The sequence below is a fragment of the Rutidosis leptorrhynchoides genome, chromosome 3 (assembly GCF_046630445.1).
Source record: "Rutidosis leptorrhynchoides isolate AG116_Rl617_1_P2 chromosome 3, CSIRO_AGI_Rlap_v1, whole genome shotgun sequence".
NCBI lineage: Eukaryota > Viridiplantae > Streptophyta > Magnoliopsida > Asterales > Asteraceae > Rutidosis > Rutidosis leptorrhynchoides.
In genome coordinates this window covers 531,494,107-531,638,285 of record NC_092335.1, presented here as the reverse complement: position 1 = coordinate 531,638,285, position 144,179 = coordinate 531,494,107, and the positions used below count along the sequence as shown (strand labels likewise).

Sequence of the window (144,179 nt, the reverse complement as noted above, 5' to 3'; positions counted from 1 at the left end):
AAAATATCATAGTAATTAGAAAAGATATGATTAATTTACTTTATCTCCAAATATTTTCGTAGCTAAACTAGCTTCGGATACCCAATCTTGTTTTAGTCGTAGTTTCTTCATTACAACTCCGTTTTTGTTGGTTCAACTTGCCACTTCCTTGGATCTAGTCAAATTTTAAGAATACGAACTGAAAATACCTTAGTTTATATTCGAAATCACAGGTTATAGGTCAAACTTTGGTAAAACTTATGAAAGTGATCATTTTCCATCATAAAAACAACATTTAATGATCATTTTTTTAAAAATACTTACACTTTGAGTTAAACCATGAAATTTTTATGTTTTAACATATTCATAAGAAATATCATTTTTCCAGAACATGAACTTTCAATTCAAAGTTCAAGATGGTTTTTAATTATCCAACCCAAAACAGCCCCCGGTTGCACTCCGACGACGTAGATTCAGTTTTTAAGGTGTTCTTTGTAAAACCAAGTTATATCTTGTTAAGTTAGCATATCATTATGATATATTACAGGTCTTGAAGTGTTTTAAAAGTTAAGTTAGAAGGATCTATTTAGTTTGCAAACAAGTTTGAAATCATTCAAACTATGTTCTTGTTGTTAAAATTTTACAACATAAAATAAGATAGCTATATAATTATGAATCGAACAAGATTATGAACAAGGTTACTACCTCAAGTTACTTGGACAAAGTTACTGTAAGAGATAAGAAAAAAATCTTGGAATCAAAGAGTGGTGGAGTTAGATCAAAAGTGGAAGTATACTTCTTCAAATGGGTGGTTATTTTGATATGTTCTTGAAAGAGTTTTCTTATGGTGTTTAAGGCTTGTAATTGAAGCTAAATGATGGGGAAAATGCTTGGAGATGATCAAGTATGAAGTTAGGAGTATTTTGAGTGAGAAATGAGGGTGTAGGTATGAGAAAATGGAGTGAAGAAATGGTGTTCATTCATAAAAACGTTTTTAGTTTATAAAGAAAGAAAAGGATTCCTAATTTTGTTTTCTTACTAATAATTCATACTACTTGACAAATCCTAGTTACCTCATATCTAGGGCAGTAATAATGTTGATTAGGATGTTGATTTGATGTGTTTATACCAATAGTAAATACATATAGAAGCTGGGTATGATACGGGTACATATACCCTAGATATATGTATATAAATCTTGAGGAAACGGAATGAGAATTCAAATATAGCTATCTTTTGTGAATATACTTATATTGTTTTATGTATTTAAGTCCTTAAAAAGTGATTAAATACATTATATATACGATACATGTATAAGCATTATAGGTTATAAGTATATATATCAAAGAATGTTACGTATAGTTATCGTTTTGAAAACTTAAGTTAGTAGTTTCAAAATATACTTATAACTCATTGTCATTAGTACACAATGAGATGTTAAACCATCCTTAGATCATGTTAAATATATATAAATACATATATATACACAAACGTATAATTATCGTATGTTATATAGTTCGTGATATCATCGGTCAAATTGGACGGTCAAACGTTGTGTAAAACTCTTTTCAAAAACACAAGTCTCAACAATTTGGATTGCTTATCATGTTGGTAAGGTTTAATTTATGTAAATATTAATCTCATAAGTATAAAACGATTGGAAAAATCCGGATCGTTACAGTACCTACCCGTTAAATAAATTTCGTCCCGAAATTTGAATGGGATGGTCATGGCTGACAATAAGTATGTTTTCATGACGTATACGAGTTGAAAATTAGAGTTTTATTATCATCAAGTAATATTGATAAAGCAATTTGATTTTTGTGAAGAGTACGAGTGAGGCTATCACCAAAGGGTGAAATGAGTAGGTATAGATTCGTCATATCTTTTGACGTAGATAGGATTGATTTCCAAGTTCAAGAGATTTAGAGTAAAATCTTCATAATGAGATTTGATTCTTCGATAATCAAGGAAATTAGAATCTGCTTTAAATGCGATCATCTATTTTGATTGCTCTGTCGGATCTTTTACTATAAATCCATCTCCCTTCATTTCCTTACAACTCATACCTTCTATTCTTCCTCCGTTAATTCATACTTTAAAACATTTATCAGTATGCTTCATCCAGTACTGATCCTGGATATACTCTTAACTTTCATCTCTGTCATTCTTCTTTTTCATCTACCTCCGGAGGATTTTATTTATTTCTACTATTACCTTGGGGTTATAGTATTGTTAATTCTCCCGTGCCTTTACTTTGCAATACGTATTGATATACAGGGTTTGTAATTTATTTGTTGTTGTCGAGCTTTATATTTTCTTTTATATTCAACAGTTCCATACTTCTGTTTCCTCTTCCCGACTTCGAGTCAAGCGAATAATAGTCTGGAATTCGTAGGTATGGATTTTGAAATAAACATAGTTAATGTTCTAAGAAGGAAATAGTAATTGCACGATCTTGATTTGGTAAGTTACCAGAATGTCCGAAAAGATAGAATTATCAAGGAGATATGTTCTTAATATGTTTGGAGATTGGGTAGAATGTAAGAGTTGTGTAACATGGCTCATGATGACGTTATGATCTCTGAATCATTATGTTCCATTTAGAAACTCAGCATGAATTACTGTAATATAATCACGTTGATCAAGTGTCATTATATTATACTAATTCATGCTTCAGTTTCCAACACTACTTCAAAACATTCATATTTTAAAATCGAATTTTTCAGAATTTAGAAACTAACACAGTTTCTTTTATGTTGTAACGCAAATATTGTGAAGAGATAAATGATTTTTGATGAGGATAGTTGGGAATATATCTTCAGGAATATCGGAGATATTTATAATGAAAAATACGATGATATCTTAGAATATCTAAGATCAGGGAATGACGCAGAAAATCTGTCTGTGAAGGTTTAGAATAAGGAGTAAGGTTCTTACTAACGGTTTCAGCAGACACTGAATCATTTGAATCCTTTGAAGGTAGATTTCGTCATTATGATTTGTCCACGACCTCCTTTATACTTTGCTCAATCCGTTTTCCAGTACCAAATTTTTCGTTCGAACTTTTCCAATCTATTATTCTTTATTGTCAAACTTCTGACCGTAATTGTTGTCTACTGTTTTTACCACTTTATCAGTCTTTTCCAAAACTTCATAGCACTAATTCGTAGACTGAAGCATTTTTCAGAAACTTCACATTTGAAATATGTAATTCTTGGGGATAGACGTTGTATATATATATATATATATATATATATATATATATATATATATATATATATATATATATATATATATATAACTGCTGAAATAGAAACGCTGCGAGATTTCAAAATACCCATTGTTGATTCCGCCGAAGGGGTAACGACTTGCTGGTACATCTGCTGATAATGTCGTGGAATATAAAAGGTTCCCTGGTAACAAAAGGGTAATCGTATGTATTACAGGTTATAATAAGGCTACTTCGAATGGAAAGTCGAGGTTGACTTGCTGAAACTGTGACAAAATTTGCTATTTTGAAAAGGAATCGCAAAGTTATTTTTGCTAATAAATGCTAAAAGATTTAACGCGGATACGTGTTAAATTATGTCCTTGGTTTCGAGAGCTTTTCAGGTGCAAGACTGTGGGTAATGTGTGGTTGGATCATCATCTCGATTGTCCATTATTTGAAGTGTCTTCAGGAATTTCGAAGGGTTTGGTCATAGATTGTAATTGTTAATATACATATGATGTTTTAGGACTTTGAATGATACAAATACTTTTCTGGGTTCCAAGAATCGAATGATGTTCTAGCATAGTTTTGAAGTTAAAGTATAGTTTTGAAAGATGTAAGAGTCCTAAGAGTGATGTCTTCTATTAAGTCTTGACTTGAATTTTGTTTTGTCGTAATCAAATTTGGATGAAAATGGTTGTTTTGATTTCTATGAAAGAATGTATATTATTGTGAAGGTAGTGAGTATAGTTGATGATTGTTGAATCAGAGTCGAAGAATATAATCATATTAATCGTGAATTTATATATCTCTCAGGTATTACCTACCCGTTAAAAAAATTTTCCCAAGTAATGTTTTGTACCAGAGAATTTTATTACAATCTTTATGAAAATATATGTACATATATATCTTCTTCAGATGTAATCATGAATTTAATAAGTCAATATAATATTAGACTCATTTGATTTTCGGTTTGAGCTAGAATAAGTAATCTCTAAAACGATTAGGAACCACATATTCTTCACAGAATATTAATGAAGTTATGGATCAATACTTCATTATTTATTCTTATATATATTTCCTTAGTGAATCATGCTGATACTCATTGAACTCTTGCTAACTTCGCAAGATATGAATGTTGTTTCCCAGTAAACTTCTAGTACATTGAAGATGAAAGTGTAAAATTAAACATATTATTGAATAATACACTTGGTTTATTATAAAACGAAATTCATTGAATTGAAACAGGGATTGTAGTTAACGATGATTAAGTTGCTGACGAAGGACGTACATCATTGCATATTTGTAGTATGAATTTAAACGTGTAGTATCTACCCTTTTTCAATTCATACTTAATAACTTAGTACGAAAAGATTTATTTTGGTTTCCGAATTCATATATATAAAATATTTATATAAATTCTTCAAAAGAATGAGTTAATACTTCATAACTCGTTGATGCAATATACGCGTTATTGATGATGTTCACGGTGATTCTTGAACTGGTGGAGCTTGTGATGTTAAAGTTGCTGACGATTCTAACGATGTTGACAGCACTGACTGTGTTGGTGAGGCTAAGGGTACTGCTGATGCTGTTGGTAAAACAAGTCTAGCTTGTACCTTACGCATCATTCTTGTCGGGGTTTCTACTCTTCCTTTTATCATTTCTGTCCACTCATCTGATTTATGGTTAAGGCAGAAATAGGTAATATCTATGTCATTAGAGATTACATAATCACCATAGAATGTTTCTCCGATGAAGTTATGAATCAATACTTCATCGTTTGTTGTTGTTGTTGGTACTTCTTGGTATCTATGGTGCGTGTGACGTTGATATCCGAGGTACGGATGGTGATATTGAGGCGTGTGATGCGGATGTGATTGTTGGTGGTGGTAATGATCCTGTTGATGTTGATGATGGTGATAACGTTGATGCTGGTGATGCTGCTGGTGCTTAGGGTATTGAGGCTTGCGATGTTGATGTTATTGACGGTACTGGTTATGCTACTGATGCTACTGATGGTGTTTGTAACCTTCGTACCGTATTCTCCAAAGCCACTACCCGAGTGCGAAGCTCGTTGACTTCTTCTATTACACCGGGATGATTGTCGGTTCGGACGAGTGGATAAATAAAATCTAGAATTTGATGTAGTATATAATCGTGACAAGATACTCTGGAAATGAGAGAGAAAATGGTTTCTCGAACAGGTTCGCCTGTAAGTGCTTCAGGTTCATCGTCAAGAGGGCAATTTGGTGGATGGAAGGGATCACCTTCTTCTTGTCTCCAATGATTGAGGAGGCTACGAACCCATCCCCAATCCATCCAAAATAGATGATGACTGGTTGGTTGATCCATTCCGGTCACACTGCTTTCGGAGCTTGAGTGGTATTCCATATCGGAATCCGAGGGACTTCAACTAGTGACAAGTTCTATTTCGTATGATTAAATAATGGATTTTTCGATATGAAATGATTTTCCAGCTGTCGGGTGGTATTATAATTATATAGAATATCTACATATATAGAACAAAAGATCTCGTAGATTACGGAGGGATTTACGGAATATGTCAGACAAAGTTTACAGTAACAGATACGCGTAGATATGAATTAGCAAATACGCTAAGATATGAATTTTGTCTATACACCATTCATGCAATGAATGCAGTAAGACACGTTTAGACTTAAGATGATAAGCAGGTAATTTCCTACGGATGATAAGTAGATGATTTTTGACACAAAATGATAAGCAAAATTTTGACATGCAGACACGGTCGAAGTCCAGACTCACTAATGCAACCTAACAACTTATCAGTTAGACACACTAATGAAGACCTGGTTCGCTAAGACCACCGCTCTGATACCACATGAAACGACCCGACCCAATCCATAGGGACGAATACAATAACATATGATTACATCGCGAGGCATTTGACCTCTATATGATACGTTTTATAAACATTGCATTCTTTTGAAAAGATATACCATAAATTAATATTTAAAATTCAATGTTTTCGACATCTGATGATTTCTACATATAGACAATCACCGTAAATAACAGTTTACAAGAATACTTCCGTTGACAATGCAGTCAAAATAAATACACGGTGATGATTTTGTGAATGCAATGCTTCCTCGAATAAAACATGTATGACTCCACGCACATGGTTTCTCTAACATATATTCAAACAGCGGAAGACTTCTAGGAACCTGAGAATAAACATGCTTTAAACGTCAACATAAAGTTGGTGAGATAGAGGTTTAATGCTAGCAGCGTTATAAATATAGACCACAAGATTTCATATACATAAACGTTTTAATAAAAATATTCTAAGTTGTTGAGCACTTGATAACCATACTTAACATTTAATCAACGTCGCATATTCCCTTTATTATGAAATCTTACTACACCGTACCAAGTGTAGTCACCGAAATGAAGTACTGTGCAACCGTTGAATACTGGTCGTCCAGTCCGGTTGGGGTTGTCAGGCCCGATAGATCTATCAACAGGATTCGCGTTTACAATTCCTCATGTAAATAGTAGTTACCAAGTTACAGGGAAGTATGCTAGTGGTACAACTCAACGTAGAATATATATTTTTAATCACTTGTGTCCATAACGTAAATCATAAAATGCATGTATTCTCATCCCGAAATATTTAGAGTTTAAAAGTGGGACTATATACTCACTTTTGCCTTGAAGTATTTAACTCGACTTGGTCTCCGATAGATATCATGAACCTAACCATATATATATAATATATCAACATATTTTCTTTTCAAGGAATCGTTACATATATATATATATATATATATATATATATATATATATATATATATATATATATACTTATAATACTTTTAATATTTTCTTAGTCCGTAGTTAGCAGTCCGATGTTAGTGGTCCACAATTAGTTGCTCAATAAAATAAATAAAGACCCCATCATATTCGTATTGATCAGAATTAATCTCGACCCATGGTACCATGTTGTCAAATGACGTGTTGCGTACATAAAGTACCGTGTTGTCAAATGACGTGTTGCGTACAATCATGAGGTCTTATGATTAATCTTCTCGTGTTGTTTACGGGTGGTCCTGAAATATATAAAATCAAATCATAAGTAATTATATATAAAATATCATAGTAATTAGAAAAGATATGATTAATTTACTTTATCTCCAAATATTTTCGTAGCTAAACTAGCTTCGGATACCCAATCTTGTTTTAGTCGTAGTTTCTTCATTACAACTCCGTTTTTGTTGGTTCAACTTGCCACTTCCTTGGATCGAGTCAAATTTTAAGAATACGAACTGAAAATACCTTAGTTTGTATTCAAAATCATAGGTTATAGGTCAAACTTTGGTAAAACTTATGAAAGTGATCATTTTCCATCATAAAAACAACATTTAATGATCATTTTTCTAAAAATACTTACACTTTGAGTTAAACCATGAAATTTTTATGTTTTAACATATTCATAAGAAATATCATTTTTCCAGAACATGAACTTTCAATTCAAAGTTCAAGATGGTTTTTAATTATCCAACCCAAAACAGCCCCCGGTTGCACTCCGACGACGTAGATTCAGTTTTTAAGGTGTTCTTTGTAAAACCAAGTTATATCTTGTTAAGTTAGCATATCATTATGATATATTACAGGTCTTGAAGTGTTTTAAAAGTTAAGTTAGAAGGATCTATTTAGTTTGCAAACAAGTTTGAAATCATTCAAACTATGTTCTTGTTGTTAAAATTTTACAACATAAAATAAGATAGCTATATAATTATGAATCGAACAAGATTATGAACAAGGTTACTACCTCAAGTTACTTGGACAAAGTTACTGTAAGAGATAAGAAAAAAATCTTAGAATCAAAGAGTGGTGGAGTTAGATCAAAAGTGGAAGTATACTTCTTCAAATGGGTGGTTATTTTGATATGTTCTTGAAAGAGTTTTCTTATGGTGTTTAAGGCTTGTAATTGAAGCTAAATGATGGGGAAAATGCTTGGAGATGATCAAGTATGAAGTTAGGAGTATTTTGAGAGAGAAATGAGGGTGTAGGTATGAGAAAATGGAGTGAAGAAATGGTGTTCATTCATAAAAACGTTTTTAGTTTATAAAGAAAGAAAAGGATTCCTAATTTTGTTTTCTTACTAATAATTCATGCTACTTGACAAATCCTAGTTACCTCATATCTAGGGCAGTAATAATGTTGATTAGGATGTTGATTTGATGTGTTTATATCAATAGTAAATACATATAGAAGCTGGGTATGATACGGGTACATATACCCTAGATATATGTATATAAATCTTGAGGAAACGGAATGAGAATTCAAATATAGCTATCTTTTGTGAATATACTTATATTGTTTTATGTATTTAAGTCCTTAAAAAGTGATTAAATACATTATATATACGATACATGTATAATCATTATAGGTTATAAGTATATATATCAAAGAATGTTACGTATAGTTATCGTTTTGAAAACTTAAGTTAGTAGTTTCAAAATATACTTATAACTCATTGTCATTAGTACACAATGAGATGTTAAACCATCCTTAGATCATGTTAAATATATATAAATACATATATATACACAAACGTATAATTATAGTATGTTATATAGTTCGTGATATCATCGGTCAAATTGGACGGTCAAACGTTGTGTAAAACTCTTTTCAAAAACACAAGTCTCAACAATTTGGATTGCTTATCATGTTGGTAAGGTTTAATTTATGTAAATATTAATCTCGTAAGTATAAAACGATTGGAAAAATCCGGGTCGTTACAGCAGGGGCAGGTCAGCTGATGGTAGAAAACCAACATATAAATGCCATCATTGTGGATTAGAGGGACATATGAAAAAGAACTGTTATAGACTGAAAGAGGAACAAGGTCAAAGCAGTTCACAGCCGAAGAATAAGGGTGGAGAAACATTAGTTACTATCACTGGTGATATAGCTTATTGTTCAACCCATGATGAGACATGCCTTCACGTCTCACGAGAAGAAACGGAATGGGTGGTAGATACTGCAGCTTCCTACCACGTGACTCCATACAAGGAATACTTCACAGCATACAAACTGGTGACTTTGGAGCTGTGAAGATGGAAAATTCCAGTTCCGCTGAGATTGTCGGAATTGGTGATGTCAAGATAAAGACAAGTTCTGGGAGCACAATCACTCTGAAGAATGTCCGCCATATGCCATATCTTCGGCTAAATCTACTTTCTGGAGTAGCTTTAGACAAACAGGGCTATGATAGTCATTTCAGTAGAGGCACATGGAAATTGTCTAGAGGTGCTATGATAGTCGCTCGAGGACACATTTGTGGCACACTGTACAAGACTCATGTGAAGATCTGCACAGACAGCATTAATGTTGCAGAAAAGGAGGCTTCACAAAATTTATGGCACCAGAGACTCGGTCACATGAGTGAAAAAGGTTGTCTACCCTAATAAAGAAAGAGTTTATCAATGTAGACAAGGACGCTGCACTAGATCCTTGCAATCATTGTTTGTTTGGTAAGAAGCATAGAGTCTCGTTTAATTCCTCTTCAACGAGAAGATCAGAGTTACTCAGTCTGGTACACTCTGATGTTTGTGGTCCCTTAGAGGATGAATCAATTAGCGGTAATTGATACTTTCTGACGTTTATCGATGATACTTCTCGAAAGGTGTGGGTATATTTCTTGCGGACGAAGGACCAGGTGTTCGATTACTTCAAACAGTTCCATGTCATGGTAGAACGTGAGACAGAAAAGAAGTTAAAGTGTCTTCGATCCGACAACAGTGATGAATACTCTTCCAGAAAGTTCGATGCCTATTGCAGATCATATGGCATCCGACATGAGAAGACAGTTCCACGTACCCCTCAACATAATGGTATAGCAGAAAGAATGAACCGAACAATCATGGAACGTGTTCGGAGCATGCTCAGTATGGCTAAGCTGCCAAAGCCATTCTGGGGAGAAGCAGTCAGAGCCGCTTGTTATTTGATCAACCGATCTCCATCAGTACCATTAAATTTTAAAGTTCCAGAGAAACTTTGGTCTGGAAAGGACCCATCATACTCTCACTTAAGAGTATTTGGATGTTTGGCGTACGCACATGTATCCAAGGAGCTCAGGCAGAAGCTAGATGTAAAATCTACTCCATGCATATTCATAGGCTATGGAGATGAAGAATTTGGATACAGATTATGGGATCTAAAGGAGAAAAAGGTGATCAGAAGTAGGGACGTGGTGTTCTATAAAATCCAGACAATAGAAGATATTGAAAAGCCCACAATATCTCAGAAGAAAAATGTTGCTGCTCATGTGCCAGAGGCAACAACGTAATCATTCATGAGAAATGAATTTTCAGTGCAAGAAGAAATGCCAGAAGTAGAAGATAATGAGGAAAATGACGGTGCTAAGCAGGGGGATCCACAACCCCATCTGCCAGATGTTCCAGCACCATCACAAGGTTAAGATGATGGTGGATCTCCTCAGAATGTTCCAGAAGTTCGTAGATCTGAACGAGGTCGGATTTCATCGAGTAGATATCCAGAATTCGAGTACCTTCTACTTACTGAAGATGGAGAACCAGAGAGTTTTCATGAAGCAGTAACTCATAAGGATAAAGAAAAATGGTTGCTCGCAATGCAAGATGAGATGGATTCTCTGCAGAAAAATCAAACTTATGAGATTGTAGAACTTCCACGCGGGAAGAAGGCACTGAAAAACAAATGGGTGTTCAAGCTGAAAAAGGATGGTAGTGGAAAAGTGGTGAAATACAAAGCACGGCTTGTAGTCAAAGGATTCCAACAGAAGAAAGGGATTGATTTTGACGAGATATTTTCACTAGTAGTCAAGATGACTTCAATTAGAGTCATACTTGGAATGGTCGCAAGTATGAACTTGGAGCTTGAACAGATGGATGTAAAGACAGCTTTTCTTCATGGAGATTTACAAGAAGAAATTTACATGGAGCAGCCAGAAGGTTTTGAGGTTTCAGGAGATAACCTCGTATGCAAGCTGAAGAAAAGTTTATATGGTTTAAAGCAGGCACCTAGCCAGTGGTACAAGAAGTTTGACTCGTGCATGGTGAGTCAAGGGTACAAGAAAATTGCAGCAGATGAGTGTGTCTACATTCAGAAGTTTTCTGAAGGAAATTTCGTTGCTCTTCTACTATATGTAGACGATATTTTGATCGTAGGGAAAGACGCAATGAAGATCAACTAGCTGAAGAAGGAACTCTCGAAGTCTTTTGACATGAAAGACTTAGGACAGGCTCAACAGATTTTGGGAATGCAGATAACCCGAGACAGGAAGAATAAAAGGTTATGGCTATCTCAGGAGAAGTATATTGAACGAGTGCTTTCACATTTCAATATGAACAATGCCAAAACCTGTTAGCATTCCATTAGCCAACCATTTCAAGTTAAGCAAGATTTCTTGTCCCTCATCCAAGGAAGAGATCGAAGAGATGTCTTCAGTACCATATTCTTCAGCAGTTGGAAGTTTGATGTATGCGATGGTGTGTACAGGGCCCGATATTGCTCACGCAGTGGAACAGTGAGTCGTTTTCTCTCCAACCCCGGGAAAGAGTATTGGAATGCAGTAAAATGGATTCTCAGATATCTTAAAGGTACTACGAATCTATGTCTTTGTTACGGGGGAGCTGATCCAATCTTGGAACGCTATACAGATGCGGATATGGCCGGAGATCCTGATAGTAGGAAATCTACTTCAGGATTCATTTACACTTTTGCAGGGCGAGCTGTTTCATGGCAGTCAAGACTACAGAAGTGTGTTGCATTATCCACAACTGAAGTAGAGTATATTGCTGCCGCAGAAGCTGGAAAAGAAATGTTGTGGTTAAAGCATTATCTTCAAGAATTTGGAATCAAGCAAAAGGAGTACAAGGTATATTGTGACAGTCAGAGTGCTCTAGATTTGAGCAAGGACTCTATGTACCATTCCCGTACAAAACATATTGATATTCGCTATCATTGGATATGCGAGGTAATTGATCGACAACTGTTGAGACTAGTGAAGATCCATACAAAGGAGAATCCTGCGGATATGTTAACAAAGGTGGTGACTCGAGAGAAATTGGAGTTATGCAGACATAACTGGAATGTTCATTGATTCGGATGGAGGGGGAGAATTGATGGTTTCCAGTGGTTTCCAGCCGTCATCTAGATGGCTCTGTTCCAGCCGTCATCTAGATGTTCAAAGCTACCGACGTTGACAAAGCGTATGGAAGTGGCAAACTTGAACACGATGACGGCCACCAACTTCCACCAACCTTCTTCGTTCACACCATTTACCGCCATAGAATTTTTGCTATAAATAGAGATGCAAACTTTCATTGTAAATTATCCCAAATCACTCAGAGAAGTGTAATCACAACCTAGATAGTGTGTGTGAGTTTGAGAGTTTTTTTTTTTTTTTTAGAGTTTTGTAAATACTCGTGTAATCTATTCTTGTGAGTAATAGAGTTATTTTTCTCTCAAATTTGTATCTCCCAACGTCCAGGCGATCCTCTCTTCCCAACACCGAAATGGTGTCGACCGACCGTCGATTACAATGAAAATAGAATCCGACGCTGAACTGACAGCATCCACACCTAATGCTCTTAGTTACTTTATTTTCGCCTTCAGGAGAACCACAATCTACTTATCAAGTGTATTAAACAAGATTTAGGGTTCTTGTTAGTGCTCCAAATGAACATATATTTAGGCACAATATCCTTCTAATATGTAAAGCTTTTAGTTGTAATTGTTCTATTTTTATGTAATATTCGTTTAAATAAATAAGTGCGAAGACAAAAGAAGAAAACGACGATTCGAAGACGCAAATGATCTAAAAGCTAAAAAGTACAAAGTACAATCCAAGTGGTTCGAATTATTGATGAGAAACGTCTAAAAATTACAAGAGTACGAGCCGCGGAACGCAAAGTACAAGATATCTCCGCGTACGAAAGGATGTTCGAAAATCCGAAACCGGGACCAGAGTCAACTCTCAACGCTCGACGCAACGGAGCTAAAATTACAAGTCAACTATGCACATAAATATAATATAATATAATATATAAATAATTCTTAAAATTATATATATATATATTATATTATATATTAAAAAACCGTCGGCAAACTAGAAAACAAAGTTATGTAAGCTGGATCAGAGGGCCATGCGATCGCATGGCCAGAAGGCACAAAACTCATGCACTCGCATGAGTTACCGTAGCAGGCCAAGTTATAAAAAGTCAGTTTTTCGGACGAGTTATGGACACAATATATCAATCTCTCTCACTCTCAATATATATATATATATATATATATATATATATATATATATATATATATATATATATATATATATATATATATAATTTTAATTTTAATTTTAAGTTAATAACAATAAGGTTATTTTAAGAATGTTTTACGGGATTTAAGTCGAAATTCTGTCCGTGCAACGCTACGCGATTAATCACCACTGTAAGCTATGTTCTTCCTTTTTAAATTAATGTCTCGTAACTAAGTTATTATTATGCTTATTTAAGCCAAAGTAATCGTGATGTTGGACTAAAAATTAAGATTGGGTTATTAGATTTTGTACCATAATTAAGGTTTGGACAAAAGACCGACACTTGTGGACATTGGACTATTGACTATTAATAGATAGGGGGTATTGTCTAATCGAATGACAACTCATTAGAATCTGTCAAACCTATCTTCAAATTAGTTAATCTAATAATTATTAAAATGATTATGTATGTTCTATTTAGTGACGTTTATACGACATCTTTTACGATCATTTAATTAATTATTCGGGCTGGGTAATTGATTATTCATTCTGATCAAGTGGGTAAATTAATATTCATATCTCATTAAAACAGGAGTGGGTTACATACAAGGATAATTGGTGTAATTGTTAACAAAGTATTAAAACCTTGGATTACACGCAGTCGATAACCTGGTGTAATCATTAAACAAAGTATTAAAACCTTATTACAGTTCGAATCCCTAATTAGTTGGAACATTTGACTTCGGGAATAAGGTTAATTTGACGACCATTTTATAATTATGACCGATGGACTATTATGGACAAAAACCAGATAGGTATCAAATAAACCAGGACAAAGGACAATTAACCCAGGTAACAATTAATCAAAACGTCAAACATCATGATTACGGAAGTTTAAATAAGCATAATACTTTTATTTCATATTTCATCGTACCATTATTTACTGTCATTTTAATTACTGCAATTTACTTTATCGCAATTTAAATTCTATCATTTATATTATCGTCATTTATCTTTACGCTTTATTTAAAATCGACAAACCGGTCATTAAACGGTAAAACCCCCCTTTTATAATAGTAATAATACTACTTATATATATGTATATGTATATGTATATATATATATATATATATATATATATATATATATATATAGTTTTAAAAATATAGCGTTAAACTTGGCTAGCTCCCTGCGAAACGAACCGGACTTACTAAAAACTACACTACTGTACGATTATGTACACTGCTTATAAGTGTTGTAGCAAAGGTTTAAGTATATCCCATCTATATAAATAAATAAAACTTGTGTAAATTGTATCGTATTTCGTAGTAAAAATATAACTATTTCATACACCTCCGCTCGCACATCAAGTTTTTGGCACCGCTGCCGGGGACTCGGTGAAAAAACGCTATATTTTTGTAAAAATATATTATTTTTTATTTCGTAAAAATATTTTGTATTTATAATAAGTGTTAAAAATAAATAAATAAATAAAGAAAAAGAAAAAAATATCTTTTTAATATTTTATATATATAATTAACAAGTATTTTTATTTTTAGATTTTAAATTATAAGTTTATTTTAATTTAAATAAATAATTTCTAATATTTTGTAAATTAAAAATCGGAAAAAAATATATATAATTAAAACGGGTCGAACCATTGGGCTTTCGAATCAATTCTGGATTACTGGCCCATGCGACCGCATGAGCCCGAAGGCATAATCTCATGCGATCGCATGAGATGCTGTGACAGGCCTAACCTTTGACGCATTTATTACGGAGTAGGGTTTATTATTATTATTATTAATTAATTAAGTAGGGTTTATAATATAATAATAATTAGTATTAGTTTTAATAAATTTAGTTTTAATTAAGTTTTTATAATTATAGTTTAATACTTTTATAAAACATAATATAAAAATAATATTTTTATAAAATTTGTATTTTTATCATTTTAGTTATAATTTGTATTTTTTTTATCGTTTATCTCGTAATATTTGTAGTTCGTAATATTAATTTCGTAGTTATAGATTTACCGTAGATTTTTAGCTTTTAAGACTTTGCCATAAAATCCCTTAAGTACTTTTTCTTTAGATTAAGATTTAGACGCTTTAGAATTTTACAACGTCGCTTATCGCTTTATTATTTAATAGATTTTAGTGCCTTTTAAGTTATTGCCGTTTTGGAAATAGATTTCCTTTTAAGCTTTAATATCTTTAGGCGCAACTTTTTAGATTTAGTTTTTAGACTTTTAAGTTTTGACGTTTTTCTTTCTTATTTTTATTTTTTGACATTTTTCGATGCGCTCTTTTTCTCTCTTATTTCTCGACGCTCTAGTTTTTAGGACATAGATTTTATCTTCAAAATTTCGACGAAAAATTATTTTAAGCGGTTAAATTGATAGACATCCAAAATTTTCTGATTTGTAGTAATAGTTGGATTTGTTAGTGGCGAGTTGTGGGCTTCCGATTTAAAGGGTCCTTGCTACCTGCTGCATCTATTGGCTATTCGAAACGTGGGCAAAATCAGAAAAGTCTATTAATTTGATAACTTATATAATTTTTATCTTTTATAACTAATAGGATATTCAGTGAATACACCGAGCAAAACATTTACCACCTTTCATACGTTCACCACCTGTAACTCGATCAAGAGATCTAGCCAATATTGTCGCCGTTGATTTTTCTTTAGAATCATCATCTAGTCGAACAAGTACTACAATTCAAATTTTCGATAATCCATTTTTTGAATCCGACCTCACAATTGAGAATCCAGAGGATATTCAGGGACAATTCAGAGATCTTGAACCACTAATCATTCCTCCGGAACCACAAATTACTCATCCAGAGATTGTCGAGGAAGAAACCATTAAATCAGAATCCTCTAGTGATTCAGATTCAACAAATTCAATTATGGAAGTAACAGAACCTCTAAGTATGGAAGACCGAATGAGAGTCACACGCACGGGCCAAGGACACGCCATTATTAAGCCAGACATTAATGCGCCAGATTATGAAATCAAAGGACAAATCCTACACATGGTAACTAATCAATGTCAATATAGTGGTACGCCGAAGGAAGATCCAAATGAACATCTTCGTACCTTTAATAGGATCTGTACTCTATTTAAAATAAGAGAAGTTGAGGATGAACAAATCTATCTCATGTTATTTCCCTGGACTTTAAAGGGAGAAGCCAAAGATTGGTTAGAATCGTTACCTGAAGGGGCGATTGATACATGGGATGTTTTAGTTGAGAAATTTCTTAAAAGATTCTTTCCGGCATCTAAAGCCGTGAGACTTCAAGGAGAAATTGTTACGTTCGCGCAAAAGCCAAATGAAACATTATATGAGGCGTGGACAAGATTCGGAAAGTTGTTAAGAGGATGTCCTCAGCACGGTTTAGATACTTATCAAATAGTACAAATATTCTACCAAGGATGCGACGTTGCTACACGAAAAGACATCGACATAACAGCTGGTGGTTCCATTATGAAGAAAACCGCAACTGAAGCTTACAAAATTATTGATAACACAGCATCCCACTCACATGAGTGGCACCAGGAAAAAGATATTTTTCGTTCATCTAAAGTGGCTAGAGCCGATTCTAGCCATGACTTTAATTCTGTTTCCGCAAAAATAGATGCTTTCGAGAGATGAATGGAAAAGATGAATAAAGATATTCACGCAATACGAATCAGTTGTGAGCAATGCGGTAGACCACACTTAACAAAAGATTGTCACATTGAGCAAACGATGGAACAACGTGAGAATGTTTCCTACATAAACCAAAGGCCGGGAAATAATTATCAAAATAATTATCAACTGCCAAGGCTAAACTTCAATTGAAATCAAAACATTCTTTACAATCCAAATGGACCCAACAATAACTTGTATAACCAAAAAGGTCCGAATAACCAACCAACTCAAAACAACACTTTCAATCAACAAAGACCTAGCTTGTATAAACTACCACAACAAACTGAAGAGAAAAAGCCAAATCTAGAAGAAATGATGGCAAAGCTAATGGAATCTCAAACACAGTTTATTACATCTCAAACCCAAACAAATGAGAGGTTTGATCAGTCATTAAGAACTCAACAAGCTTCCATTTTGAATCTAGAAAAACACGTAGGTACTCTTGCTAGCATGATGAGTGAGAGAGAACAAGGAAAGCTACCGAGTAATACTGAAGTAAATCTTCAAAATGAGAATGTTAATATGGTGTCAACAAATTCTGAAAAACCAACACCAGAAGATGGGAAGGTTTTCGATGTGAGTAACAATGAAGAAATTACAACATCATCACCACCACCCGAGTATGTAAAGCCAGTGGTGAAACCATACAGACCACCCATCCCGTTTCCAAGAAAAGGAGTTGAGTATGAGCAAGTAATAGGTAATAAAGTTTGTGATACCTCTGGAAAGAAGAAGAAGAATAAGAAAGTGCAAGAAACAAAAACCGTAAAGATAAACCCGGTGAAGACAGTTCCACCAAAACCTCCACCCAGGGTGGGTGATCCGGGTGAATTTATTGTTCCTTATCTACTTAGTGATTGTGTCATGTATGATGCACTAGCAGATTTAGGTGCGAGTGTGAGTGTTATGCCTCTTTCATTATATAAGAGATTAGGAGTAGGTGAGTTAAGTCCAACAAAAATGAGTATTCGACTCTTTGATCAAACCATTAAGCACCCAGTTGGAATTGCTGACAATCTACCGGTTCAAGTAGGTAATTTAACCTTTCTAGTTGAATTTATTGTCATTGACATAGAAGAGGACTCAAACGTTCCTCTAATTTTAGGTCGACCATTCTTAGCGTCCACCGGGGCGTTATTTGATGTAAGAGAAGGTAGAATGACACTTAGTAATGATGAAAAATCGATCACCTTTGTGAGTCAAAAGTCTAAATCTCCACCAACCAAAATCGTTGAACTAACAAAAACGATTGGTAAGAACCATATTGTTTTACCAACTCCAACGGTAGTGCTTAACAATAATAAAACGCCTAAGTGTGGGAAAGATGAAGTAACACCTAATGATGACCTGATAACAAAGAACTCCGTTGTTGATAGGAAATTAAATGACCCCGTTATTAATAGTTCAATGAAGAAACTTATTAAACGGATTCGCGATGCTAGAACCAAAGGGAACTTTAAGTTATGTAACCGGTTAGTATCTAATCTATCATCTAAAGAAAAGGCGAAACTAGTTGAATTTGTGAATATTACACAGGAATCCGACCAATGGCTTAAAGCAAAAGTCACAGATATGCAAGTTGATTATGGTCCAAGAGAAATTGACAATGAAGTTAATCACAATTTCGACACCACAGCTACCTAAGTGTGGGGAGATTCAAATGTTCTAAGAAAAAAATGCTGTATAGTGTTAGTTGTTCTGTTCTCGTGTAGTTTCGAGAATGGAATCCGATTGGTCTTTTCCGCTAGCAGACACTAAAGAACTAGTTTTCTTCCCCCATTCTGAATTTTTGTTTTGTAGGTTTTGTATGAAATTAATATGCATTTTTAAATTTAAGTTTTGTGTGAATTTAAAAAAAAATTTACTTTATTTCATTAAGTTTAAAAAATGATTTCTAAAATTCATCGTAAGTTGAAGACTAGGTCATGGAACCGAAATTGCTTTACCCGAGGGCGGGGCGAAAAATTTTGTTATCATTATTTTTAATTTTATTAATCTAAAGTATACCAAAAAAAAAAAACCCAAAAATCTTTGCTTTTAAAACGATCGGTTTAAAAACGACAAATTTTAAATTTTGTCGAGGGACGGACTAGGTAAACATACCGAAACTACCTAAAGTAAAAGGAAACAAAATTTTAAAAAATTATTCATTTAAATTGTTTTAAATTATATATATATGTATATATATATTATATATGTTTGTAGTTTATCTTATGCATAAAACAGGGTAAAACAGCGCACTTTCAAAGACTGGCATTAAGTTCAGCAAAAGCTACTAATTTTGACGACAAGACGCAAAATATCAAATGTTATATAAAATAATTTGTTTGCAAACTCGGTATTTTTAATCACTTTTCTACACTAATCACCCTCATGAATTTATAATTATAGTCTGATTTCATGCAAATGAGGGCATTGCATGATCTCAAGTGTGGGGAAGGGTTATAAATTCTCTCGGGTTTACACTTAGTTTAATTGTCAAATTTTGTTAAAATTTAAAAAAAATTTCAACTAAATGAATTCAAAATCATGTTTATACATATTTATGAACGATAAAACTAGGTGTTAATGCCGAAATTATTGTTACCTCGGAGAGAACATAAATGGAGAAACAACCCAAAACGTTAGAATTCATTTAAAATGGAATAGAGAAGAATAAAAAGGCAAAGAAAAAAATAAATAAAAGCTAAGTGTGGGAAGAATTTACCAAGTTATTTAAAACACATATCACATATGTTTGTACAAGATTATTTCAGGTACTTTTGTTTTGGACGATTTTAATCAGTTTTACCTAATTTACTGTAATATATTTGAAAGAAAGATGGATCTGTACGATGAATCAATTCCATTATTAAAAGGAAGTAAAGTCTTTCGAAAAAGACACGCGCTTCTTGATTTAGGTCAGGAAGTTGTCGTCAAGACCAGCTGTAGGTTGAAGAAAAATCTAGAAAAGTCATCTCTAAAATCAGTAGGAAATCCACGGACCTCAGCATCAAACAGGGTCGCCAAGTGGTCAGACTTATCCTAACCATGAGAGGATCTGTCTCGTAAAATGAGGAGGGCGCCGTGCAAATTAGCTTGATAAGACTAATGAATCAGACCCCTAGAAAGGATAATCTCCTTAAAGATTAAAAATCAGCTTTTAAGCCTGATATTACTCAATCCTTGAGATTGACTTTAAAGATTGAGAATTCAAACTCATGGAATTCAATGATATCTAAACTCGAGCTTGAACGAGAAAATATTTTGATCAAATTAAAACCGATTGTTTTCTGAAAACCTATTTTCAATGCGTTCATTACCATTGAATGTAAAATCCTAAGATTTCATCGAAATTCATTAGGTCACCTGAACCAATTCGGGTGTCAACCGTAAGAACGGTGGTTGCATAGCATGGTCGAAGATAGGACCTTGTGCCAGACCGAAAAATTATAGGGTGATCTTTACTATTGCTCCTACAAAGGATAGTAATTGCATCCGACACGTTGTGGACCATGAACATCTGCATGTCACGGGACATTGCCTTAACAGTTGCTTGTTCAACGCTTTCCTTTACAACCGGACGGTAGTTTACCGAAAGGTAATATACAGAGTAAGTATACTGGACGTGTGCTTTCCTAATACAAGGTTAGCAATGGGTGACACAAAACCGCAAGTTTTGAGCTAAAATTTTCAAAACTGAAACCCACAAAACCCACAAAAATATTTTGCAAACACCGGTGAAGGGTTATTCCGAAAAACTTATCTAGGGTAAAAGCTAGAATGAATTTTCAAAAGATCAAATGTTTTCATAAAGATCCAATTTCCTTAAAGGATCTAAATTTTAATAGTCATGTGGGACTGTAAGCCACATCGTTACTATCATTGTTTATACCACCGTATCAAAATCACTGATGTATAAAGTGTGAGAATAAAAAGTGATTCGAGTGAAGTGTGATTTTATTTCAAGTTATGTATTGCTTGAGGACAAGCAACGCTCAAGTGTAGGGATATTTGATAGTGCTCCAAATGAACATATATTTAGGCACAATATCCTTCCAATATGTAAAGCTTTTAGTTGTAATTGTTCTATTTTTATGTATTATTCGTTTAAATAAATAAGTGCGAAGAAAAAAGAAGAAAATGACGATTCGAAGACGCAAATGATCAAAAAGCTAAAAAGTACAAAGTACAATCTAAGTGGTTCGAATTATTGATGAGAAACGTCTAAAAATTACAAGAGTACGAGCCGCGAAACGCAAAGTACAAGATATCTCCGCGTACGAAAGGACGTTCGAAAATTCGGAACCGGGACCAGAGTCAACTCTCAACGCGCGACGCAACGGAGCTAAAATTACAAGTCAACTATGCACATAAATATAATATAATATATAAATAATTCTTAAAATTATATATATATATATATATATATATATATATATATATATATATATATATATATATATATATATATATATATATTATATATTAAAAACCGTCGGCAAACTAGAAAACAAAGTTATGTGAGCTGGATCAGAGGGCCATGTGATCGTATGGCCAGAAGGCACAAAACTCATGCACTCGCATGAGTTACTATAGCAGGCCAAGTTCTATAAAAAGTCAATTTTTCGGACGAGTTATGGACACAATATATCAATCTCTCTCACTCTCAATATATATATATATATATATATATATATATATATATATATATATATATATATATATATATATATATATATATTATATTTATATATTATAATTTTAATTTTAATTTTAAGTTAATAATAATAAGGTTATTTTAAGAATGTTTTACGGGATTTAAGTCGAAATTCTGTCCGTGCAACGCTACGCGATTAATCACCACTGTAAGCTATGTTCTTCCTTTTTAAATTAATGTCTCGTAACTAAGTTATTATTATGCTTATTTATGCCAAAGTAATCGTGATGTTGGACTAAAAATTAAGATTGTGTTATTAGATTTTGTACCATAATTAAGGTTTGGACAAAAGACCGACACTTGTGGACATTGGACTATTGACTATTAATAGATAGGGGGTATTGTCTTATCGAATGACAAGTCATTAGAATCTGTCGAACCTATCTTCAAATTAGTTAATCTAATAATTATTAAAATGATTATGTATGTTCTATTTAGTGACGTTTATACGACATCTTTTACGATCATTTAATTAATTATTCGGGCTGGGTAATTGATTATTCATTCTGATCAAGTGGGTAAATTAATATTCATATCTCATTAAAACAGGAGTGGATTGCATACAAGGATAATTGGTGTAATTGTTAACAAAGTATTAAAACCTTGGATTACACGTAGTCGATAACCTGGTGTAATCATTAAACAAAGTATTAAAACCTTGTTACAGTTCGAATCCCTAATTAGTTGGAACATTTGACTTCGGGAATAATGTTAATTTGACGAGCATTTTATAATTATGACCGATGGACTATTATGGACAAAAACCAGATAGGTATCAAATAAACCAGGACAAAGGACAATTAACCCGGGTAACACTACTACAAAAATCATTTATTAGACGTGTTAAAAAGACTAATTAGACGTGTTTTTCAACACGTCTAGATGGAGTTGTCAATTAGACGTGTTCTCAGAACACGTCTAACTGATTAAATCAACACGTCTAATTGATTAAAAACACGTCTAATTGATTAAATTAATACGTCTACTTCCGATATCAATTAGACGTGTTCCAGTAAATGTTAACCCTGGTTAAAATCTCAAATATTTCAAATAATACCCTCCAAATACCAAAATGCACCAAATAATACAAATTAAGTTAACTACAAAATCAAACTATATATATAAAAATATCATATATATATATATATATATATATATATATATATATATATATATATATATATATATATAATATCTTTTAAAGTATTTTCAAAAGAAGTCATAAATGTAATTTACAATGGAGGAACTCTAAACTAAAATACAAGCTATAGCTAGTTCTCTGAGCACCCAACCAACATGCCATCCCTCTGCTACCCAACCAACATGCCATCCCTCTGCTATCAGTCATTGTTGGATGATCAAGTGCGTTCGTTTATGTGGCATTTTGTGCAACAGCTGCTGTGCTGTAACAGTAACATATTTATTAGCAATAAATTATGTAGCCAACAAATCGCAATGTAAATAGGAAGATTAGTACAAAGATACTTAACAAATGAAATGAGAACAATATCAATACCCGAAGACTACGTGTTAGATGTCAAAGGTACATCAACAGATGTTGACATAGCATCACAATTATGAGTCACAAATGAAGGAATTAAGTACATGCAACAATAAAATGAAGAAACATAATGAGAATTAACATATATAATCAATTAATTTAAAATAGAAAGAAAAAAAATATGTTAACTTGTACTATTACCTTAAATAAGAAATTTTGAAATGTTTTGTACCTTTTGGGGAGTGGTAACACTTTTTTTTACCCCAAATAAAATTACAATCCAAATTCATTACATACTTATTTGATTAGCCCCGACGTAATGCTACCAAAACTTTACCTAAAAAATAAATAAACATACCAAGATCTTAGGCATGAAAGATGAAACATGTGATTACATGAGAGCTTCTTAGCCTTTGCCATTAGTTCCTGAATTCATCACAATGTAAAAATGGTTGATGACAACAATGCTTAAAGTACAAAAACTAAACAATACTCCATGATTACCCGGAAGATGGCACATTCTCATCATAAGCTTTTATTTCTTTAAATGTTGCATCAGGGAGTGTCCTGTTAAGGGTCCCAAAGCTATCCATAATTAATAAACACTTTGGTGTGCTTCAAAACAGTACTTAACAAGGCCTGCCTATGACATGAAGTAAATAAGCAAAAGTAACACATAACTATTCTTTGTTTAGCATACCTAATGAAGGGTGACAAAGTAGTTGCATAATCGAGATTCTTGTAGGCATAAAATATATAGAATAAAAAAAGTCAAGAGCTTACACTTATATTTAGAAAAAGTGGTGCATCTATAAGATGAAATGTCATGCCTTGAAGCCGCATATGCACATAATGACCGAGAGTCAAAGTCATAATAGCTAGAAAAAAAATCCTAGATTCCGTAATATAACACTCTTCCATTCGCACAACGAACCTGTACACACACACATATCATATCTAGGATATTAATTAACTCGTATATGGCCATACGGGTTAACCTATGACATATCACAACCTAAAAGATCAAATAAAAGAATTAACTGAAAAAGAACTCTTTCCTGCTTGCTACAATATTGTATTGTATATCATACCTCAAGGCGGAATTTCAAATGTTATAGTTTCATCTCTGAAGCATCTTACCTGAAAGCGCATATTTGTGTGTCTGCTTTTTGGATCCAAAAACTACAAAATCAAAGAATTATTATTGGTAAAAAAGTTCATTTAATTTGAAAGTATACATCATGTTATACAATCAAAGTTTGAGTACTTCTAAAACCTTTTTTCATCTTGAATAAAAAACAAGATCAGCTTCGGGATGATTTAATCCTGCTGCTCATATCAAAATAACAAAGAGCATTGACAACAGACATTATAATTTTGTCAAAAACAAAACAAACAAACTTAAATTGCAAACAAGGTACATACCAGAGGTATCAAACTGTAACAACCCAAACCAATATACAACCGAAAATAGTCCCAAAAAAAAAAAAAAAATTTAAAACTGCTGTGCACAGGGGAGTGCGCGGCGCGCTCACCTTGTAGTGCGCGGCGCGCACAGCACCTTCCAGGTTCTGTCCGGCTGAATTTTTACATGTAAAAAGATCTCGCACTTCCCGACATATTTAGACCAAACCCTTTTCACAACATGTTTATATATGTAAAACTAACACGAATCAATCATAAAAATAGTTTTACAAAGCGGGGCCCACAATTGCCGTTTTACGAGTTTAATACAAAACATGAGTTTTCGACCACAAAAGTTTAAATACCAAACGACACTATGAGCATGGTGTTTGGGGTTAAACTACCCATATCTCGGTCAAACTCCAAAAGCTATCACATCTCAAAAGCGTCCCCTATACAACAAGCGGAATCTCTAATCCAATCGAAGGCCCTTACCCTTGTCAACGCCGGAGCCTATAAAAAGATAAACAACGAGAGGGTAAGCAATGCTTAGTGAATGCAATAATTATACATACATATATATAACCCATCTATTTGCAATCACATTTACCAAATACCTCGTACGAACATGTAACTCACATAGCAAGTCAATCATACCCGAAATTCTAACAAGTCGTACATTGACACAAAATCTCATTAGCATATACTCAACACAATATATATATAATGCTAAACGATCACAACACAATATGGTTAACCATAACACTATGGTGCTACCGGCACGTGGTTCACACCATACGCATTTGAGTCTCACTCTTTTATAGTGCTACCGGCACATGGTTCACACTTTGACGCTACCGGCACGTGGTTCACGCCTCATTTTCTAGTGCTACCGGCATGTGGTTCACACTCGATGCTACCGGCACGTGGTTCACATCCTATATCCGTCACATACATGTTATGGCACTACCGGCACATGGTTCATACCATAGCATTCACAAATAAACACGCCATATACATGAACGTATAGTTATTCCACTCACCTTAACGATTTGATGACGGTCTTACACTTCCACAAGCTTCAATGCAAAGTACCTAATATAATAAGTACTCAATCAATCACACAAACTAGTTGGACTAAATACCAACTCTTCACTTATGTGCATTTAGTGACTTAAATGCATTAAATGCCCCATTTTCACTAACACCGCCTCTTTAAGGTCAAGACCATTATAAACCACTAAAAGCTAGTGATTAAGGGCCAACAATGATTACTAAAACATAATTAGGGTAATTCATACCCACATTTCCCAACTAGGTCAATTATTAACACTTTGACCATTTTTAAACCAACACACCCATTTTGAGTCATCCTCAAATCCAAACAATACCCATTTGTTAAATAACTAGGTGTGCTAGAAATTAACTACCCAATTAGGACTTATTAACATCAATTAATACTTTGAAACCCTAGGTTAGTTACCATTTAGTCTTTATGACTCAATTTTACCCAAGAACACCCAAAATCACCAAATATGGGTTTTGTGTTCATCATTTACTCAAACCCTAACCCTTACACAAAATCAAAGTAAGGAAATCAAAGTTAGAACATACCACTAGAACCAAAACGTAGCTAGAGAGGATATGAACAACTTTAATACTTGAACTTTAACCCGAAACAAGCTCCTTCCTCTTGGATTTAAGCTTTCTCACTCAAAAATTCAAACTCTCTCTCTAAAATTAAAGTGAAGATGATAAGGTTGTTGGAAATGGAGTAATGAGGCTCCACAATCTGACCAAACTGCCTTTAATTCGTCCACATGTGCAATTACCAAAATGCCCATCAAAATATCTGAATAAAAGGGCTGAAACACGGCTACAGTAAGGGTGCGCGGCGCGCTCCCTTTGATGTGCGCGGCACGCACGAAGCTCAGATCACTCTCTGACTTTAGTTTAACTGCACAATCAATCCCACACTTTAAGTACACTATTTACACTGCTGTACAAACTGATTAGGGTCTTACAACTCTCCCCCACTTGAATCAGAGCGCGTCCACCGTGATCCAAGCCGCATGACAAGAGGGAAGATAAACTAACACAAACTCTTCGGGCTCCCAAGTAAACTCGGAACCTTTACTACGATGCCATTGAACTTTAAAAGTCCTAACCTCTTTATGTCTCAACCTTTTGACCTTCTCATCGAGTATGGCAATCGGCTCCTCTATATACTCTAACTTATTGTTTAGCTCGATCTCGTCCAAAGGCACCCATGATTAATCATCCGCAAGACACTTACGGAGATGGGAAACATGAAATGTATTATGGATCCCCACAAGCTCTTCGGGTAATTCCAAACGATATGCGACTTCACCAACACGAGCTAAAACCTTAAATGGCCCAATAAACCGAGGAGCTAACTTTCCCCGTTTTCGAAATTGAATAATACCTTTCCATGGCGAAACCTTAAGCATCACCATATCTCCTTCTTGAAATTCGATCATTCGTCTACGCTTGTCGGGATACGACTTTTGTCTATCTTGCGCCTTTTTCAAATGATCTCGAATCACATCAATCTTGCTATTAGTTTCCAAAACCAAATCGGTACTCCCGATTTCCCTTTGACCCACTTCACCCCAACAAATCGGGGTTCGACACCTTCGCCCATAAAGCATCTCATACGGTGGCATCCCGATACTAGTATGATAACTATTATTGTACGAGAATTAGACCAAAGGTAAATGCTCGTCCCAACTACCACCAAAATCAATAATACACGTCCGTAACATATCCTCCAAAGTTTGGTTCGTACGTTCGGTTTGACCGTCCGTTTGAGGATGATACGCCGTGCTCAATTTCAATTGCGTACCCATATCTTCATGAAACTTTTCCCAAAACCGAGATGTAAAACGAGTATCTCGATCCAAAATAATAGATATAGGAACCCCATGTCGAGAGATTACTTCCTTGATAAACAACTTAGCCAAGGTCTCCGACGATATCGCTTCCTTGAAAGGACAACAAACCACGCGAACCCATAGTAATGAACTCCGATTGCCCCACAATTCGTTCCGCATGCTTGTTGTGAACGTAAGCCTCTATTTGAATCACACCAAGTTTTTCAAGAAAATCGTTAGTAATAATCATACGTAACAATCCCAATCCTAACGCCGGGTGATGACTCTTTCGACTTAACGCATCCGCGACCACATTCGCCTTGCCCGGATGATAAAGTATCTCACAATCATAGTCTTTTACCACATCCATCCACCTACGTTGACGATAATTCAAATCTCGTTGATTAAAGAGATGTTTCAAACTTTTGTGATCCGAATAAATCGTACACTTGACACCATACAAGTAATGGCGCCAAATTTTCAACGCATGCACAACCGCCGCCAACTCAAGATTATGAGTCGGATATCTCGTCTCGTGTTCCTTTAATTGTCGAGAGGCATAAGCGATGACTTTACCCCTTTGCATAAGAACACACCCGAGCCCATTTAACGAAGCACCACAATAAACCGTCATGTCTTTCACCCCTTCCGGCAAAACTAACACCGGAGCTTGACACAACTTCTCTTTTAACAATTGAAAAGCAATTTCTTGCTCGTTTTCCCACATAAATCTCGCGTTCTTCCTCGTCAATTTCGTCAACGACGAAGCGATCTTAGAAAATTCTTGGATAAACTGACGATAATAACCGGCCAATCCGAGAAAACTTTGGATCTCCGTGGGCGTAGTCGGTTGTCTCCAACTCTTCACCGTCTCTATCTTCCCCGGGTCTACTTGAATACCGTCTTTGTTCACAATGTGGCCAAGGAATTGAACTTCCCTTAGCCAAAATTCACATTTGGAGAATTTTTCATACAACTTCTCCTTCCGCAACGTCTTCAACACACCACACAAATGATGTTCATGTTCCTTCATACTTTTTGAATAGACAAGTATGTCGTCAATGAACACAATTACCGACTTGTCCAACATAGGTTGGCACACTCGGTTCATAAGGTCCATGAATGCTGCCGGTGCATTCGTAAGACCAAAAGGCATTACCACAAACTCAAAATGCCCATAACGCGTTCGGAAAGCCGTTTTCTCAATATCTTCCTCCCATACCCGCATTTGGTGATAGCCGGGCCGTAGGTCAATCTTAGAGAAATACGTTGCACCTTGGAGTTGGTCAAACAAATCGTCGATCCGATGTAATGGATAACGATTCTTGATCGTCACTTTATTCAACTCCCGGTAATCGATGCACATTCGCATACTACCATCCTTCTTTTTTACGAATAAAATCGGAGCGCCCCATGGCGAAGCACTAGGTCGAATAAAACCCTTCTCAAGCAACTCTTGGGTTTGATTTAACAACTCTTCCATTTCCGTTGGTGCTAAACGATAAGGAGTTTTAGCAATGGGAGTAGCTCCCGGAACCAACTCATTGCGAAATTCAACTTGTCTTTCCGCCGGAACACCCGATAACTCGTCCAGAAAAACGTCTTCGAATTCACTAACCACCGGAATTTCACGAATGGGTGGTGGCTCATCACGAGTATCAACAACATGGGTAAGAAAAGCCATGCCACCACTAACAAGAAAACGACGTGCCCGTGCAAAAGAACATATCGGCACAAGTCTTCTTCGTTTATCGCCGTGAATAATTAACTCTCCCCCACTTGGGGTCTTCACCCGGATAAATTTCTCATGGCATGCAATATCGACTCTATTTCGATCGACCCAATCCATACCAACAACGATATCAAAATCGCCCAAAGTCATAGGGATGAGATCAATTTTAAAGTTTTCGGCACCAAAAACAACGTCACAATTCTTACACACATCAACCACTAGCACCGTCTTACCGTTCACTATTTCGACTTCTACCGGACGACTTAACTTAGCTAACGGTCTATCAAGTTTAGGCACAAATTTTGGAGACACAAACGACAAATTTGCACCGCTATCAAATAAAATCCTTGCCGGATTAGAGTTAACCATAAAAGTACCTGAGACAACTTCGTTGGATTGCTTAGCTTCATCATTCGTCATCAAATAGTTGCGACCCCTAGCCGTGCCCGCCGCTCTCTCCAATTTCTTAACATGATCATTATTCAACTCGGCACATTCCGGCTTCTTGTGCCCTTCCTTACCACAATTATAGCAAGTAAATTTGTTCGGGCCATTGGTACAATCACGGCCCATGTGTCCCCTTTGTTTACAATTAAAACACGTGGGCCCGAAACCCCCAGAAGCACCCTTCTTCACACTATTTAAGCTTTTGGAGCCTTTCTTGTTCTTTTTATTTGAAAAGTTCGATTGGCTCGAACCTTCAAACTTTCTCTTTGAAAAAGTGAAATCACTCTTCCTCGGAACCTCCGGTTCAAAACTCCGAGCCAACTCAAATAGTTCTTCAAAAGTCTTAGCCATTCCCCGACTAATCTTACCCTTTAACTCATCGTTCAAGGTACGGTAGAAATCTTTCATTAGCTTGTGATCATCACCAACATATTCCGGGTAAAAACGAGTCTTTGCCAAAAAGGTAGACTTGAGAGTAACCAAGTCCATTGAACCTTGTTGCAAATGATGCAACTCGTCCCGGATTCTATCAAGGTCGGAAGAAGTTCGGTATTCTTGGAAAAATTCCTTCTTAAACTCCTCCCATGTCAAGCTCATACATTGCTCTTCACCATATAAATTGATTTTATCGTCCCACCACAACTTGCCTTCTTCACGTAACATGCTAGACCCATACCTCGTCTTCTTCTCGGGAGGACATTCCGCGGTACGGAAAGCTCCCTCGATATCGGAAATCCAACAAGTGCTTTTCAATGGATCCCTCACCCCATTAAACATCGGAGGTTGAGTATCCTTGAAATTCTTGTAGTGGAAGTCCCGCCTTCCACCCCCACCATTACCTTCACCCCCTTCGCCTCGAGGATAAATGTTTCTAGCTTCCAAAGCCTCCTCTATTGCGGCTTTCATTCGTTCATTTATCATTTTGGTCACTTGTCCATCAACTGACTCTTGGAAAACCTTTCGAACATCGTCAAGAAAGTCCTTTTTTAGCCTTTTAAAGATGGCCTCAACCTTGGCCGTGAGTTCAACGTCCTCACTCGTACTTCCGTCATTGGTGTCGTGTCCATTTCTCATCTTCATTCTATAAAACGAATTAAAATTAAGCGACAAAACGAAAGGACTTAACACATATGTATATACATATACACCACACTACCCCATCTTGCCCCACAATCGTCGTACATCGCTTGTTCGACACGATTTGAACCCGTAACAATGGTAGCTAATCATTGTTACGCGAGCATGTCGCATTAACTTGCTAGTACAACGTCCATCTCGCTTGATGCTTGCTAAACACAACACAAATCAATTAGCACAAGGTTAGTTCACATAAACCAAAGCACTAACAATTTCTGTTCCGACCCAAAGTCCTACAAGTCCCGCATAAAGCGCACACACAATAAAGTCTAAGTCTAGGCACCTATCTCAAGTCGCCTAAATCCCTTAGACCATGCTCTGATATCACTTGTAATAATCCAAACCAATATACAACCGAAAATAGTCCCAAAAAAAAAAAATTTAAAACTGCTGTGCACAGGGGAGTGTGCGGCGCGCTCCCCTTGTAGTGCGCGGAGCGCACAGCACCATCCAGGTTCTGTCCGGCTGAATTTTTACATGTAAAAAGATCTCGCACTTCCCGACATATTTAGACCAAACCCTTTTCACAACATGTTTATATATGTAAAACTAACACGAATCAATCATAAAAATAGTTTTACAAAGCGGGGCCCACAATTGCCGTTTTACGAGTTTAATACAAAACATGAGTTTTCGACCACAAAAGTTTAAATACCAAACGACACTATGAGCATGGTGTTTGGGGTTAAACTACCCATATCTCGGTCAAACTCCAAAAGCTATCACATCCCAAAAGCGTCCCCTATACAACAAGCGGGATCTCTAATCCAATCGAAGGCCCTTACCCTTGTCAACGCCGGAGCCTATAAAAAGATAAACAACGAGAGGGTAAGCAATGCTTAGTGAATGCAATAATTATACATACATATATATAACCCATCTATTTGCAATCACATTTACCAAATACCTCGTACGAACATGTAACTCACATAGCAAGTCAATCATACCCGAAATTCTAACAAGTCGTACATTGACACAAAATCTCATTAGCATATACTCAACACAATATATATATATAATGCTAAATGATCACAACACAATATGGTTAACCATAACACTATGGTGCTACCGGCACGTGGTTCACACCATACGCATTTGAGTCTCACTCTTTTATAGTGCTACCGGCACATGGTTCACACTTTGACGCTACCGGCACGTGGTTCACGCCTCATTTTATAGTGCTACCGGCACGTGGTTCACACTCGATGCTACCGGCACGTGGTTCACATCCTATATCCATCACATACATGTTATGGCACTACCGGCACATGGTTCATACCATAGCATTCACAAATAAACACGCTATATACATGAACGTATAGTTATTCCACTCACCTTAACGATTTGATGACGGTCTTACACTTCCACAAGCTTCAATGCAAAGTACCTAATATAATAAGTACTCAATCAATCACACAAACTAGTTGGACTAAATACCAACTCTTCACTTATGTGCATTTAGTGACTTAAATGCATTAAATGCCCCATTTTCACTAACACCGCCTCTTTAAGGTCAAGACCATCATAAACCACTAAAAGCTAGTGATTAAGGTCCAACAATGATTACTAAAACATAATTAGGGTAATTCATACCCACATTTCCCAACTAGGTCAATTATTAACACTTTGACCATTTTTAAACCAACACACCCATTTTGAGTCATCCTCAAATCCAAACAATACCCATTTGTTAAATAACTAGGTGTGCTAGAAATTAACTACCCAATTAGGACTTATTAACATCAATTAATACTTTAAAACCCTAGGTTAGTTACCATTTAGTCTTTATGACTCAATTTTACCCAAGAACACCCAAAATCACCAAATATGGGTTTTGTGTTCATCATTTACTCAAACCCTAACCCTTACACAAAATCAAAGTAAGGAAATCAAAGTTAGAACATACCACTAGAACCAAAACGTAGCTAGAGAGGATATGAACAACTTTAATACTTGAACTTTAACCCGAAACAAGCTCCTTCCTCTTGGATTTAAGCTTTCTCACTCAAAAATTCAAACTCTCTCTCTAAAATTAAAGTGAAGATGATAAGGTTGTTGGAAATGGAGTAATGAGGCTCCACAATCTGACCAAACTGCCTTTAATTCGTCCACATGTGCAATTACCAAAATGCCCATCAAAATATCTGAATAAAAGGGCTGAAACAAGGCTACAGTAAGGGTGCACGGCGAGCTCCCTTTGATGTGCGCGGCGCGCACGAAGCTCAGATCACTCTCTGACTTTAGTTTAACCGCACAATCAATCCCACACTTTAAGTACACTATTTACACTGCTGTACAAACTGATTAGGGTCTTACACAAACAAATACTCCATAACTTAAACTACAAAATACTATAACTTCGAAATCCCTTTGATCGCTTTTCTCGTTCTGCCTCAAACAAATATACAGTGCTCTAACGCATGAATTTATTCATCAAACATGTATCAAAACCACGATACTAATTCAATTCAACACACTATTCATATTACATCAAATCAATATGAACAATATACAACAGTAAAAAAAAAACCTAATTTCAATGGAAGGCATGAGTTATATATCCAATAAAAGTTACCATATAGACCAGCGCCCAACGATTCTCGATCGGTTCAATTGACGAACGAAATAAAGTAGAAGCAACTGATTTCGTAGTAGCGTTTTCAAATAATAATAATAAAATCACTAATGCCGATTCTCGATCGATTTAAGGTTTTATTGAAGGAACAGAAGGATAAAATTAGGGTTTTGGCGGTGAGAATGAATTACCAGTTCTGAGTATTGAAGGCGGTGATGATAATCCGGTCTTCTCTAAATCTATTCTCGATAACTTCCATGTACAAATTTGCCTCTCAGGATCTACTGTAGTTGCCGAAACGGTGGGAAGGGTAGGTACAGTGGTATCGTTAGTGTTTAATAGTGAAACTCAGGCGAGTCATCGGAATCGAATATGAGATTTATTAATTAGATCTTAGTGTATCAAAGTGCAAAACAACAATTATAAGATTTTATATATAAAAACTGAATTGTGAATATGTTGATGGCGAGTTTCGTATATAACCCTTTCAGATTTATACGTTTTTTTATGTTACGGAGTATTAGGTAGCTGGTACATAATCTATATTAGAAATTTATTTACATTTACATATATGATGAAAATATGAAAAGGGAAAATATAATAGAAGGGTAAATTAGGTACTTTAAAAATATTAATAACACGTCTAAACAATGTGTTCCTACCAATTTAAGGTGTCAACACGTCTAAATAATAACATATTTAGACGTGTTCCTCCTATTTGATCAACTAGACGTGTCAACACATCTAAATAATATTGTTTATTAGAGGTGTTCCGCCATTTTTATCAACAACACGTCTAAATATGTCAATTAGACGTGTCAACACGTCTAAATAATATGTTAATTAGAGGTGTTCCGCCTTTTTTCCAATTAGACGTGCCCATTTATTTATATAGACGTGTTAATTTATTAACACGTCTATATATGGGGGTCTAAATAAGGATAAATGTAGTAGTGTAACAATTAATCAAAACGTCAAACATCATGATTACGGAAGTTTAAATAAGCATAATACTTTTATTTCATATTTCATCGTACCTTTATTCACTGTCATTTTAATTACTGCAATTTACTTTATCGCAATTTAAATTCTATCATTTATATTATCGTCATTTATCTTTACGCTTTATTTAAAATCGACAAACCGGTCATTAAACGGTAAAACCCCCCTTTTATAATAATAATACTACTACTTATATATATATGTGTGTGTGTGTGTATATATATATATATATATATATATATATATATAGTTTTAAAAATATAGCGTTAAACTTGGCTAGCTCCCTGCGGAACGAACCGGACTTACTAAAAACTACACTAATGTACGATTAAGTACACTGCCTATAAGTGTTGTAGCAAAGGTTTAAGTATATCCCATCTATATAAATAAATAAAACTTGTGTAAATTGTAACATCCCGCCTTTTTCTGTTTATTTTTCCTTTATACTATTTCAAACTCCGTTATATGTTTATAACATCTCCCGTTAATACGCGTTTCAAAATATCTTGTGTAGGTAATTTAACGCACCCGATTCAAAGTTGAGGGACTAGTTTTGCCAAGAGGCCAAAGATTTGACTAGGTCAACTAGTCAAACCTTCAACCTCATCCACTCATCATTTTCTCATTTTCTTTTCTCTTTTCTTCTCCTACTTTCACATTTTCTTTCAATTCACCACATCAAGGAATCATCATCCATTTAATTTCTAGCAAGCTTCAATTCAAACAAAATACATATTTGGAATCCTTGCAACATCCTCTTCGATTCCATACCGATTTCATCAATTTTGGGTAACTTTCTAAAATCACTAATTTTATGTGTTCTTGAGATTTTTGAGTTAAAAGGTTGTTGATTAGTGTCTATGGCTCAAGTCTAGTATGATTATGTGATTTGTATGCTTGTTCTTGTTATTTTGATGTAACTAGTTCATATTGAAAGATAACATGCTTAACCTTGAGATTTGAGTGTTTATATGTTGTTAGATGCTAAGACTTCATGTTTTAATTATGCTCCTAGTGTTACTAGCTTTATTTTGATGTAAAGTTTGATTAAGGAAACCTCCTAAACTTGATTATGAAATTTGGTGAATTTAGTTTAGGGTTTGATGAACTTGAAATGAATCTTAGATGCATTGAATGATTGTCATGTTGTTTTGTTTGCGTTTAGTTGTATTGTATGCTTGATTATCTTCAAAACGGCGTATTACACATGTGCATTAATTTCCCGAATCATAATATGGCATTTATGAACTTGGAGTAATAAATGATGAGCATTAATGGTGATTTTGATATGAGTTTGTTTGGTTTTGATTGAGTAAATGCGTTTAGTTATTCTCCTTGTCAAATTACCTTTCTAATGATATATGATATGCGTTTTAAGTGTTTTCGGTGCATGAGATGTGTTAAATTGTATTTTGGTTCGTGACTTGGACCATTTTTCTGCAAACTGCATGTTTCCCAGGTATTGCGCGCCGCGCATATACCCGCGCGCCGCGCAGAATTAGAAATCCCAGATGTTTGCCTTCGTGGTTAAGTTCTGACCAGGATTTACACTTGGGTGCGCGCCGCGCAACCCATAGCGCGCCGCGCATACTGCCCAGCTCATTTTGTCTTTGTTTTTCATGTCACAAAAATGTTTCCCGCTTTACTATAACCCCGTTTACCATGAAACTTGACTATTATGCTCGTATATGACTTCTCATCATGAGAAAATTGTCGGACACCCGACCCGACCCCGTTGACTTTGACTTTGACCAAGTTTGACTTTTAGTCAAACTTAACCAAACGATTATACAATCGTTCTAACATGCTTAACTACTTGTGTCGTGCATGAAACTTGACAAATTGATCCACGTGCTATATTAATCGAGTCGTAACGAGCCATAGGAATAATTGAACATCTTTGACCCTTCGTGACTATCGTTATTGATACAACCTATTTGTTTAGGTCAAGACTAGCATTGTTTCTTGCACGTTTACTTGTCGAAGTACTTTTTGGTTCGTGCATACAAGGTGAGATCATAGTCCCACTTTTACTCTTTTAAACTTACTTTTGGGATGAGAAAACATAAACGATTCTTTTGAACTAAGTGAACACAAGAACGGGAAAACAAACATTCTACATACGAGTTTAGAACAAAAATCCTCAATCCGATTATCATTAGTTACATCAGATGGTGTAAGTGAGAACTTATGTTATATGGCCATATGGGTTGACAACCCTCATCTTTGACGGTTCGCTACCGTCTACGGATGAAATATATTTTCGGGAAACAGTGTTGTTCTAGCACTAATTTATGGGGTATTCAACGGACGGAATGTTAAGCTTTGATAATTGGGTGCTCGTGAATATTAACTTTTAGAATGTACTATGACTTTATCAATATTGCAACTCTTGTGGTTCAGCTTGCTTTTACTCATTTACTTATTTAAACCTATGATTTCACCAACGTTTTCGTTGACAGATTCTCTATGTTTTTCTCAGGTCCTTGAACTTAGGTGATACATGCTTCCGCACATACTTTTTGATACTTGCATTGGATGTCGAGTATACTTGCATACGTGGAGCGTCTTTTTGGCTATTTTAAACTATGTCGCACGTGTTTCATATGAACAATAACTTTTGTTATGTACTTGTCTTGGGAATTACTTTTGTAAACATTGAAACATCCTTTATGAAATGTATGCGACATATTTTCGGTCAAACTTTGTTATAAATACTTATAACCATGTAATGGGACCATACGTAGACGACGCCGTCACTTGACGATTTGTCGGGGTCGCTACAAGTGGTATCAGAGCCTTGGTTGTAGGGATTTAGAGTTCATTAGTGTCAACCCCGAGTCATAGGGTACATTGGTGAGTCTAGACTACAACCGGCATATAGACTTGACATAGGAATTACCTGACTACTTGTGCATTTATACTCGAACTCTCTTACTCATATCTACTCTTATTCTATCTTACTCTTGCGTTATATGATTTAATTGACACGCCACCTTGACTATATGTAGTAATGTCGAATGCACATATGAATTAGGGTAATATAATTTCCGGGATTATATTACGGTGACTCATATGAACATTCCGACATTATGACATAAAGAATTTAAGGCGAGTCAAGGATAATTTTTCTCTCTATCTTTATTTCATATCACGGTTAGTATTATTTAGAATACTAACCAACAGTATTCTGGTGTTTTGAAGGAACAATGGCTCGTCGACGCGCCCCTCCCGAAACTCCCGAACAAGCTTTGCAACGCATGATAGCCACCGCCGTGGATGCGGCCATGGCCGGTCACTCGTCCAACAACAACAATAATAACAACAACAACCAAGGAGCCAGTAACTCTAGCGAAGGGTGCTCCTACAAAGCTTTCATGGGGTGCAAACCTCACTCTTATGATGGAACCGGGGGACCGGTTGTGCTTACTCGTTGGTTTGAACAAACCGAGGCCGTCTTTAGCATAAGCGGTTGTCGGGACCAAGACAAGGTCAAATACTCCACCCACACTTTCTCCGGTGTTGCTCTCACTTGGTGGAACACCTACGTTCAATCGGTGGGAACCGATGAAGCTCATGCCCTTTCTTGGGCCGATTTGAAGGAAAAGATGATTGTTGAATATTTTCCGCGCGAAGAAACCCGCAAGCTTGAGCAAGAGCTAAGAGCTTTGAAGGCGGTCGGAAACGACCTCAAGGCTTACAATCTACGCTTCACCGAACTATCTTTGATGTGTCCTAGTCTCGTTAGCCCCGAATCTCAAAGGATTGAGCTCTACATGCACGGTCTCCCAAAAAGCATCAAACAAGGGGTGATGTCATCCAAACCCACTACTCATCAAGCCGCTATGAACATGGCCCGCCAATTAATTGAGACGGTTGACGAAATTGTAGTGCCAGCTCCTAAGGCCGAAGACAAGTCGGGTGGCAACAAGAGGAAATGGGAAGCCACTCCATCAACCAACTACAACAACAACACCTTCACCAAAAAGCCCTTCAACAACGACGGCAAGAAGGATTATGTCGGAAACTTACCTTTGTGCAACAAGTGCCACAAACATCATTACGGCGAATGTAACAAGCTAATTTGTCACCGTTGCCAAGGAGTTGGTCATAGGGCCAACAATTGCACAAGCACCGCCCCCGTCGCTCGAAAGGGGCCCAATCCTCCAAGGACGATCACTTGTTATGAATGTGGCCAAACGGGCCATTATAAGAACGAATGCCCGAAGAAGAAAGCCAACCCCAACAACCGAGGCCGAGCCTTTAACATCAACACCGAGGAAGCCCGAGATGACAACGAACTAGTCACGGGTACGTTTCTTCTCAACAACACTTATGTTACTTGCTTATTCGATTCGGGTGCCGATAAATGTTTTGTGTCTAAGACTTTGACTCCTACTCTTTGCACTCCACCACACCCTTTAGATACTACTTATTCCATCGAAGTGGCCGATGGAAAACTCTTAAGTGCCGACACATATTACCGGGGGTGTACTTTAAACATTTTGGGTAATGAATTTGAAATTGACTTGATACCCATGGAACTAGGAAGTTTTGATGTAATAATCGGTATGAATTGGATGGTCAAAAATAAATCTCACATTCTTTACGACCTTCACGCAATCCGAATTCCTATCGAGAACGGTGAACCCTTGATTGTCTATGACGACAAAAATTTCACCGGACTCAATCTCGTTTCATGCCTTAAAGTTCGAAAGCTACTTCGCAAGGGTTGTTTCGCAATTCTTGCTCACATTAAGAAAGTCGAGGCCGATGAGAAGCGTATCGATGATGTGCCAATTGTTAGTGACTTTTCCGATGTATTTCCCGACGAATTACCGGGTCTTCCACCTCATCGACCGGTTGAATTTCAAATCGATCTTATTCCGGGAGCCGCACCCGTAGCACGTGCGCCATATAGACTCGCTCCATCTGAATTACAAGAATTGCAAAGTCAAATCCAAGAGTTACTCGACCGTGGTTTCATTCAACCTAGCCATTCACCATGGGGCGCTCCGATTTTGTTCATCAAGAAGAAAGACGGATCCCTACGAATGTGCATTGATTATCGTGAACTAAAAAAATTGACGGTTAAGAACCGATATCCTCTTCCTCGCATCGATGATCTTTTTGATCAACTACAAGGTTCTCGTGTATATTCAAAAATCGATCTCCGTTCGGGTTATCATCAACTAAGGGTTAAGGGGGAAGATGTCTCCAAAACCGCTTTCCGGACTCGTTACGGTAGTTACGAGTTTCTTGTCATGCCTTTCGGTCTCACTAACGCACCGGCGGTGTTCATGGATCTCATGAACCGCGTGTGCAAACCTTACCTCGACAAATTCGTTATCGTGTTCATTGACGATATTTTGGTCTATTCTAAAAGCGAAGAGGAACACAAAGAACATCTCCGACTCGTGCTTGAACTCTTGAGAAAAGAACAACTCTATGCCAATTTCTCCAAGTGTGAATTTTGGTTGAAGGAAGTTCAATTCCTCGGTCACGTTGTAAGTGATCAAGGCATTAAAGTCGATCCCGCAAAAATCGAAGCCATTAGTAAATGGGAGACTCCTACTACTCCTACTCAAATTCGTCAATTCTTAGGTCTCGCCGGATACTATCGTAAATTCATCAAGGATTTCTCCTTAATCGCTCGCCCTCTAACCGCGTTAACTCACAAGGAACGAAAATTCGTTTGGACATCCGAACAAGAAACCGCTTTCCAAATCTTGAAAACTAAGCTAACCACCGCTCCTATCTTGTCACTTCCCGAAGGCAATGATGATTTTGTTGTATATTGTGATGCCTCGAAAAACGGTTATGGGTGTGTACTAATGCAACGAAAGAAAGTCAATGCTTATGCCTCTCGACAACTCAAAGTCCACGAACGAAACTACACGACACATGATCTTGAACTCGGTGCCGTCATATTTGCACTTAAGTTATGGAGACATCATCTTCTTGGTACCAAAAGTACTATCTTTACCGATCACAAAAGTCTCCAACACATCTTCGATCAAAAGCAACTAAACATGAGACAACGAAGGTGGATTGAAACCTTGAACGATTATAATTGCGAGCTTCGTTACCACCCCGGGAAGGCAAATGTAGTGGCCGATGCCTTAAGTCGAAAGGAAAGAACGGTACCTCTTCGCGTCCGAGCATTAAACATCACCATCCACTCCAACCTTAATAGCCAAATTCGGGTAACTCAAGAGGAGGCTCTTAAAGACAACCACATCGGGCGTGAACTTTTAAACATTCTCGTCTCTCGATTCGAAGTTAAGAAGAACGGACTTCGATATTACGCCGGAAGAATTTGGGTGCCTAGATACGGCGATTTACGAAACCTCATCCTAGACGAAGCCCACAAATCACGATACTCGATTCATCCCGGCGCCAATAAGATGTACCATGACCTTAAAGAACAATATTGGTGGCCGAACATCAGAAAGGAAGTTGCTAGATACGTTGCCAAATGTTTGACTTGCGCTAAAGTCAAAGCCGAACACCAAAGACCGTCTGGGTTACTTCAACAACCCGAGATCCCGCAATGGAAGTGGGAAAGGATCACGATGGATTTTATCACCAAATTACCGAAAACGTCGGGCGGTTATGATACTATTTGGGTCATTGTCGATCGCCTCACCAAATCCGCGCACTTTCTCGCCATGAAAGAAACCGAAAAAATGGAGAAACTTGCACAACTTTACATCAAGGAGATCGTAGCCCGTCACGGTGTACCTTTATCGATTATCTCCGACCGAGATGGTCGTTTCATTTCTAGATTTTGGCGCACTTTACAAGAAGCGTTGGGAACGCGTTTAGACATGAGCACCGCATATCATCCTCAAACCGATGGACAAAGTGAACGTACGATACAAACCTTGGAGGACATGCTACGAGCTTGTGTTGTTGATTTTGGAAAAGCTTGGGACAAGCACTTACCTCTCGCCGAATTCTCTTACAACAATAGTTATCATGCGAGTATCCAGGCCGCACCTTTTGAAGCGTTATATGGTCGAAAATGTCGCTCTCCTCTTTGTTGGGCCGAAGTGGGTGACGTGCAAATTTCCGGGCCCGAACTCATTCACGAAACAACCGAGAAGATTCTTCAAATCCGAGATAAGCTTCGGACGGCCCGGAGTCGTCAAAAATGCTATACCGACAAAAGACGCAAGGACCTCGAATTTCAAGTCGGTGACCGCGTCATGTTAAAAGTCGCACCTTGGAAAGGCGTCATCCGTTTTGGGAAACGTGGGAAACTAAATCCACGGTATGTTGGTCCTTTCGAAATCTTAGAGCGTGTTGGGACCGTTGCGTATCGTTTGGATCTTCCGCCTCAACTAAGCTCCGTCCATCCTACCTTTCATGTATCTAACTTGAAGAAATGTCTTGCCGAGCCCGATATCGTCGTCCCTCTCGAGGAACTCACTATTAATGACAAACTCCACTTTGTGGAGGAACCGGTTAAAATTGTGGACTACGTCGAGAAGGAATTAAAACAAAGCCGGATCCCGATTGTTAAGGTTCGTTGGAACGCCAAAAGGGGACCCGAGTTTACTTGGGAAAGAGAAGATCAAATGCGAAAGAAACACCCTCATCTATTCCCGGTTCCGGAATCGTCGGATTCCGAGGAGGAAACAACGATTACTACGCCTGCTTAAATTTCGGGACGAAATTTCTTTTAAGGTGTAGGTAATGTAACATCCCGCCTTTTTCTGTTTATTTTTCCTTTATACTATTTCAAACTCCGTTATATGTTTATAACATCTCCCGTTAATACGCGTTTCAAAATATCTTGTGTAGGTAATTTAACGCACCCGATTCAAAGTTGAGGGACTAGTTTTGCCAAGAGGCCAAAGATTTGACTAGGTCAACTAGTCAAACCTTCAACCTCATCCACTCATCATTTTCTCATTTTCTTTTCTCTTTTCTTCTCCTACTTTCACATTTTCTTTCAATTCACCACATCAAGGAATCATCATCCATTTAATTTCTAGCAAGCTTCAATTCAAACAAAATACATATTTGGAATCCTTGCAACATCCTCTTCGATTCCATACCGATTTCATCAATTTTGGGTAACTTTCTAAAATCACTAATTTTATGTGTTCTTGAGATTTTTGAGTTAAAAGGTTGTTGATTAGTGTCTATGGCTCAAGTCTAGTATGATTATGTGATTTGTATGCTTGTTCTTGTTATTTTGATGTAACTAGTTCATATTGAAAGATAACATGCTTAACCTTGAGATTTGAGTGTTTATATGTTGTTAGATGCTAAGACTTCATGTTTTAATTATGCTCCTAGTGTTACTAGCTTTATTTTGATGTAAAGTTTGATTAAGGAAACCTCCTAAACTTGATTATGAAATTTGGTGAATTTAGTTTAGGGTTTGATGAACTTGAAATGAATCTTAGATGCATTGAATGATTGCCATGTTGTTTTGTTTGCGTTTAGTTGTATTGTATGCTTGATTATCTTCAAAACGGCGTATTACACATGTGCATTAATTTCCCGAATCATAATATGGCATTTATGAACTTGGAGTAATAAATGATGAGCATTAATGGTGATTTTGATATGAGTTTGTTTGGTTTTGATTGAGTAAATGCGTTTAGTTATTCTCCTTGTCAAATTACCTTTCTAATGATATATGATATGCGTTTTAAGTGTTTTCGGTGCATGAGATGTGTTAAATTGTATTTTGGTTCGTGACTTGGACCATTTTTCTGCAAACTGCATGTTTCCTAGGTATTGCGCGCCGCGCATATACCCGCGCGCCGCGCAGAATTAGAAATCCCAGATGTTTGCCTTCGTGGTTAAGTTCTGACCAGGATTTACACTTGGGTGCGCGCCGCGCAACCCATAGCGCGCCGCGCATACTGCCCAGCTCATTTTGTCTTTGTTTTTCATGTCACAAAAATGTTTCCCGCTTTACTATAACCCCGTTTACCATGAAACTTGACTATTATGCTCGTATATGACTTCTCATCATGAGAAAATTGTCGGACACCCGACCCGACCCCGTTGACTTTGACTTTGACCAAGTTTGACTTTTAGTCAAACTTAACCAAACGATTATACAATCGTTCTAACATGCTTAACTACTTGTGTCGTGCATGAAACTTGACAAATTGATCCACGTGCTATATTAATCGAGTCGTAACGAGCCATAGGACTAATTGAACATCTTTGACCCTTCGTGACTATCGTTATTGATACAACCTATTTGTTTAGGTCAAGACTAGCATTGTTTCTTGCACGTTTACTTGTCGAAGTACTTTTTGGTTCGTGCATACAAGGTGAGATCATAGTCCCACTTTTACTCTTTTAAACTTACTTTTGGGATGAGAAAACATAAACGATTCTTTTGAACTAAGTGAACACAAGAACGGGAAAACAAACATTCTACATACGAGTTTAGAACAAAAATCCTCAATCCGATTATCATTAGTTACATCAGATGGTGTAAGCGAGAACTTATGTTATATGGCCATATGGGTTGACAACCCTCATCTTTGACGGTTCGCTACCGTCTACGGATGAAATATATTTTCGGGAAACAGTGTTGTTCTAGCACTAATTTATGGGGTATTCAACGGACGGAATGTTAAGCTTTGATAATTGGGTGCTCGTGAATATTAACTTTTAGAATGTACTATGACTTTATCAATATTGCAACTCTTGTGGTTCAGCTTGCTTTTACTCATTTACTTATTTAAACCTATGATTTCACCAACGTTTTCGTTGACAGATTCTCTATGTTTTTCTCAGGTCCTTGAACTTAGTTGATACATGCTTCCGCACATACTTTTTGATACTTGCATTGGATGTCGAGTATACTTGCATACGTGGAGCGTCTTTTTGGCTATTTTAAACTATGTCGCACGTGTTTCATATGAACAATAACTTTTGTTATGTACTTGTCTTGGGAATTATTTTTGTAAACATTGAAACATCCTTTATGAAATGTATGCGACATATTTTCGGTCAAACTTTGTTATAAATACTTATAACCATGTAATGGGACCATACGTAGACGACGCCGTCACTTGACGATTTGTCGGGGTCGCTACATAAATTGTATCGTATTTCGTAGTAAAAATATAAATATTTCGTACACCTCCGCTCGCACATCAGTTCTCCAACGGCAAGCCAGTTGCGGCTTGTCTGATTTACAAAAGCCTACTCCATTGGGGGTCATTTGAAATTAAAAGAACTAGTGTCTTTGACCGCATAATCCAAACTATTGGTGCAACTGTAGTGGTAAGTGTTGTGTTTTATTTTGGTTCTGTTATAGTGACTTGTATTGATGATCAAATCAAAATAAGTAAAAAATCAATGGAGCTGATTTTGCATTTTGTGTGATGAAGGTCCCGGGCAGTAATGATGTGTTAGTCTACTACTGGTTATGTAACACATCCACATTATCTAAACTATTTCAACACATCCTTAAAGTAAGTGGAGAAGCCTATGTGACTCTACAAAATGGAATGTCATCATCAGCCTCTCTTTTTACAGGAATGTTCCAAGTATGTTGGTAGTATATAACATTGAATTTATGATATATTTTTAGATGTGTCACTTTCAGTAAAGTCTTAAACTTTGATAAATTTCTGGGATTGTGGGCATCTCCTCGATCAGAGTACTGGTCAAGTGGAAGCCAAATATCCCGCTATGTTGTTTACAGAGCAGCTAACTGCAGTCCTTAAAAGGATATATGGAACGATATGTGACAATTTAAAGAAAAATATATCTCCATTACTTGGATTATGTATTCAGGTAAACTATTCTTATGCTCCGCCTATGTATAATTAATATGAGTTCAGGTCTCCACGTATTCACATGTAGCCTAATTGATACAGGCCCCAAGGGAATCGCGTGTAAGGTTAGTTGACGGCCAGTCCGAAGCTAATATCGCCATTGCTCAACAAGCATCGATTGCTCATTGGCAGAGCATTGTCAAAATCCTTGATAGTTACTTGAAGACAATGAAAGCAAACTTTGTATGTTTTAAACCACAAAACAACATAAATGATTGAACTTGCTTGTATTAAAATATTTCTACTTTCTGAATTTGATTTACAGGTACCCTCGTTTTTGGTCTGCCAAGTATTCACACAGATATTCTCGTTTATCAATGTTCAGCTATTTAACAGGTAAATGAAGTTAATTAGTGTATGTATATTCGTTTACTTGAAACGTATATATGCTTGATGATTGTTATTTCTTTTTCGATGGAAGTCTTCAATTGAGACGTGAATGTTGTTCGTTTAGTAATGGTGAATATGTGAAGTTGAACAATGTTGTTGTTATGCAACTGAGGAAGTAAGCATATATGTAACACCCCGCCAAAATCGCCATTGACGCAGATGTTAACTCTGGTCCCAGTGCTCGGCTTGACTTCTAAGTAACAGTTTAGTTCTACAGCGGAAGCAATATATCTAAGTACATGAGACAAAACATGCTTAAAAGTGTCAACCAAAAATGGTTGAGGGAAACAACATAGGTTTAATAATTATAACAAGTTTTAGACCACAAGATTTAAATAAGCAGTTTAATCAGTTCGGTAGTAGTGCTGGTGTATATGATATTGATACTAACCATTAGTTACCCTAAACACATCACGTTCGTGTCGTTCATCGTTATTATGTATCCATTGACCAGCGGTCATCCGGATAGAGACGTCACCCTCAATAGCGCTATCAGAATAACTAAGCTTGCCTTTATACGTAGCAACTAACGATATCATGGTAGGGATTAAGCATGAATCAAAGCATGTTAGCAACAGTTTGAACTAATCAAAAGAAAGTTTGAGTACTTGTGTCTAAGCGTAAAACAGTTTAAAAGCAAGCATGTGTCTCACCCCAAAAGTTCAAAATAAGTATATAAAGAAAGTTAAAAAACGGGGCTATGAAGTTCACCTTAATAGCAGATAGATATTCCACGCAAGTTATATGATCGGAGTGTTGAACACGGAGATCTCAACCTAGAGATATTATGTTCGATTAGTTAATGTCTAATAGACATAAAGTTTGTTTATTAATATAGTAAACTATATTAACAGTGACCGTTCTCGAGAAAAGTTATATTTATATAAGTGATAATATACTTAGTGTACTTAAGTGTTACTATATAAGTATGTGTATAGGTTATACCAATAATCTTAATAATAGTATTATTATTTACCTTAATTAATTACTATGTATATCTATCATTATATGTTACATCTATAAATATGCCTCTATGCTGATACATACATATACATATATTCTTTATTATTTTTATACATGTATGTATTTATAACTATATGATACATACATAGTAGGCGTATGTGTTACTTATATAATAGTGTAAGATGGTACATATACATATTACTTTTCATTATTATGTTTACTAACTTATGTATCTTACATAATGAACATTCATACATACATACACACGTACATATACATACCTATATATACATACACATATACATACAGTGTATACAAGCACATACGTACGTATGCATGCATGCATACATGTACATCATGATCATTATACTTTATTAATCCATAAAAAATCATAACTTTTTTTATCATAAACTTAACCTAACAACCTTAATCATCATTCCTAACCTTACTAACCATATACGTTTAAGTTTACAATCTCTATTAATCATCACCTTATCCTTCATTACTTCTTTTATCTTTTTAACCATCACCCTTATTCTTTAGCAAGTTGTTAATCTTCATGATCATACTTATCCTTATTAATTTTACATAAAATCATAATCTTATACTTAATAATTATCAAGTTACTAATACTTCACAATCATAATACTTACAATCTAGCTTGTTAAATCTTATAATTCATTATCTTCAACTTATTAATTACCCATTAATATCCATGATGCTTTTAAGTATTTATTTAGCTAGTTCATGATCAACATTCATACTTAATCATAATACTTATAGTTTAACAACTTAATCTCAAATAATCATAATCATATTCTTTTATCTTTTAATCATGTTCATCATATTTATAATGCTTTTAACTATTATTATTATTATTATTAACTAGTTTTATAATCATACTCAATCTTATTATTAGTTCATAGTTTTATAATTATTACTACCTCAAGATCATAATAACTAAAACATAAATTAATAAGTAACATTAGGTTAAGGTTCTAGGTATACCTTAAGAGTATTAAGACTAAGAAGAAGGTGGCAACCATGACCGAATAGAAACAGGAAATCCAGTAGCAAAAACGACCCAAACCGAAGGGTTCCTTGGGCTGTTTTGGTTCGACAGAACCAGCAGGAACAGCAGCAACAACCTCGAACCAAAAGGTGGCAATATGGGTCGGTTTTGGTGGGTGTTGGGTCACGAACAGATACAGCAAGAAAACAACAGAAAACGTAGCATCAATGAGCACTTTTGCGGCCTGTTTTGATGGCGAACTGCAGCAGGAAAAACAAGAGAATGAAGGCTGTTGAAGGCTTGTTTATGCGTCGACTTACAGCAGAAAAATAGGAGTAAAAATCAAACAAAAGGGTGGCGACTTGGGGTGCCTTTGGATCATCGATCAGCAGAAAGAAAAACTCAGCTGCAGTAGCACAAACAGGTGGCCTGGTGGGCTGTTTTTGGACGCGCAGAAACAGCAGCAAAGCTGCAGCAAAATAGCGATGGATGAGAGATGTTTTTGTGGCGGTTTGGGGGTCAAATACAGCAGCAAAAGCTGCGGCTTTGGGGCTGTCTTGGGCTGCAAAAATCGCAGCTTGAGAGGGTGGTGACAGGCCGTTGTAAACAGCAGAAAAAGGTGGCAGATGAGTTGCCAAAAACGCAGCAGGAATGGCGATGGAGTGGGCTGTTTAATCGACTGAATTGACAGCTGGGTTAGGGGTTTAGCTCTACAGAAAAAAATTGAGGGAATGCAGGTGATTTAATCCTGGAATTTACGATGGCTTTATATAGATTTTTGGAGTTTCCTAGTTGCACTATGATTCTTGGGGATTAAGGAAAGTATTAGAGATTAACTAGGATTAAACAAGCTTAGTGATCAAGTTTGATTTCTAAAAAAAAAATCCCATGCAGCCGACTATTTGATACACATTCCATTTATTTCTTTTTTTTTTACGGTTTATCCTATTTATTTATATATATTATCTTTTTATTATTATTAATATTAGGTTTGTATTATTTAATTACATTTTTATTTATTTATTAGTCCCTAATCTTGTATTAGTTGTTGATTAGGTTCATATTGGTTTGTATTAATTTTTATAGCTTATGTAATGTCACTTTTAATTATTAATATATAGTTTATATTATTTATTAAGTACTAGGGTTAGGGTTTATTACTTAATATTAAATGGTATTATGGTTTTGTAGTTAATAGGTACGGTTAAGTGTAGGGTTTTATAATAATTACAATCATTTAATGAGAGTATAAATGTTCGTTTGTCGAAATGGATAACAACCCTAATGATGATGCACAGAATATGACATTGAAACCCTAAGGACAACTTGGTAAATTCAGAAGGGAAAAGTGAGGGTTGTTATAGTACCTCCCCGTTAATTTAAACTTCGTCCCGAAGTTTTAGGTAGGCTTCTCGGATGCATCAGCGGTTGAGTAAAGATGAGGATATTTCCGTTTCTTCTGGTCTTCTCTTTCCCAGGTATACTCGGGGCCTTGTCGTGAATTCCAACGGATTTTTGGCAATAGGAATTGTTGTCCTGTTTCAAGCGTTTGAATCTTTATGACCCTTAACTTTTACAGGTTCTTCTTTGAAATGCATCTTATTATCAATGCGAAAGTAATCCAAAGGAATAACAGGAGTTTCATAGGTTTTCTCAAAAAGAGAAGATAATGCTATTCACGCATTTCAGTAATTCGGATACATGAAGTTTTAGAAACATTACTAAGCTCATTTAAAACCTTGAGCGTTTTATGCCACAACACTAGAGTAGACAACAGGTAGGAGTTTGTGGAGATCACAACCATGAAGTTTGATGCATGGATTGTGTTTGTTAGAGATGGTACCAACTTTCAAATTCCGGAAGGTAACCATAGAGATTCCTAATGTGAATCGACGAAAGGAGATGTCAACTGGGCAGTCACTAATCAGGCTTATATACAAGTATGCCAGAATTACTGAGATGCCCTCAGGATGGTATGAGTGATTAAGGAAATATATCGTTCAGTGTATTATAATACATGCGAACTTATCCTTGGAAATAGTTTTTGGTAGCACGTTGTAGAATGTAACTTTATGATCATGATTTCAGTTACATGTCAAATCAGGGATCAAAACTTGACTAGGATAATGTCCAGTTGCAACCCACGAAGGAAGAAATATTTAGAGTAACCACATAAATGTCATAAATGTTTAAGGTAACTCCTTTAGAAAGGATATCGAGGATTTTAAATTATATTTCTGATAGAAACTGCACGAAAAGGTGTGATCTCTTAATGAGATAGATGTTCTCGCACAGATGGCGAGTCGATCTATCATCCACTTACGAGTTTAAGTGCGGATGAAAAGAAATATGAATCATTGGCTACAAGGAATAGTTTACACCGGGTGAGGAAATATATGAGAAATGCTTTCTTGTGCCAAAAAGATATTAAATCATAGAATTGACGTTTTACGAGGTTGCTGTGGTTTAGCCGTGAGATATCAGAAGGTAAAATCTTCTCAACGGTCAACCTTACAAAGGAAAAGTTAATGAGAACATAGATTTTGAATGATGAACTCAATGGTAAGTTTCGAAGGGCAAGAGGAATTGTGATTACTACGTGGTGTAGAATAATACAAAATTTTTTATATAAACAAGCAATGAAATTTTTTACAGAAGTTCGAGTCGTATAAGGTGACAATTTAAAAAGGAAGCGAAGTTCTTAGTAAAACTAGAGTTATGTATAACATGTACTATTTTAAGTAAAACATCTTTTGAATAAAAAGATTGATTTGAGAAAAGTGAGAGTATAATTTTATGTATTCTAGTCAAAATAAATAAAGGTAAATTTTATAAACATATACGATTTATAAAATTTGCACGAATGGTAGTAGATAAATTTATTTTATAAAATTTCGTGAGGATCGCACAGTAAAACAGTGTGTGTAAAATTTTAGTAACAGAATTTTCATATTTCGGAGGTTACGAGTTGAAAAAAGATCGATGAAGATCAAGTGAATGATTTTTGAAAACTTTGGGGATATTTAAGCAAAAATATTACGAGTTAATGAAAACCATTGAATTTAAATGTGGTTCAAGTTCTTGGAATTCAAAACGTTCATATGTGAAGCTATTGCTGTCAAGTGAGATATGAATGGTAGAGCTTGAAAACATGATAGTGAACGTGGTGTTTATAATATCTTCGTTTGAATATTCAAATGGAAATCTTGCGAGTGGTTGTCGCTTATCTTCGACGGGTTTCCTAATGGGTTTATGAAAATCTACACTAGGAGCGTAATTGTAGATAACAGGAGGCATGCTTCGAAGAAGTTTCGGGGGTGTCACTTCAAGTCACTTAAGAACATGCATCATTCCTTCCAATTAAGCGTCAAAGAGATAAGTTGTTTAAGAATGCCAAGCTTTACAACTTTTATGGCATAGGAGAATTTATTAATCTACTCATGGGTATGAGATAGATAGTTTTGATCGTAACGATCTCTTCGTATATCCGTAAATCAAATGATAATTACCCTTCATGTAATAACATTGAGATTTTTGAATGAATGGTTTGGAAATTTTTCTTTGATTCACTTTCTATTCCATATGTCATGATATTGGAATTTCTATATGAATTACCGTAATATAATCACGTCGGCCAAGCGTCATTATATTTCACTAATTCATATTTCCATTCCAAGGTCACTCCATAAGGTCAGGACACGTGATCAAACTTAGATTGTTGACGTGGGAATGTTGAGTCATGAGTGACATCCCTTCGTGTGAGTCAAAGAATACTTTGAATCACAATGGCGAAGTCAGGTCATAAGATATGTATGGTTATGATAACAATCACACACTAACCGATCCTTTGGAGTCGGGATCGGGCAAGATGATAGGGTTTGGCTTGATATCCTTAGGAAAGGATACAGAATATAGAAAGAGGTAAAAGCATGTACTAAGATGAATTGACATTATAAAGATTAAGGGAAAGCACTTAAAACTAAGGCAGGAAAGGTTATAGACCTAAAGATTGCTAAGGCACCCACATAAGGCACACATAGAATGCAATCCTGGTTCTCTATAACAAGTCTTGGCTCTCCTAAATTACATAATGAGATAGGTATGGTGGCATTCTATTGTTGGAATACAAGTAAGTCATGGCTCTTATTCTAAGAGTCAGACGTGTAAAGATAGTTCCTATAGCAAAGTGTTTTCTAAAGATTTGAATGGTATAGGAATTCTAGGCATAACAAATATAAGTGAACTTAATGCACATAATCTAGAATGTAATGCAAATAATCAATGCAAATGAACAACTCGGTTATAGACTAGACTCACTAATACATCCTAACTATTCATGTTAGTCACACTAATGTAACCTAGTTCCCTATAACCAGAGCTCTGATACCAACTGTAACACCCCGCCAAAATCGCCATTGACGCAGATGTTAACTCTGGTCCCAGTACTCGGCTTGACTTCTAAGTAACAACAGAGTTCTACAGCGGAAGCAATATATCTAAGTACCTGAGACAAAACATGCTTAAAAGTGTCAACCAAAAATGGTTAAGTGAACAACATAGGTTTAATAATTATAACAAGTTTTAGAACACAAGATTTAAATAAGCAGTTTAATCAGTTCGGTAGTAGTGCTGGTGTATATGATATCGATACTAACCATTAGTTACCCTAAACACATCACGTTCGTGTCGTTCATCGTTATTATGTATCCATTGACCAGCGGTCATCCGGATAGAGACGTCACCCTCAATAGCGCTATCACAATAACTAAGTTTGCCTTTATACGTAGCAACTAACGATATCATGGTAGGGATTAAGCATGAATCAAAGCATGTTAGTAACAGTTTGAACTAATCAAAAGAAAGTTTGAGTACTTGTGTCTAAGCGTAAAACAGTTTAAAAGCAAGCATGTGTCTCACCCCAAAAGTTCAAAATAAGTATATAAAGAAAGTTAAAAAGCGGGGCTATGAAGTTCACCTTAATAGCAGATAGATATTCCACGCAAGTTATATGATCGGAGTGTTGAACACGGAGATCTCAACCTAGAGATATTATGTTCGATTAGTTAATGTCTAATAGACATAAAGTTTGTTTATTAATATAGTAAACTATATTAACAGTGACCGTTCTCGAGAAAAGTTATATTTATATAAGTGATAATATACTTAGTGTACTTAAGTGTTACTATATAAGTATGTGTATAGGTTATACCAATAATCTTAATAATAGTATTATTATTTACCTTAATTAATTACTATATATATCTATCATTATATGTCACATCTATAAATATGCATCTATGCTGATACATACATATACATATATTCTTTATTATTTTTATACATGTATGTATTTATAACTATATGATACATACATAGTAGGCGTATGTGTTACTTATATAATAGTGTAAGATGGTACATATACATATTACTTTTCATTATTATGTTTACTAACTTATGTATCTTACATAATGAACATTCATACATACATACACACGTATATATACATACCTATATATACATACACATATACATACAGTGTATACAAGCACATACGTACGTATGCATGCATGCATACATGTACATCATGATCATTATACTTTATTAATCCATAAAAATCATAACTTTTTTTTATCATAAACTTAACCTAACAACCTTAATCATCATTCCTAACCTTACTAACCATATACGTTTAAGTTTACAATCTCTATTAATCATCACCTTATCCTTCATTACTTCTTTTATCTTTTTAACCATCACCCTTATTCTTTAGCAAGTTGTTAATCTTCATGATCATACTTATCCTTATTAATTTTACATAAAATCATAATCTTATACTTAATAATTATCAAGTTACTAATACTTCACAATCATAATACTTACAATCTAGCTTGTTAAATCTTATAATTAATTATCTTCAACTTATTAATTACCCATTAATATCCATGATGCTTTTAAGTATTTATTTAGTTAGTTCATGATCAACATTCATACTTAATCATAATACTTATAGTTTAACAACTTAATCTCAAATAATCATAATCATATTCTTTTATCTTTTAATCATATTCATCATATTTATAATACTTTTAACTATTATTATTATTATTATTATTAACTAGTTTTATAATCATACTCAATCTTATTATTAGTTCATAGTTTTATAATTATTACTACCTCAAGATCATAATAACTAAAACATAAATTAATAAGTAACATTAGGTTAAGGTTCTAGGTATACCTTAAGAGTATTAAGACTAAGAAGAAGGTGGCAACCATGACCGAATAGAAACAGGAAATCCAGTAGCAAAAACGACCCAAACCGAAGGGTTCCTTGGGCTGTTTTGGTTCGACAGAACCAGCAGGAACAGCAGCAACAACCTCGAACCAAAAGGTAGCAATATGGGTCGGTTTTGGTGGGTGTTGGGTCACGAACAGATACAGCAAGAAAACAACAGAAAACGTAGCATCAATGAGCACTTTTGTGGCCTGTTTTGATGGCGAACTGCAGCAGGAAAAACATGAGAATGAAGGCTGTTGAAGGCTTGTTTATGTGTCGACTTACAGCAGAAAAATAGGAGTAAAAATCAAACAAAAGGGTGGCGACTTGGGGTGCCTTTGGATCATTGATCAGCAGAAAGAAAAACTCAGCTGCAGTAGCACAAACAGGTGGCCTGGTGGGCTGTTTTTGGACGCGCAGGAACAGCAGCAAAGCTGCAGCAAAATAGCGATGGATGAGAGATGTTTTGGTGGCGGTTTGGGGGTCGAATACAGCAGCAAAAGCTGCGGCTTTGGGGCTGTCTTGGGCTGCAAAAATCGCAGGCCGTTGTAAACAGCAGAAAAAGGTGGCGGGTGAGCTGCCAAAAACGCAGCAGGAATGGCGATGGAGTGGGCTGTTTAATCGACTGAATTGACAGCTGGGTTAGGGGTTTAGCTCGACAGAAAAAAATTGAGGGAATGCAGGTGATTTAATCCTGGAATTTACGATGGCTTTATATAGATTTTTGGAGTTTCCTAGTTGCACTATGATTCTTGGGGATTAAGGAAAGTATTAGAGATTAACTAGGATTAAACAAGCTTAGTGATCAAGTTTGATTTCTAAAAAAAAATCCCATGCAGCCGACTATTTGATACACATTCCATTTATTTCTTTTTTTTTTACGGTTTATCCTATTTATTTATATATATTATCTTTTTTTATTATTATTAATATTAGGTTTGTATTATTTAATTACATGTTTATTTATTTATTAGTCCCTAATCTTGTATTAGTTGTTGATTAGGTTCATATTGGTGTGTATTAATTTTTATAGCTTATGTAATGTCACTTTTAATTATTAATATATAGTTTATATTATTTATTAAGTACTAGGGTTAGGGTTTATTACTTAATATTAAATGGTATTATGGTTTTGTAGTTAATAGGTACGGTTAAGTTTAGGGTTTTATAATAATTACAATCATTTAATGAGAGTATAAATGTTCGTTTGTCGAAATGGATAACAACCCTAATGATGATGCACAGAATATGACATTGAAACCCTAAGGACAACTTGGTAAATTCAGAAGGAAAAAGTGAGAGTTGTTATAATATAGTATATAGTTAGTTTACATTTTAGGAACCTTTTTTATGTAGGATCACAGGTCCAATAACTAACTCAAAAAACAATTCATAAACATTGACATGAGTTATAGTAAGAAAGATACGGAGTAATAAACATACTAGTGACAAAAGAAAAGGATAAAATCTTATGCCACATTTTTATTCATGAAATATGACGATATTTATAGCCTACCAAAATACAACTGCAAAATACACCAGTGAACTAAAGCACTACACCACTACTTTTCCTAATGAACCGTTACATGCACTACACGATCTTCACTTATACTCCCACGTGTAAAAACCCATTTAACTTATTTGCTACCTCCCATTTACTCTGACACTAATGAATTGGTCAACATAACACCAATTCAACTAGACAATAATTTACGTAGCACTTAACATAATTAAACTTAACATAAAATATTAAACCAAACTTAGGATAAACCAATTAACTCAACAATCACTCCCTTAATTGGTTTTTCCATCCTACCACACATGTAACATCTAACGTGGCTCTCCTGGACATGTTTCACACCATCTCGACTCTTCCCGGACACCCGACCTCTTCCTCGGTCAAGTCCATAGTCATCTCGGTTTAAACAGCCATAGCCACCATGTACACTAACGTGTGTTCTCATAAACCACCCCGACACCCTGCAGATTCTCGATTCCTTTTTTTTTTGTATACGCTCCTTTTGAAAAACTTGTTCTAAGAGCCTCTTACACCGCCCAAGAAAACAAGCCGAACACACTATCACGTTTTCTTGTACCTCCACCGGTTAGTCTATTTTCACGAACAAATTTTTACAACTCCAACTTTCCTGATCACTGCTCCAAGAAGCTCTTCACACCACTCAAGAAAAAAACCTGGCTACGAGCTATCACGATTTCTTGTCCCCGGTCTAGCTTCTTCTCACGAGTAACAGGTTCCTTGTTGGAACTACTCCCTACCTATCACGATTTTTTTTTACTTACATATATTGATTTATACAGTATGCAGGAACTGCTTGTGATGAGTTGAAGCATATTAGACAGGCTGTTGCATTCTTGGTTATACGTGAAAAGCCTAAAATGACCTTGGATGAATTAACCAACGAACTTTGTCCTGTAAGAAAATGAAAACCACTTTAAAATCTAAAAGATTAAGTAAATAGTCCCAAATCTTTTGTTTTGAATTCAAGACCTTGTTTGTCATACCCCAAATAGGGCTGGAGAAATATGACTTCACAATATCACAACACAAGTATGTATAAACGAGAACGGCTCGATATGAGACGTTTTAATAAAACAAAATTTGATTTGAGCGGAAACATAATAATGTTTTACATAATGAAATTCCAATGATAAGTCTAATATGTGAACTCCAATGCAACAGCTAACTAAGCATCATAGGACAGCACACAAGCTAATCTTCACCTGAGACAAACATGCTTAAAGTGTCAACACAAAGGTTGAGTGAACATCATAGGTTTAACAATTATAATAAGTTTTAGACCACAAGATTTAATTCAAAACATCAAAATATTCAATATGCCATGAGTTATAATATCGAACTAAACATTAACCCCTGACACTGTACGGGTGTCGGCAATCATTATTATGTACCCCCTTGACGATCACGCCAATGGGTAGAGACATCACTCTCAATAGGCCTACTCACAATAATTAAGCTTGCATAATTCCAATTCCAGCAATTAACGATATTATGGCGGGGATTTGCATGTAACAATAGATACATGTTTAATAAAAGTCTCACGAAATTGCATATCAAATAGTTTAGGTACTTGTGTCTAAATTGTAAATCATTTAAAAACAAGCATGTGTCTCACCCTAAAGTTTATAAAATAGTTAAGAAATAGTAGAAAGAGGGGCTATGAAGTTCACCTTAATAGCAAGTAAGAAATTCCACGCAAAGAAGTATGAACGGAGTATGTAACGGAGATCTCAACCTAGAGATATAATCTTTGATTAGTATATGTCTAATAGACATAAAGTTTGTTTATTAATATAGCAAACTATATTAACAGTGACGGTTTTCGAGAAAAGTTCATATTTCTCAAAAGTTTCTATATTTGAAAACTTACTATTTATGGAAAGCTTCCACTTATAGTAATCTTCTAATTTAAGAAGTTCGGGTTATAATTCTTAACAAAGATGTTGTACAATCTCGCCCAAACTTCGTTGCTAACATGCAAGTCACTCGAATGATCTATTGTTACCGAGCGGCCCAGGATCTCTTGACCAGAATCTAAGTCATGGCATTCGAGATCCACAAGCGTCCCATAATGGTACCAAGGATCACCCTAGGCCACAAGTAGCGGTGATGTTTGTAGTCTTTGTACGCTATCTTTAATTATAACTTTCGCGTTAATAAATGTATACACATAACAAGTTATTAATATACTTATTAGTTATATATATATATATATATATATATATATATATATATATATATATATATATATATATATATATATATATATATATATAAGTGATAAGTGATAATATATTTAGTGTAATTAAGTGTTACTATATAGTTAGGTGTATAAGTTATACTAATAATAGAATTATTTTTTAATTAATCAACTATTATGTATACTTACCATTATATAATTATACCTATGTGATACATACATATATATATATATTCTTTATTATTATTATACATACATATATATTTATAACTAGGTGATATATATGTATAATATATGTAAGTGTTACATATACATAAGTGTAAGAGTGGTACATATATATATATGCTTATTACTTTTATTATTATGTTTACTAACCTTATATAAACTTTCATAATACACATTCATACATACATACACACGTACATATACATACATATATACACATACATATACACGTATGTATATATTTACATACACACACACACACACACATACATATACCTATAATGTATACATGCACATACGTACGTATGCATGCATGCATGCATGCATGTACATCATGATCTCTATTACTAATCATACAATCATAACTTAATAACATTAATCATTATCACATAAAATCATAACTTTTTAACATTCTATATAATCATATTCATTAACCCTAATCTTTATTAACCATACATTAATCAAATCTTCTAACTCCTTACTTATACAATACATAATCATAATTCATAATCTAACTCATGATCATACTCTTCATCTATTATTATTAACTTGCTTATTAACTTTACACATAAAATTATAAACTTCTTATTCATATTCATAACCTAAACTTTTTAATCACAATCTTTACCTATTTCAATAATCATATCTAAACCCTAATCATACCTAATAGTTATCAAATTATTAATACTTCATAATCTTCTTATTAATCATAATACTTGATCTTATTAACATCTCAAAAGTAATTTGATTTAAACACATAATTAAACTAGGGTTATTAGGTATACCTTACTAAGATTGAGACTAAGGATGATGATGATGATGAGAGTCAGAAAACAGAAAACAGAAGCAGCAGCAACAGCAATTTACGACCCAAAACAAGGTCCTTTTGGGTCTTCTTTTGTTCGACAGAAACAGCAGCACGTACACCAACAACTGTGCAACAACTTGGAGTGATTCTTGGGCTTGATTGAACTTGAAAGCAGCATCAAGAACAAGGCGTATTACAGCAGGTTCAGCAGGCATTTGAAGGGCAGTTTGGTGGGGTTTTGTCGACTGCAGAAGGCTGCAGATGATGGCAAATTGCAGCAGGTGTTTGTGGGGATTTTTAGACGATGCAGGAGGCTTTTTGAGGTGTTTAGTCGACAAGAAAAGGAGAGGGAAAACTGGATAAATCTAGTCGACTAATGCAGGATTTTTTTTTTGTCGTGAATATCTTGGAAATAACAATACCTTTTATAGTTTCAATTTGTTTCCTAATTGCACTCAAGTTACATGGTGATCAAGGACTAATTAGAGTTAAACTAGGATGAGAAAGCTTAAGGATCAAGTTTAATTCCCCTAAATAACCCTACAGCCGATTTTTATTGTTGATACATGTTATTTACTTTTTTTATACGGCTCTTATTACTTATTAAGTATTTTATTTAGTAATATTAATAATATTAATAATAATAATAATAATAATAATAATAAATAAATAAATATATATATATATATATATATATATATATATATATATATATATATATATATATATATATATATATATATATATATATATATATATATATATATTTATTTATTTATTATTATTATTATTATTATTATTATTAATATTATTAATATTACTAATATTAGGGTTACATTTTATTTATTTATTTGTCCCTAACTTTTATTAATTTTAACTAAGTTCATATTAGTTTATATTAATTCTTAAAAGTTATATAATACAAATTTTAATACATATAGTTATATAATATAAGAACACAGAAAATACATAAACTATCTATTAATGGAAATATTGATCAAAAGTTAATATTTAATGAAAGTTGTTAAACAAAATTTATGAGTACAAACAGTCATATTAATGGAATAGTAATAACAGAACTGAAAATTTGAGGGTCGTCATAGTACCTCCCCGTTAAAAAAAACTTCGTCCCGAAGTTTCAGGAAGACTTCTCGGATGCATCAACGTTTGAGAAAATATAAGGATATTTCCGTTTCATCTGGTCTTCACGTTCCCAGGTATACTCGGGGCCTCTTCGTGAATTCCAATGGATATTAACAATAGGAATAGATCTTTGTTTCAAACGTTTAACCTCACGATCCATAACTTCTATAGGTTTTTCGGTGAAGTGCAATTTATCATCAATGCGAAGATTATTCAAGGGAATAACAAGTATGTCATCAACAAGACACTTTTTAAGATTCGAGATGTGAAATGTGTGAACTTCATTTAACAGGAAGTGTTGACTAAAAATTACTATTCGGTCAACGTTTTGCTAAAGCAAAGTTTACACTTTATTACCGTGGGGATCTACTTGAGTGATAGCTGATATTGTAAGATAATTCAGCCAAAAGAGCCTAGGTGAATAGAACATCTAGTCTTATGTACTTCATCCAAGACTAGTTCTTGAAAATTTCTGAATAGCGGTGATTTTATAGGATCGACATGTATTCCTTAACTATCAACTACATGCCCAAGAAATTGTACGATTCGCAGCCAAAATTCACACTTTGGAAACTTAACATACAGTTGTTCCTTCTTTAAGAGCTCTAGAATCAATCTCAGATGTTACTCATGCTCTTTCTTGCTCTTGGAATAGATTAAGATGTCATCAATGAAAATGATCACAAATTTATCAAGATAAGGTTTGCATGCATAGTTCATAAGATCCATGAATACAGCAGGAGCAATGGTTAAACCAAAAGGCATGACAAGAAACTCGTAATGTTCATAACGAGTTCGGAAAGCAGTCTTAGAAATATCAGCTTCATTGACTCTCAATTGATGATAACCCGACCTAAGATCAAGCTCCGAATAGATACTTGACCCTTGCAGTTGGTCAAATAGGTCATCAATACGTAGGAGTGGATAACGATTCTTGATGGTTAGCTTGTTGAGTTCTCGGTAATCAATACACATTCTCAACGTGCCACCTTTCTTTCTAGTGAAAAGAACGGGTACTCCCCATGGAGGCGAGCTATGACAAATGAAACCTTTCTCCAAAAGTTCTTGGGGTTGGCTGGATGATTCCTTCATTTCGGATGGAGCTAATCGGTATGGTACCTATGCAATAGGTGCAGCACCGGGCGTGGATAATTTACAAATGAAGGATAATATGATATCTAGGGTTGATATTTCTAGTTGACAAGATAGAGATAAGGAGTAGGTAACGGTACACAATGGTCCTAAGGTTGATCAAATCTTATTTCCATCATGATCCATTAGAATTTCTGCATGACTTGTCATAAGATAACTACGTTGATCAAGCGTCATTATATTATACTAAATCATACTTTTATCACTCCATAAAGTTACTACTATGTCATCTAGTCAATATTCATCCTCTTCGAGGTGAATGATTCAATGGAAAATGAAATAAAAGAAAATAATATCATTCATTCATTTAAAATAAAATAACCAGAGTATTACAGAAACTTAACGAAATCTTTCAAAGTATAAAATTACTGAATGATAACATAAAGAACACTATGAGAAACTTAAATGACTTTTGTAGTTGTCAAAAACTCTTCATTGTGCCTCTTCCACTTCTTCCTCATTATTCCGAGCTTCCTCGGCAGTCATCACGAACGCTCGGCCTTTAGCATTTCCCGTGTTATCCTTTTTCTTTGGACACTGGTTAAGAAAATGCCCTTTTTCTCCACAGTCATAGCATGTAGGAACAATTGTGTTGGCTTTTGTTGCAGGCGTACCAGTTGAAGGAACTGCAACCCTACAATTCTTGGCTATATGACCAATCTTCTTGCACTTGGTGCACTCATCCTTGCACCACCCAGAATGGTGTCTCTCACAATGCTTACAATAAGGTCGTTTCCCAGAATAACCTCCAATTGAGTTTTCGGCAACTTTCTTATTTGAACCTTGGTTTGATTCCTGAGTAGGCTCAAATTTCCTTTTGCCTTCACTAGTCTTAGCCTCGGCTTGTTTATTAGTCGCGACCTTTCTCCTCTTAGCCATCATCAAGTTTTGAGCCATAAGTATCACTGCATCTAAGGTCTCTTTACTAGCAGCAATAACATTTCCTTGAATCTCATCAGGAAGACCTTCTATGTATCGCTCAATCTTCTTTTGCTCAGTGGGCACCATGTCCGGGCACAATGAAACCAACTCTATAAATCTGTTGGTATAGGCTTCAATATTGGTACTTCCCAAAACTTAACCTCTAGCTTTTGAATTTGGTTCCTTGGGCAAAACTTATCAGTCATCATTCTTTTCACAACGGCCCATGGAATAGCATTAGCAGCATCTAGCCCTACAGGTTGGGCATAAGCGTTCTACCAAGTCAAAGCAAGACCACTTAGTGTATGAGTGGCATACTTTACTCGGTCAACCTCCGCGCAGTTACAGATACGAAAGATTGATTCGAGTTTTTCGAAATAACGAGTCAATTCGACTGCTTCCTTATTTCCATTGAAGGATGGAGGCTTACAGTTCATAAACTTCTTGTAGGTGCATGATGTAGGTGGGTTTCCTTGGTTGTTTCCTCGATTATTGTTGCCTTGGGCTGCAACAAGCAGTTGTTGAAATTGTGCGGGAGACAAAGTAACATTGGGAAGAGCGTTAGCACCATGAGTTACCATTGATCTTCAATACACAAAGACAGTATTAGTTGGAGAGTTATGGTGCACTAGGTAGCAACACCAATGGATAAGAAAAGGTAATATGGGTTAGTTAGTGATAATGATGGTGAAGCAAGTGAGTAATTGGGTGTGCGGATAGATTCTTCAGTGTCGGATCCTTCGGTGTCTGAAACGATGACTGGGTGATGACTAGACATCCTAGAGAAGGAGTACTAAATAGATTCTAAGGCACGGTATGACGGCAAGGATATAAGGAGAGCATAGTAAGGCAAGCATAGAAATGAAGATCGTACTTTAAACTAAGGCAAGAATATAGACAAATAAGTAAGGTGCTTAAACTAAGGCAGGAAATGTTATAGTCCTATAGATTGCTAAGGCACCTAATTAACACATAAGGCACACATAAAATACAATCCTGGTTCTCTATAACAAACCTAGCTCTGATACCACTCTGTCATACCCCCAAATAGGGCCGGGGAAATATGACTTCACAATATCACAACACAAGTATGTATAAACGAGAACGACTCTATATGAGACGTTTTAATAAAACAAAATTTGATTTGAGTGGAAACATAATAATGTTTTACATAATGAAATTCCAATGATAAGTCTAATATGTGGACTCCAATGCAACAGCTAACTAAGCATCATAGGGCAGCACATAAGCTAATCTTCACCTGAGACAAACATGCTTAAAGTGTCAACACAAAGGTTGAGTGAACATCATAGGTTTAACAATTATAATAAGTTTTAGACCACAAGATTTAATTCAAAACATCAAAATATTCAATATGCCATGAGTTATAATATCGAACTAAACATTAACCCCTGACACTGTACGGGTGTCGGCAATCATTATTATGTAACCCCTTGACGATCACGCCAATGGGTAGAGACGTCACTCTCAATAGGCCTACTCACAATAATTAAGCTTGCATAATTTCAATTCCAGCAATTAATGATATTATAGCTGGGATTTGCAAGTAACAATAGATACATGTTTAATAAAGGTCTCACAAAATTGCATATCAAATAGTTTAGGTACTTGTGTCAAAATTGTAAATCATTTAAAAAAAAGCATGTGTCTCACCCTAAAGTTTATAAAATAGTTAAGAAATAGTAGAAAGAGGGGCTATGAAGTTCACCTTAATAGCAAGTAAGAAATTTCACGCAAGAAAGTATGAACGGAGTATGTAACGGAGATCTCAACCTAGAGATATAACCTTTGATTAGTATATGTCTAATAGACATAAAGTTTTTTTTATTAATATAGCAAACTATATTAACAGTGACGGTTTTCGAGAAAAGTTCCTATTTCTCAAAAGTTTCTATATTTGGAAACTTACTATTTATGGAAAGCTTCCACTTATAGTAAGCTTCTAATTTAAGAAGTTCGGGTTATAATTCTTAACAAAGATGTTGTACAATCTCGCCCAAACTTCGTTGCTAACATGCAAGTCACTCGAATGATCTATTGTTACCGAGCGGCCCAGGATCTCTTGACCAGAATCTAAGTCATGGCATTCGAGATCCACAAGCGTCCCATAATGGTACCAAGGATCACCCTAGGCCACAAGTAGCGGTGATGTTTGTAGTCTTTGTAAGTTATCTTTAATTATAACCTTCACGTTAATAAATGTATACACATAACAAGTTATTAATGTACTTATTAGTTATATATATATATATATATATATATATATATATATATATATATATATATATATATATATATATAAAGTGATAATATATTTAGTGTAATTAAGTGTTACTATATAGTTAGGTGTATAAGTTATACTAATAATAGTATTATTATTTAATTAATCAACTATTATGTATACTTATCATTATATAATTATACCTATGTGATATATACATATATATATTCTTTATTATTATTATACATATATATATATTTATAACTAGGTGATATATATGTATAATATATGTAAGTGTTACATATACATAATTGTAAGAGTGGTACATATATATATATATATATATATATATATATATATATATATATATATATATATATATATATATATATATATATATATATATATATATGCTTATTACTTTTATTATTATGTTTATTAACCTTATATAATACTTTCATAATACACATTCATACATACATACACACGTACATATACATACATATAGACACATACATATACAAGTATGTATATATTTATATACACACACACATATACCTATAATGTATACATGCACATACGTACGTATGCATGCATGCATGCATGCATGTACATCATGATCTCCATTACTAATCATACAATCATAACTTAATAACATTAATCATTATCACATAAAATCATAACTTTTTAACATTCTATATAATCATATTCATTAACCCTAATCTTTATTAACCATACATTAACCAAATCTTCTAACTCCTTACTTATACAATACATAATCATAATTCATAATCTAACTCATGATCATACTCTTCATCTATTATTATTAACTAGCTTATTAACTTTACACATAAAATCATAAACTTCTTATTCATATTCATAACCTAAACTTTTTAATCACAATCTTTACCTATTTCAATAATCATATCTAAACCCTAATCATACCTAATAGTTATCAAATTATTAATACTTCATAATCTTCTTATTAATCATAATACTTGATCTTATTAACATCTCAAAAGTAATTTGATTTAAACACATAATTAAACTAGGGTTATTAGATATACCTTACTAAGATTGAGACTAAGGATGATGATGATAATGAGAGTTAGAAAACAGAAGCAGCAGCAACAACAATTTACGACCCAAAACAAGGTCCTTTTGGGTCTTCTTTTGTTCGACAGAAATAGCAGCACGTACATCAACAACTATGCAGCAACTTGGAGTGATTCTTGGGCTTGATTGAACTTGATAGCAGCAGCAAGAACAAGGCATATTGCAGCAGGTTCAGCAGGCATTTGAAGGGCAGTTTGGTGGGGTTTTGTCGACTGGAGAAGGCTACAGATGATGGCAAATTGCAGCAGGTGTTTGTGGGGATCTTTAGTCGATGCAGGAGGCTTTTTGAGGTGTTTAGTCGACTAGAAAAGGAGAGGGAAACTGGATAAATCTAGTCGACTAATGCAGGATTTTTTTTTGTCGTGAATATCTTGGAAATAACGATGCCTTTTATAGTTTCAATTTGTTTCCTAATTGCACTCAAGTTACATGGTGATCAAGGACTAATTAGAGTTAAACTAGGATGAGAAAGCTTAAGGATCAAGTCTAATTCCCTTAAATAACCCTACAGTCGATTTTTATTGTTGATACAAGTTATTTACTTTTTTTTATACAGCTCTTATTACTTATTAAGTATTTGATATATATTATTATTATTATTAATATTACTAATATTAGGGTTATATTTTATTTATTTATGTGTCCCTAACTTTTATTAATTATAACTAAGTTCATATTAGTTTATATTAATTCTTAAAAGTTATATAATATAAATTTTAATAATACATATAGTTATATAATATAAGAACACAGAAAATACATAAACTATCTATTAATGGAAATATTGATCAAAAGTTAATATTTAATCAAAGTTGTTAAACAAAATTTACGAGTACAAACAGTCCTATTAATGAAACAGTAATAACAGAACTGAAAATTTGAGGGTCGTCATATTGTTTGTGCTTTGCGCAGGTGCTTAGCGTACAACAGATATACAGAATTAGTATAATGTATTGGGATGACAAATACGGCACAAAAAATGTTTCTTCAAAAGTATGTGTTGGAACTTGGATCCGGTTCGACCCGTATTCAAACCGTCCACTAACTTCCTTATTATTTATTATGGAACAATTTATCATATGTTAGTAATTAAGAACTAAACCCATTTATATCATTGATTAATTAAAATTAACCATCCATTAATATAGTGATTAATTGTGATGAAGGCTTTTCGTTATCTTAGTGGTTACTAAGTCATTAGTATAATTGGGGATGTTAGGTGCTTGCAAAGGACACACAAGAAGTAACATATAATATATACTATACTAAATAACAAGATAAGAAATATTGAGAGAAACAAGATTGTGATCTTGTGTCGTTCGTGTATGTTTGAGGCAAACATAGCCAAGGGAACAATAAAAAGATAAGAAATATTGAGAGAAACAAGATTGTGATCTTGTGTCGTTAGTGTATGTTTGAGGCAAACATAGACAAGGGAATCTTAGGTTGTAAACCTTGCTTTCCCCGACCGGTGATCTAAACAACTTCGATCATTTTCTGCTTTCGCTACTAGCATTCGGGTATGTTCCAAATTCTTTAAATACTACATTGGTATCAGAGCTATTTTGTTTAGTTTCTGGTTAAATGCTAAAAACTGTGATCATAACATTTAATTATTCTAGTAATAATTACGATAAACTTTCATTTCGTTTGAAAGTAAATATTTTACCTTTTATCGTTTGGAATAGAAATTTCTATGTGAAATATTGAATATATTAATCATTTGTTGGTATAAATAAACATTTCCACGATTTGGTTTGTTTATTTTCCAAAATGATTCATGTTATTTTTGTTTTAACATGAAGTGAGTTATGTATCCGATTTAATATAATTTTGTTGTAGTTCTATATTTGTTATAGAAATTATTGAGGAAAAGAAAGAAAAGTTTATACCAGGACCAAATTTATTTTATATTTCTTTGTGAAATATTGTTCACATAAATTATTACTAAGTGTAATAATTAAACATTTTTTACGTTTAAAAGTAATTTCTTAGTGAAATTAGAACCTTTATGAAACCTAGCATATGTGCTATAATTAGATAACTTTGCATAATTGATTATATTAATTGTAGTTTCATGGTAGACTTTGTGGATGATAATTGGAAACATAGTGAACTTTTTCTTCACGACCTACCGTGAACTATTATTTGGCATGATTTATTATTGGAAAAGTGTTTTGTATATATGGATGTATATCAATTAGTCTTGCATAATTGTTTACGTATTGAATATTGGTTCAATTTAAAATTGTCTCATCCGAAGTTTTTATTCTATAATGGCTTTCACATCCAACAACGTTGTTTAACTTAACGACAAATTTAAGTTAAATATAAACAATTTTTTAAAAATTGAGAAGCTTGAATATCCAATGCGTTTGGAAGAGCAATAGGCTCAAGATGCCTCACCGCATTTGAGAAGTAAATATGAGAAAGGTAATAAATCCCTAATTAAGTGAGAGTGTGATGCGTACTTCACCAAAAATAAATAATATTGTCACTCATATTTGTGGTTGAGTAATATTTGACTTTAGTAAGTTACTATCGTTAAATATAAATTGTTATCATAAATAGATATATGATGACAAAATACTTTTCCTTAAAGTTTGGAGCATATGTCATTGCTCCTTACATAATGAAAACATCGAGTTTCATTTTGGATTGTATATGGTTACTATGGTAGGTAAACTTTGTGTTTGCATCTCATCCTCTGTGGATTGTAGGTTTGCACATGGGAAACCATTTATTAAATGATAACGAAACATTTGTAGAATTTTTGATGAATTTCACTTTTTCAAGTGAAGTAGAGATATGTAGGAAATAACTTTTTAGATGGAGTTATAAAGATCAGTTCATACAAGTTTGTCTTTATGATTGGATCCTTGCATAATTGTTCATCAAAACTTAATATCTATGTGATATAAGTTTTCATTATTAGTTTCACAAAATGCGGTTGAATTCTCTTTAAGAACAAGCTCATTTAATATTGATTTTATTCTAAATGATTTCATCATTATCTAAGTGATAAATAAAGAAAATTCCATTTCCTCACTTATAACTTCAATATGTTTGAATGAAGTAAGTATGATATGCTAGTTTAGTCATGTTGACTAACCATACTTCTAGCTTAGTCTACATTTGGTGCTTGCTAGATGGTGATAAAGTGAAATTGTGCACTTATAAGCATTGTCAAGGAAAAGGCTATGAAAAATCATGTAGAAAGTAAACTTAATTGTTTGGTCCATTGCACTTGATTCTTTTGAATTATGTGACACAATGAACGTTGTTGCAAGACATGAGGTATATTTATTAATAATTATTTTTCGAGTTGGTTGATTTCTCGAAAATCCAAAGCGTTGGATCACTTTCAATATTATTTAAATTTTGTTGAGAATTAACTTACACGAACAATAATTAAAAAAACATATCGAGGATGTGAATATCTTGTGATCAGTTCATAGCACTACGTGATGCTAAAGGTATTCAAACATTATTTCTTTACTCCAATAATTCTACAACAAAAAGTTGTTATGGAAAGTTAGAATAAATGTTCCTCGAAATGGTTAGGGACTTATTGATGTAATGATAAGTCTCAAATTCATACTTAATTGAGTGTCTTGCACAAATTAATAACTTCCATGTCATATGAGTTATGGAAAGATTGTAAGCACGATTAGAATTACAATGTCATAAGACATTATGATTGTGCAATGTATATGATTTTCTGGACAATGGGTCCAAGAGGGTGAAACTTATTTTCACTAAATACGTTGACAATCAAAAGATTTTGTGTTCATAGGTGAACACCTCAGTGTGAGGTTGACTAAATTTAAATCTTGAGATGTAACGTTCTAGGAAATGAGTTCCTAATATGTCGAGATACAAATAAAGATTTGTATTTATTTGATACCACATAATTATCTCATTCGAGTAGGAGAAATTTGAGGAATAATACAGATAATTTGTTTATCTATGTACAATTCATCAACCTATTATGAATGAGAATAATTCTAAGTTGAATGGGAGCTTTTAAGATACCAATAATTCAATTTGTGAAAATCTCAAAGCCATATAGATGAACGCAATGGAAAATGGAGTCAATAATGTTGAACCATACTTGAGAATTTGTTAAGCTTCCAAAAGGACATAAATCTTTCGAGAATATATGTATTCTCAAAATTAAAACTCGTGAAGGTTTTCAAAAGATTTAAAAGCTCGAAATGTAGCAAAAGGCTACAACCAACAAAAAAAGTTTTCTATGTGAAAACCTCATATCTTGAATAGAATTCATCAATTTAGTTCAATTCTGGCCATAATGACAATTATGAACCTTGAGTTACATTTTTTTAAATGTGAAAAGTCTTGTTTGATTAAGAGAACCGTATCAAGAAATCTATGTGTAGATTTCATGAAAGCTTGCTACAAACAAAAGGTTTATAGATTGTTAATGACCACAAATAGTCTTTAATATATGATATATATTTTCACAATGTAATCATATCGAATGAGTTCATTATGATCATGAGTATATACTAAAAGGTCTAAATGTCTTTATCGTTATACGTTAATGATATTTTGTGGCTTTGGTCAATAAGAAGAATGTTAGTGTGGGAGAATTTTCATTTATTCATGAAATTAGAGTTTCAAGAGATTGTTCAAGGAAGTTATTATATTAACAAGATCTTTGAACACGTTATGTAATCTCACTAACAAACTTATGGTGAAAATTGAGCATATGTTTTTGTCCTTAGACTCCAAAATGAAATGTGCAAATGCAGATTGTTCTTTATGTGAATAAGGTTGGAAGTTCTTTGTACGTTTTGAAATGTACAAAGTTAATTATTTTCTTTCCATTTAGAATGGAAAGTAATTAAAAGCCGTGAAAATGATACTAAGGTATCTAAGTAGTAATGTTGACTTATTGTGCCTTAATTAAAACGATTTGCAAATAAAAGGTTGTACACTTATTGATTAGGTTGTGATCTCATGGAGGAACAAGAATTAGTCATATGAAGCCTTGTATACAATGGAGGCTGATATTTTGTATTTCGGTCATGGTTCAAAAAGATGTGTAGCTTAACCAATAATTTGAGAAACTTGGAACTTATTACAAAGTTATCAATTGAGTAACAGCTTACTCAAATAGTACATACTTTGTAGCATATGAAAAGGATTTTAAGTTCCATTGTAAAATAAAGCACATAGTTGTCAATTGCAACGTTACTTAATGACATGGTTGCAAGAAATATTATAAATATGTGGTACATATATATGAATGAAATGGTTGCAAATCATTTGAGAAATCCATGCCTAGAGAGATATGTTTATGTGACATGTCATGTCTCAAAGGTTGCGTAGTTTTTGAGATTGTACTGAGTTGTATTTTTTCCAACATATTAAGCGTTCTAATATCCATGAGTGACAATGTGTTTGTCAAATCCTATATATAAAGTATTATTGTGAGAAAAGTATGTCGGATAGATTAGAGATCAGCCCACTCACATGGGTGATCAGCTCCATCACTTTAGTAGTGACTGGTGAAATAGCGCATTTTAAGTATTTTGTCAGAGTGAAAATTGAGCGCAAACTTAAAATATTTGATGCTACAGTTGTAATGGTTACAACAATATGTGAATTACTTAAGTTTCACATTGTTTGTCTTTTATATCCAGATGTGAGTTCTTGTGAGAAATATGTATTTTTATGAGTAGATGAGTGAACTCGAGTTTGAACATTATGTATGTTTAAACTATTATCTGTGCAACATTGATTTAAAGACATACCTCCATTGTGAAAGGAGAAATGTTGCAGCATGTGATTCAGACTACATGTGATCAAGACGACCAAAATGAGAAATAGAAGAAAACGATATCTACTTGTATGTTATGTGAGTCGCTTGAGGTATTATCAACCTCAATAAATATCCTTATGACTGTTTCTTGTCTCTTAAGGCTTAGATTGATGTTTACTATCTTAAGACGTTGCTTAAGTGTGATGCCCCGTACAAAACCATCGTGTACGAATCATCAACAACATGATCATTACAAGGTTAAGTACTATATGCTGTAATAAAAGAAGTTGCATTCTTGATAAAAAGGTGACGTCATAACCGACATCAAATGTTTTACACCGACAGTATGCTTCCACGAATAGCAAGCATGAATAAATGTATGTAACCCTTAGGTCGTTACAATACATAGTTTCAAATGTATTAAAGTTTGAATGCAGATAAACAGTTCATGCGGTGATAACACTAGAGCAGCGGGTGTCTACGGCAAGACTAGCACGACAGCGGAAGCAAATAACCTTAAGCACCTGAGAAAAACATGCTTAAAAACGTCAACACAAAGGTTGGTGAGCTATAGTTTAAGTATAACAGTATGTAAGGTAGGCCACGAGATTTCAGTGCTACAAAGAGAGTTTCAAAACAGTATGATAAAGTATATGTTAACCGTGGGCACTTGGTAACTAACTTAACGTTTATACCCCCTGAAAGTACACTTGGCAAGTGCGTATGTTTACGAAGTATTAAACACTTGTTAAATGCTATCGCTACTAGCCCGAGTGGGGATGTCAAACCCTATGGATCCATATCTAAGATTCGCGTTCACGGTTCAAAAACCAATGATTAAACGTTACCGAGCTAAAGGGAATGTTTATGCCATTGTATAACCCACACATATATAAGTTTAAGTACTCGTGCCTAGTATGTAAAACATAAAATCTGCATGTATTCTCAGTTCCCAAAATAAGTTAAAGTAAAAAGGGAATGCTATAACTCACAATGATAAAGTAGCGGTAAAGTATGACTTGGAAAGTAAACAAGTAATGAAGGTTGTCCAAACGGGTCCTCAACCTAAGTCAAATAGAACTAAGTCAGTAAATCGTCCCAATAGGTTTAAAAGTATGTAAATAAGGTCTTAAAAGTCATCATCATTCATCATCAAACATAAGACGTAAAGTAGGTTTCGTTTATGAAAGTAGTTTAAAAAGGCTGACTTCGATCAGTCACCACGGCCTCTACCCTTACTGAATTAAGGTGAGACCAGTGGCCATGGCTCGGTATATGAGTCCTTTATGTGTGATAAAATTTACAGAAGCAAACTCATCTTCGTTTGACTTTGGCGACAGTCTAAGTGCGAGTAGGTCAGAAATTTCTGCACAACGTTAAAAGGACATAGTGACGATCGGAGGGCCATAAAACCTAAACCGTAACTCGGATTAAGACGAGTCCTATATGAAAAATTATCTACTTGAAAAGATCTATCTGAAAATCAAGGTTAAAGCAGCCCAGGTGTACTGGTATGGTACAGAACCCAGAAAACAGTAGGCAGAAGACAGTAAACAGAAAAATTGTGGGTTCCGGTGATCTTGGTGCTCGATGCTTATCACGGTTCTCATCCTTGATGCATATAGCTTCAAGTGTACAACTCGTTGATGTGTTTGCATCATTTTCACCAAGGTTTGACCATCATAACCCAAGTGCAAGTCTAAGACATGAAGCACAACTCATTTAAGAGTTGTATGAAGTTTGATGAACCAAAGTTACATCAAAGTCTTAGATCTAACACATACATGAACTTTAAGACTAATAATAAGTTACAAACTTGAAAGTGAACTTATGAAATCAAGATCTTAAGTTGTAGAACATAGTTCGTAGGTTGATCTTGAAGATCCAAGACTCAAAGGTCTAGATCAAGCATAAGTATACAAAGTTATATTTAAAGAAAACTTACTTACATGTTCTTGAACTTTTAAGTTAACTTTTAGTTCCAAGAGATATGAGATCAAGACTAACTTGTAATACTTGACCATTTAACAACAAACATGAATTAAAGTGCATAATATGAAGTAACAAACTAAATAAACAAGTTAATAGGTCATGGTTGTTCATACTTTAAAGATTCAAACCAAAGTTTGATCTTTAAGAAAGTAAACTTTAAAGTTTACTAACATGAATTACAAGTATGAGTTTAACAACTATGAACTTACAAACTTTTGAAACAATAAATGTAGAACATAAACTAGTAAGTTTAGTTCTTGTGTGTTCTTGAAATTACAAGATAAATGAAGAATGAAACTAAAGAGTTTGATTCTTGGAAACTAGTAAGTAAATAATAACAAGTAACAAAGTAACAACAACTAACAACTACAAACAATTAACAACAAAGAACAAAGATGATGATGATTTAAGGGTGCTTGGTTCGGTTTTTACAAGAAGAAAAGAAGAGAAAAAGTATCAAGTTACTTACTAAGTATAGAGAGAAAAAGAGAGTAAAATGGTTGCAAGTATGAGAGTGTTTTGTGTGTGAGAAAAAGAGAGCAAAATGCAAGTGATATGTAATCAAAATTTTGAAACAAAAACCCCATCTAAAGGCCTATAGGCCGACGGTTAGCTGCTCCCAAGAGGGGAGGGATTAGTTCATTGGTTCCTAGCATGAAAAGCTTGAAAAAGTTGGTTAATGGATGGCCATGCATGGGGATTGTATGTTAACTAGATTCCTTAAGTCTTTAACTAACTAGTTAAGTTCAAATGGATTACTTACATGTATGTATGGGCTAACTAGTCCACTTAAGGGTGTAGGGTGGGCTTTATAAGCCCATGTTCAATTAAAAGCCCAAGTTGTATGTAATTAACAAATGAATCCAATTAAAGCCCAAGTAATTAACTAATAACCATAGTTAATTAAAATGATTAATAAAACTAATCATGAATGTAAATAATATGTGAAAATATTATTCGTGTAAGTTTCGCGTGTCACAAAGACGTTTCGGGCAATTAAAGTCAAGTACGTTTAGTCATGGCAACATGTAAATGTAATAACATACATTCGTTTAATCACAAGTATTAATAATAATAATTATTAATAAATAAACGTTGGAAAATCCAGGGTCATTACATTACCCACCTGTTAAAGAAAATTTCGTCCCGAAATTTAAGCTGAGGTAGATGGAGGAGTCGGGAAAAGGTGAAGATACTTTCGCATCATTTGATCCTCTCGATCCCAAGTAAACTCAGGTCCTCGTTTGGCATTCCATCATACTCGGACGATCGGAATCTTGTTGCGTTTCAAAGTTTTGATCTCACGATCCATAATCTCAACTGGTTCTTCCACAAAGTGAAGTTTGTCGTCAATCGTAAGTTCTTTAAGTGGTATGATAAGTTCTGGTGCAGCAAGACACTTCTTCAAGTTTGACACGTGGAAGGTAGGATGAACTGAGCTCAATTGTGCTGGTAGATCCAAACGGTAACGGGTCCAACACATTCCAAGATTTCAAAAGGACCAATGTATCGTGGGTTTAACTTTCCACGTTTTCCAAAACGGATCACACCTTTCCAAGGTGCAACCTTTAACATTACACGGTCGCCCACGTTGAATTCAAAGTCCTTACGTTTAAGATCAGCATAACTCTTTTGACGATCGCGGGCAGTCTTAAGTCTAGTTTGAATCTGAGCAATCTTCTCCATGGTTTCATGGACTACCTCGGGTCCGGTGATTTGCTTTTCGCCTACTTCGGCCCAACAAATAGGAGATCGGCACTTAAGGCCATACAATGCTTCAAAAGGTGCAGTATTAATGCTCGAGTGATAACTGTTGTTGTAAGAAAATTCGGCGAGTGGCAAATGCCTTTCCCAGGCCTTTCCGAAATCAATGACACATGCACGCAACATGTCTTCCAAGGTCTGAATCGTTCGTTCACTTTGCCCGTCAGTCTGAGGGTGATAAGCAGTACTCATGTCAAGACGAGTTCCCATGGCTTCTTGCAAAGAACGCCAAAATCTAGAAGCAAAACGGGGATCGCGATCAGAGATGATCGATAAAGGTACACCGTGACGAGATACAACCTCCTTGATGTATAGATGAGCAAGTCTTTCCATTGTATCAATTTCCTTCATCGCTAGGAAGTGTGCAGATTTGGTAAGGCGGTCAACAATAACCGAAATAGTATCGTATCCGCCCACCGTCTTTGGTAGCTTGGTGATGAAATCCATTGTGATCCTTTCCCACTTCCATTGTGGGATTTCCGGCTGTTGAAGTAACCCAGAAGGTCTCTGATGCTCGAATTTAACCTTCGAGCAAGTCAAACACTTCCCAACATAAGTTGCAACGTCTTTCTTAAGATTCGGCCACCAATACTGTTCTTTAAGATCGTGGTACATCTTGCCCGCTCCGGGATGAATCGAATAACTCGATTTGTGGGCTTCATCAAGTATAAGGTTCCGTAGATCTCCATAAAGAGGTACCCAAATTCTTCCGGCATAACATCGGAGTCCAGACTCCCTAACCTCGAATCGAGAGAAAAGTATGTTCAAATGTTCGTGAGATATATTCTCCTTCTTGAGAGCCTCATCTTGGGCTACTCTGATCTGGCTGTTGAGGTTTGAATGGATGGTGATGTTCAGAGCCCTAACACGAAGAGGTGCCGTCCTCTCCTTTCGGCTTAAAGCATTAGCTACAACATTGGCCTTGCCAGGATGATAGCGAAGTTCACAATCGTAGTCGTTGAGCGTCTCGATCCATCGACACTGTCTCATATTCAATTGCTTCTGATCAAAGATGTGCTGGAGACTCTTGTGATCGGTGAAGATAGTGCTCTTAGTTCCATACAAATAGTGTCTCCACAATTTAAGCGCAAAGACAACGGCTCCCAGTTCAAGATCGTGAGTAGTGTTGTTCCACTTGTGAATCTTCAATTAGCAGGAGGCATAGGCAATAACCTTTGATCGTTGCATCAGTACACAACCAAAACCACTTTTCGACGCATCGCAATAAACAACAAAGTCGTCACTGCCTTCGGGAAGTGATAAGATAGGTGCGGTGGTTAACTTCTTCTTCAAAGTTTGGAATGCTGATTCGTGTGCGGGTTTCCAAATGAACCTTTTGCCCTTGTGAGTCAGCGCGGTCAAAGGACGCGCAATCAGAGAGAAACCTTCGATAAACCTTCGATAATAACTGGCGAGACCTAGGAATTGGCGAATATGCATCGGAGTAGTGGGGGTCTCCCACTTGCTGATAGCTTCAATCTTGGTGGGATCAACTTTGATACCCTGGTCGCTCACAACATGACCCAGAAATTGAACTTCCGTCAACCAAAATTCACACTTGGAGAATTTGGCGTAAAGTTGCTCTTGTCTCAAGAGTTCAAGCACTAGTCGGAGGTGTTGCTCATGTTCTTCTTCGCTCTTAGAGTAGATGAGAATATCATCTATGAAGACGATAACAAACTTATCCAAGTACGACTTGCAGACACGATTCATGAGGTCCATGAACACGGCAGGTGCATTTGTCAAACCGAATGGCATCACGAGAAACTCATAATGACCATAACGGGTCCTGAATGCAGTCTTCATCATGTCACTTTCCTTCACCCTCAACTGGTGATAACCGGATCGCAAATCGATCTTTGAGTAGACACTCGATCCTTGTAGTTGATCAAAAAGATCATCAATTCTAGGAAGAGAATACCGATTATTGATCGTCAATTTGTTGAGTTCACGATAGTCGATACACATACGGAAGGATCCATCCTTCTTCTTCACAAACAACACAGGTGCGCCCCAAGGCGAGAAACTTGGTTGGATAAATCCTCGATCAAGTAGTTCTTGTAGTTGGCTTTGTAATTCTTGCATCTCGGAAGGTGCGAGTCTATAAGGTACGCTAGCTACAGGTGCAGCTCCTAGCACTAAGTCGATCTGAAACTCTACTGCTCTCTGCGGCGGCAATCCAGGCAATTCCTCTGGGAAGACATCGGAAAATTCGTTCACAATTCGAACGTCGTTCACACTCTTCACCTCGGTTTCTACCGCTTTCACATGCGCTAGGACAGCAAGACGTCCCTTCTTCATAATATTTTGCGCTTTCACGCAACTAATGAGGTTCAACTTCGAGGTACATCTCTCTCCATAGATAACCAGTGGTTCACCGTCTCCTTGCGGTATACGAAGAGCTTTATCTCCACAAATAATATCGGCTCTTATCTTGCTCAATCAATCCATACCAACGATCACGTCAAAGCTTCCCAGTTTGATAGGTATCAAATCAATTTCGAAATCTACACTAGCTATGTTGATAATAGCTCCTCGACTAATATGGTCAACTTTCTCAAGTTTTCCATTGGCGACCTCGACAAGCATACTCTCTTTTAACGGGACTAATGACCAATTAATCTTATCGCAAAAATGTCTACATACGTAACTTCTATCCGCACCAGTATCAAACAAGACAGAAGCTAAAAGGTTGTTGATTTTGAATATACCTGTCACCAAGTCGGGGTTTTCGCGTGCGTCCCTTGCATTAACATTGAAAGCTCTAGCGCGGGGTGGTCCGCCATCTTTTTGCTTATTTGGACACGCATTTCTGAAATGGCCCATCTGCTCGCATTCGTAACACTTCTTCGGTCCGTTGGTGTTCGGCTTTCCATTCAAAGTGGTGACCTTGCAGTCTTTTCCAACATGCCCAGACCGTTGGCACTTCTCGCAGACAACATTGCAATACCCAGTGTGGTGTTTGTAACACCTCTTGCATTGAGGTAGGGTTCCCTTGTAGTTCGGGTTGGAGTTGGTGTTGTTGTTGGGGTTGGGGTTTCCACCGTTGTTGTTTCCTCTGAAACCCTCATGTCGTTTTGCCGGGTTCTGTTCATAGTTTCTTCCCCTGTTGTTGTTGTTGTTGTTGTTGTGGTTATCCCATTTACGCTTCTCACTAGTACCCACTTCAGACTTAGTTTTCTCCGGTTCATCAATGGTTATTTGATTCATTAAAGTATGAGTCATGCGCATCGCTTCTGTGACATTTGGTGGTTTGGATGAGGTGACGTTTCCCTTAATGCTCTTAGGGAGTCCCCAGAAGTATCTCTCCATTTGCTTGACTTCTGGGGTGACCATTGTCGGACACATCAGGGCTAGTTCCAAAAATCTCCTGTTTTAACTATCAAGGTGGTTCCCAACGGCCTTTAACTGCATGAATTCCATTTCCATCTTTTGGATTTCGGTTCTCGGACAATTCTCCTCAATCATGGCACACTTAAATTCCTCCCATGGCGTAGCATACGCCTCATCAATGCCTTGTGCCTGTGCCATTGTGTTCCACCACGTGAGCGCGCCGTCAGATAGCGTGCAAGAAGCAAATTTGGTTTTGCTGTCCTCTGAACAGTTGCTAACTCGGAATACTGATTCAAGTTTCTCGAACCATCTGGTGAGACCAACCGGTCCCTCAGTGCCGCTGAAGTTATGTGGTTTACAGCTCTGGAATTCCTTGTAAGTACACCCATTTCGAACGGGTTGAATAACCGGTGGTGGTGGCGATGGCGGTGGCGGTAGCGGTGGAGCTTGGGGTTGCATTTCCGCAATGGCTGCGGCTACACGTTCTTGGATCGTCTCTTCTATTTGAGCAGCAGTAGGTGTGGATCGACCGTTAACCATGGTGTTCTATACAAACATTTTGACTCGAGTCAAAATCCAGCATTCAATATATAATAATATAGTATATAACAACCAACATGTAAACAGCACAACACATGTTAATTAAGTAACGCAAGTTGATACAAGTACCGCAAAACACCATACAGTAACGTAAATAGAACACTTGTGCAAAAAGTAACATCACAAAGTTTCCATTCATTAATAATAAGTTTCATACATCATGATAGATTCGTACAATACATAAGTGAAATATGAAACTACAACTAGATTACATCATGAAATCTAATACAAAAGGTCCTACAGTGAAGGTGGGTGTAGGATGTCGAAAACCTGAGCCAACTGCTCCTCGAGCTCAGTAACCCGAGCTCGGAGGATTCCCACCTCCCTCCTCAGTTCCTCGTTAGAGGGAGATGGTGGGGCAGGCGGTGCAGGTGGTGCGGGTGGTGCCGGTGGTGCGGGTGGTGCAGACCGCACGAAACGGGGTGCAGACATTCCGGCTCCAGAAATAGTCAGTACGTAACGGGGTGTCTTATGCACTTGTGGGTCGACAGGGTACGGCACAAGCCGCTTACGAGCAGTAACCCTATGACGCCGACCAAATGTGTCAGTGAAAGCACGGCCTCTGTTGATCCCCGGAATGATGGTACCGTCGAAGCGGTACCGCTTCTTCGGCGGGGTGGAGGGTGGCTGAATAGGTATATCAGCAGGGTCCTCATCATCACTGGAGTCGTCTGAGGAAGAGTCATCTGATGAAGAATCGGCGGATGGTGAGTCATCCGAATCATGTGGTGGTGGCACTGGTGGCTGAACTGGCCGTCCGTGGGTGGCCATCATCTGTCTATATCTGAATGGCGGAATCGGCACTAAACGTCCATTAGGAGCGCGTCGGCACGGCATGCGCATATGGTTACGGAATGGCCCTTCCCCGAACTCCGCGGGAATCACAACACCACTGATGCGGGGCTGTGGCTCCGAGGATCCAGGAGCAGACGGAGCTGGAATCTTCGTAGGGTCTACGTGTCCGTCAATAGTAGCCACTGGTGTCGGCGCACTACTACTAGCTCCGGAAGACGAAGCGCCGGGGTCACTGGTGCATATCGGGATCGGTGTGTCGGCAGCAGCAGCAGGTGGGGTGGCTGACGAGTCTAAACTGCCCAAAACGATAGCAGGTGGAACATCCGACATCTGAACAAGGAAAAATAAATTTTCCATGTCAGTAAGTCATAAAGCAAGCACATATTAGGCCAACAGTTTAAATCATGTATAACAATAAGTAGCATGGCAATAATAACGAATCGTACAGAAGTAGCATGCAATCGAAAGCAAGTAATATCATACGGTAGTGAAATCATGTAGTAGCATATGGCATATAGCAGTAAAAGTAAGCAGCAGCATGCAGTAAGTTCAGCGGAAACAAGTAAACTAGCAAGTTGTAGATTAGTCCTATTAGTGAATCCTACTCGAGTCAGTCTTAGACTCACTAATGCAACCTAATTCCCTACAACCAATGCTCGGATACCAAATATGATGCCCCGTATAAAACCATCGTGTACGAATCATCAACAACAGGATCATTACAAGGTTAAGTACTATATGCTGTAATAAAAGAAGTTGCATTCACGATAAAAATGTGACGTCATAACCGACATCAAATGTTTTACACCGACAGTATGCTTCCACGAATAGCAAGCATGAATAAATGTATGTGACCCTTAGGTCATTACAAAACATAGTTTCAAATGTATTAAAGTTTGAATGCAGATAAACAGTTCATGCGGTGATAACGCTAGAGCAGCGGGTGTCTACGGCAAGACTAGCACGACAGCGAAAGCAAATAACCTTAAGCACCTGAGAAAAACATGCTTAAAAACGTCAACACAAAGGTTGGTGAGCTATAGTTTAAGTATAACAGTATGTAAGGTAGGCCACGAGATTTCAGTGCTACAAAGAGCGTTTCAAAACAGTATGATAAAGTATATGTTAACCGTGGGCACTTGGTAACTAACTTAACGTTTATACCCCCTGAAAGTACACTTGGTAAGTGCGTATGTTTACGAAGTATTAAACACTCGTTAAATGCTAGCGCTACTAGCCCGAGTGGGGATGTCAAACCCTATGGATCCATATCTAAGATTCGCGTTCACGGTTCAAAAACCAATGATTAAACGTTACCGAGCTAAAGGGAATGTTTATGCCGTTGTATAACCCACACATATATAAGTTTAAGTACTCGTGCCTAGTATGTAAAACATAAAATCCGCATGTATTCTCAGTTCCCAAAATAAGTTAAAGTAAAAAGGGAATGCTATAACTCACAATGATAAAGTAGCGGTAAAGTATGACTTGGAAAGTAAGCAAGTAATGAAGGTTGTCCAAACGGGTCCTCAACCTAAGTCAAATAGTACTAAGTCAGTAAATCGTCCAAATAGGTTTAAAAGTATGTAAATAAGGTCTTAAAGGTCATCATCATTCATCATCAAACATAAGACGTAAAGTAGGTTTCGTTTATGAAAGTAGTTTAAAACAAAGGCTGACTTCGATCAGTCACCACGGCCTCTACCCTTACTGAATTAAGGTGAGACCAGTGGACATGGCTCCGTATATGAGTCCTTTAAGTGTGGTAAAATTTACAGAAGCAAACTCGTCTTCGTTTGACCGTGGCGACGGTCTAAGTGCGAGTAGGTCAGAAATTTCTGCACAACGTTAAAAGGACATAGTGACGATCGGAGGGCCATAAAACCTAAAGCGTAACTCGGATTAAGACGAGTCCTATATGAAAAATTATCTACTCGAAAAGATCTATCTGAAAATCAAGGTTACAGTAGCCCAGGTGTAGTGGTCTGGTACAGAACCCAGAAAACAGTAGGTAGAAGACAGTAAACAGAAAAATAGTGGGTTCCTGTGGTCTTGGTGCTCGATGCTTATCACGGTTCTCATCCTTGATGCATATAGCTTCAAGTGTACAACTCGTTGATGTGTTTGCATCATTTTCACCAAGGTTTGACCATCATAACCCAAGTGCAAGTCTAAGACATGAGGCACAACTCATTTAAGAGTTGTATGAATTTTGATGAACCAAAGTTACATCAAAGTCTTAGATCTAACACATACATGAATTTTAAGACTAATAATAAGTTACAAACTTGAAAGTGAACTTATGAAATCAAGATCTTAAGTTGTAGAACATAGTTCTTAGTTTGATCTTGAAGATCCAAGACTCAAAGGTCTAGATCAAGCATAAGTATACAAAGTTATATTTAAAGAAAACTTACTTACATGTTCTTGAACTTTTAAGTTAACTTTTAGTTCCAAGAGATATGAGATCAAGACTAACTTGTAATACTTAACCATTTAACAACAAACATGAATTAAAGTGCATAATATGAAGTAACAAACTAAATAAACAAGTTAATAGGTCATGGTTGTTCATACTTTAAAGATTCAAACCAAAGTTTGATCTTTAAGAAAGTAAACTTTAAAGTTTACTAACATGAATTACAAGTATGAGTTTAACAACTATGAACTTACAAACTTTTGAAACAACAAATGTAGAACATAAACTAGTAAGTTTAGTTCTTGTGTGTTCTTGAAATTACAAGATAAATGAAGAATGAAACTAAAGAGTTTGATTCTTGGAAACTAGTAAGTAAATAATAACAAGTAACAAAGTAACAACAACTAACATGGTTAACCATTCTCGCGTCATGGTGCTACCGGCTCTTTGGTTCACACCATACGCATTGGTTATGATGCTACCGGCTCTTTGGTTCACATCACAACCCGAGTCATACTCGCGTTAAAGTGCTACCGGCTCTTTGGTTCACACTCTAACAACTCGTGCCGTAGTGCTACCGGCTCTTTGGTTCACACTACAACACACGTACTATGACGCTACCGGCTCTTTGGTTCACATCATAGCATGCTCGCACATACTATGGCACTACCGGCTCTTTGGTTCATACCATAGCATACAAATAAATACATTACATACATATGCCTATAATCATTCCACTCACCTCAAAGTCTTTTGTGAAGGATAACCGAGCTTGCAAACTTCAACGTAATGTACCTATTACATTATGCACATAATCAATCATAAGATCAAGTTGGTCAACCAACTCACTCACCATTCTAGTGTCAATTTGACCCAAGGTGCAATTCCGACCCAATTGCACCCTTAACCCTAATATTTGGGTCAACACCACCAAAACCCTAACACTAGTCAAATATGGTCTCAATACCATTTTTACGCAAGGTTATCGTATTTTCACACTCATTAAACAACTTAGGTCATCAACGACTCATATAACCCATTTCAAAGTTAACACACCCATTTGGGTTACCCACGACCCAAATAACACCCACTTGCATAATATCTAAGTGTGCTAGTATTTAACTAACTAGTTTAAGGATCATAATCACCATTAACATTTCAAAACCCTAGGTTAGTCATCCTTTGAGTCTTCAAGACCCAAACTTACCCAAAAATCCCCAAATCACTAACAAATGGGTTTATACACATCACTAACCTAAACCCTAACCCTTAACAATTAATAGTAAGGAAATCAAGGTTAAGACTTACCACTACAATCAAAATATAGCTAGAGAGGAGATGAACAACTTTAATGCTCTAGCTCTAACCCAAAACAAGCTTCTTCCATTTCGATTTGAGCTTTCTCACAATTGAATCACTCTCTCTCTCTCTAGAATTTAAGTGGAAGAGGTTTGGTGGTTGTAAATGGAGTAAATGAGGCTCCACAAACTGATCTAGGGCCTTAAAGTCGTTCCTCATGTGCAATTACAAAAATACCCCTTCAAAATGTCTTAAAATAAAATAGCTGGCCCGACAGTTCATCTGGACGACGTCCAGAATACTGGACGGCGTCCAGCCCTTCACACTGGGACGGCGTCCCACGCTTTTGGACGGCGTCCAAAGCCACTGCAAAAACAGGATCTTACAACTCTCCCCCACTCGAACCGGATTGCGTCCTCCCAATCTACGCCGCATGACAAGCAGGAAGATAGACCAAAACAAACTCTTCGGGCTCCCAAGTAAACTCGAAACCTATACTTCGACGCCATTGAACTTTAAAGGTTCTCACCTCTTTATTTCTCAAACTTTTCACCTTTTCATCGAGGATAGCAATCGGCTCCTCAACATACTCTAACTTGTTGTTTAGCTCAATTTCGTCTAACGACACCCATGAAGAATCATTCGCAAGACACTTATGGAGATGGGAAACATGAAATGTATTATGGATCCCCGCAAGCTCTTAAGGTAATTCTAAACGATACGCAACTTCACCAATACGAACTAAAACCTTGAATGGCCCAATAAACCGAGGAGCTAACTTTCCCCATTTTCGAAACCGAATAATACCTTTCCATTGCGAAACCTTAAGCATCACCATGTCACCTTCTTGGAATTCGATCATTCGCCTACGTTTGTCGGCATATGACTTTTGTCTATCTTGAGCCTTTTTCAAATGATCCCGAATCATATCAAGCTTGCTATTCGTCTCCAAAACCAAATCGGTACTCCCGATTTCTCTTTGACCAACTTCACCCCAACAAATCGGGGTTCGACATCTACGCCCATAGAGCATCTCGTAAGGTGGCATCCCGATACTGGTATGATGACTATTATTGTACGAGAATTCCACTAAAGGTAAGTGCTCATCCCAACTACCACCGAAATCAATAATACATGCCCGTAACATATCCTCCAAAGTTTGATTCGTACGTTCAGTTTGACCGTCCATTTGAGGATGATACGCCGTGCTCAATTTCTCTTGTGTACCCATATCTTCATGAAACTTTTCCCAAAACCGAGATGTGAAACGGGTATCTCGATCCGAAATAATAGATATAGGAACCCTGTGTCTCGCTATCACCTCCTTGATAAACAACTTAGCCAAAGTCTCCGATGATATCGCTTCCTGAATGGGAAGAAACAAGGCACTCTTCGTCAATCGATCAACTATTACCCAAATCGAGTCAAATTGGGTTCTCGCCGTCTTTGGTAACTTTGTGATGAAATCCATGGTAATGTGCTCCCATTTCCTTTTCGGGATTTCTAACAGTTGTAACTTACCATACGGCTTTTGGTGTTCGGATTTAACTTGCAAACACATGACGCATTGCTCGACATACTTAACAACATTACGTTTCATGCCCGACCACCAATACTCCTTCCTCAAATCAAGATACATTTTCGTCGCGCCCGGGTGAATGGAATACTTTGACTTATGTGCTTCATCAAGTAGCACTCGTCGATGATCACCCATTTTAGGCACCCACACTCTTCCTTGAAAAGATAACAAACCATGCGGACCTAAGGTAATAAACTCCGTTTGTCCCACGATTCGTTCCTCATGCTTATTGTTAAGAAAAGCTTCGATTTGAGTCTCGCCAAGCTTTACAAGAAAGTCGTTAGTAATAATCATGCGTAACGATCCTACTCGTATCGCCGGATGTTGACTCTTTCGACTTAACGCATCCGCGACCACATTCGCCTTACCCGGATGATAAAGTATTTCACAATCATAGTCTTTTACCACATCCATCCATCTACGTTGACGATAATTTAAATCTCTTTGATCAAAAAGATGTTCCAAACTCTTGTGATCCGAATAAATCGTACACTTGAAACCATACAAGTAATGGCGCCAAATTTTCAACGCATGCACAACCGCCGCCAACTCAAGATCATGAGTCGGATATCTCGTTTCGTGTTCCTTTAATTGTCGAGAGGCATAAGCGATGAATTTACCCCTTTGCATTAGAACACACCCGAGCCCATTTAAAGAAGCATCATAATAAACCGTCATGTCTTCTACCCCTTCCGGCAACACTAACACCGGAGCTTGACATAACTTCTCTTTTAATAATTGAAAAGCAATTTCTTTCTCGTTCTCCCAATTAAATCTTGCGTTCTTTCTCATCAATTTCGTCAATGGAGAAGCGATCTTAGAAAAGTCTTGGATAAACCGACTATAATAACCGGCCAATCCGAGAAAATTTCGGATCTCCGTAGGCATAGTCGGTCGTCCCCAACTCTTTACCGTCTCTATCTTCCCCGGATCTACTTGAATACCATTTTCGTTCACAATATGGCCAAGAAATTGAACTTCCCTTAGCCAAAATTCACATTTGGAGAATTTAGCATACAACTTCTCCTTCCGCAACGTCTTCAAGACACACCGCAAATGATGTTCATGTTCCTTCATACTCTTCGAATAAACAAGTATGTCGTCAATGAACACAATTACCGACTTGTCCAACATAGGTTGGCACCCTCGGTTCATAAGATCCATGAATGCCACCGGTACATTCGTAAGACCAAAAGGCATTACCACAAATTCAAAATGCCCATAACGCGTTCGAAAAGCCGTTTTCTCAATATCTTCCCCACGGACCCGCATTTGGTGATAGCTGGACCGTAGGTTGATTTTAGAGAAATATATTGCACCTTGGAGTTGATCAAACAAATTGTCAATCCTAGGCAATGGATAACGATTCTTGATCGTCACTTTATTCAACTCCCGATAATCGATGCACATCCGCATACTACCATCCTTCTTCTTTACAAATAAAACCGGAGCGCCCCATGGCGAAGCACACGGTCGAATAAAACCCTTTTCAAGTAACTCTTGGGTTTGATTTAACAACTCTTTCATTTCCGTCGGCTAAACAATAAGGAGTTTTAGCAATGGGGGTAGCCCCCCGGAACCAACTCAATGCGAAATTCTACTTGTCTTTCCACCAGAACACCCGGTAACTCATCCGGAAAAACGTGTTCAAATTTATTAACCACTGGAATTTCACGAATGGGTGGTGGCTCATCACGAGTATCAACAACATGGGCAAGAAAAGTCATGCCACCACCAACAAGAAAACGACGTGCCCGTGCAAAAGTGCATATCGGCACAAGTCTTCTCGTCTTATCGCCATGAATAATTAACTCTCCCCCACTAGGGGTCTTCACTCGAATAGATTTTTTATGGCATGCAATATCGGCTCTATTATGATCAAGCCAATCCATACCAACAACGATATCAAAATCACCCAAAGTCATCGGGATGAGATCGATTTTAAAGTTTTCGGCACCAAACACAACATTACAATTTTTACACACATCAACTACTAGCACCGTCTTGCCATCCGCTATTTCAACTTCTATCAGACGACTTAACTTAGCTAACGGTTTATTAAGTTTAGGCACAAATTTTGGTGACACAAACGACAAGTTTGCACCACTATCAAAGAGTATCCTTGCCGGATTAGAATTAACCATGAAAGTGAAGCGACCCATCCTAATCCATCTGGACAAAGTCCATATCGATTACAAACGATTCATAATAGTTGGTTACATCGCGAGGTACTTGACCTCTATATGATACATTTTACAAACATTACATTCGTTTTTAAAAGACAACCTTTCATTTACATCGAATGTTGACGGCATGCATACCATTTCATAATATATCCAACTATAATTGACTTAATAATAATCTTGATGAACTCAACGACTCGAATGCAACGTCTTTCGAAATAAGCCATGAATGACTTCAAGTAATATCCTTAAAATGAGCTAATGCACAGCGGAAGATTTCTTTCATACCTGAGAATAAACATGCTTTAAAGTGTCAACCAAAAGGTTGGTGAGTTCATTAGTTTATCAAAAATAATCATTTCCATCATTTTAATAGACCACAAGATTTTCATTTCCATTTCTCATAAATATACGTCCCATGCATAGAGATAAAAATATCATTCATATGGATTGAATACCTGGTAACCGATATTAACAAGATGCATATAAGAATATCCCCTATCATTTTGGGAAATCCTTCGGACATGATATAAAACAAAATCGAAGTACTAAAGCATCCGGTACTTTGGATGGGGTTCGTTAGGCCCAATAGATCTATCTTTAGGATTCGCGTCAATTAGTAGATCGGTTTACTAATTCTTAGGTTACCAAGCAAAAAGGGGCATATTCGGCTTCGATCATTCAACCATATAATATAGTTTCGATTACTTGTGTCTATTTCGTAAAACATTTATAAAAATTGCGCATGTATTCTCAGCCCAAAAATATAAAGGGTAAAAAGGCAAATGAAACTCACAATACTGTATTTTGTAGTAAAAATACATATGACGACATTGAACAATTTAGGGTTGGCCTCGGATTCATGAACCTATATCATTCATATTCATATATATATTAAAACATATAATCGTAATCGAGCAATTTATATATATATTTAGTTATGTATTAAAATTAATTTTCATATACAATTTTATTAATACTTATAATATATTATAATACTTATTCGATATGTAATTTAGTTAACGTTATATCAAGATAAATAATATTATATCCTGATATTATGTAATATTAGTATACGTATGTATTAAATATGTTTTTATATACATTTCTTTTGTTTGCAAAGTAGTATTTATAATAATATTAGAGTAAGTATAATAATAATAGTAATAGTAGTTTTAATACTAATAATAATGATAATAATAATAATTTGTATTAAAAATGGTAGTTTTAATAAACATGATAATTGTTGTAATAAGGATACTACTAATAAAAATAATAATATTATATCCTGATATTATGTAATATTAGTATACGTATGTATTAAATATGTTTTTTAAATTTATCTTTGACTTCAAAATTGGAACTCGGTACTAAGAATTGGAATTTGAGATTATGCAAATAGTTTGAGTAAAAGTTTCCTAACCAGACCACATTATTAGATTTTGGGATAAAACTCAAATTCTGGATGTTCATAAATATAACACGAACAGATCACAATATGTGTTCTTAACTTTTTAATAAAAAAATAAGGTAAATACTGTTAAAATAAATTGTAATTGGTAATGGAGAAAGAAAATTAAATGGTTTTGTGTTATCAACTGAATTGCCCGATCCTTTTATATTCAATTCGAATGTTTGGCTTTTAAAATTCACTCAAGAACAAAATATATATAAAAAGATAAAAGGGATATGAAACAGATTTTTGTAACCTTCCTGATAACAAACGAATCTCTAATAGTTATACAGTAATTCAGGGAACAAACCATGAAAAGGTTGATAGTGATCTCAAACTAATTTCACGTAATATTTGTATACTTTGTCTTTTATACTTAATTAATTAATATTTATAATTAATATTAATAATAATGCATTAATGTTAAAAAAATACTAATAATGATAATAGAATTAATAATAATATTAATAATAATATTACTAATAATAATATTATTATTAATAAAGGAATTAGTTACAATAAATGATAAATAATAATATGATAATATTAATACTATTAAAAATGAAAATTTTAATAATAATGATAATAATAATCAATCAATAATAATAACTATTATTGATAATGGTAATATTAATATTAGGTAATGATACTAATATTATTCATATTAATTAAAATTATATTTTTACTATTAGTCATAATAATGATGATATTAACAATGATAATAATAATAATCAAATTTCATATATATATATATATATATATATATATATATATATATAATATTATTAATAATACCTATTTTAATATTAATGTTATTATTTATAATGATAATGAAAGTAATAATATCAATATAATAACTATATTTTAACTAGTTATTAATATTTATTAATTATGTAATATTATATAATATATTTTATGATAACTGTTATTGATTCTTTATTATTTATAAATTATATATATATATATATATATATATATATATATATATATATATATATATATATACACACACATACATATATATACATATAATAATTATACATAGAAATCATATGTATTTATATATAGATTCATTTTTGAATTACACTTAATTATTTTATATCTTATTTTTACATATTTAGTTCTAATGTTAAAATTATATTTTATAATTTTAAATTATTATATATATATATATATATATATATATATATATATATATATATATATATATATATATATATATATATATATATATATATATATATACATATTTATTTATAAGCAATTGTTCGTGAATCGTCGGGAACAGTCGAAGGTCAAATGGATATATGAAATAGTTCAAAGTTTTTGAGACTCAACATTACAAACTTTGCTTATCGTGTCAAAACTATATAAAGATTAAGTTTAAATTTGGTCGGAAATTCCCGGGTCGTCACAGTACCTACCCGTTAAAGAAATTTCATCCCGAAATTTGATAGAGATGGTCATGGCTGATAATAAGTATGTTTTTATGACGATTATGAGTTGATAAATAGAGTCTTATCAACATTGAGTAATATTGATAAAATAATTCAATTACTCGAAACGTACGAGTGAAGACTATCACCAAAGATTGAGATAAGGTAATAGATATTCGTCTTTACTTTTGACATAGTCACGTTTGAATTCCGGAATTCAAAAGATTTAAAAGAAAATCATGGAAATCTATATGATCTGAATTCTTCGGGATTTATGGAAATTAAGATCTCTTTAATTAAATGCGATCATCTGTCTCGATTGCTTTATCTGGTATCTCCACTATAAATGAACTTCTTCTGTTCCATTATTTCCCACCACTCCCATTTTCTATACTTTAATTCATTCTTCCAAATTATCAATCAATATGCTTCATCTAGTTTTAATTCTGGATATATTCTTGACTTTCATATCGATCATTCTCCTTTTTCATCTACCACCGGGGAATCTGTTTACTTCTACTTCGCTCTTGGGGTTATTGTGTTTATCATACTCCCATGTTTTTATATTGCTTTTCGTATTAATGTACACGGTTTGTGATTTCTGTGTTGTTGTCAAGTTTTATATCTTCCCTTATGTTTCGGAGCTCTTTGCCTTTTTATTCTCTTCTCGACCTCTAGTAAAACAAGTAATGGTCCAGAATTCATAAGTATGGAGTTTCGAATGAACTTAATGTTCTAAACAAGAAAGAACGTAATAGTACGATTTGATTTGTCAAATTACCAGAATCACTGAGAATAGAACTATAAAGAATATATTTTCTTGATATGTTCAGAAGTTAAGCAGAATGAAAGAGTTATGTAACATGGCACATGATGACGTTAGGGTCTGTGAATCATCACGTTCCATTAGAAACTCAGCATGACTTACTGTAATATAATCACGTTGATCAAGTGTCATTATATTATACTAACTCATGCATCAGTTCCCAACATTACTTCAATAACATTCATATTTTAAGCTCGAAAGTTTACAGAATATAGAAACTAACAGTTTCTATATGATGTAACACTGATAGCACTAAGAGATTAATGATTTCATATAAGAATAGTTATGAAAATATCTTCAGAAATATGGAGGATATTTATAATGAAAGATACGATGATATCTTGGAATTTCTAATATCGAAGGATGGTGAAGAAAATTTGTCCGCAAGAGTTTGGAGTCAGAAGCAAGGTATTCGCTAAAGATTTCATCAGAAACAGAATCATCAGGATTCTTAATGTACAAGTTTAGTCCTTGTGATTTGTTCAGAGACTCCTTCGTAGTTTGCTCAATCAGTTTTTCAGTTGCAAACTTTTTCTGAGCTTTGTCAACATACAATTCTTTATCATCAACTTTTGGCTGTTGAGGTCGTTTACAGTTTTTGTTGCTTCATTCAACTTTTCAAAATTCAGAGTATTAATTCGCAGACTGGGTGCTTTTCAGAATTTCAGAATGGAAGATCATAGTTCTAAGAGATAAATGTTATATGGATACATATAACTGTTGTTGTGGAAACGTTGCGAGACTCACAATAAAGATTTGCTGATTTCCGGTAATTGGTATGGCAATTCTTGTTACCAGATGCAGATGAGTACATGATGAGACTTCAATAGATAAATATATTGATTTGTCGGAGAGATTTAAACCAAGGAGCGACGAGGTTACTGGCACATCTGCTGGTAATATGGTGGAATATAAAAGGTTTCCCGGTAACAATAAAAGAGCACGCATATATATCAAGGTTATAGTAAGGCTAGTCCGACTGAAAAGTCGAAGTTGACTTGTTGGAGCTGTGACAAATTTGGCTAATTTGAAAAGGAATTGCAAAGTTATTTTCGGTAATAACAATGCCAAAGGAGTTAGCACAGATAAGTGTTAGACGTTTACTCAAGTTCCGAGTGTTTTCAGGTGCATCGCTATATGCATAAATCTTTCCTTCCGTAGATGAAGTGTGGTTGGTTCATCCTCTCGATTGAGGTGTTTTCAAGAATTATGAAAGGTTTGAATGTAGATTGTAATCGTTGAGATACAAATGAGGTTTAAGATGAACTCAAGTGGCAAACTTGAAGAAATATTTAGTTTCATATGTTATAATCAATATTTTAATTCATTTTAATTGTCCAATGTTATTAGTCCATAGTCGATAGTCTACAGTTAACAGTCCAATAATTCATATATAGTTTAATATATAATATTCGAATTAATTAATACGTATCGTGACCCGTGTACATGTCTCAGACTCGATCACAATTCAAAGTATATATATTATTATAGAATCAACCTCAACCCTGTATAGCGAACTCTAGCATTACAGCATATAGAGTGTCTATGGTGATTCCAAATAATATATATAGATGCGTCGATATGATATGTCAAAACCTTGTATACGTGTCCCGATATTTAAAGTGCGTAAAATAAATAACATAAATTAAATGACGATAAATTAAATGCGTAAAGTAAACAACAGAAATTAAATGACGATAAATAAAATTACGATAATTAAATTGCTATAAATAAACTGCGATAAATAAAATGTAATCAGTTAGCTAGGAACAGTTAGCGTGGAGTCTTAACAATATTTCTCATATTTAATTTGTTTGTTTCTAACAAATTTTATTTTGTCAAATGTTTTCTTCATTATGCCACTTGTTGGATTCTGATAGGTCAAAATCCAAATATGAAATTGAATGAAAATGGTTATTCTATGGTGTACGGATTCGTATATCTGTAGATGAGAGTAGGATAGTAAATGACTGTCGAATCAGATTCGAAGAATGTACAGTGTAACTTATTAACGTGAAATCTAAATATTCCTCGGGTATTACCTACCCGTTAAAATATTTTCACCATTAACTATTAACGTGAAATCTAAATATTCCTCGGGTATTACCTACCCGTTAAAATATTTTCACCATTAACAGTTTGTACGAAAGACTTTTTAATTACAATCTTTATGAAAATATATATACATATATATTTTCTTCAGACGTAATCATGGATTTAATGAGTTAATATGATATTAAACTCATTTGATTTACCGTTAGAACAAGAATATATAATTTCTAAAACATTAGAGATTACATAACCGTCATGTCGAATGAAGATAGATGATGTAGAACGTCATGTAGAACGAAGATAGTAGATGTAGGACATCATGTGGTATGATGGTTATGCTGGAGGTATAGACTGTGAGTTTGAGGCGTGTAGAGTTGAGGCTTGTGTTACGGATGTTGTTGTTGGTGGTACTAGTGCCGTTGGTGCTGAGGCTGGTGATGTTACTGGTGTTGGTGATACTACTGGTGCTTGCAAATTCTATACCATGCTCTCTAAAGTTTACACTCGAGCTCGGAGTTCTTTAACTTCTTCTACTAACCCTGGTTGGTTATCAGTGTGAGGTATAGGTCAGATATCTTTTCTAGTTCTGTTAATGGTAGCCTCAAGACAAAAAATTCTTACAAAAAGGGTATAAACGGTGTTGCGAACAGGTTCGCCGGTGAGTGCTTCAGGTTCTTCACCAAGAGATAAATTCGGTTGGTGAAAAGGATCGCCTTCTTTGCATCTCCATTGATTAAGTCGACTACGAACCCATCAGATGAATTGGGGATGGATGATTGGTTGATTCATTCTGATGACACTGCTTTCGGAGTTTAGGTGAAACTCCATATCGGAATAGCTGTCGGAATCCGAGGAATTCGAACTAGTTGAGGGATTCATCTCGTACGATCAGATGAAGGATTTTCGATAAGAAATAGATTGTAGGATGTAGATTAGTACTTTGCAATACATAATTTACATATGCATATATAATACTAAAATTCCCTAAGTTACGAAGGAATCTACGGAAGCTATCAGGTAAAGGTAACAATAACAGATACGCTAAGATATGAATTTATCTATACATTGCCTATGTAATAGAGGCAGTAAGACGTGTCTAGACTTTAAGGATGATATAAGCAAGTAATTTTCGACACAAAATGATAAGCAAAACTTTTGACATGCAGACACGGTCGAAGTCCAGACTCACTAATGTATCTAAACAACTATCAGTTAGACACACTAATGCAAGACCTGGTTCGCTAAGACCACCGCTCTGATACCAACTGAAGCGACCCGTCCTAATCCATCCCGACAAAGTCCATATCGATTACAAACGATTCACAATAGTTGGTTACATCTCGAGGTACTTGACCTCTATATGATACATTTTACAAACATTGCATTCGTTTTTAAAAGACAACCTTTCATTTACATCGAATGTTGACGGCATGTATACCATTTCATAATATATCCAACTATAATTGACTTAATAATAATCTTGATGAACTCAACGACTCGAATGCAACGTCTTTCGAAATAAGCCATGAATGACTTCAAGTAATATCCTTAAAATGAGTTAATGCACAGCGGAAGATTTCTTTCATACCTGAGAATAAACATGCTTTAAAGTGTCAACCAAAAGGTTGGTGAGTTCATTAGTTTATCAAAAATAATCATTTCCATCATTTTAATAGACCACAAGATTTTCATTTTCATTTCTCATTAATATACGTCCCATGCATAGAGACAAAAATATCATTCATATGGATTGAACACTTGGTAACCGACATTAACAAGATGCATATAAGAATATCCCCTATCATTCCGGGAAATCCTTCGGACATGATATAAAACAACATCGAAGTACTAAAGCATCCAGTACTTTGGATGGGGTTCGTTAGGCCCAATTTAGGATTCGCGTCAATTAGTAGACCGGTTTACTAATTATTAGGTTACCAAGCAAAAAGGGGTATATTCGGCTTCGATCATTCAACCATATAATGTAGTTTCGATTACTTGTGTCTATTTCGTAAAACATTTATAAAATTTGCGCATGTATTCTCAGCCCAAAAATATAAAGGGTAAAAAGGCAAATGAAACTCACAATACTGTATTTTGTAGTAAAAATACATATGACGACATTGAACAATGCAGATTTGGCCTCGGATTCACGAACCTATATCATTCATATATATATTATAACATATAATCGTAATCGAGCAATTTATATATATATTTAGTTATGTATTAAAATTAATTTTCATATACAATTTTATTAATACTTATAATATATTATAATACTTATTCGATATGTAATTTAGTTAACGTTATATCAAGATAAATAATATTATATCCTGATATTAAGTAATATTAGTATACGTATGTATTAAATATGTTTTTATATACATTTCTTTTGTTTGCAAAATAGTATTTATAATAATATTAGAGTAAGTATAATAATAATAGTAATAATAGTTTTAATACTAATAATAATGATAATAATAATAATTTGTATTAAAAATGGTAGTTTTAATAAACATGATAATTGTTGTAATAAGGATACTACTAATAAAAATAATAATAATTTAAAATGTTATTAATAATAATAATGATAATAAAGATAATACTTAATATTATTAACGATTAAGTTTTATGATTATAATTTATCACACTCCTTTTTGTCAAGTTTATATAATAATAGCATCGTTCTTAATACTTAATATTTTAATTATATTATTATGCGTAATCGTAATCAGTTTACACTTTTATATGTCATACACGTTTTCATGGGCGTATCAAATTTATATCTATACTTAACAATACTATATAATTATATCATTTTGTCATGTCATACGTAATCATAAACATAATCATACTTATTTTATCCATAATACAATAACTATAATAAAAGTTGCATTATTTTTATAACAATAACTATAATAATGATAAAAATAATTTAAACAATAATGATAATACTAATAATAATAATAATACTAATACTTAATAATAACATAATAATAATAATAATAATAATAATAATAATAATAATAATAATAATAATAATAATAATAATAATAATAATAATAATAATAATAATAATAATAATAATAATACAAGAAAAAGGAACTACCTCTAAATCAGCTTTTTAAAAAAATATGCCAACGCCTAGGCTCGAACCCGATATCACTCGCATACCTGCTAACACCCTTAACCAAATGAGCTACTGCCCATTTCCTAATTAAACTCCATACCCAATTCTATTTAAACTGTTTTCAAGTGTTCATCTTCTTCTTCCTTTTAGAACCAAACGAATCGTGAACCAATTAACCTAACAACTAGATAATATATTCAATTTTAAACTTCTATTTTGAAAATGAAACGTTCCATATAAGATTGGATGGGTTAATAGAAAAGAAAAAAAAATAAAAGAAAACATCCTGCTGTTCGTAAAAAAAAAATACAAGAACTTAAAATCGAATTTCAACCTAGAGATGTTTTGAGACCTCAAATCCTTCATGAAATATTTTCTAAATCGCCATTAAAACACACTGGAAAAAACAATTGAACTGGAAACGACATATAACTTCAATAATTCGAAGGAAGAACAAACAGTTGACTTTTTTTAAATTAATCTTTGACTTCAAAATTCGAACTCGGTACTAAGAATTGGAATTTGAGATTATGCAAATAGTTTGAGTAAAAGTTTCCTAACCAGACCACATTATTAGATTTTGGGATAAAACTCAAATTCTGGATGTTCATAAATATAACACGAACAGAGCACAATATGTGTTCTTAACTTTTCAATAAAAAAAATAAGGTAAATACTGTTAAAATAAATTGTAATTGGTAATGGAGAAAGAAAATTAAATGGTTTTGTGTTATCAACTGAATTGCCCGATCCTTTTATATTCAATTCGAATGTTTGGCTTTTAAAATTCACTCCGGAACAAAATATATATAAAAAGATGAAAGGGATTTGAAACAGATTTTTGTAACCTTCCTGATAATAAACGAATGTCTAATAGTTATACAGTAATTCAGGGAACAAACCATGAAAAGGTTGATAGTGATCTCAAACTAATTTCACGTAATATTTGTCTTTTATACTTAATTAATTAATATTTATAATTAATATTAATAATAATGCATTAATGTTAAAAAAATACTAATAATGATAATAGAATTAATAATAATATTAATAATAATATTACTAATAATAATAATATTATTAATAAAGGAATTAGTAACAACAAATGATAAATAATAATATGATGATATTAATACTATTAAAAATGAAAATTTTAATAATAATGATAATAATAATCAATCAATAATAATAACTCTTATTGATAATGGTAATATTAATATTAGGTATTGATACTAATATTATTCATATTAATTAAAATTATAATTTTACTATTAGTCATAATAATGATGATATTAACAATGATAATAATAATATTAGTAACAATTCAAATGTATCAAATTTCATATATATATATATATATATATATATATATATATATAATATTATTAATAATACTTATTTTAATATTAATGTTATTATTTATAATGATAATGAAAGTAATAATATCAATATAATAACCATATTTTAACTAGTTACAATACAATAACAATACAATAACAATACCCATATTTTAACTAGTTATTAATATTTATTAATTATGTAATATTATATAATATATTTTATGATAACTGTTATTGATTCTTTATTATTTATAAATTATATATATATATATATATATATATATATATATATATATATATACATATATATATATATATACATACATACATATAATAATTATACATTGAAATCATAGTACGAAAAGCCTCCTCCATATCGGAGATCCATCGAGCACTCTTGAGTGGGTCTCGCTCACCTTCAAAGGTGGGAGGTTGAGCATCTTTGAAGTTTTTATAGTGGAAGTCTCGTCTTCCCGCGTTATCCTCTTTAAGAACAATCTTAACTTGTTCCTTGACTAGATTGACTACTTGTTCGTCAATCGAATCCAAGAACATCTTCTTAACATCCTCTAGGAAGGCAGCATGACGCCTTTGCATAATGGCCTCAACCTTGGCCGTAAACTCGACATCCTCACTCGTACCCCCTTCATTGTTCTCGGGTCCGTTTCTCGTCTTCATACTATAAAATGGAAAAGATTAAACAACAAAACGAAAGGACTTAACACATATGTATATACATATACACCACACTACCCCATCTTTCTCAACAGTCGTCGTACATCACTTGTTTGACACGATTTAAACCCGTAACAATGGTAGCTAATCATTATTACGCGAGCACATCGCATTAACTTGCTAGTACAACGTTTATCTCGCTTGATGATTGCTAACACAACACAAACAATTAGCGCAAGGTTAGTTCACATAAACCTAAACACTAATCAACTCCCGGTCCAACCCGTCTCCTACAAGTCCCACATAAAGCGCATACACAAATAAATCTAAGTCTAGGCACCTATCTCAAGTCGCCTAATTCCCTTAGACCATGCTCTGATACCACTTGTAACAACCAGACTTCGTTAATCCAAAAACGTAAAAAAAAAAATTCTGACTCAGTACATCTGGACGGCGTCCAGATTCTTGGACGGCGTCCAGTACTGAAGGCCTGGACGGCGTCCAGGCTTTTGGGACGGCGTCCAGCCTTTTGGGACGGCGTCCCATTGCACTGTCAGGGACTGATCCCCGTGCTCACTTACGTGAGCGGAAATCCCGCTTCCCGGTACTATTAAACGAAAACCTTTTTACAACATATCAATTTAAGTAAAACTAATAGATTTCCAACATCGAAACAAGTTTTACAAAACGGGGCCCACATCGGCCGTTTTACGAGTTTCGTACAAATCATGAGTTTCGACCACATTAGTTTAATTTCCAAACGACACTATGAGCATGGTGTTTGGGGTTTAAACTACCCAAGTCTCGGTCAAACTCCAAAAGCTATCACATCCCCAAAGCGTCCCCTAAACAACAAGCGGGATCTCTAATCCAATCGAATGCCCTTACCCTTATCAACGCCGGAGCCTATAAAAAGATAAACAACGAGAGGATAAGCAAAGCTTAGTGAATGCAATAATTATACCCATATATATATAATATACCTACTTGCAATCACTTACCATATACCGCATATACGCTAGCAATACAATTAGCATACCATTCAAGTACAAAGCTAATAATCTCCAACAAACCGCTACTAACGTAATCAATAACATATAATCGACATAATATAATATGCTACAAAACAATACACAACCATGGTTAACCATTCTCGCGTCATGGTGCTACCGGCTCTTTGGTTCACACCATACGCATCGGTTATGATGCTACCGGCTCTTTGGTTCACATCACAACCCGAGTCATACTTGCGTTAAAGTGCTACCGGCTCTTTGGTTCACACTCTAACAACTCGTGCTGTAGTGCTACCGGCTCTTTGGTTCACATCATAGCACGCTCGCACATACTATGGCACTACCGGCTCTTTGGTTCATACCATAGCATACAAATAAATACATTACATACATATGCATATAATCATTCCACTCACCTCAAAGTCTTTTGTGAAGGATAACCGGGCTTGCAAACTTCAACGTAACGTACCTATTACATTATGCACATAATCAATCATAAGATCAAGTTGGTCAACCAACTTACTCACCATTCTAGTGTCACTTTGACCCAAGGTGCAATTCCGACCCAATTGCACCCTTAACCCTAATATTTGGGTCAACACCACCAAAACCCTTACACTAGTCAAATATGGTCTCAATACCCTTTTTACCCAAGGTTATCGTATTTTCACACTCATTAAACAACTTAGGTCATCAACGACTCATATAACCCATTTCAAAGTTAACACACCCATTTGGGTCACCTACAACCCAAATAACACCCACTTGCTTAATATCTAAGTGTGCTAGTATTTAACTAACTAGTTTAAGGATCATAATCACCATTAACATTTCAAAACCCTAGGTTAGTCATCATTTGAGTCTTCATGACCCAAACTTATCCAAAAATCCCTAAATCACTAACAAATGGGTTTTATACACATCACTAACCCAAACCCTAACCCTTAACAATTAATAGTAAGGAAATCAAGGTTAAGACTTACTACTACAATCAAAATGTAGCTAGAGAGGAGATGAACAACTTTAATGCTCGAGCTCTAACCCGAAACAAGCTTCTTCCACTTCGATTTGAGCTTTCTCACACTTGAATCACTCTCTCTCTCTAGAATTTAAGTGGAAGAGGTTTGGTGGTTGTAAATAGAGTTAATGAGGCTCCACAAACTGATCTAGGGCCTTAAAGTCGTTCTCCATGTGCAATTACAAAAATACCCCTACAAAATGTCTTAAAACAAAATAGCTGGCCCGCCAGTTCATCTGGACGGCGTCCAGAATACTGGACGGCGTCCAGCCCTTCACACTGGGACGGCGTCCCACGCTTTTGGACGGCATCCAAAGCCACTGCAAAAACAGGATCTTACACAAGATTGTGATCTTGTGTCGTTCGTGTATGTTTGAGGCAAACATAGACAAGGGAATAATAACAAGATAAGAAATATTGAGAGAAACAAGATTGTGATCTTGTGTCGTTCGTGTATGTTTGAGGCAAACATAGACAAGGGAATCTTAGGTTGTGAACCTCGAAAGCTTTCCGTTTGTGATTGCTTTCCTCGACTGGTGATCTAAACAACTTCGATCCTTTCCGCTTCCGATTCGGGTACGTTCCGAATTCTTTAAATACTACAGTATGTTACTTTTGATCATAATTTTGACGTGTATTGTCTTTTTAATAAATTTGGTTTTGAAACTTATTTTACTGCAACATCCTTCTAACTTTTTTTTTTTTACATTACACAGGTCATTTCAAATATGAGAGTTTTAATGTCAGAGGACTCAAACAATGCTGTTGGCAATTCATTCTTGCTAGATGACGATTCAAGGTATATTAACAATATTTTTTTTTAGTATTTTCTCATTAAGACACGTTAATTTTTTATTTATTTTTGTTTATAATGGGTTGATACTTGGGTTTATTGATGTAGCATACCATTCTCTATGGACGACATATCCAAATTTATCTCACAAGTGGACATATGTGATATTGAATATCCACCATTGATTCGTGAAAACTCAGGTTTCACATTTTTACATCAACGGACAGAATGATATTGAATATCCACCATTGATGCAGTGTTTATGGTTCATTTAATTACGGTGTACGTACTATACTTTGAGCCTTTTGGTTGGGTTGCTAAGATGTGATTTTTATTTATCTCTAATATTCTAATTTTTGTTATATACTCCATCATTTATCATTGATCATGTTTCAAATATATTAGCACAAGAGAGGTCGTACACGCAACATTTTTTTGTTGTTACTTAAGTTTGGATTATTTACATTCACAAACACCTAATAGAATGGAGGAGTTTTCTAAAGTAAATAATCCATACTTAAAAATCATTAATATAGCCTTAGGCGTATGTTTAATGTTTACATAATTACTAAAATGAATGTTAATTATGATTTTTTTTTTAAATAGTAAAAAATGCATGGCATATTAGAAAAATAGTTTTTCAAACTCAAATTTTATAAAAATAGGAAAACTGACTTTTGAATTGCCGGTGTGTCAGTTTTCGATTCAAACCGGCATTTCAAATGCCGGTTTGATGCAAAAAAAATTTAAAAAAATGCCACGTATGCAAACCGGCATTTCAAATATCTGTTTGCATACGTGACATTTTTTATTTTTATTTTTAATAATTATACATATTTATATATATATATATATATATATATATATATATATATATATATATATATATATATATATATATATATATATATATATATACACACGTTAATTTAATGCATGCATTAATTTTTTAATTAACTTTTTTTTTTAAATCGTTTTATGGCATTCTTGATAGAATTATATATACATATATCTAATAGACAAAAATGATAAATAGTATATGGGCATTTTCGACTTTTCACCTTTTTTTTCTTTTACTAAATTTCATTTCACCAACAAAGCCCCTAAGACTTTTTTCAAAAATTTAAATTGACCCCCCAAACAGGGAGGTAAAGTGTCAAATAACCATTTTCATAAAATATCTTAAATAAACTCCACTCAAAATATTCAACGGGTCATATCTTCTCGCTCGCAACGAGTTAAATTTTTTCGACACCATGGTTAAACTCGAAATAATTTTAGGAACACAATGTCACTAACTATACGCAAAACGGACGCTTTTTAAAAAACGATAAATATTTGGGGTACTTTTCATCTACGTTGATTTGCGTTAAATTTTTAAACTAGTGAAATGACCCATGTAATCACGAGTTTGTTTAAACGAAACAGTTTAATGATATGTTTTAGGTATTAAATGAACGTAAATGTTAAAGTTATTTAGTTTAATGACCCGTGAAACCACAGAGTCCGACTAAGAAACTCGTCAACTGGACATTTTATCAAACACCTAAAATGCATATTAAACAATCAACATCCAATCATAAGAGATGATATTGGTTGTCATTTTATTTTAAAAGTGTAAATTAAAATATAAATTTAGAATTGGTTTCCTTCTGCCTAGCTTTTATACCTTCTCGTATTCAATTCCAAATAATTAATTAAAATAATTCAAATTTTTTTAATTTTAATAATTAAAATAATTATTAATAAGATTTAATAATAATAATATTAATTAATAAGATTTAATTTTAATTCAAAATTATTTAGATTAATGACATCACCCACCATGCTTTAGATTTTTTTGTTTTTCTTAACAAAGGAATTAGCCTAATAATGACATCATCATTTTAGCATTTTAATATTAACTATAGAAGTCGACAATTCCATAGCGAAACACAGAGATGCACATATATTGTTAATTTAAAATAACATTTAAATCTTTCACGGGTTATACCTTTTAGTTCGACTCGAGTTGCGCTTCAACAACATCATCGTTAACCACGAAATAATTTTACAAACTAAACACAATAAAATACATTGAAAACCGAATCCCCGACGCGAAACGAGGGCTCCAAAACTAGTTGGAACCATTAATTGGGAAAATGAACAGGTGAAGTTGGTAATGAAAAGGGAAGTTGGGAGTTTAATGTGAAATCTGGGAAAGCGAAATTAGCCTACGCATGGAGTAATTCAAATCCCCAGCACATCATGCATTTAAGTTATACGAATTCATTGATAATATTATATTTATTTGAGTTGTATATATAAATGTTTTTTTAACGGCAAAGAAGTATATATTATATATATCAACACAAAACATTTACAAGATAGTTCCAATTACACAAGCGAACCTATATCTAGGAAAAAACGAGAGCCAAAAACGAGAAATCTATAGAATTCGAGATGGTAAGACTCCACCAGTGGGCAGGAAAACGCCTTAGTCCGTTCATTATCATTAAGGGCGAGACTGGACTTGAAAAGAATTAACTAGACAAGCTGGAGTGGGTACGGAGCACAGTGTTGGCAATTCAACGACAAAGCACCCCGATCCACCCCAAATTCTCTCGACCAAAACGACTACTCCAGGAGTTAGGCAAAAAAATTGCGTGGAGACCGACGAATTTACAAATCCCGGTTCTTCAAGAAGATAAAGCTAGTAGGCATGTGAATTAACCGATTCCAGCACGACTAAAAATTTCAGACACGAATGCACCCGGGCTAGAGGACCAGCGACTCCACTCGAGGGTAATTCCTTTGCTTCTACTAGAAACCCATTCAAAGCTTTTTAATTGGATTTCTGTGAACAGCAACTCACTAGTTAGTTTTGATTTGGAAAAGGTGGCAGCATTACGGTTTTTCCATATCATGTAGCCTACAATCCATTCGGTCGCTTGCCAAAAATACATAACTGATGGGTGAGAAAACGAATGACCCGCACCGCCATTCCCTAAAAACGCATCTGACATGCTTCGAGTATGTGATGGATTAAGATTCCACCACCTTAGAACACGAGTCCTCATATCAGCGGCGTCCTGGCAAGAGATAATTGCATGTTCAACTGTCTCCATGGCATCGTCACAAACAGGGCAGCGGATCGTTCCCAAATCCATACCCCGCTTGTCAAGTTCCACTCTAGTTAGTAGTCAATTGTGTCTTGCCCGCCAAACGGATAATTCAACTTTTAAAGGCACTAAATTATTACGAAAGGTAGGGATAGCATTAGGAAAATTTCCTGACTCAGCCTGGCCTATTAAGCTCGCAAGCATTTTAACTGAGAAGTATCCTTTGGGGCTTAGCGTCCAAATCCAATCTTCTGTTCCAGAACTACATGGAGCAAAACTCGATAACATGTTAGTAAGATTGGTGACGTCCCCTAGTAATCTCCCTGAGATATTACGGGACCAACACCAATGCGTAGTAAGACTATTATCACCCCCACCGGACCCGGTCATAAATGGTGGCGTATTGGTTTAAGTCAAGACGAAATATTCGGTTAAAATTATCTTTGAGTAAAAAATCCCCGATCCACGGTTCATCCCAAAATCTGGTGAGCGTGCCGTCAACAATCCTTTTTATAAATGAATAAACAAAAGGGGTATTAAGATAATTTAGATTTTTACCTACGTTTATAATCGAAACCCAAGGAGCCAAAGCTTGCCCCGCGGATGAAGAATTTGACTGGTTTAGTCCACCATCGACCCCATAAATACTTTTAATAATTTTTGCCCATAATGAATTACTATTACATTTGAAACGCCACCACCATTTACCGAGGAGGGCACAGTTTTTAATTTCCAATGATCCAATTTTAAGCCCCCCCTTTGTCATGGGGCAAGAGGCACGTGTCCCATTTAACCCATGACATTTTCGAGACCTCACTAGACCCGCCCCAAAAAAACGACGACGCATTCCTTCAAGTTTATTAATCACACACATAGGGGCCTTAAAAAGTGAAAAAAATATAAAGGTAGATTAGATAATACCGATTTTATTAAAGTAAGTCGCCCGCCGTAAGAAAGAGTTTTAGCTTTCCAGTCAGCTAATCTTTTGTCAAACTTCTCGAACACCAGTTCCGAATCTTTTGATCTTTTCATAGATGCGCCAATTGGAATACCAAGGTATGTGATAGGAAGAGAGCCCGAGGAACATCCAAGCCAATCTGTCATCTCCTTCGTAGCAGCATTCGAAACTCCGAGACCGTAAACACAGCTTTTATGAAGATTAATTTTAAGTCCCAAAGCCTCTTCAAAGCACTTTAAGATATTCAATAAGTTTCGTTCGTTCCTCCTGTTCCATTCACCAAAAAATAGTGTATCATCAGCATATTGTAGGTGAGTAAGAATAACATTTTCCCGCCCAATTGGGATCCCCGAAAACCGACAGTTTGTAACCATTATTTTTGTCAGATGATTTAAGCCCTCGGCTACCATGATGTAAAGGTACGTGGACAAGGGATCTCCTTGCCGCACACCCCTTTGAAGGTTGAATTCCCTTGTAGGAGCACCATTAACTAAAACGGAGATTGAAGCGGACGAGAGGCAAGCTTTGATCCAATTTCTCCACCTTATGCCGAAACCCATTAGTTGCATGATATCCATCAAAAATCCCCAGTTTATGCTATTGAAAGCCTTCTCAAAATCAACCTTAAATAGAAAACATTTTCGTTTTTGAGGCTTTAATGTCGTGAAGTGCTTCATTTGCAACTAGTATGCCATCCAAGATGTACCGATTCTTAATAAAAGCACTTTTTTCAAAATCGATGATCGAAGAAATAACATGCTGGAGACACTTTGACAACACTATAGAAAGAATTTTGTATAAACACCCGATTAGGCTAATTGGACGGTAGTCACCGAAGCTTTGTGGGTCGTTCTTTTAAGGTAACAGGGCGATGAAATATGCATTGCATCCTTTGGAGATCTCGTCGACTTCCCAAAATTGAGTGAATGCCGCAAGAAGATCATCTTTAATTAAATCCCAAAATTTAACGAAAATTTTTATCGTAAAACCATCATGTCCATGGGCCTTTTCACCCCCACATTCTTTGATTGCATTAAGGATTTCCGTGAGACTGAAAGGTTCTTCAAGGCTAGATGCTTCTATGGTAGAATGTCGTTTGTCAAGTGGCCCATGTAGTTTGAAGTTCCTTATACTCGAATCACTAAATCTTGCTTTGAAGTGTAAAAAAGCTTCCATTTTGATTAAGTCGGGATTTTCTATCCATAAGCCGTTTGAATTAATTCCACGAATATTATTTTTATTCTGATGTCTCTTTATACACGAATGGAAGTACTTACTGTTTTCGTCCCCGTCCACTACCCATTTGACTCTTGCCTTTTGCTTCAAATATTGGCCTTTTCTTTGTCTTTAAGCAACCACTCTTTCTTGATTCAAGCCAAGAGGCAATTTCTGACTCACTGAGATCACCAGTACCAACAATGTTCTCCCAATTAGCCACTTCTTTTCTCAATAAGTCGATCTCCGTGTCTAAGTTGTTGAATTTTGGATTACATTTTTCTTTCAATACCGATTTGACCTTTTTCAACTTATCCCGAAAAATACAGTCAGCCCTAGGGTTCCGTGGAACAAAAGACCATGCTTCCCTAATCAGTTCATCTCAATCCTCTTCTTCGAACCAATTGTTAAAAATTCGAACAGGCCTTGGACCAAAATCTAAACATTCGTCTTTCAAGATTATCGAGCAGTGATCAGAATGTTTCCTTTCGAGAGTGCATGCGGTCAAGTCTGCCCAATTATCCATGCATGATTTCAAAACTAAAAATCTATCCAGTTTACTGTATTTCAAACCGTCAACGCTAATCTTGGTGAATTTCATACCCCCCAACGGAACCTCAATTAGATTAGCCTTATCGATGAAATCATTAAACATTTTTGCACGGCTATCTACGTACACACAGTTTTGTCTTTTGGACATTCTTCTAGCCTCATTAAAATCGCCACAGAGAATCCAATCATCAATATTCACCTGCATAATATTCTCAAGACTATCCCAAAACTTTTGCTTAAGATTATCCGTATGGGGTCCATATACATTTACAATAACAGATTCCAAAGATTTACCCGCCCATTTCCCTTTTGTGGCTAGAAAAAAATCTTTTTCAACTGCTTGCGTTACACGAAATTTTAAAGGGTTCCAAATGATAATAATACCACCCGAAAAGCCCTCCGCCGCTTTAAACACATATACACAATTTTGATTACCCCACATTATTTCAATAAACCCATCATTGACAGATTTACGTTTAGTTTCTTGTATTGTAAAAACGTTAGGGTTATGGTCGCGAATTATATCTTTTACCCAATTAAACTTAACCCCACCTAATTTCCCGAGCACACGTACATTAAGCGAAATTATCTTCATTTAAGCTAAGATTTAAATGTAAGAAAACGACTTACAGCGAAAGGTTATACCTTGGGGGAGGACCCGATCCATTCAAGCCCGATGTCCTTACCAAATTCTTGAATAACAATGCTGCTGTTTGACCGTGAGTTATCAATGTTTCCACCCGGTTTATCTTTTTTTTTTTTTGTTTAGTTGATAAGCCCTTTTTCTTTTTATTCTTCTCCGTTGGATCATGCAGTTTACACCCAATATCGAATTTTGCGTTACCTTCATTAGGATTCTGATTTATGGGATACTTGTCTAAGTTTCGACGGAAGCAATTGTAGTATGGACTTGAGGATTAACAACTTTAGCATCATCTTCATGGGCCAGAGAACTAGGAATATTGGAGTTGGTTTGAACAGTGGCCCTAAATTGAGGAGATAGCAGCTTATCGATTACATGTTTAAATTTTGGTGTTGGCTGAAAACTTGGAGGGAAGTCGACATCGGCCTGCTTAATATTATTTTCTTTACACTCATTTCCACTTTTGTATGGCATATACTCGATATCAGGTTTGAAAGTGGGTATAGGTGGAGGCCCATCATCATTCTGTAGCCCGTTAACACCATTAGGTTTGGCCAGCCCACCAGTCTTGGTCAATTCATTCCCATTCTTTTTTGGAGAGTCCATTAAAGGCCCATTGTTGGAGGATAGAATTTCCACCATTGACAGGCCCAATCTACTTGAACCAGACCCCTTTTATGATTCCGAGCATACATGATCAGCCTTTTCATTTTTTAATTGACCGTTTTCTTCACACATTCTTTGGCTAGCGAATCGACAGTAGGCTTCTCGGGATTATTTGGAGTTGAACCATCTGACTTTGCTTCGTTGAACGTGCTATCCGATACCCAACATTTAGATTGTTGGTCCTCAACATCGTCTTCATCATTTTATTTCATTATACGATCACCGAATAAATCATCAGAATACACAGACTTCCCTTCATTACTATTATATTCCAAATCGTCAATGCCATGAAGGATTGAATCTGATATGCCTTCGCTACCCTCACTATCATCTAGATTTGTGGTATTGTCGAATTCAAAAATGCTATTAATTTCCTCCGAGACATATACAAAAAATATGGAATTATTGGACATTACTCGGACGATATCATGGACCAAATGAGCATCAGTTAGTTTCACCAAGACTTTCCCGACAACAAGGTTTTGATTCCCATTCATCGAGCAGTTGAAGAAATCCAAAGGTTCACCCCACCACTCGGCTATAGATTTAAAAGTCTTCTCCTTCCAAAATTGGACCGGTATACCTGTTATGTTAAGCCACGTAATACGACCTTGGTAGCTGTGATTAATGTCCCACCTCCGATTGTTTGTCATCCACTTGTGCACATAATGCTTCGTAGCATTTAGAATTTGTGTGACTTGCTCCTTTGAGTCAAAGATTATCATAATTTCCATACCACCTAAATATTTAACCTCTACATTGTTAAGATTTTCCATCTCGCGTAGAAACAAAATGTATTCGAGATATTCCAGCTTTGTTACTGCCCCTATTATTGCCTTGTTTAGTATGTCAATGTTAATATCCTTCTCATCCACAATAATCTTTCTGAATTTACCATTGCAATCCCATCGATTGAACCAACCCAAATTGATTAAGTCTTGCGTAATATCCAAGGTTGTAAAAGTCGCGAGTCGGGGACGCATCGGTCGAGACCTAAAATGGACGCGTCGGCCGAGTCGGGAGACGCATCGGGGACGCATCGGTCGTTGACCAATGTTGACTTTATTAATAATTTCTTAAATATATATTTATATATATATATATATATATATATATATATATATATATATATATATATATATATATATATATATATATATATATATATATATATATATATATATATATAAATAGTTGATTATGTACTATAAATTTCTTAAATAAGAACTCGAATTTAAAAACAATCAAACTTCAAACTTAATTAATGTTACCGAGTACATAATCAGTAAGGACACAAAGAAAAGAGCGGCCCAAAAAAATGAAAACAACCCCAATTTTAAAATATATCAGATCTTGACGAAATTTTGACTGAGTTTGACCATTTTTGACCGTCTTTGACAGACTTTGATCGAACTTTTAGTTCTGACCGTCTTTTGAGTCGTTTTATGAAAAAACGGGACGGAGAACCCAAAAAAACGATGCATCGGCCGACGCGTCGGTCAATTCGGCCGACTTTTAAAACACTGGTAATATCATTCTTAGAGTTTACTTTATTACTTACTACATCATGAAATGATCTACCATCAATTTTTCCACTGTTACGTATATCACTTGCTCTCATACCTGCCTTTGCTTTGGTGTTTGTGTTCGTTTGAGGTGCCAGATTGCTAGCATCTCCCATTGCTCCTGTTGGTGAGTTTTTTTGAGGTGTCCGGCTACCCGCTTGATTCTTTCTGTCATGAGCTTTGAAAGCTCGGAACCACCCGTTAGCCAAGTGCATCGAGTTGAGCCTTTTGAGCAGAAATTCGATGTCATCGACCTCCTCAAATCTTGCAAAGCCAAATTTTCTTCCATTTTTGAGTCTCTTTACCATGGGAATAAAAATTTCGTTTAACTTTCCATACCTGCTGAGAAAAACACGCAAATCAATTTTTTCCCAGTGGTCTGGGAACCCGAAAAACATAATCGAAGTGATTTTCGGTGGTTTTCCATGGTTGTTCATGGGTTCTTGGTGATTTAGTGGTATATTATTAGGAAAAGTAGCCGGATTTTTAGGGTTATTAGGTTGTCCGCCGACACCGTTAAAATTAGATCGAGGAATCCATTGTTGACGTTTGCCGATTTGGGGGAGACCCATACCTCCGTACCTATGGATGAGCTCTCTTTCCCGATTACCAAGCGAAAACATCGATTGCCTACCTTTATGTCTACGCTCAACCACTGTCCAGCCATCTTCACCATCGATTGCTGAACGACAGGGAAAGTTGGCATTGTTTTGTTGATGATTTGTTGCAGGTGGTGGCCAAAATCGATTTTTTAGGGTAGCCGGAGTGAAATGAGAGGTAGGGATGGGGAAGTTTGGGGGGGGGGGGGGGGAGGAGGAAATACGAGTGGCCATGAATTTTTATTTTTGTTGATTAGATTTAAAACTAGGGATAGCGCCCGTGGGTAACGGGCACGGGTTCTATATACCCGCGACCCACCCGTCGAGTTATTTTTTTGTTCATTGAAACCCGTTACCCGCTCGCGGGTAAAAAAACTTCGCCCATGCCTGTGATGACCCGTCCAAATCCATTTGGACGAATACATCATTCATCGATTTCATAGTGAGGTACTGACCTCTACATGATACGTTTTGTAAACATTGTATTCTTTTGAAAAGGCACACCATTAATGAATATCAAATTCCAAAGTTTTCGACATCTGATAATTTCTACATATAGACAATCACCGTAAATAATAGTTTACAATACTACATCCGTTGACAATGCAGTCAAAATAAGATACATGGTGATGATTTTGTGAATGCAACGTTTTCTCGAATAAAGCATGTATGACTCCATGCACATAGCTTGTATAACATATAAGCAAACAGCGAAAGACTTCTAGGAACCTGAGAATAAACATGCTTAAAAGTGTCAACACAAAGGTTGGTGAGTTCATATTTTTAATGTTGCGCATAATCTGTATATAAAGGTGGATCGCAAGATTTCAGTTGTTTCATCCAGAAACGTTTATCAAAATATTCTACAAGATTGAGCACCCTGGTAACTAAGCTTTAACGTCTATATAATAAGTACCCCTGTTTCAACATACATGCAACCAACATGTACAATACACGCAAACCAACATGTACTAACCTCAAATAGTATACGTCTGTTTTATAGTTCAGGCTAGGGATTCTATACCTGGAACAGACGAGGATGTCAAGCCCTATGGATCCATATATAACTACTCGTGCCCACCAGTTCTTATAACCGGCAGTTACTAGTTACCAAAGCTAAGGGATTTTCGGTTCAAACTCGGTGTAGAATTTAGTATGTACTTGTATCCATTTGTTTAAAATAAAGTGCATGTATTCTCAGCCCAAAATATATATTGCAAAAGCAATTAAAAAAGGGATCTATGAAACTCACCTTAGCAGCGCATAAGGTCATTCACAAAAATGTGACCGAAACTCGGAATGCAAAATAACCGTAGATCTCAACCTAGAGAACATATGTTGGTCAATACATGTCTAACAAGCTAGGTCTGGTCATAGTGTATCACAATCCTAATGCTCGAGACCGTCATACAAAAGTTAACTAAAGTCATCTCAAAAAGTCAACATGACCCAATATGATCTTTAAATCTATACATGTTTATTATATTAACATAGTATAAGTCTTGATAGTTAAACGAATTTATAGTTTATCAAACTCATAACATTATTTATTTCCGAAGTTATATTATATTTGAATGATCATGGCAATTGAATATATTTTAACATTTCATATAGTTTCCCAATACTTGTAAAATCAGACTATAGTTTTTATAAAGCTTTAAAATATGATAATACAGTCAACTTTGACAATTGCTCAACAAGACTAGACGTGCCTTATATAGAAATTCATTTACTCGATTAGTAATATTTGAAAATCTAATTTATCAATCTTATAAACAAGTTGTCTAAATATTAATTTACAGTTTCACACACAATTTAATTAACATTAACCAAAATTCAGTTGACCATATCTTTTAATCCGTTCATCGAAATCACGCGATTTCTAAATGAAAAGTTATTAATTTTTCGCCAGCTTTCCAATAACATGCATATCATATACCTTATATCAGTAGTATATTTATTAGATTCGTGATTCATCGTAAAACTATCTAACGACGAAATTTAGCATACAAGCATGTATAAACATATATACTCGAGCACTAGACATGGATACACTATTAATATATAAAAGATAAGATATGAATGCTCAAATATCAATATTGTGATTCAATATTGCAGGAAAGTACGTAGACGCGACGGAGATGATAAATGCTAGATTGGCCTTACGAACAAAACCCACGAATCATACCCATAACCTCCATAGCTATAACCCATATTCTCCTTAGCTCTATCTCGCTCAAAACTCGTTTTGAAAATAACACGTTCATTACTTCGTCGTAATATTTTATGTAAAATAGTTATTACTAATATTAATATCATAAGATTAATAATAATAATCTTTAATAATAATAATAATAATAATAATAATTATAATAATTATAATAATAATAATAATAATAATAATAATAATAATAATAATAATAATAATAATAATGATAATAATAATATAAATAATAATAATTACAGAGGGAGTACGATATAGATGGATGTGTGTGTGATCGACTGAATACATTTGAGATTTATAGATAGTTTCTGAACCTGGTTCCCATGCGATCGCATGGATTCACAGGCCTAGAGCCATGTGATCGCATGGCCTCTGAATCCAGCTCACAAAATTTTTGTTATTTAGCTTGTCGACATATTATTAAATTATATATAATATATATAATTTATATTAATTATATATATTATATTATATTCTCGTGTATAGGTGAATTGTAATTTTAGTTATGATGTCTCGTACGTTGATGCTCGGTTTATGTCCCGGTTCTGGTTTTTCGAACGTCCTTTCGTACGCTAAGAAAACCTGTATTTTACATTTCGCGACGTGTATATTTATCAATAATTAGACTTAATCAATGATAAACTATATTACCCGAAGTATAACTTAATCATTTGAGTGTTTTGGTCATTTGCTTCCTTAAATTAACATCTCGTTATTAATTAAAATATAATTAGTAATATCAAAACGTTTTATATCTAAGTTAATATTATATTTTATAACATTTGTAAAATATACATACATTTTCATTTTGAAATAGTGTTTTACTGTAGCAAAATGATTTTTACTGTAGCAAATAGTGGTTTTTGAAAACACTGTAGCTTTTCGGGTACTGTAGCAATTCAAAAATACTGTAGCAAATTAGTGTTTTACTTGTTCATCTTAAACGTTTTAGTTAACTTATCTAAATATCAATTGAATTAATAAACGAATGTTACTATCGTTTACTAAATAACTTGAAATTATATATATGTATATATCTTTATTTAATATACATAAATCAGTTTTTAAATACACATTGCAAGTTATTTATAAATAAATTTTAATAATTAATATTCCAACTTATTGTATGTATATATATATATATATATATATATATATATATATATATATATATATATATATATATATATATATATATATATATATATATATCTATTTACAAATAGATGTTCGTGAATCGTCGGTCAATAGTCAAAGGTTAACTGAATATATAATATTAGTTCAAAAATTTTGAGAATCAATATTACAGACTTTGCTTATCGTGTCGGAAACATATAAAGATTAAGTTTAAATTTGGTCGGAAATTTCCGGGTCATCACAGTACCTACCCGTTAAATAAATTTCGTCCCGAAATTTGAGTGAGGTCGTCATGGCTAACAATAAAAATGTTTTTATGACCAATATGAGTGGATAAATAGAGTTTTATCATTATTGACTAATATAGATAAAACGATTCGATTATGTGAAGAGTACGAGTGAAGCTATCGTAAAAGAGTGAAATGAGAAAATAAAGTTTCGTCATATCTTTTGACGTAGATAGGGTTGATTTCCGGAGTTCAAGGGATTTAGAGAAAATCTTCGTAATAAGATTTGATTCTTCGGTAATTAAAGAAATTAGGTGTAACACCCGTGTTACATCCGTCCCACATCGGTTGGAGAGGGGAACGAAGCATGCCTTATAAGGGTGTGGAGACCTTTCCTAGCATGACGCGTTTTGGGACCACAAGCGCAGCAGATCCCATGAGAACTCTGCAGTTAAGCGTGCTCAGGCGAGAGCACTACCAGGATGGGTGACCTCCTGGGAAAGTGTTTGTCGTGTGTGGTCGCCAAGAAAAATCCGTGAGCAACCTACGGGGGAGACAAGGGTACATCCCTATCTCTGCAAAGCGGACAATATCATGCTACGGGGAACGTTTTACCTGGGGTGTTACAGAATGGTATCAGAGCCAAGCCCCGGATCAAACGTGCACAGCGAGGAAGCTGTGTCCCATTAGGGGGAGGATTGTAACACCCGTGTTACATCCGTCCCACATCGGTTGGAGAGGGGAACGAAGCATGCCTTATAAGGGTGTGGAGATCTTTCCTAGCATGACGCGTATGGGACCACAAGCGCAGCAGATCCCATGAGAACTCTGCAGTTAAGCGTGCTCAGGCAAGAGCACTACCAGGATGGGTGACCTCCTGGGAAAGTGTTCGTCGTGTGTGGTCGCCAAGAAAAATCCGTGAGCAACCTACGGGGGAGACAAGGGTACATCCCTATCTCTGCAAAGCGGACAATATCATGCTACGGGGAACGTTTTACCTGGGGTGTTACATTAGGATCTGCTTTGGTTAAATGTGATAACCTGTTTTGATTGCTCTGTCAGATATTTCACTATAAATCCACCCTCTTCATTTTCTTATTTTCCACAGCTCATACCTTCTATTCTTTCTCCCTCAATTCATATTTTAAAGCATTCATCAATATGCTCCATCCATTTTTGCTTCTTGATATACTCCTAACTTTCATATCTGTCATTCTTCTTTTTCATCTCCCGCCGGAAGAATCTATTTACTTCTACTATACTCTTGGTTTTATAGTGTTTTTAGTTCTCCTATGTCTTTATATTGCTATATGCATCGATATATACGGCTTGTAAATTTATGGGTTGTTGTTGGGTTTTATACCTTCCCTTATATTTCGATGTTTCTGCTTCTGTCTTTCTATAATCATTGACATTCACAGTTAATACTCTCTCCTATTTGCTGCGATTTATACTCCCATTTCTATTTCGGAGTTTCATGCTTTTGTTTTCTCTTCGCAAGTAATGGTCCAGAATTCGTAGGTATGGAGGTTCGAATGATCATAATATACAAAGCAGAAAGGAAAGGTAATAGCACGATTTGATTTTTCAAATTACCAGAATATCCGGAAAAGAACGAATCATCAAGAAAAATATTTTTCTTGATAGTTTAGAGGTTAAATAGAATGAAAGAGTTATGTAACATGGTTCATGATGAGGATATGATCTGTGAACCTTTATCACGTTCCATTAGAAACTCAGCATGACTTACTTAATATAATTACGTTGATCAAGTGTCATTATATTATACTAACTCATGCTTCAATTCCCAACACTTCTTAAAAAACATTCATAATTTAAACTCGAAGGTTTACAGAATATAGAAACTAAACAGTTTCCTTTATGATGTAACACTGATATCGTGAAGAGATAAATGATTTCAGATAAGAAAAGTTATGAAAATATCTTCAAAAATATCGAGGATATTTATAATGAAAGATACGATGATATCTTAGAATTTTTAATATCGATGGATGATGAAGAAGATTTGTCCGCAAAGGTTTAGAGTCAGAAGTAAGGTATTCGTTAATGACTTCAGTAGATACTGAACCATTTGGATTCTTTGAAGGCAGGTTTAGTCTTTATAATTTGTCCACAGCCTCCTTCATGGTTTGCTCAATTCGTTTTTCAGTACCAAATTTTCTCTTTTTCTGAGCTTTGCCAACAAGCTATTCTTTATCGTTAAACTTTTGACTGTTAAGGTCGTTTACAGTTTTTGCTGCTTCATCAGCTTTTTCAACATTCAGAGTATTGATTCGTAGACTGGTTGCTTTTCAGATTTTCGGAATGAAAGCTCATAATTCTAAGAGATGAATGTTATATGTATACATATGATGTTCTAGTACATTTTTGAATTCAATGTATGGCATTTGAAAGATGTAAGAATCTAAGAGTGATGTTTTATGTTAAATCTTGGCTTGGATTCTAATTTTTCAAAATCAGAATATGTAATCAAATTTGGATGTGAATGGTTGTTTTGATTTCTAGGAAAGAATGTATATCGTTGTGAAAGTAGTGAGTATAGTTGATGATTTGCTGAATCAGAATCGAAGAATGTAACATATTAATTGTGAATTTATATATCTCTCGAGTATTACCTACCCGTTAAAAGTTTCACAAGTAATATTTTGTACCAGAGAATTTTATTACAGTCGTTATGAAAATATATGTATGTATATTTTCTTCAGATGTAATACAGATTTAATGAGTTAATATCATATTAATCTCATTTGATTTTCTGCTGGATTAGAAATGAATAATCTCTAAAACATTAAAGATTTAATAATCTTCGCGGAGTATTTCACTAATGTACTCAATACTTCATTATTCAATTTTATTGATATTTCCTCAGTGAATGATGTTGATGCTCATGGAACTCTTGCTAACTTTGCAAGGTACGAATGATGTTTTCTAGAAAGTTTCGAATACATCGAAGATGAAAGTATAAAATCAAACATATAATTGAATAATATACTTAGTTTATTATGAAATGGAATTCATTGAGTTGAAACGGAGATTGTGGTTAACGAAGGATGTACATCATAGCATATCAATAACATGAACTAACTGAGTAGTTAAGATTCACACGTAATAGCTTAGTACTAAAAGATTTATTTTGATCTCAAAATTCACATATATTAAAATATACATATAATTTCTTCAGAGGGAATGAGTTATTACTTCATAACTCGTTGATACGATATACGCGTTGTTGATTAGTGATGATGTTTGCAGTGATTATGGATCTGGCGGAGCTTGTGATGTTGTAGATGCTGCTGATGCTGACGATGCTGATGGTACTGACGGTGATGGTGATGCTAACGGTGTAGCGACCCGACAAAATCGTTATTGACGGCGCCGTCTACTTAGATCCCTTTACGTGGTCATAAGTCTTTAAAACAACGTTTGACCAAAAGTATGTCACATTCATTTCAAAAATAAGGATGTTTCAAGGTTTACAAAGTAGTTCGACAACTAATTACATTACAAAGTTTAAAGTACAATTGAAACATATGCGACACAATTTAAAAGTAGCTAAAAGACGCTCCATGTATGCATATATACTCGACATCCAATGCAAGTATCAAAAAATAATGAGCGGAAGCATGTATCTCAACACGTTCAAGGACCTGAGAAAAACATAGAAATCTGTCAACGAAAATGTTGGTGAAATAATAGGTTTAAGTAAGTAAGTAAGTACAAATGAACCACAAGATTTGTATCATTGAATAATAGTTAACCATTCTAAAATTTGTTATCACCAGCACCCAATTATCAAGACTTAACTTTCCATCCATAGAACCCCATCACAATAGTGTTAGAACATACACTGTTTCTCGAAAATATATTTCACCCGAATAACGGTAGCGAACCGTCCGAATGAGGGTTTGTCAAACCCATATGGACATACAACATAAGTTCTCGCTTACATCCGGCAAGTGTAACTAATGATAATCGAATTGAGGATTTTTTTTTCTAACTCGTATGTAGAATGTTTGTTTTTGTACTTGTGTTCACTTTGTAAAATGAAACGTTTATGTTTTCTCATCCCAAATGTAAGTTTAAAAGAGTAAAGGTGGGACTATGATCTCACCTTGAGTGCACGAGTAAAATAAGGTACTTCACAAAGTAACGTGTGCAAGAACGAATGATAGTCTTGACCTAAACAAATAGGTTGTATCAATAACGGTAAACACGGTTGGTCAAAGATGTTCAATTAGTCCTATGGCTCGTTACGACTCGATTATATAGCATGTGAATCAAATTGTCAAGTTCCATGCAAGATACGAGTATAAAAGCATGTTAGAACGATTGCACAAACATTTGGTTAAGTTTGATTAAAAGTCAACTTTGGTCGGGTCAAAGTCAACGAAAAAGTCAACACGTTCGGGTCGGGTCTCGAACTATTTTTCTGAGGTTTTTAATCATATATAAGCATGTTAGAACAAGTTACATGTGAATCAGAGGTCCATAGCATAGCAAACATTTTTCATAAAAGTGTCAAGGTAGACAGATTCTGAACACGCCTATTGTCGCGCCGTGACATAGGATGGCCGCGCCGCAGCAATCAACGTGAGCTGGTGCCTGGTCAGTTTCAATTATCCAAGTCCCAAACCAAATTTCATTTAAACACAAAACACAAACCGTAAACTCTTACGACACGTATCTTATATCGTTGGAAAGGTAATTTGACAAGGAACACAACTAAATACGTTTCATTAATCAAAAATATTATTTGCAATAATCGAATTTCCAAATTAAATGATCAATTAATGCTCAACATTAATGCTTCAATTTCATAAATGCACAATTATGATTCAGGAATTAAATGCACACATATGATACGCCGTTTCGTAGATAATTACGCATACAATGCAACTAAACACTTACAACAACATTGCAAAGCATTCAATGCATCGAAAATTCATTTTACTTCTATCAGACCCTAACTCAATATCACAAAATCAATAATCATGTTAATGAAGCATTCTTGATCAACCTACACATCAAATTGAAGCTAGTGATACTAGTAATACATTTAGTACATAAACTTCTAACATCTAACAACATTTAGTCCTCCAAAACCCAAGATTAAACACACCCATGTGACAAGTTCATGCTAGTTACTCAAAATAACGAAATCGAACATACAAATCATTATTCATGTTAGACTTGAGCCATAGACACTAATTAACACTTTTGTAAGTTAAAAACATCAAGAACAAAGAATCTAGTGATTTTAAAAAGTTACCCAAACTTGATGAAATCAGTATGAAATCGAAGAGGAAGTTGCAAGGATTCCAAATATGTAATTTGTTTTGCAAAACACTTGCTAGATTGGATTTAGATGATCATTCTTTGTTTGAAATTTGAGAGAAAAGTTGAAGTAGTAAAAGAGAGAAAGAGGAGAAATGAATGGAGGAGAAGGCTTGTTGACTAGTTGACCTAGTCAAGTCTTGTTGACTAGTTGACCTACTCAAGTCTTTTGCCTCTTGGCAAGTTTAGTCCCTCAAGTTCAACAGCGGGTGCGTAAATTACCTAAACGAGATAATTTAAAATGCGTATTAACAGAAAATGTTATAATTCTATACCGGACTTTAAATAAATAAACAGAAAGTAAACGGAAAAAGGCGGGATGTTACATTACCTACTCCTTAAAAGAAATTTCTTCCCGAAATTTAAGTAGGCGTAGTGGTCGTTGTTTCTTCCTCGGGATCTTGCGTTTCCAAATCCACGAATAAATGCGGGTATTTCCTTTGCATTTGATCTTTCCTTTCCCAAGTAAACTCGGGTCCCCTTTTGGCATTCCAACGGACCTTAACGATCGGGATTCTACTTTGTTTTAGCGTCTTGACAGAGGTGTCCACAATTTCAACCGGTTCCTCCACAAAATGAAGTTTGTCATCAATAGTAAGTTTCTCGAGAGGGATGACGAGTTCGGGTTCGGCAAAACACTTCTTCAAGTTCGATACATGGAAAGTGGGATGAACGGAGCTCAGTTGAGGCGGAAGATCTAAACGATAAGCAACGGTTCCAACACGCTCCAAGATTTCGAAAGGACCAATATACCGCGGATTTAGTTTCCTGCGCTTCCCGAAACGGATTACACCTTTCCAAGGCGCGACTTTTAACATTACGCGGTCACTGACTTTAAATTCGAGGTTGTTGCGTCTTTTGTCGGTGTAGCTCTTTTGACGACTACGGGCCGTCCTGAGCCTATCTCGCATTTGAACGATCTTCTCGGTTGTTTCATGAATGAGTTCGGGTCCGGTGATTTGTGTGTCGCCTACTTCGGCCCAACAAAGAGGAGAACAACATTTTTATCCATATAACGCTTCGAATGGTGCGGTGTTAATACTCGCATGATAACTATTGTTGTAAGAGAATTCGGTGAGAGGCAAGTGCTTGTCCCAAGCTTTTCTAAAATCGATAACGCAAGCTCATAGCATGTCTTCCAAAGTTTGAATTGTGCGTTTGCTTTGTCCGTCGATTTGTGGATGATATGCGGTGCTCATGTCTAAACGTGTTCCCAACGCTTCTTGTAAGGTACGCCAAAATCTAGAAATAAAACGGCCATCTTGGTCGGAAATAATCGATAAAGGTACACCGTGACTGGCTACGATCTCTTTAATGTAAAGTTGTGCAAGTTTTTCCATTTTGTCGATTTCCTTCGTGGCTAGGAAGTGGGCGGATTTGGTGAGACGGTCAACAATAACCCAAATGGTATCATAACCTCTCGTCATTTTTTGGTAGCTTAGTGATGAAGTCCATCGTTATTCTTTCCCACTTCCATTGTGGGATTTCGGGTTGTTGAAGTAATTCGGACGGTCTTTGATGTTCGGCTTTGACTTTGGAACACGTTAAACACTTCGCAACATAAGTAGCAACGTCCCTTTTAATGTTCGGCCACCCATATTGTTCTTTAAGGTTGTGGTACATCTTATTGGCACCGGGGTGAATCGAGTATCGTGACTTATGGGCTTCATCTAAAATAAGGCTTCGTAAGTCCCCATAACTAGGCACCCAAATCCTTCCGGCGAAATATCGGAGTCTGGTTTCCTTAACTTCGAATCGAGAGACGAGAACGTTCAAAAGTTCGTGTGAAATGTTTACATCCTTGAGAGCCTCATCTTGGGCTACCCGAATTTGACTATGGAGGTTGGTGTGAATGGTGATGTTTAAAGCCCGGACACGAAGAGGCACCGCTCTTTCTTTTCGACTTAAGCCATCGGTTACTACATTTGCCTTCCCGGGATGATAACGAAGCTCGCAATCGTAATCGTTCAAAGTTTCAATCCACCGTTGTTGTCTCATGTTTAGTTGTTTTTGGTCAAAGATGTGTTGAAGGCTTTTGTGATCGGTGAAGATAGTACTCTTGGTTCCATAAAAATAGTGTCTCCACATTTTAAGTGCAAAGATAACGGCTCCGAGTTCGAGATCATGTGTCGTATAGTTCCTTCATGAATTTTTAGTTGTTGAGAGGCATAAGCAATGACTTTCTTTCGTTGCATCAATACACACCCAAAACCATGTTTCGAGGCATCGTAATATACAACAAAATCATCATTGCCTTCGGGAAGACACAAGATAGGAGTGGTGGTTAGCTTTGTATTCAAGACTTGAAACGCGGATTCTTGCTCGGTCGCCCAAATGAATTTCTTTCCCTTGTGAGTTAACGCGGTTAGAGGACGTGCAACCAAAGAGAAGTTTTCGATGAATCTACGATAGTACCCAGCGAGACCCAAAAATTGACGAATGTGAGTAGGAGTAGTAGGAGTCTCCCATTTACTAATGGCTTTGATTTTTGTGGGATCGACTTTAATACCTTGATCACTTACAACATGACCAAGAAATTGAACTTCCTTTAACCAAAATTCACACTTGGAGAATTTGACATAGAGTCGTTCTTGTCTCAATAGTTCAAGCATAAGTCGGAGATGTTGTTCGTGCTCTTCTTCGCTTTTAGAATAGACCAAAATATCATCGATGAACACGATAACAAATTTGTCGAGGTATGATTTGCACACGCGGTTCATAAGATCCATGAACACTGCCGGTGCGTTAGTGAGACCAAATGGCATTACAAGAAATTCATAACTACCATAACGAGTCTGAAAAGCGGTTTTGGAGACATCTTCCCCCTTAACCCTTAATTGATGATTACCCGAGCGGAGATCGATTTTTGAATATACACGAGATCCTTGTAATTGATCAAAGAGGTCATCGATGCGTGGAAGAGGATATCGGTACTTAACCGTCAATTTGTTTAGTTCACGATAGTCAATACACATTCGTAGGGATCCGTCTTTTTTCTTAACGAATAAAATCGGAGCGCCCCATGGTGAATGGCTAGGTTGGATAAAACCACGGTCAAGTAGTTCTTGAATTTGACTTTGCAATTCTTGTATTTTGGATGGAGCAAGTCTATACGGTGCACGTGCTATGGGTGCGGCTACCAGAATAAGATCGATTTGGAATTCAACCGATCGATGAGGTGGAAGTCCCGGTAATTCGTCGGGAAATACATCGAATCGCGACTTTCTTAACATGGGCTAGAATCGCGAAACAACCTTTAAGAAGGTATTTTTCAACTTTAAGGCACGAGACGAGGTTGAGTCTGGTGCAACTCTTATCGCCATAGACAATCAAGGGTTCACCATTCTCGATAGGAATTTGAATCGCTTTAAGATCACAAAGGATGTGAGATTTCGTTTTGGTTAACCAATCTATACCAATGATTACATCGAAGCTCCCTAGTTCTATAGGTATCAAATCAATTTCAAACTCTTTACCCATTAAGTTTAATGTACACCCCCGATAAAATTTGTCGGCACTCAATAGTTTCTCGTTGGCCACTTCAATGGTATAAGTAGTATCTAGTGGGAGTGGTGGAGTGCTAAAAGAATGAGTCAAAGTCTTGGATACAAAATTCTTATCGGCACCCGAATCGAATAAGCATGAGACATAAGAATTGTCGAGAAGAAATGTACCCGTGACTAGTTCATTGTCATCTCGGGCTTCCTCGGTGTTAATGTTGAAAGCTCGGCCGCGCGTATTGGGGTTATCTTTCTTCTTCGGACATGTATTTCTATAATGACCCGTTTGGCCACATTCGTAACAAGTGACCGTCTTTGGTGCATTGGGCCCCTTTCGAGCAACGGGGGCGGAACTTTTACATTCGTTGGCCTTATGACCAATTCCTTGGCACCGATGGCAAATTAGCTTGCCACATTCACCAAAGTGATGCTTGTTGCATCTGTTGCAAAGAGGTAGGTTTCCGGCATAACCCTTTTTGCCTTCGGAGGTGAAAGGCTTCTTGGCAAAGTTGTTGTGGCTTGATTGGGGGGCTTCCCATTTTCTTTTGTTGTTACCCGACTTATCCTCAGCTTTAGGTGCTGACACTACAATTTTGTCCACCGTTTCTATCAATTTGCGGGCCATGTTCAAAGCTTCTTGATGATTAGTGGGTTTGGATGACATTACTCCGTGTTTGATGCTCTTTGGAAGACCATCCATGTAAAGTTCAACCCTTAAGGATTCGGGGTTCACAAGGTTTGGGCACATCAAGGCTAGTTCGGAAAATCGTTGATTATAGGCCTTGAGATCGTTTCCGTCCGCTTTTAAAGTTCTTAGCTCTTGTTCGAGCCTTCGGGTTTCTTCGCGAGGGAAATATTCGGTGATCATCTTTTCCCTTAAATCGGCCCATGAGAGGGTGTGGGCTTCATCGGTACCCACCGATTATACATAAGTGTTCCACCAAGTGACCACGACGCCGGCGAATGTGTAAGTGGAGTACTTGACCTTGTCTTGGTCCTGACAACCGCTTATGCTAAAGACGGATTCCGTTTTCTCAAACCATCGGGTGAGCACAACCGGTCCTCCGGTTCCATCGAAAGTGTGAGGTTTGCACCCCATGAAAGCTTTATAGGAGCATCCCTCATTTGAATTACCGGCTCCATTGTTGTTGTTGTTGTTGTAGTTGTTGTTATTGTTGTTGTTGTTGGATGAATGTCCGGCCATGGCCGCATCTACGGCGGTGGCTATCATTCGTTGTAGAGCTTTTTCGGGTGTTTTATGGCGTGGTACACGGCGAGGAGGCATTGTTCCTTTAAAACACAAGAATATCGTTGATTAGTATTCTTAATAATACTAACCGTGATATGGAATAAGGATAGAGAGAAAATTTTTCCTTGACTCGCCTTAAATTCTTTATGTCATAATGTCGGAACGTTCATATGAGTCACCGTAATATAATCCCGGAAATTATATTACCCTGATTCATATGTGCATTCGACATTATTTAACTAAGTCAAGGTGGCGCGTTAATCAAATTAAACAACATGAGATTAAGATGGAATAAAAGTTAGATATGAATAGAAGAGTTCGAGTATAAATGCACAAGTAGTCAAGTAATTCCTACTTCAAGTCTATATGCCGGTTGTAGTCTAGACTCACTAATGTACCCTATGACTCAGGGTTGACACTAATGAACTCTAAATCCCTACAACCAACGCTCTGATACCATCTGTAGTGTGATGACCCGTCCTAATCCTCCTGGACGAATGCATCAACATTTGGTCCCATTGCGAGGTACTGACTGAAATATGCCATGAATGACTCCAAGTAAAATGGGCAAATGCATAGCGGAAGATTTCTTTCATACCTGAGAATAAACATGCTTTCAAGTGTCAACCAAAAGGTTGGTGAGTTCATAGGTTTATCTTAAAACAATAAAATTCATCATTTTGATAGACCACAAAATTTAAATGCTGCATGGTACAAATGGGCCCGAATCCTATATCCACCTGTAATGTACATGCTATATCTTTTAAATACAGTACATCTTTCTCGTGTACGAAACCATTTTCATGAATCATAGTAACCGTACACATATCTTGTGCACAAAAATAACATACACATAACCTGTGTATAAAATCATTCTCTCGATATATAACATTCACATCAACTGGTGGTAATTACCATGTCCACATAATTCATTGGTGGCAATTATCATGTCCACATAATTTAATGGTGGCAATTATCATGTCCACATAATTCAATAATAATCCGCAGGACTTCTCTCTGCATAATAATTCATTCGAGGAATGTTTTGCTTGTGTCTATCTCGTCAAACATTTATAAAAGCATTTCATGTATTTGCAGTCCAAAATATATTTCAAAAGCATTTAATAAAGCAGTTGTAAAAACAGCGCATGTATTCTCAGTCCCAAATATAAAGAGTAAAAGGGAGCAAATGAACTCACCTAAGGTATTTTGTAGTAAAAATACATGGAACGACATTGAACAAGTATAGGGTTGGCCTCAGATTCACGAAACCTATATCATTTGTATATTCATTAATATATATAAATATATAATAGTAATCGAATAAATATTTTTATTATATTTTAATTTATATATTATGTATAGTTGATTTGTATAGTAATATTAATATGTCCATATTTATATATACGTAATTATTTAGTGTTACATTTAAAGTCGATAGTTTGTCATTTGTAAATATTTATATAAATAATCTTAATAAATTTGATATATATAGTTATATGAAGTTTTATTATAATTATAGTATGTAAAGAGTATATTTATGTATAAAATATGTATCTATTTGAAAAGATAGTTTTTGATAAAAAAATAATGATTTACTAATTATAATAATAACTTTATTAATAATAATAATGCTAATAACTGTAGTTTTTAAATGAAACGAAAAGTTTGATAATCATAAGAACGAAAATAATACTATTGATAAAAAAATACATAATACTTATTTTTCATAATAATAATAACAACAATCCTTTTTATTATTAATGTTAGTAATAACAATATTAAATAATAAAAATCCTAATTGTAATTGTAACTATAATACTTATTTTAATAATTACAATTATAATAACTCTTAATGTGATTAATAATAATAATACTTCTAACATTTTAGGAATAACAACAATTATCATAATAATAATAACCACAACTAATAATAATGATAATAACAATATTAATAATAATAATAATAATAATAATAATAATAATAATAATAATAATAATAATAATAATAATAATAATAATAATAATATTAATAATAATAATAAAAATGGTGATAACTACCTTAATAGCTTCCTTAAAAAAAAGCCATGAACTGGACTCGAACATGTGACCTCCTGCTAAACCCACACCTCTCATTTAATAACCAACACCCATAACCATTGAACCAATATTCTTATTCGTTAATATCTGCGACTACTTAATTAATATATATAAATCCGCATACCCTATCCTTCATTAACTCATCATCATAAATTTTAATATTACTACCATCGTGTATCATAACCAAAGTTGTGCCATCATCAATTTCGTTCCATGTACTTCCTTTGTTCATCATAAAAACGTTCGCTGTTGCCAAAACAAATGGATAACGTTTTCTGTCCAAAATTCCTCGGCCCGTGTATATATATCCAAGTCCTAAAACTCCAAATCCTTTAACAAAGTTTAATGGGTCATAGCAACTCCAACAAAAAACTTCAATTTTCTGCCAAAGTAATTATAAGAGTATATAGCCCACGAAATACAATTAATTGGATTTTAACAGAACTAGAGATTGAATATTAAATCACGAGTGGAGAAGGTAGGGTAAATAGATGTCGGCTAAAAGATAAATAAAGAATACGCACTAGGAGATTAATTTCATTATCATCTCCTAATCGAAATCATCATCATACTTCTATATGATTCCACCTCATCATCAATATATAGAAAAAGTAATACGCAGCTGTATCTGGTGGTGTTCGAAGTTTAAAAAAAATCGAGTGTGGTTTCATAATTACGTTGGTTAGTCTAATTCAAAAACAATCATACGTGCCAGTTATTATGCGTTCTTCATCATTCCCCCAATTGCAATTGACTTCATACAATAATAGAAGATAAACTGAATCATTCTCAATTCCTTTTTCATACACCGACCCTACTAGCCTTATAATATCCCGCTTTATTGAAGTTTTAATCTTCATGTCACCCACTATTGAAAGGGATTCGTGAGTGGTTATGAAAGTGTTGGTTAAAACACAAAAAAAAAATATAAAAGGCAGTTTATGGTTCAAAGGGTTTTTGGTCATTTGGGATTCACAAAGTATTTTAAAGAGAGAGAGAGAGAGATATGTGAGATAAAGAGATAGAGAGGGTTACGGTGAGATAGAGAGGAAGAAAGGTGGTGCAAGGTCCTTGATGTTGCTAAGCGTAATTGAAGAACAGAAAATAAAGACGAATAATATACGTTGTAGTATTAGATTTTGATGGGTTACGGTGGTGCAATAATGTTGATGTTAGTGACCGTAAAAGAAGAAAAAAAAGAGATAAGGTGTTGAATAATGATTCGATCGTCCTTGGTGGGTTTTAGATATTGGTTGAATTTTGATGGTAATAGCTTGATGTGGATCAAAGGTGAACAAGCAGTCGTGTATGTTTAATTCGATGGAGGTGGTTTTATGAAGGTTTAAATGGATTGAAGATGGTGTTGGTCTCGACAGAAAACAAAGAATAAGAGAAGAAAATGGGTGTTCAAAGGTGGAAGTCATTGATAATTGATAGAGTAAGTCATTTTATATCATATACACCGGAATTGACTTATTTTTAATACAATGAAGTTCGACAAGAAGAATCATTCACGACGTACAAAAAAAATAAAAAAAAATAAAGCAGATTGGGACGTGCAACAGATTTTGGTTGTTTCTGTGAAGTTGAAATCGATTGGTAATAATCTTAGATACAAGAAACAAAAATCAGCTGCAGCTTGAAAGAGATCTGAAACTGAATTACGTATTTTCTTATATTTAATTATGTATATACCGGGTTTATATGTATATATAATATTTGTTTAAGTATATATATATATATATATATATATATATATATATATAATTCTGTATTCTGTATATGTATATGTATTTATATAGGTATATGATTGTAATAAGGTTCGACAGCTATTAATTAGGCAATCAATATAAAATAAAAAAAAAAAATTGAAGTTGATTTCAAACAGAATCCGTAATTGGTGGATTGTCTTATAGCATTGTGATATTTGATTCCATTTACTTTACAGAAAAAGAAAAAAAAAACGTGTTGATAACGATATGCACAGATTCCCTTATTTAATTGATTTATAGTTAAATACATATTAATAATAACTATAATAATGATAAATAAAAATAATGATATTAACTATAAAATGATACAAATAATATTATTAATGATACTAATAATAATATTAATTACAAAATCTTAGTAATAATAATATACCCATAAATATTTTTATGTATATATATATATATATATATATATATATATATATATATATATATATATATATATATATATATATATTTACATATTTATTTACACACAATTGTTCGTGAATCGTCGAGAATGGTCAAAGGTTAAACGTATTCATATAAACAGTTCAAGAACTATTGAGACTCTACAATATAGACTTTACTTATCATGTCGAAATCAAATAAAGATTAAGTTTAAATTTGGTCGGAAATTCCCGGGTCATCACAGTACCTACCCGTTAAAGAAATTTCGTCCCGAAATTTGAGTGTGGTCGTCATGGCTAACAATAAAAATGTTTTCATGACGAATATGAGTCAATAATTAATGTTTTATCACCATCAGGTGATTTGAATAAAACAACTCAATTATTCGAAGCGTACGAGTGAAATTATCACAAAAGATTGAAATAGGATAAGTAAAGATTCGTCGTAAATTTTGACAGAGTTAGGGTTGAAATTTGAAAGTAAGATACATCTTAACTTTTGATGTAGTCACGATTGAATTTAGAAAACAGGATGCGTCTTAACTTTTGACGTTGTTTTGGTTGAATTCCGGAATTTAAGGGATTTGAAGAAAATCTTCGAAATCTAAAAGATTTGATTCTCCTGCGAATAAGGAAATTTAGATTTCTATAATTAAATGCGGTGATCTGCCTCGATTCCTCTGTCTGATATTTTTACCATAAATTTTACCTTTTCCGTTCCATTAATTTTCACTACTTCAATACTCAATTCCCAAATTCAAAAGATCGTGAAAATGCTTAATCTAGATCTGATCCTTGTCCTTATCCTGATTATCGCAACAATCATTCTCCTTTTCCAACTTTCACCGGAGGAATCCGTTTATTTCTACTATGCTTTAGGGATTATTGTATTTATAATCCTCCCGTGTCTTTATATTGCTATACGCACTGATATCCACGGTTTGTAATTTCGGTGTTGTTATTGGGCTTTATATTTTCTCTTACATTTTGGAGCTCTTTGCCTTTTTATTATCCTCCCGACCTCTAGTAAAGCTAGTAACGGTCCAGAATTCGTAAGTATGGAATTTCGAATAACCATCGTGTTCTAAATAAGAACTAATGTATTAGCACGATTTGATTTATCAAATTACCAGAATCACTGAGAATAGAACTATCAAGAATATACTTTCTTGATATGTTCAGAAGTTAAGCATAATGAAAGAGTTATGTAACATGGCACGTGATGATGTTAGGATCTGTGAATCATCACGTCCCATTAGAACTCAGCATGACTTACTGTAATATAATCACGTTGATCAAGTGTCATTATATTATACTAACCCATGCATCAGTTCCCAACATTACTTCAATAACATTCATATTTTTAGCTCGAAAGTTTACAGAATATAGGAACTAACAGTTTCTATATGATGTAATACTGATAGCACGAAGAGATTAATGATTTCATATAAGAATAGTTATAAAAATATCTCCAGAAATATGGAAGATATTTATAATGAAAGATACGATAATATCTCGGAATATCTAAGATCAGCGGATGATAGAAACTGTTGTCTGTAAGGGTTTAGAGTAAGGAGCAAGATATTCACTAAAGACTTTAGCAGACATTGAATCATTTGGATTCTTTGAAGTCAAACTTATTCTTTGTGATTTGTCCACGACTTTCTTCATAGTTTCGCATAATCTGCTTTTCGGTACTAAATTTTCTCTTGAATGTTTCCAATATAATGATACACAGGAAGCACGAAGAGGTATATAATTTCGGACGAGAATATTTATGAAAATATCCTCAGAAATATCGAAGATATTTATGATGATATTTTGGAATTTCTAAGTTCGATGGTTGATAGAGAAAGATTTTCTGCAAGATTTTAACATGAGCACAGAGCAAGATATTCGTTGAAGGTTTCATCGGATCCAGAATTACCAGAATTCTTTGAATATATAGTATGGTCCCTGTATTTGTCCTTGGTCTCCTTCGTGGTTAGCTCAATCCGTTTTCCAGTTCCAACTTTTCTGAGCTTTTCCAACATACTATTCTTTATCATCAAACTTTTGATGATTATGGTCGTTTACGGTTGTCTATGGTTTCTGCTGCTTCATTCAGCTTTTTCAACATTCAGAGTATTGATTTGTGACTGAGTGCTTTTCAAAATTCCAGAAGGAGAGATCATAATTCTAAGAGATAAATGTCATACATATAACTGTTGATGTAGATATGCTGTGAGTTTTCAAAGTACTGATTGCTGATTCCCGGTAATTGGTATGGCAGTTCTCGTCATAAGATGCGGATAAGTATATAATAGGGTTTCAATGAATAAATATAATGATTTGTCAGAGAGATTTAAGCCAAGTAGTAACGAGGTTGCTGGTATGTCTGCTGGTAATATGGTGGAATATAAAAGATATTCCCTGGTATAAAAAGGGTAATCGTATATATCAGGATTATAGTAAGGCTACTACGAATGAAAAGTCGAAGTTGACTTGCTGGAGCTGTGACAAAATTGGCTACCTTGAAAAAGGATCGCAAAGTTATTTTTGCTAATAAATGCCAAAGGATCTGACGCGGCTACGTGTTAAACTTTTACTCAGTTGCCGAGAGTTTCTCAGGTGCATAACTATAAGCATAACTCTTTCCTTCCATAGATGAAGTGTGGTTGATTCATCCTATCGATTGAGTTGTTTTCAAGAATTATGAAAGGTTTGAACGCAGATTATAATCGTCAAGATACAAATGAGGTTTAAGATGAAACCAAGTGGCAAACTTGAAGAATTATTTAGTTTCATATGTTATAATCAATATTTTAATTCATTTTAATTGTCCAATGTTATTAGTTCACAGTTAGCAATTCAATAATTTATATATAGTTTAATATATAATATTCGAATTAATTAATACTTATCGTAACCCGTGTACATGTCTCAGACTCGATCACAACTCAAATTATATATATTATTGTAGAATCAACCTCAACCCTGTATAGAGAACTCGTTCATTACTGCATATAGAGTGTCTATGGTTATTCCAAATAATATATATAAATGCGTCGATATGATATGTCAAAACTTTGTATACGTGTCCCGATATTTAAAGTGCGTAAAATAACTAACAGAAATTAAATGACGATAAATAAAGTGCGTAAAGTAAATAACAGAAATTAAATGACGATAAATAAAATTGCGATAATTAAATTGCGATAAATAAAATGTAATCAGTTAGCTAGGAACAGTTAGCTAGGAACTGTTATCGTGGATTCTTAATAAAATTTCAGTTAGTTAATTCGTTTGTTTCTAACATATTTTATTTTGTCAAATGTTTCCTTCATTATGCCACTTGTTAGATTCTGATAAATCAAAATTTCAATATGAAATTGGATGAATATGGTTATTCTGCGGTGAACGGATTTGTATATCGGTGGATGTAAGTAGGATAGTATACGACTGTTGAATCAGCTTCGAAGAATGTACAGTGTAACTTATTAATGTGAAATTTAAATATTCCTCTGGTATTACCTACCCGTTAAAATATTTTCATCATTAACAGTTTATACGAAAGAATTTTGAATTACCATTTTTATGAAAATATATATACATATATATTTTCTTCAGAGGTAATTATGGATTTAATGAGTCAATATGATATTAAACTCATTTGATTTACCGTTAGAACAAGAATATATAATCTCTAAAACATTAGAGATTACATAATCGCTATGTCGAACGAAGATAAATGATGTAGATTGTCATATAGAATAATGATTATACTCGAGGTACAGAATGAGATGTCAAAACTAGTGACACGGATGTTGTTGTTGGTGGTACTAGTGCTGCTGGTGCTGTGGCTGGTGATGTTACTGGTGTTGGTGATACTGCTGGTGCTTGCAAATTGTGTACCATGCTCTCTAAAGTTAACACTCGAGCTCGGAGTTCTTTAACTTCTTCTACTAACCCTGGTTGGTTATCTGTGTGAGGTAGAGGTCGGATATCTTCTCTAGTTCCGTTAATGGTAGCCTCAAGATGAAAAATTCTTGCAAAAAGGGTATAAACGGTGTTGCGAACAGGTTCGCCGGTGAGCGGGTCGAGTACTCCAAGGGGTGGTAGATTCAGTTCATGATATGGAGTACCTTCTTCCCTTCTCCATAGGGTGAGTATGTCGCAAACCCACCCCCATTTTATCCAGTAATCACGGTAATTGATTGGTTGGTGTGCTCCTGTCATGCTATCTTTGGAGTTAGAGGAATGTGGTCGATTCGTAGAGGCCATCTTACGCGATCACATAAAAGATTTTTGGTATGAAGAGTTTAGTGACAGCAATTGATAGTTGGATGTATTCTCAATGCATAATATGCATAGATATATATATATATATATATATATATATATATATATATAGTACCAGGATCCCTTAAATTACGGAGAAATTTATGAGAGATATCAGGCAAGGTCTACAGTAATAGATACGCTAAGATATGAATTTTCTCTATACACTATTCATGCAGTCAATGCAGTAAAACGTGTCTAGACTAAGAATAACAATCAGGTAATTTCCTAAGGATGATAAGCAGATGATTTCTGACTAGAAATGATAAGCAAAACTTTTGACATGCAGACACGGTTGAAGTCCAGACTCACTAATGCATCCTAATGACTATCAGTTAGACACACTAATGCAAGACCCGGTTCACTAAGACCACCGCTCTAATACCAACTGTGACGACCCATCCTAATCCTCCTGGACGAATGCATCAACATTTGGTCCCATTGCGAGGTACTGACTGAAATATGCCATGAATGACTCCAAGTAATATGAGCAAATGCATAGCGGAAGATTTCTTTCATACCTGAGAATAAACATGCTTTCAAGTGTCAACCAAAAGGTTGGTGAGTTCATAGGTTTATCTTAAAACAATAAAATTCATCATTTTGATAGACCACAAAATTTAAATACGGCCCGAATCCTATACCCACCTGTAATGTACATGCTATATCTTTTAAATACAGTACATCTTTCTCGTGTACGAAACCATTTTCATGAATCATAGTAACCGTACACATATCTTGTGCACAAAAATAACATACACATAACCTGTGTATAAAATCATTCTCTCGATATATAACATTCACATCAACTGGTGGCAATTATCATGTCCACATAATTCATTGGTGGGAATTATCATGTCCACATAATTCAATGGTGGCAATTATCATGTCCACATAATTCAATAATAATCCGCAGGACTTCTGTCTGCATAATAATTCATTCGAGGAATGTTTTGCTTGTGTCTATCTCGTCAAACATTTATAAAAGCATTTCATGTATTTGCAGTCCAAAATATATTTCAAAAGCATTTAATAAAGCAGTTGTAAAAACAGCGCATGTATTCTCAGTCCCAAATATAAAGAGTAAAAGGGAGCAAATGAACTCACCTAATGTATTTTGTAGTAAAAATACATGGAACGACATTGAACAAGTATAGGGTTGGCCTCAGATTCACGAACCTATATCATTTGTATATTCATTAATATATATATATATATATATATATATATATATATATATATATATATATATATATATATATATATATATATATATATATATATATATATATATATATATATATATATATATATGTATAATAGTAATCGAATAAATATTTTTATTATATTTTAATTTATATATTATGTATAGTTGATTTGTATAGTAATATTAATATGTCCATATTTATATATACGTAATTATTTAGTGTTACATTTAAAGTCGATAGTTTGTCATTTGTAAATATTTATATAAATAATCTTAATAAATTTGATATATATATAGTTATATGAAGTTTTATTATAATTATAGTATGTAAAGAGTATATTTATGTATAAAATATGTATCTATTTGAAAAGATAGTTTTTGATAAAAAAATAATGATTTACTAATTATAATAATAACTTTATTAATAATAATAATGCTAATAACTGTAGTTTTTAAATGAAACGAAAAGTTTAATAATCATAAGAACGAAAATAATACTATTGATAAAAAAATACATAATACTTATTTTTCATAATAATAATAACAACAATCCTTTTTATTATTAATGTTAGTAATAACAATATTAAATAATAAAAATCCTAATTGTAATTGTAACTATAATACTTATTTTAATAATTACAATTATAATAACTCTTAATGTGATTAATAATAATAATACTTCTAACATTTTAGGAATAACAACAATTATCATAATAATAATAACCACAACTAATAATAATGATAATAACAATATTAATAATAATAATAATAATAATAATAATAATAATAATAATAATATTAATATTAATAATAATAAAAATGGTGATAACTACCTTAATAGCTTCCTTAAAAAAAAGCCATGAACTGGACTCGAACATGTGACCTCCTGCTAAACCCACACCTCTCATTTAATAACCAACACCCATAACCATTGAACCAATATTCTTATTCATTAATATCTGCGACTACTTAATTAATATATATAAATCCGCATAACATATTCTTCATTAACTCATCATCATAAATTTTAATATTACTACCATCGTGTATCATAACCAAAGTTGTGCCATCATTAATTTCGTTCCATGTACTTCCTTTGTTCATCATAAAAACGTTCGCTGTTGCCAAAACAAATGGATAACATTTTCTGTCCAAAATTCCTCGGCCCGTGTATATATATCCAAGTCCTAAAACTCCAAATCCTTTAACAAATTTTAATGGGTCATAGCAGCTCCAACAGAAAACTTCAATTGTTGGCCAAAGTAATTATAAGAGTATATAGCCCACGAAATACATTTAATTGGATTTTAACAGAACTAGAGATTGAATATTAAATCACGAGTGGAGAAGGTAGGGTAAATAGATGTCGGCTAAAAGATAAATAAAGAATACGCACTAGGAGATTAATTTCATTATCATCTCCTAATCGAAATCATCATCATACTTCTATATGATTCCACCTCATCATCAATATATAGAAAAAGTAATACGCATCTGTATCTGGTGGGGTTCGAAGTTTAAAAAAAAAATCGAGTGTGGTTTCATAATTACGTTGGTTAGTCTAATTCAAAAACAATCATATGTGCCAGTTATTATGCGTTCTTCATCATTCCCCCAATTGCAATTGACTTCATACAATAATAGAAGATAAACCGAATCATTCTCAATTCCTTTTTCATACACAGACCCTACTAGCCTTATAATATCCCGCTTTATTGAAGTTTTAATCTTCATGTCACCCACTATTGAAAGGGATTAGTGAGAGGTTATGAAAGTGTCGGTTAAAACACAAAAAAAATATAAAAGGCAGTTTATGGTTCAAAGGGTTTTTGGTCATTTGGGATTCACAAAGTATTTTAAAGAGAGAGAGAGAGAGAGATATGTGAGATAAAGAGATAGAGAGGGTTACGGTGAGATAGAGAGGAAGAAAGGTGGTGCAAGGTCCTTGGTGTTGCTAAGCGTAATTGAAGAATAGAAAATAAAGACGAATAATATACGTTGTAGTATTAGATTTTGATGGGTTACGGTGGTGCAATAATGTTGATGTTAGTGACCGTAAAAGAAGAAAAAAAAGAGATAAGGTGTTAAATAATGATTCGATCGTCCTTGGTGGGTTTTAGATGTTGGTTGAATTTCGATGGTGATAGCTTGATGTGGATCAAAGGTGAACAAGCAGTCGTGTATGTTTAATTCGATGGAGGTGGTTTTATGAAGGTTTAAATGGATTGAAGATGGTGTTGGTCTCGACAGAAAACAAAGAATAAGAGAAGAAAATGGGTGTTCAAAGGTGGAAGTCATTGATAATTGATAGAGTAAGTCATTTTATATCATATACACCAGAATTGACTTATTTTTAATACAATGAAGTTTGACAAGAAGAATCATTCACGACGTACAAAAAAAATAAAAAAATAAAGCAGATTGGGACGTGCAACAGATTTTGGTTGTTTCTGTGAAGTTGAAATCGATTGGTAATAATCTTAGATACAAGAAACAAAAATCAACTGCAGCTTGAAAGAGATCTGAAACAGAATTACGTATTTTCTTATATTTAATTATGTATATACCGGGTTTATATGTATATATAATATTTGTATAAGTATATATATATATATATATATATATATATATATATATATATATATATATATATATAATTCTGTATTCTGTATATGTATATGTATTTATATAGGTATATGATTGTAATAAGGTTCGACAGCTATTAATTAGGCAATCAAGATAAAAATAAAAAATAAAAATAAAAATTGAAGTTGATTTCAAACAGAATCCGTAATTGGTGGATTGTCTTATAGCATTGTGATATTTGATTCCATTTACTTTACAAAAAAAGAAAAAAAAACGTGTTGATAACGATATACACAGATTCCCTTATTTAATTGATTTATAGTTAAATACATATTAATAATAATAACTATAATAATAATAAATAAAAATAATGATATTAACTATAAAATGATACAAATAATATTATTAATGATACTAATAATAATATTAATTACAAAATCTTAGTAATAATAATATACCCATAAATATTTTTATGTATGTATATATATATATATATATATATATATATATATATATATATATATATATATATATATATATATATATATATATATTTATATATATATATATATATATATATATATATATTTACATATTTATTTACACACAATTGTTCGTGAATCGTCGGGAATGGTCAAAGGTTAAACGTATTCATATAAACAGTTCAAGAACTATTGAGACTCTACAATATAGGCTTTGCTTATCATGTCAAAATCAAATAAAGATTAAGTTTAAATTTGGTCAGAAATTCCCGGGTCATCACATGTAGCAATCCAACAAAATCGTTATTGACGGCGCCGTCTACTTAGGTCCCTTTACGTGGTCATAAGTTTTTAAAACAACGTTTGACCAAAAGTATGTCCCATTCATTTCAAAAGTAAGGATGTTTCAAGGTTTACAAAGTAGTTCGACAACTAGTTACATTACAAAGTTTAAAGTACAATTGAAACATATGCGACACAATTTAAAAGTAGCCAAAAGACGCTCCATGTATGCATATATACTCGACATCCAATGCAAGTATCAAAAAATAATGAGCGGAAGCATGTATCACAACACGTCCAAGGACCTGAGAAAAACATAGAAATATGTCAACGAAAACGTTGGTGAAATCATAGGTTTAAGTAAGTAAGTAAGTAAGTACAAATGAACCACAAGATTTGTATCATTGAATAATAGTTAACCATTCTAAAATTTGTTATCACGAGCACACAATTATCAAGACTTAACTTTCCATCCATAGAACCCCATTACAATAGTGTTAGAACATACACTGTTTCTCAAAAATATATTTCACCCGAATAATGGTAGCGAACTGTCCGAATGAGGGTTTGTCAAACTCATATGGCCATACAACATAAGTTCTTGCTTACACCCGGCAAGTGTAACTAATGATAATCAAATTGAGGATTTTTGTTCTAACTCGTATGTAGAATATTTATTTTTGTACTTGTGTTCACTTTGTAAAATGAAACGTTTATGTTTTCTCATCCCAAATGTAAGTTTAAAAGAGTAAAGGTGGGACTATGATCTCACCTTGAGTGCACGAGTAAAATAAGGTACTTCACAAAGTAACGTGTGTAAACAAATAGGTTATATCAATAACGGTAAACACGGTTGGTCAAAGATGTTCAATTAGTCCTATGGCTCCTTACGACTCGATTATATAGCATGTGAATTAAATTGTCAAGTTCCATGCAAGATACGAGTATAAAAGCATGTTAGAACGATTGTACAAACATTTGGTTAAGTTTGATTAAAAGTCAACTTTGGTTGGGTCAAAATCAACGAAAAAGTCAACACGTTCGGGTTGGGTCTCGAACTATTTTTCTGAGGTTTTTAATCATATATAAGCATGTTAGAACAAGTTACATGTGAATCGGAGGTCCATAGCATAGCAAACATTTTTCGTAAAAGTGTCAAGGTGGACATATTCTGAACACGCCTATTGTCGTGCCGCGACATAGGATGGCCGCGCCGCGGCAATCAACGTGAGCTGGTGCCTGGTCAGTTTCAATTGTCCAAGTCCCAAACCAAATTTTATTTAAACACAAAACACAAACCGTAAACTCTTACGACACGTATCTTATATCGTTGGAAAGGTAATTTGACAAGGAACACAACTAAACACATTTCATCAATCAAAAACATCATTTGAAATAATCGAATTTCCAAATTAAATGATCAATTAATGCTCATCATTAATGCTTCAATTTCATAAATGCACAATTATGATTCGGGAATTAAATGCACACATATGATACGCCGTTTCGTAGATAATTATGCATACAATGCAACTAAATACTTACAAACAACATTGCAAAGTATTCAATGCATCAAAAATTCATTTTACTTCTATCAAACCCTAACTCAATATCACAAAATCAATAATCATGTTAATGAAGCATTCTTGATCAACCTACACATCAAATGGAAGCTAGTGATGCTAGTAATACATTTAATACATACACTTCTAACATCTAACAACAATTAGTCCTCCAAAACCTAAGATTAAACACACCCATGTGACAAGTTCATGCTTGTTACTCAAAACAACGAAATCGAACATACAAATCATATATTCATATTAGACTTGAGCCATAGACACTAATTAACACTTTTTTAAGTTAAAAACATCAAGAACAAAGAATCAATTTATTTTAGAAAGTTACCCAAACTTGATGAAATCGGTATGGAATCGAAGAGGAAGTTGCAAGGATTCCAAATATGTAATTTGTTTTGCAAAACACTTGCTATATTGGATTTAGATGATGATTCTTTGTTTGAAAGTTGAGAGAAATGTTGTAGTAAAAAAGAGAAAGAGGAGAAATGAATGGAGGAGAAGGCTTGTTGACTAGCTGACCTTGTCAAGTCTTTTGCCTCTTGGCAAGTTTAGTCCCTCAAGTTCAACAGCGGGTGCGTGAATAACCAAAACGAGATAATTTAAAATGCGTATTAACAGAAAATGTTATAATTCTATAACGGACTTTAAATAAATAAACGGAAAGTAAATGGAAAAAGGCGGGATGTTACAGACGGTACTGTTGATGCTGCTGGTAAAAGAGATCTAGCTTGTAAATCGTGCACCATTCCGATCAGGGTTTTATTTCATCATTTCTATTCGCTCACTCATCTGGTTTACAATTAGAACTAGAATAAGTAATCTCTAATACTTTAAGAAACTACATATTCTCTGTAGAATATTTCTTTAATGAAGTTATGAGTCAATACTTCATCATTTGTTGTTGTTGGTATTCCTTGGTATCTATGGTGCGTATGACGTTGATGTTCGAGGTACAGATTGTGATGTTGAGGTGTGGGATGTAGATGTTGTTGTTGGTGGTGGTAATGATACTGTTGGTATTGATGATGGTGGTACTGTTGATGCCGGTGATGCTGCTGGTGCTTGTAACCTTTACACCATATTCTCCAAAGCCACTACTCGAGCGCGAAGCTCGTTGACTTCTTCTATTACACCGGGGTGATTGTCGGTTCGGACGAGCGGATAAATAAGATCTAGAATTTGAGATAGTATATAATCGTGACGAGATACTCTGGAAATGAGGGAGAAAATGGTGTTTCAGACAGGTTCGCCGGTAAGTGCTTCAGGTTCTTCGCCAAGAGGTGAATGTGGTGGATGGAAGGGATCACCTTCTTCTTGTCTCCAATGATTAAGTAGATTATGAACTCATCCCCAATTCATCCAGAATAGGTGATGGCTAATTGGTTGATCCATTCCGGTTACGCTGCTTTCGGAGCTCAGGTCGAATTCCATATCGGAATAGCTGTCGGAATCTGAGGAATTCGAACTAGATGCGGGATCCATCTTGTATAATCAGGGAATTGATTTTTGATATGAAATAGATTATAGAATTTAGATTGGTACTCTTTAATACATAATTTACATATGTATATATAATACCAAAATTCCATAAATCACGGAGGAATTTTCGGAAGATGTCAAGCAAAGTTACAGTAACAGATATGCTAAGATATGAATTAGCAGATACGCTAAGATATGAATTTTATCTATACGCTATTCATGCAATCAATGCAGTAAGATGTGTCTAGACTTAAGAATGATAAGCAGGTAATTTCCTAAGGATGGTAAGCAGGTAATTTTCGACAAGGAATGATAAGTAAAACTCCATAAAAACATATACGGTCATAGTCCAGACTCACTAATGTATCCTAACAATTACCAGTTAAACACACTAATACAAATTCTGGTTCCCTATGACCTCAAGCTCTGATACCAACTGTGATGACCCATCCAAATCCACTTGGACGAATACATCATTCATCGATTTCATAGTGAGGTACTGACCTCTACATGATACGTTTTGTAAACATTGCATTCTTTTGAAAAGGCACACCATTAATGAATATCAAATTCCAAGGTTTTCGACATATGATGATTTCTACATATAGACAATCACCGTAAATAATAGTTTATAATACTACATCCATTGACAATGCAGTCAAAATAAGATATATGGTGATGATTTTGTGAATGCAATATTTTCTCGAATAAAGCATGTATGACTCCATGCACATAGCTTGTATAACATATAAGCAAACAGCGGAAGATTTATAGGAACCTGAGAATAAACATGCTTAAAAGTGTCAACACAAAGGTTGGTGAGTTCATATTTTTAATGTTGCGCATAATCTGTATATAAAGGTGGATCACAAGATTTCAGTTGTTTCATCCAGAAACGTTAATCAAAATATTCTACAAGATTGAGCACCCTGGTAACTAAGCTTTAACGTCTATATAATAAGTACCCCTGTCTTAACATACATGCAACCAACATGTACAATACACGCAAACTAACGTGTACTAACCTCAAATAGCATACGTCTGTTTTATAGTTCAGGCTTGGGTTTCTATACCTGGAACAGACGGGGATGTCAAGCCCTATGGATCCATATATAACTACTCGCGCCCACCAGTTCTTATAATCGGCAGTTACTAGTTACCAAAGCTAAGGGATTTTTGGTTCAAACGCGGTGTAGAATTTAGTATGTACTTGTATCCATTGCGTTTAAAATAAAGTGCATGTATTCTCAGCCCAAAATATATATTGCAAAAGCAATTAAAAAGGGATCTATGAAACTCACCTTAGCAGCGCATAAGGTCATTCACCGAAATGTGATCGAAACTCGGAATGCAAAATAACTGTAGATCTCAACCTAGAGAACATATGGTGGTCAATACATGTCTAACAAGCTAGGCCTGGTCATAGTGTATCACAATCCTAATGCTCGAGACCGTCATACAAAAGTTAACCAAAGTCATCTCAAAAAGTCAATCTGACTCAATATGATCTTTAAATCTATACATGTTTATTATATTAACATAGTATAAGTCTTGATAGTTGAACGAATTTATAGTTTATCAAACTCAAAACATTATTTATTTCCGAAGTTATATTATATTTGAATGATCATGGCAATTGAATATATTTTAACATTTCATATAGTTTCCCAGTACTTGTAAAATCAGACTATAGTTTTTATAAAGCTTTAAAGTATGATAATACAGTCAACTTTGACAATTGCTCAACAAGACTAGACGTGCCTTATATAGAAATTCATTTACTCGATTAGTAATATTTGAAAATCCAATTTATCAATCTTATAAACAAGTTGTCTAAATATTAATTTACAGTTTCACACACAATTTCAATTAACATTAACCATAATTCAGTGGACCATATCTTTTAATCCGTTCATCGAAATTACGCGATTTCTAAATGAAAAGTTATTAATTTTTTTCCAGATTTCCAATAACATGCATATCATATACCTTATATCAGTAGTATATGTATTAGATTCGTGATTCATCGTAAAACTATCTAACGACGAAAATTAGCGTACAAGCATGTATAAACGTATATACTCGAGCACTAGACATGGATACACTATTAATATATAAAATATAAGATATGAATGCTCACATATCAATATTGTGATTCAATATTGCAGGAATGTATGTAGATGCGACGGAGATGATAAACGCTAGATTGGCCTTACGAACAAAAACCATGAATCATACCCATAACCTACATAGCTATAACCCATATTCTCCTTAGCTCTATCCCGCTCAAAACTCGTTTTGAAAATAACACGCTCATGACTTCGTCGTAATATTTTATGTAAAATAGTTATTACTAATATTAATATCATAAGATTAATAATAATAATCTTTAATAATAATAATAATAATAATAATAATAATAATAATAATAATAATAATAATAATAATAATAATAATAATAATGATAATAATATAAATAATAATAATTACAGAGGGAGTACGATATAGATGGATGTGTGTGTGATCGACTGAATATGTTTGAGATTTATAGATAGTTTCTGAACCTGGTTCCCTTGCGATCGCATGGGTTCACAGGCCTAGAGCCATACGATCGCATGGCCTCTGAATCCAGCTCACAAAGTTTTTGTTATTTAGCTTGTCGACATATTATTAAATTATATATATAATATATATAATTTATATTAATTATATATATATATATATATTATATTATATTCTCGTGTATAGGTGAATTCTAATTTTAATTATGATGTCTCGTACGTTGATGCCCGGTTTATGTCCCGATTTCGGTTTTTCGAACGTCATTTCGTACGCTAAGAAAACCTGTACTTTACGTTTCGTGACGTGTACATTTATCAATAATTAGACTTAATCAATGATAAACTATATTACCTGAAGTATAACTTAATCATTTGAGTGTTTTCATCATTTGCTTCCATAAATTAACATCTCGTTATCAATTAAAATATAATTAATAATATCAAAACGTTTTATATCTAAGTTAATATTATATTTTATAACATTTGTAAAATATACATACATTTTCACTTTGAAATAGTGTTTTACTGTAGCAAAATGATTTTTACTGTAGCAAATAGTGGTTTTCGAAAACACTGTAGCTTTTCGGGTACTGTAGCAATTCGAAACTACTGTAGCAAATTAGTGTTTTACTTGTTCATCTTAAACGTTTTAGTTAACTTATCTAAATATCAATTGAATTAATAAACGAATGTTACTATCGTTTACTAAATAACTTGAAATTATATATATGTATATATCTTTATTTAATATACATAAATCAGTTTTTAAATACACATTACAAGTTATTTATAAATAAATTTTAATAATTAATATTCCAACTTATTGTATGTATATATATATATATATATATATATATATATATATATATATATATATTACAAATAGATGTTCGTGAATCGTCGGTCAATAGTCAAAGGTTAACTGAATATATAACATTAGTTCAAAAATTTTGAGAATCAATATTACAGACTTTGCTTATTGTGTCGGAAACATATAAAGTTTAAGTTTAAATTTTGTCAGAAATTTCCGGGTCGTCACAGTACATACCCGTGAAATAAATTTCATCCCGAAATTTGAATGAGGTCGTCATGGCTAACAATAAAAATGTTTTTATGACGAATATGAGTGAATAAATAGAGTTTTATCATTATTGACTAATATAGATAAAACGATTCGATTATGTGAAGAGTACGAGTGAAGCTATCGTAAAAGAGTGAAATGAGAAAATAAAGTTTCGTCATATCTTTTGACGTAGATAGGGTTGATTTTCGGAGTTCAAGGGATTTAGAGAAAATCTTCGTAATAAGATTTGATTCTTCGGTAATTAAGGAAATTAGGATCCGCTTTGGTTAAATGCGATAATCTGTTTTGATTGCTCTGTCAGATATTTCACTATAAATCCACCCTCTTCATTTCTTTATTTTTCGCAGCTCATACCTTCGATTCTTTCTCCCTCGATTCATATTTTAAAGCATTCGTCAATATGCTCCATCCAGTTTTGCTTCTTGATATACTCCTAACTTTCATATCTGTCATTCTTCTTTTTCATC

The 144,179-nt window shown here is 34.6% G+C and overlaps 1 pseudogene; it reads left to right on the top strand.

Annotated features, from left to right (window-relative positions):
- Positions 1-33,681: 33,681 nt before the first annotated feature.
- On the top strand, positions 33,682-101,111 carry LOC139901933 (myosin-17-like; annotated as a pseudogene).
- The last annotated feature ends 43,068 nt before the right edge of the window (positions 101,112-144,179 follow it).